This window comes from Bufo bufo, chromosome 1 (assembly GCF_905171765.1).
Source record: "Bufo bufo chromosome 1, aBufBuf1.1, whole genome shotgun sequence".
Taxonomy (NCBI): domain Eukaryota; kingdom Metazoa; phylum Chordata; class Amphibia; order Anura; family Bufonidae; genus Bufo; species Bufo bufo.
The window spans coordinates 776,896,892-777,041,070 of record NC_053389.1 but is presented as its reverse complement, the minus strand read 5'-3'; positions in this window follow the sequence as shown (position 1 = coordinate 777,041,070).

The window sequence follows — 144,179 nt, the reverse complement described above, 5'->3', positions numbered from 1 at the left end:
ATAGGAGTGGTGTGTTAAATAGTACTATTCCTATCAGTTGAATCCCTGTTACGTCCCCTATCAGAAGACGTGTATGGAATAGATTTTAGAAACCGGGAGATGGGAAAAGATGCTTGGTCGCTCCTCCTACTTCCAATTTTGGGCACTGCGCGTGCGCCGTGCAATGTACTGTGCCACCAGATAGGAGTGGTGTGTTAAGTAGTACTATTGCTATCAGTTTAATCCCTGTTACGTCCCCTATCAGGGGACGTGTATGGAATAGATTTTAGGAACCGGGAGATGGAAAAAGATGCTTTGTTAGTCCTCCTAGTTCCAATTTGGGGCACTGCGCATGTGCCGTGCAATGTACTGTGCCACCAGATAGGAGTGGTGTGTTAAGTAGCACTATTCCTATCAGTTTAATCCCTGTTACGTCCCCTATCAGGGGACGTGTATGGAATAGATTTTAGGAACTGGGAGATGGAAAAAGATGCTTGGTCGGTCCTCCTACTTCCAATTTGGGGCACTGCGCGTGCGCCGTGCAATGAACTGTGCCACCAGATAGGAGTGGTGTGTTAAGTAGAACTATTCCTATCAGTTTAATCCCTGTTACGTCCCCTATCAGGGGACGTGTATGGAATAGATTTTAGGAACCAGGAGATGGCAAAAGATGCTTGGTTGGTCCTCCTAGTTCCAATTTGGGGCACTGCGCGTGCGCCGTGCAATGTACTGTACCACCAGATAGGAGTGGTGTGTTATGTAGTACTATTCCTATCAGTTTAATCCCTGTTACGTCCACTATCAGGGGACATGTATGGAATAGATTTTAGGAACCGGGAGATGGAAAAAGATTCTTGGTTGGTCCTCCTACTTCCAATTTGGGGCACTGTGCTTGCGCCGTGCAATGTACTGTGCCACCAGATAGGAGTGGTGTGTTAAGTAGTAGTATTCCTATCAGTTTAATCACTGTAATGTCCCCTATCATTGGACGTGAATGGAATAGATTTTATTAACCGGGTGATGGAAAAAGATGCTTGATCGGTCCTCCTAGTTCCAATTTGGGGCACTGCGCGTGCGCCGTGCAATGTACTGTGCCACCAGATAGGAGTGGTGTGTTAAGTAGTACTATTGCTATCAGTTTAATCCCTGTTACGTCCCCTATCAGGGGACGTGTATGGAATAGATTTTAGGAACCGGGAGATGGAAAAGGATGCTTGATCGGTCCTCCTACCTCCAATTTGGGGCACTGCGCGTGCGCCGTGCAATGCACTGTGCCACCAGATAGGAGTGGTGTGTTAAGTAGTACTATTCCTATCAGTTTAATCCCTGTTACGTTTTAATCCCTGTTACGTCCCCTATCAAGGGACGTGTATGGAATAGATTTTAGGAACCGGGAGATGGAAAAAGATTCTTGGTCGGTCCTCCTACTTCCAATTTGGGGCACTGCGCGTGCGCCGTGCAATGTATTGTGCCACCAAATAGGAGTGGTGTGTTAAGTAGTACTATTCCTATCAGTTTAATCCCTGTTACGTCCCCTATCAGGGGACGTGTATGGAATAGATTTTAGGAACCGGGAGAATGAAAAAGATGCTTGGTTGGTCCTCCTAGTTCCAATTTGGGGCACTACGCTTGCGCCGTGCAATGTACTGTGCCACCAGATAGGAGTGGTGTGTTAAGTAGTACTATTCCTATCAGTTCAATCACTGTAACGTCCCCTATCAGGGGACGTGTATGGAATAGATTTTAGGAACCGGGTGATGGAAAAAGATGCTTGGTCGGTCCTCCTACTTCCAATTTGTGGCACGGCGCGTGCGCCATGCAATGTACTGTGCCACCAGATAGGAGTGGTGTGTTAAGTAGTACTATTCCTATCAGTTTAATCCCTGTTACGTCCACTATCAGGGGACGTGTATGGAATAGATTTTAGGAACCGGGAGATGGAAAAAGATGCTTGGTTGATCCTCCTAGTTCCAATTTGGGGCACTGCGCGTGCGCCGTGCAATGTACCGTGCCACCAGATAGGAGTGTTGTGTTAAGTAGTACTATTCCTATCAGTTCAATCCCTGTTACGTCCACTATCAGGGGACGTGTATGGAATAGATTTTAGGAACCGGGAGATGGAAAAAGATTCTTGGTTGGTCCTCCTACTTCCAATTTGGGGCACTGCGCTTGCGCCGTGCAATGTACTGTGCCATCAGATAGGAGTGGTGTGTTAAGTAGTACTATTCCTATCAGTTCAATCACTGTAACGTCCCCTATCAGGGGACGTGTATGGAATAGATTTTAGGAACCGGGTGATGGAAAAAGATGCTTGGTCGGTCCTCCTACTTCCAATTTGTGGCACGGCGCGTGCGCCGTGCAATGTACTGTGCCATCAGATAGGAGTGGTGTGTTAAGTAGTACTATTCCTAACAGTTTAATCCCTGTTACGTCCCCTATTAGGGGACGTGCATGGAATAGATTTTATCAACCAGGAGATGGAAAAAGATGCTTGGTTGGTCCTCCTAGTTCCAATTTGAGGCACTGCGCGTGTTCCTTGCAATGTACTGTGCCACCAGATAGGAGTGGTGTGTTAAGTAGTACTATTGCTATCAGTTTAATCCCTGTTACGTCCCCTATCATTGGACGTGTATGGAATAGATTTTAGGAACCGGGAGATGGAAAAAGATGCTTGGTCGGTCCTCCTACCTCCAATTTGGGGCACTGCGCGTGCGCCGTGCAATGTACTGTGCCACCAGATAGGAGTGGTGTCTTAAGTAGTACTATTCCTATCAGTTTAATCCCTGTTACGTCCCTTATTAGGGGACGTGTATGGAATAGATTTTAGGAACCGGGAGATGGAAAAAGATGCTTGGTCGGTCCTCCTACTTCCAATTTGGGGCACTGCGCGTGCGCCGTGCAATGTACTGTGCCACCAGATAGGAGTGGTGTGTTAAGTAGTACTATTCCTATCAGTTTAATCCATGTTACGTCCCCTATCAGGGGACGTGTATGGAATAGATTTTAGGAATTGGGAGATGGAAAAAGATGCTTGGTCGGTCCTCCTACTTCCAACTTGGGGCACTGCGCGTGCGCCGTGCAATGTACTGTGCCACCAGATAGGAGTGATGTGTTAAGTAGTACTATTCCTATCAGTTTAATCCCTGTTATGTTCCCTATCAGGGGACGTGTATGGAATAGATTTTAGGAACCGGGAGATGGAAAAAGATGCTTGGTTGGTCCTCCTACTTCCAATTTGGGGCACTGCGCGTGCGCCGTGCAATGTACTGTGCCACCAGATTTGAGTGGTGTGTTAAGTAGTACTATTCCTATCAGTTTAATCCCTATTACGTCCCCTTTCAGGGGACGTGTATGGAATAGATTTTAGGATCCGGGAGATGGAAAAAGATGCTTGGTCGGTCCTCCTACCTCCAATTTGGGGCACTGCGCGTGCGCCGTGCAATGTACTGTGCCACCAGATAGGAATAGTACTACTTAACACACCACTCCTATCTGGTGGCACAGTACATTGCACGGCGCACGCGCAGTGCCCCAAATTGGAAGTAGGAGGACCGACCAAGCATCTTTTTCCATCTCCCGGTTCCTAAAATCTATTTCATACACGTCCCCTAATAAGGGACGTAACAGGGATTAAACTGATAGGAATAGTACTACTTAAGACACCACTCCTATCAGTTTAATCCCTGTTACGTCCCTTATTAGGGGACGTGTATGGAATAGATTTTAGGAACCGGGAGATGGAAAAAGATGCTTGGTCGGTCCTCCTACTTCCAATTTGGGGCACTGCGCGTGCGCCGTGCAATGTACTGTGCCACCAGATAGGAGTGGTGTGTTAAGTAGTACTATTCCTATCAGTTTAATCCATGTTACGTCCCCTATCAGGGGACGTGTATGGAATAGATTTTAGGAATTGGGAGATGGAAAAAGATGCTTGGTCGGTCCTCCTACTTCCAACTTGGGGCACTGCGCGTGCGCCGTGCAATGTACTGTGCCACCAGATAGGAGTGATGTGTTAAGTAGTACTATTCCTATCAGTTTAATCCCTGTTATGTTCCCTATCAGGGGACGTGTATGGAATAGATTTTAGGAACCGGGAGATGGAAAAAGATGCTTGGTTGGTCCTCCTACTTCCAAATTGGGGCACTGCGCGTGCGCCGTGCAATGTACTGTGCCACCAGATTTGAGTGGTGTGTTAAGTAGTACTATTCCTATCAGTTTAATCCCTGTTACGTCCCCTTTCAGGGGACGTGTATGGAATAGATTTTATCAACCAGGAGATGGAAAAAGATGCTTGGTTGGTCCTCCTAGTTCCAATTTGAGGCACTGCGCGTGTTCCTTGCAATGTACTGTGCCACCAGATAGGAGTGGTGTGTTAAGTAGTACTATTGCTATCAGTTTAATTCCTGTTACGTCCCCTATCATTGGACGTGTATGGAATAGATTTTAGGACCCGGGAGATGGAAAAAGATGCTTGGTCGGTCCTCCTACCTCCAATTTGGGGCACTGCGCGTGCGCCGTGCAATGTACTGTGCCACCAGATAGGAGTGGTGTCTTAAGTAGTACTATTCCTATCAGTTTAATCCCTGTTACGTCCCTTATTAGGGGACGTGTATGGAATAGATTTTAGGAACCGGGAGATGGAAAAAGATGCTTGGTCGGTCCTCCTACTTCCAATTTGGGGCACTGCGCGTGCGCCGTGCAATGTACTGTGCCACCAGATAGGAGTGGTGTGTTAAGTAGTACTATTCCTATCAGTTTAATCCATGTTACGTCCCCTATCAGGGGACGTGTATGGAATAGATTTTAGGAATTGGGAGATGGAAAAAGATGCTTGGTCGGTCCTCCTACTTCCAACTTGGGGCACTGCGCGTGCGCCGTGCAATGTACTGTGCCACCAGATAGGAGTGATGTGTTAAGTAGTACTATTCCTATCAGTTTAATCCCTGTTATGTTCCCTATCAGGGGACGTGTATGGAATAGATTTTAGGAACCGGGAGATGGAAAAAGATGCTTGGTTGGTCCTCCTACTTCCAATTTGGGGCACTGCGCGTGCGCCGTGCAATGTACTGTGCCACCAGATTTGAGTGGTGTGTTAAGTAGTACTATTCCTATCAGTTTAATCCCTATTACGTCCCCTTTCAGGGGACGTGTATGGAATAGATTTTAGGATCCGGGAGATGGAAAAAGATGCTTGGTCGGTCCTCCTACCTCCAATTTGGGGCACTGCGCGTGCGCCGTGCAATGTACTGTGCCACCAGATAGGAATAGTACTACTTAAGACACCACTCCTATCTGGTGGCACAGTACATTGCACGGCGCACGCGCAGTGCCCCAAATTGGAAGTAGGAGGACCGACCAAGCATCTTTTTCCATCTCCCGGTTCCTAAAATCTATTTCATACACGTCCCCTAATAAGGGACGTAACAGGGATTAAACTGATAGGAATAGTACTACTTAAGACACCACTCCTATCAGTTTAATCCCTGTTACGTCCCTTATTAGGGGACGTGTATGGAATAGATTTTAGGAACCGGGAGATGGAAAAAGATGCTTGGTCGGTCCTCCTACTTCCAATTTGGGGCACTGCGCGTGCGCCGTGCAATGTACTGTGCCACCAGATAGGAGTGGTGTGTTAAGTAGTACTATTCCTATCAGTTTAATCCATGTTACGTCCCCTATCAGGGGACGTGTATGGAATAGATTTTAGGAATTGGGAGATGGAAAAAGATGCTTGGTCGGTCCTCCTACTTCCAACTTGGGGCACTGCGCGTGCGCCGTGCAATGTACTGTGCCACCAGATAGGAGTGATGTGTTAAGTAGTACTATTCCTATCAGTTTAATCCCTGTTATGTTCCCTATCAGGGGACGTGTATGGAATAGATTTTAGGAACCGGGAGATGGAAAAAGATGCTTGGTTGGTCCTCCTACTTCCAAATTGGGGCACTGCGCGTGCGCCGTGCAATGTACTGTGCCACCAGATTTGAGTGGTGTGTTAAGTAGTACTATTCCTATCAGTTTAATCCCTGTTACGTCCCCTTTCAGGGGACGTGTATGGAATAGATTTTAGGAACCGGGAGATGGAAAAAGATGCTTGGTTGATCCTCCTAGTTCCAATTTGGGGCACTGCACGTGTGCGCCGTGCAATGTACTGTGCCACCAGATAGGAGTGGTGTGTTAAGTAGTACTATTCTTATCAGTTTAATACCTGTTACGTCCCCTATCAGGGGACGTGTATGGAATAGATTTTAGACAACTGCAAAGAGTTGTCAATAGTTGATACACTCATGACAACAATTTTATACCTCTATGCGTCAATCTTGGTGTAGTGATGACTGTGCTCGTGCGCACGTTTGGGAGATTGCAGGCGATGTTTTTTTTTCAAAGCCTATGGTCGTGCTCAGGTAGTTCAGTGACAGTTAAGTGGCCCAGAAAACAATGATTCTGCAGTGTGGGCCCATTGTTGGCCTAGTAGGCTTTAATGATCACCTTAGATGATCACAAAGAAAATTAATGTTTGTTCTATGCAAAATTATCCAGCCGATCGCTTTTGCTCTGTTCACAATGAAGCAACGACCTTATCATCTGGGGTGTGCCAACATTGCCATTGTGAACACACTCATAGAGGTGGTCGCTTCATTATGATACGCAAGCCCCTTCACCACAACAAGGCAACGATCACGAAGGGGAATTGACACATGTATGTGCCTTTTTTTTGTTTTGTTTTTGCAGCCACAGTGCAGCACCAGAGGCCAGAAAAATTGATGTTTCCCAGGCAGAAAGTGCCCTAAAACATTGTGGCTTGAACCCTAGTTGGTAGCGGATAAGTCACACAAGTCATCCGGCATTCAGATATAAAATACAGCAGCGTGTGGACCATTTTTAGCCCAAGGCAGCTGATCTCATCAGGCCTTTTTTAGTCTAATGTATCGCCCACTGTCAGTCCCTTCGGGATCCATGCCTCATTCATCTTAATAAAGGTGAGGTAATCTAGACTTTTTTTACCTAGGCGACTTCTCCTGCTGCACTGAAGGTCCTTTCTGACAGGACACTTGAAGTGAGGCAGGCCAGAAGTTTTATCGCAAATTGGGATAGCTCAGGCCACAGGTGAAGCCTGCACACCCAGTAGTCAAGGGGTTCAACGCTCCTCAGAGTGTCGATATCTGCAGTTAAGGCGAGGTAGTCTGCTACCTGTCGGTCGAGTCGTTCTCAGAGGGTGGACCCTGAAGGGCTGTGGCGATGCATAGGACTTAAAAAGGTCCGCATGTCCTCCATCAACAACACGTCTGAAAAGCGTCCTGTCCTTGCCGGCGTGGTCGTGGTAGGAGGAGGATTACTTTCACCTCTTCCACTGTTAGATTCCTTTTGTGCTGTGACATCACCCTTATACGCTGTGTAAAGCATACTTTTTAATTTATTTTGGAACTGCTGCATCCTTTCCGACTTGCGGTAATTCGGTAACATTTCAGGCACTTTCTGCTTATACCGGGGGTCTAGTAGCGTGGCCACCCAGTTCAGGTCGTTCTCCTTCAGCCTTTTTATATGAGGGTTTCTCAATAGGCACGACAGCATGAAAGACCCCATTTGCACAAGGTTGGATGCCGAGCTACTCATGTCCCATTCCTCGTCCTCAGTGATCTCACTGAAGGTATGTTCTTCCCCCCAGCCACGTAGAACACCACGGGTACCAGATAGGTGACAACGAGCACTGTGCTGTGGCTGGTCTTCCTCCTCCTCCTCAAAGCCACATTCCTCCTCTGACTCCTTTTCCTCACACTCCTCTTCCAGCGTTGCCGCAGATCCAGCAAGCGATGCTGATAAGGCTGTTTCTGGTGGTGATGGTGACCACAACTCTTCCTCTTCCTCTTCACGCTCATCTACGGCCTGATCCACCACTCTGCCGCAGTGCACGCTCCAGGTAGAAAACAAATGGGATGATGTCGCTGATGGTGCCTTCGGTGTGACTGACTAGGTTTGTCACCTCCTTAAAAGGACGCATGAGCCTACAGGCATTGCGCATGAGCGTCCAGTAACGTGGCAAAAAATTCCCAGCTCTGCAGAGGCTGTCCTAGCACCCCGGTCATACAAATACTCGTTGATGGCTTTTTCTTGTTGGAGCAGGCTGTCAAACATTAGGAGTGTTGAATTCCAACGTGTCGGGCTGTCGCAAATCAAGCGCTTCACTGGCATGTTGTTTCGCCGCTGGATATCTGAAAAGTGCGCCATGGCCGTGTAGGAACGCCTGAAATGACCACACACCTTCCTGGCCTGCTTGAGGACGTCCTGTAAGCCTGGGTACTTATGCACAAAGCGTTGAACGATCAGATTACACACATGTGCCATGCACGGCACATGTGTCAACTTGCCCAAATTCAATGCCGCCAACAAATTGCTTCTGTTGTCACACACCACTTTGCCGATCTCCAATTGGTGCAGAGTCAGCCACTGATCCACCTGTGCGTTCAGTGCGGACAGGAGTGATGGTCCGGTGTGACTCTCTGCTTTCAGCCAGGTCAACCCCAAGACGGCGTGACACTGTCGTATCCGGGATGTGGAATAGCCCCTGGGGAGCTGCCGTCGATGTGGAGCAAGACGCAGCAGCAGAAGAGGACTCAGCCGAGGAGGTTATGGAAGAGGATGGAGTAGGAGGAGTAGAGGAGGTGGCAGCAGGCCTGCCTGCAAGTCGTGGCGGTGTCACCAACTCCTCTGCAGAGCCACGCATTCCATGCTTGGCAGCCGTCAGCAGGTTTACCCAATGTGCAGTGTAGGTGATATACCTGCCCTGACCGTGCTTTGCAGACCAGGTATCAGTGGTCAGATGGACCCTTGCCCCAACACTGTGTGCTACTTCCTTTTGCACAATCGAGTACAGGTTAGGGATTGCCTTTTGTGCAAAGAAATTTCGGCCGGGTACCTTCCACTGCGGAAGGCCTCAGACTCCACCAGCTTGTATGGTAAAAGCTGGCGGGCTAAGAGTTCCGTCAAGCCAGCTGTCAGACGCCGGGCAAGGGGGTAACTTTGTGACATTGGCTTCTTATGCTCAAACATGTCCTTGACAGACACCTGACTGTGGGCAGATGAGCAGGAACTGCTCAAGGCGAGAGACGGAGTGGCGGATGGTTGAGAGGGGGCAAGGAGGACAGCAGTGGTTGACGTGGCTGAAGATGCTGGACCAGGAGGAGAATGGTGGCTTTGAGTTTGTGTGCTGCTTGTACTCATGTGTTGATCCCATAGGCGTTTGTGATGTGCGATCATGTGCCTTCGCAAAGCAGTTGTACCTAGGTGGGTGTTGGACTTCCCACGACTCAGTTTCTTTTGGCACAGGTTGCAAATGGCATCGCTGTTGTCAGAGGCAGACACACAAAAAAAATGCCACACTGCTGAGCTATGCAATGACGGCATTCTGGTGGTGGCAACAGCATGCGTTGATTGGCGTGCTGTCTGGCTGACCCCGGGTGCCGATGCATGCTGTCTGACTGTGCCACTAGCTCCTTGCGACGACCTCCCCCTGCTTCCAACTCGTCTCCTCCTCCTCTCTGTCTCCCCATCTGAACTTTCCCCCTGTTCTCCTTCTCTTCGAGCGGGCACCCACGTGACATCCACGGACACATCATCATCATCAACCGCTTCACTTGTATCTGACAACTCAGCAAAGGAAGCAGCAGCGGGTACAACATCATCATCATCACACCGTACGTCCATGTGTGTAATGCTGCCTGACTGAGACATATCCCTGTTATCTACATCCTCTGGCAATAATGGTTGTGCATCACTCATTTCTTCCAACTGATGTGTAAATAACTCCTCTGACAGATCAAGTGAAGCGGCTGTGGTGCTATTGTTGGTGGTGGCGGCAGGCGGGCAAGTGGTAACTTGAGAGGGGCCCGAAGCTGAGCTAGAGGAGGATGGTGCGTCAAGGTTCCGAGCGGAAGCTGTAGAAGATTGGGTGTCCTGTGTAAGCCAGTCACTTATGTCCTCAGAACTTTTCGAGTACGTGGCTTCTGAACACTGGGCATTATTCTAGGGCCAAAGGGAATCACAGCACCACGACCATGACGGCCCCTGCGGGGTGGCCTGCCTCTGCCTGTCATTTTTTTTAGATTTGTTTAGTTGTACTATGCGTGCAAGCTACTGTGACACCAGATATGATTTGCGCTGGTGACACTATGCATTTGCAGCTGGGCCTTAAACACACAAACACGTGTGTGCAACTGACTGCTATTTATTCACAGTCAAAATTGTTGTTTTTCTTTAAATGTAATCTACTGTTACACCAGATAGGAGTTGCGCTGGTGACACTGACACTATGCACTTGCAGCTGGGCCTTAAACACACAAACACGTGTGTGCAACTGACTGCTATTTATTCACAGTCAAAATAGTTTTTTTTATTTTATGTAATCTACTGTGACACCAGATTTGAGTAGCGCTGGTGACACTATGCACTTGCAGGGCATGAAACACACGCGCGTGCCGTCAACTGACTGCTATTATATTACAGTCAAAAAAGTTTTTTATTTTTTTTAAATGCAAGCTACTGTGACACCAGATAGGAGTGGTGGCACTGGGCAAGTGGGGACAGTATTCGCTGTGAGCCTGACACACACTCTGGCAGGAAACTGCAATTAGATTACAAAGGGTGGGGGGGGAAGAAGCAGACTGAGGGCTTTTTGGGGTGCTGTCCTTACAGCAGAGATCAGATGAGTCTTTCAGGACTGGAGTGGACACTGAATACACTAGCCTAGCTATCAATTTCCCTATTAAATCAGCAGCAGCAGCACTGTCCCTCCTCTCACTAAGAATGCAGCTTCCGAATGAATCTAAAATGGATGCTGTCCAGGAGGAGGGAGGGTCTGGGAGGGAGGGTATGATGCTGATTGGCTGGAATGTGTCTTCTGACTGTGAGGCACAGGGTCAAAGTTTACACAATGATGACGAATAGGGGGCGGACCGAACATCGCATATGTTCGCCCGCTGTGGCGAACGCGAACAAGCTATGTTCGCCGGGAATTGTTCGCCGGCGAATAGTTCGGGACATCTCTAATCCTGATTTGTTTTGGCTTACATGGATGATACACTCCGAAGAAAGGCAGATACCAGCACTCATTGTGTCTTTGAAGTGGTGGCGCTGGTTCACCGTGATCATTGTCAAAGATCCTTTTCATAAAGGCGATGAAATGGTCCTTCATTTCAGGCCTGTTCCTTAGTGTTCGTTGAAGTGAGTTGAATCTGGATAAAGCCTGTTCACGATTGGTTCGGAGTTTGGCCTTTGTAGCACGAAGAGGTAATGGTGCAACCCAGCTGTTAGATTCATCCTGAAAGAATTCCTTATCCATTATTTTGATGAATTCTCTGTCTTCAACTGACAAGGCTATTTTGTTGTCCTCCTTTGTAGTACAAAACACTGTGGTACCTAGGTTGTCATCACAAAGGGCAGGAGTAGCATCAGGTACTTGGATTATGGTGAGGGCATTGTTTGAAGTGGGATGCACGTCCGTTTCCCAACAAATAAGTCTTGAAGGAGTGGATCTCAGATGGTGTACACATCCTGTTCAAGCATATATTACCCACTATTAACCAGCCTAGGTCAATTCTTTGTGCATAAGGGACGTTGCCAGGCCCATCGCACTGATCACGTACTTTATGTACTCTGAGAATGTCCATTCCTAACAGGACTAAGATTTCAGCACTCTTGTCCATTACAGGAATCTCATCAACAAAGTGCCTTAAATGAGGATGGTGATATGCAGCTTTTGGAGTCGGAATTTCTCCCCTTTCGTCTGGTATCTGTGCAGCATCCCACTACATGTGTGTGGGCACTGCTTAAAAGCACTTTTTACCCTAGAAATTATTATGCTGTATTATGTGACTTTGTACTAATTTATCTGCAAAATCCCTGTTACCAGGCAGATTAGGTATAATTTATACATCCCACTACTAGATGGGGATAAAACTTAGGTTCTATATATACCTAGGTCAGGCCCAGTTAGTCAGTGGAGATCAGTGATTAGTAGTCTGATGCTGAGAGTGAGAGAGTGCAGATTTAGCACTTGTGCTCTGATAAAAGTTTAGTCCAGAAAGGGACATCAGAAAAGACTTAAAGAGTACCTTTCACTAGAATAAAACATCTAAACTAACTATACAGACATGGAGAGCGGCGCCCAGGGATCTCCCTGCACTTACTGTTATACCTGGGCGCCGCTCCGTTCTCCCGTTATAGCCTCCGGTATCATCATAGTTAGGCCCCACCCAGGGGAACCTGCCCGGGTCTCCTTCTCCCATGCTGTAGCGCTGGCCAATCGCAGCGCTCAGCTCATAGCCTGAGAGAAAAAAAAGCATCTCAGGCTATGAGCTGAGCTCTGCGATAGGCCAGCGCTACAGCATGGGAGAATGAGACGCCGGCAGGTTCCCCTAGGTGGAGCCTAACTATGAAAATACAGGAGGCTATACCGGGAGAACGGAGCGGCGCCCAGGTATAACAGTAAGTGCAGGGAGATCCCTGGGCGCCGCTCTCCATGTCTGTATAGTTAGTTTAGATGTTTTATTCTAGTGAAAGGTCCTCTTTAAACATCCAAAGGATAAAAGCCACAAATCAGACATCCAGGACCTTTGGGATATTCAGGTGAAGGATAACATAGCTTCCGGCAACCTCACCAAATTGCACTGATACAGAAAATATCCGGCTAAGCTCAAATCAAGCCTAAGAAAGCCTAGAAACAGTGAATCTGCAGATTTACTCTAATACCAACAAGAGACTGTATTTTGTACTGCTGCAACCAAAGTCATCAACAGTAAAAGTTGTGAGTTTTACCTTACCACTGTCTACCTCATTATTACCACTATTGGTTGTACCACCATTAACGGTACTGGCATCACGACAAAACCATCAAGGGACTCAGCCGCAACAAGCACCCTAAGCACCCCTAACATCAAGGTCGCCTCAACCACCATGCTGTCCACCTCAACACTATGCTGCCAGCCCAGAGAGGCTTTCTGCTAACCGTGAGTAAACTGATGAACTGTGTGTTTTTATTTGGCCCCTCATCGGTCCACCGTGCACCTCACGTGTTGCCCTTGCACTACTGGCTGGCTGCATCTGGTCACACTCGACTAACGTTGGTAGGGGTATGCCTTCTTCCTCGTTGATATGAGAGACCATGAACCCATCAACCCTTCTGCCGAAGGTCTCTACACGAGTATATGGTGTTGCGTGACCCTCTATGCCAAAGATCTCAAATAATTTAGGCTTAACCAGGGATCTGTTGCTCTGTTCAGCTATTATGGCATACATCCTAGCAGCTTTCTCAGGATGATCCTTTGGGTATATCTTGACTAGGCATATATTGGCACAGCATTTGTGGTCCTTGCCTTCTCCACAGACTTCTGTACATGAAGAAGAGACATTATCTTTGGTTGAAGCAAGACCTTGTTGCTCCCCGCCACGATTTGAGATGAGAGTGGAGGTAGGAAGCGGTTGTGGGTTGTCTGGAAGTGGAGTAGGATGCATGGCTGTAACATGTCTGTTGCTATCGCATTCTGTGCACTTGATGACAACTTTACAGTCTTTAGCAAAATGACTATAAGAAGCACAGCACTTGTAGCATATGCCAAGTTTCCGGAGAATCTCCCTGCGCTCTTGTAAAGTCTTTGCCCTAAGCCCATTAAGAGGGTGAGGTTTCTTGTGAATAGGACACTGACAATTAGGGTCCTTATCTCTTTCATCCACAACGCCCTGATCAGTAGGTGAGGTTGTGGAGGGTGAGTTGTCTGTCCTTTTAACAGATATAGCTCTATTTAAGTCTCTACATTTAGCTACTGTATTATCATACCTTGAGGATGGTGAGGATGAAGCAGGCAGGTAGGGTTCACTGAAGCTGAAGCTGGGATCGTTTGTCATCCAGGCTTGATCACTAATGAACCTGCATAAGTATGAGAATGGAGGAAAGGATACATTATAGTCTATTTTGTATCTTGAGCCCTGTTGTGCCCATTTCTCTTGTAGGCCGTATGGCAGTTTAGACACCACTGGGTTGACACCATGAGCGGTGTCCAGGAAGCTTAGTCCAGGTAGACTTGGGTCAGTCTTTGCCAACTTTGCTTAGCTCCATGAGGAGGTCACTTAGATCTTGGAGCTTGCAGTAGTCTTTGTTCCCTATTTTTGGGAAGTTTTGTAGTCTCTTGAATAGAGCGCTTTTTATGGGCTTCAGAGCTACCATAGGCTTGCTCAAGACCTGCATCTGGGTGGTCAACATGTACTGTTCTGAATAATCACAGCTAAGACGATATCCCGTCAGAGGGAGTGATAACCACAGGTGGTGTATATGTAATAAATGTAATCACAGGAAGCAACCTGTTTTAAAACATAGCCTTTAATCTAATATTAACATAAAATAACAAACTCCCACAGACACACATAGAAAAGAGCAAAAAAGAAAGATATATCCTTGATGACATAGGAGATGATACTGCAATCGTCCAATAGCACGGGTCAATGATAGACGGGGTGGACAGTCATGGATTCTGATCTGTCCCTATAACTGGCCCTAGGCTAGATAGCCCTGCCTAAAGACGGAATAGCCGCCCTGATAAGGACGATCCCGTGTTCTGGAACCTCCTTGTGAGACCTGGATAGACCCTATAATCCCGGTGAGTCTCTACTATGGGGCCTACTCTAGGTGCACAGAAAAAAACAAACAAAACGGATATAGATTGACAGTATAGGGAGCAATGAACCACCCACACTCATGGATGCTGCGTCTTGTGGGTGGACATTTGCTCACACAGATTATGTCATGAAAGGTACACAGACAACCACAGGTGTGATTATCTATGAATATGTATCATCAAATAGGCAATATCAGTGTGTAGCCCTCACACATCAGAATTAATGTGTGATGTTCACACACTGAAAATCGCCATACACATTTGTACATGCAAGTGTATAGTTAAGATGTGTATACACTCTAGGCACCAGGAGCACTGCCTATGGTGGCATGCAATCAGGTGCCAGTGTCCCAACGCGTTTCACCCTAATTGATTTTCGGGTTCCTCAGGGGACATATATAAGTACAATGCTGTTTTTGGCATCAATAAGAGGTAACAGAGCAGTCAGCAGAGTCCTCAGTTATGATGACACAGTTAGACCAGATCATTTACTGGTCTTATTAAGTTCAGTTGTTAATCAGCTTTAAGCGGTCAGATTCAAGGACCGTATTAGAGGACCATAGGGGCATTAAGTGAGTAAGTCACTCGCCTTAGTGGGTATAGAGCATGAGTTACAAATTACCACACAGATATACAGGCTCATGCAAACATAGATGGTTCCCACATAGGTAAACAGAGTGACGACCTCATAAAGCAGCCACATATGTGTGATAACATGTGTGATAAGCATAGCAAACAAGTAACCAGATACTACTTGCGTGTCCGGATACAGCCAAAGGGGCCCCAGCCTGTCTATGGAGTTGGTAATATGTTCACTGTCACTCCAGCCATAGCCTGTGTACACACTGTTTTGGGCAGAGAAAATAATCAAAGTTAAGAGCCAGATAAGGCCATGCACACCAACCTTTAACAAGTAAGAAGAAAAACCCCCTATTCTCCGTGGAACTCACAGATAATGGTGCCTCACTGGTCCTGCATGTGAGGTCGCCATGCAGAGAAGCCTGTCCGGTTTAAATACCCCGCACTTAGTGAGTGATACGAGGGGCCGGATATTCACCCGCCCATCCCTGTTCAGGCCTAGGTTGGGCGTGAACCTATGACTCAATCACGCCTCTAATGGGCGTGTCTGTATTACTGGGTAGCTAAGGCCACCCCCATATCTGCTATGTCCTATGTGCCGTGTTGCCGCCCCGTCACACCCACACGGGGTGTGCCCTATTCCTATGGGCGGACCTGGTCCTAGTCAGATCACACAGAATACAGCCGGCATCAGAGCCGTCGCTAATGACGTCACTGGCGGCACCCGGTCACATGGCCTTGCAGGCGTCGCGTCATCAGTATAGTGTCAGGACACTGCCTGATGACGTTGCCAGTCGCCTCCGATCACGTGGCTCGGACCATCTTTAGGCAGGGCTATCTAGCCTAGGGCCAGATCAGAATCCATGACTGTCCACCCCGTCTATCATTGACCCGTGCTATTGGACGATTGCAGTATCATCTCCTATGTCATCAAGGATATATCTTTATTTTTTGTTCTTTTCTATGTGTGTCTGTGGGAGTTTGTTCTGAGTCTTTTAACAAGACCTGCAGATTCTGGTCTCAGCCACTTTATAAGCAAATCAAGTTCTTCCTTAGCAGTAAGGTTGAGATCGGCAATAGTAGCCTTGAAAGTTGATCTTCAGGCCCTGTGGACAGTCATCAAACCTTGAGAGGCTGGTGTTAATGAGCTCACGGCGTACCATGTATCTGGCAAAGTCATTTATGTCTGGTCTCTCACTCCTTGGTGTCAAAATAACTTGTGGAACCCCTTGGGTGTGAACGTTCTCTGGTGATGTAGGGTGAGGTTTACCAGGGTAAAATGATGTTGAATGAGCGTTTAACTGTGGTATTGTCTCTAAGGCGTGTGCTGGCTTTGGTTTGAGCTGCGGCTTATCACCGCAAGTCACCTTGTTGTTGACATGAGTTGATCTGGTTTGCTGCATAGATGGACTTGCCATGTAGACTTGAAGAGGATCAGGCATATAAAGCTGAGAGGTCTCTGCGTTGGGAGTCAGAACAGTGTTGTTAGTAGGAGGTACAGGAGATGACTCTGTATCTTTGCAGATGTTATGCTTTAGAATGTATTCACTGGTGAGTTCAGCTGGATCTTCCAGTTCTGCTGGGATAAAGCAGTCTGAATTAGTACTTTGTCCCATTGCTTGTTCAAGTACTTTCAGCCTTGCTAGGGAAGCTGCTTCCTCCCCTTCCATTTGCAAAATCTTTATTTGTGAATCTGCCTCTGCTTGGAGAGCTTTGCTTTGAGCTTCCATCTTGGCTTGATGAGCTGCCCTTGGAGCTTCCATCTCTGCTTGACGAGTTGTCATCTCTGCTTGATGAGCTGCTCTTTGAGCTTCCATCTCTGCTTGTTGAGCTGCCCTTTGAGCTTCCATCTCTGCTTGCTTTCTGGTAAAGGAGCTTTGCGCCTTTTTTGATTCGGCATCAGCGCAGGCCTTTATTAACTTGGCGCTTAATGTCGATCTTCTGGAACGAGAGGATCTGGAAGAAAGTGCAGTGCGCTTGGTTGTGGTTGATCTGTGAGATCTGGTCTCCTGCAGTTGTGTAATGCGGAGTTCTGCTTTAAGCTTAGCATTTTGCACTGCGAGATCCCTTTGTTGGTTCAGTGCATCAGTCCTGGTCAGTTCTGCTGAAGAATCCTCTATATTAGAGTCCTGCAAGAGTATTTTGCAGACAGCTGCTGGTAGCGTACATAAACAGCAAATAGGTATTATTTTAGCTGGTTAATCATTAGACTGTGACAAAACTGACATGCGGTGTGAGGTTCTGTCCCAGAGGTCTGACAGATTGCTGGAGAACTCACCTCTAGTGGCTTTATAGTTTTCTCTGAGTTTATGTATTGGTTTTATTGTACGTTTGGGTCTTACACTCTGTTCGGTAATATCTGAAGTATCTGCTCCCTGTACGTCTGCCAGTTCAGAGGCATGATGCATCTGCGTTGGTTCAGCCATAAAAGAGTTTTCAGAGCCTTGTCTAGACATTTTTTACCGTTTTGCTAAAAAATGGTACTGTCTCTTTAAATCCTTAAGGACAGGGCTCATTTTCACCTTAAGGACCAGGCCATTTTTGCAAATCTGACCAGTGTCACTTTATGTGGTGATAACTTTAAAACGCTTTGACTTATCCAGGCCATGCTGAGATTGTTTTTTCGTCACATATTGTACTTCATGACACTGGTAAAATGGAGTCAAAAAATTTCATTTTTTTTATAAAAAAAAAGACCAAATTTACAAAAAAAAAATGGAAAAATTTGCAAATTTCCAAGTTTCAATTTCTCTACTTCTATAATACATAGGAATACCTAAATAAAATAGTTATTACTTTACATTCCCCATATGTCTACTTCATGTTTGGATCATTTGGGAAGTAATTTTTTTTTTAGGGACGTTATAAATCTTAAAAGTTTAGAAGCAAATCTTGAAATTTTTCAGAAATAAAAAAAAAACACTTTTTAAGGACCAGTTCAGGTCAAAAGTCACTTTGTGAGGCTTACATAATAGAAACCACCCAAAAATGACCCCATTATAGAAACTACTCCCCTCAAAGTGTTCAAAACAGATTCTTACAAACGTCGTTAACCCTTTAGGTGTTCCACAAGAGTTAATGGCAAATGGAGCTAAAATTTCAGAATTTTGATTTTTTTTGCAAATTTTCCATTTTAATCCATTTTTTCCAGTAACAAAGCAAGGGTTAACAGCCAAACAAAACTCAATATTTATTTCCCTGATTCTTTAGTTTGCAGAAACACCCCATATGTGGCCGTAAACTACTGTACGGGCACACGGTAGGGCGTAGAGGGAAAGGTGCGCTGTGTGGTTTTTGGAAGGCAGATTTTGTTGGACTGGTTTATTTACACCATGTCCCATTTGAAGCCCCCCAGATGCACCCCTAGAGTAGAAACTCCATAACAGTGACCCCATCTAAGAAACTACACCCCTCAAGGTTTACAAAACTGATTTTACAAATTTTGTTAACCCTTTAGGTGTTCCACAAGAGTTATTGACAAATGGAGATGAAATTTCCGAATTTTGATTTTTTTTGCAAATTTTCCATTTTAATCAATTTTTTCCAGTAACAAACCAAGGGTTAACAGCCAAACAAAACTCAATATTTATTGCCCTAATTCTGTAGTTTGCAGAAACACCCCATATGTGGCCATAAACGGTAAGGCGTAGAGAGAAAGGTGCGCCATGTGGTTTTTGGAAGGTAGATTTTGCTGGACTGGTTTATTTACACCATGTCCCATTTGAAGCCCCCCTGATGCACCCCTAGAGTAGAAACTCCATAAAAGTGACCCCATTTTGGAAACTATGGGATAAGGGGGCAGTTTTTTGGGGACTATTTTTAGGGTACATATGATTTTTGGTTGCTCTATATTACATTTTTGTGAGGCAAGGTTACCAAAAATAGAAATTCTGAAATTTCATCTCCATTTGCCATAAACTGTTGGGGAAAACCTAAAGGGTTAATAAAGTTTGTAAAATCAGTTTTGAATACCTTGAGGGGTGTAGTTTCTTAGTTGGGGCCACTTTTATAGAGTTTCTACTCTAGGGGTGCATCAGGGGTTCTTCAAATGAGACATGGTGCCAAAAAAAAAGGCCATCAAAATCTGCCTTCCAGAAACCAGACAGAGTTACTTTCCTTCTGCGCCCTGCCGTTTGGTCATACAGCAGTTTACGACCACATATGGGGTGTTTCTGCAAACTGCAGAATCAGGGTAATAAATATTAAGTTTTGTTAACCCTTGCTTTGTTACTGGGAAAAACGGTTTGAAATGTACAATTTGCCAAGAAATAGCTGTTTTGGCACCGTTTTTATAAAAAAAAATTTGACCATGTTCATCTGAGGGGTTAGGTCATGGGGTATTTTTATATAGCAGATTCTTACGGACGCGGCAATATGTTTTTAGCCAATTATCTTAGGTAGGGGCTCATTTTTTGCGGAATGAGAAGACAGTTTTATTGGCACTATTTTGGGGGGCATATGACTTTTTGATGGCTTGCTATTACAAAAATACCTTTTTTTGCACCGTTTTTATTTTACTTTTTTGACCGTGTTCATCTGAGGGGTTAGGTCATGGGGTATTTTTATAGAGCAGATTCTTATGGACGCGGCAATACCTAACATGTCTACTTTTTTTATTTTATTTAGATTTTATACTATATTATCCTTTTATAAACAAAAAAAAAACATTTTAGTATCTCCATAGTCTAAGAGTCATTTTTTTTTTGTTTTTAGCCGATTATCTTAGGTAGGGGCTCATTTTTGGCGGGATGAGAGGACGGTTTTATTGGCACTATTTTGGGGGACATATGACTTTTTGATCGCTTGCTAGAAGAGATACTTACTGACGCGGCGATACCTAATATGTCTACTTTTTTATTTATTTTAGTTTTACAAAAAAAAAATTGTTTTAGTGTCTCAAGTCTGAGAACCATAGTTTTTTTTCAATTGTCAGTGGCTAAATGGAATTAAAATTGTGGACAGTACAAGGACATCCCTCTTGTCCTTATATCTGACTAGCAACAGGTTTCCACTAGTAAGTGCACGGGTCTCATCCTTGGGGATAGGTACCTGGAGGGGGTGAGTAGGGAGGCCGCGTTGATTTTTCCGCACGGTCCCACAAGCAGACATGGATCTGGCAGCGAGTGACTGGAACAAGGGGATACTAGTATAAAAGTTATCCACGTACAGGTGGTAACCTTTATCTAGCAGTGGGTGCATAAGGTCCCACACAAGTTTCCCGCTAACACCCAGAGTGGGGGGACATTCTGGGGGTTGAATACGGGAATCTCGCCACTCGTACACACAAAACTTGTAAGTGTACCCTGAGGTAATCTCACAAAGTTTGTACAGCTTCACGCCATACCTCGCCCGCTTAGAGGGAACATACTGGCGGAAAATGAGTCTCCCATGAAAGCAATAAAAGACTCATCAAACGCGACCTCCCTTCTAGGTACATAGGCCTTTAAAAATTTGGCCACAAAGTGATCGATGACCAGCCTGATTTTGTACAGGCGGTCATAGGCAGGATCACCTTTGGAGGGGGGCATTTCCAGATGGCCTCAAACCGGGTACGTGTCATGGCCGTACTGTAAAGTGGGGTCTGGTAGAGGATGTCCCCACTCCAGTAATGCCTGACACTGTGTTTTTTGACTAGGCCCATGTGCAGCACAAGGCCCCAAAACGTCCTCATCTCGGCTGCACTAACTGCAGTCCAGCCACCGACCCTAGCCAAAAAGGAGCCTGGGTGTTGAGCAATGAACTGTTGGGCGTACAGGTTCATTTGCTCCACCATCAGATTCACAAAGTAGTCACTGAAAAAATGACTAAAATAGTCATATTCAGTGAAGCCCACTGTGGGAATCTGGCTTCCTGCTTGGAACAAAATCAGGAATCACAGGCTCAAAATGCTCTGGGGTACACCAGACAAGTTCACCGGCAGGGGGCTCCGGTGGACCTATCTGGTAGGCCGGAAAACTAGTACGAGCCCCAGAGCTGCTCGTACTAGTGTGGGCCACAGTGTCCCTGGCATGGCAGTCCCCTTGCTCCGCCTGGCGGCTTCTCCGCCGCCTTGGGGGCTCATCATCATCGCTAGATGATGAGGAGGACGCAGATGACAAGAGGAAAGTGGGGTCATCCTCGTCCTCACTGGGACTCTTGGATTCCAAAGCAAACAGGGCGTATGCCTCCTCGGCCGAGAACGTCTGGCGGGCCATAGGGGAGTGTGTGTGTGTGCGTGTGCGTGCGTGGAAAACTTTATTCAGTGTGCGTGTGTGTGGGGGACGGGTGTTCACGTACTTACGCTAAACCTAACAGAAAAAAAAATAAAAAATAACCCCAAAAAAATGTGAAAATCCCAAAAAGCGTAAAAAAAAATAAAAAAATAATTCAAACGCGCTGATCAGCGGTACGAAGCTGATCAACGGTGGGGTGGGCGCTAACAGTGGCCGGACACTAAGAGTGCCGGCCACAGTCAGCGCATACAAAAAAAAAAAAAACTTGCGCCCCCATAAAATGTGTGTGGGGGCAGAGGGGTGGCAAGCTGCAGCACCCCTGGGGGGTCTAGGGTCACACAGCTGAGTGCTGTGGACCCCAGACACCCGATCAGGGTGATGCAACACAATATAACGTAGTTTTTCCACTATCCCTGCCTAATCGACCTCTCCCTACCTCTCCCTACCTTTCCCTACCTCTACAAAATACACCGATGTGTGCCTGATGGCACTAAAAAACTTACAATACAGCTGAGCTCCTCTCTCTCCCGCTACACGGACCTGTATGAGCGGGGAGAGGAGCTCCGGCAATTCAAAATTGCCGCTGCGCCCTCCCACCTTCCCAGCTGCCCAATCAGAAGCAATCCTGAGAGGTGGCATGACCACCATCTCTCAGGATCGCAGGACGGTGAATGGTGGTGTATTATAACACCACCGATCACCGTCCTTTTCCGGGTTATCGGGTCACCAGAGACCCGAATAACCCGGAAACGCAGCAAACCGCAGATCTGAATTGACCTGCGATTTGCTGCGATCACCGACACGGGGGGGGGGGGGGGGTCACAGGAGGACCCCTCTGGGCATTGAACCAAGGTGCCTGTTCAATGATTTGAGCAGGCACCTTATTCCGATCACCATGGTAAAAGATCATGTGACGTACCATGTGATGACCAGAGTGACGTCATCCCAGGTCCTTGAACTATAGTTAATGCTCACCACAGGTCCTATACAGTAAAAGAGACAGACGGAGATGCCGGCAACGCGAGCAAGTGGATTAAGGTGAGTTAAATGATTTTTTATTATTTTTTTTATTTTTTTTTAACCCCTCCAGCGCTGTTTTACTATGCATTCTGTATTCAGAATGCTATTATTTTCCCTTATAACCATGTTATAAGGGAAAATAATAATGATCGGGTCTCCATCCCGATCGTCTCCTAGCAACCGTGCGTGAAAATCGCACCGCATCCGCACTTGCTTGCGGATGCTTGCGATTTTCACACAACCCCATTCATTTCTATGGGGCCTGCGTTACGTGAAAAACGCACAAAGAGGAGCATGCTGCGATTTTCACGCAACGCACAAGTGATGCGTGAAAATCACCGCTCGTGTGCACAGCCCCATAGAAATGAATGGGTCGGTATTTAGTGCGGGTGCAATGCGTTCACCTCCCGCATCGCATCCGCGCGGAATACTCGCTCGTGTGAAAGGGGCCTTAAAAAACTCTTTGGTTGCTTTTGCAGTATGCTTTGGGTCATTGTTCATCTGCACTGTGAAGCACCGTCCAATGAGTTCTGAAGCATTTGGCTGAATATGAGCAGATAATATTGCCGAAACACTTCAGAATTCATCCTGCTGCTTTTGTCAGCAGTCACATCATCAATAAATACAAAATAACTGTGACGGACTAAACCGTCACTGGGGCTGCTGGAGGAGCCTGAGCAGACTATGGACCTCAGACCTTTTGGGGTTACAAGGAACTATGAACCCTGATTTATGTGTGTAATTTATATGCCACATATTTCCTATGGCCCATTAAAAAGGCATGTGTGTGGATTCAGCAACACAAAAAGGGTTAACTCTGCACTGAGACTCCCACTGATTGTGTTAGTGATGGGATTAAGATAGTTGATTATAATAGCAGCCGACTCCTGTGATACACTCAGGAGATAATCCCATCACATGTGTCTCCTCGTCCCCTATTCATTTATTATGGAGGGGGTGAAAATATCTGTTTGCATGTTAATTGTTGATTGCGTCCAAGACAATGCCATTGTGTTTGTTGAATAGGGTTAGTTTTGTGTTTAAACTGTACAGGATTGGATGCTATATCATGTCCTCAGTATGTCATGTGTATATAAGTCAATGCTGTGTGTTCAATAAAGAGTTCCTGTTTTACCCTTCATCATGTTAAGGCTGGTGTTTGGGTAACTGATCGACACTGGGGATTGCTATACGCTGAAGATTTGCTATACTCCCCTGGCTATACTATTAGCTCTTGCAAGAGCTTGTTCCTGTTACTTGTTCCTGCTCTCTGGATTTAGGAGAGGTTCACCCACAGGAGACTGGAGCCTTGTCGTAGGTCCAGGGTGGGTAGGAGACGGCAGACCTCAACCAAGCTTCGGCGGTTCGTGGGGTCTGTGGCGGTTATGGTGTCAAGTGGAGTGCTTGGAGTCCTCGGGAAGAGCTAGGAGCATCCATCAACGGAGGTACCCGGTCGGGGTGCCAGGAGATCCGTTACAATAACCAGTTCCTTTGGCAGCCATACATGTCCACGCCATGACACTACCACCACCATGTTTCACTGATGAGGTGGTATGCTTAGGATCATGAGCAGTTCCTTTACTTCTCCAGACTCTTCTCTTCCCATCACTCTGGTATAAGTTGATCTTGGTCTCATCTGTCCATAGGATGTTGTTCCAGAACTGTGAAGGCTTTTTTAGATGTCGTTTGGCAAACTCTAATCTGGCCTTCCTGTTTTTGAGGCTCACCAATGGTTAACATCTTGTGGTGTACCCTCTGTATTCACTCTGGTGAAGTCTTCTCTTGATTGTTGACTTTAACACACATACACCTACCTCCTGGAGAGTGTTCTTGATCTGGCCAACTGTTGTAAAGGGGCGTTTTCTTCACTAGGGAAAGAATTTTTCGGTCATCCACCACAGTTGTTTTCCGTGGTCTTCCGGGTCTTTTGGTGTTGCTGAGCGTTCCTTCTTTTTAAGAATGTTCCAAACAGTTGTTTTGGCCATGCCTATTGTTTTTGCTATCTCTCTGATGGGTTTGTTTTGATTTTTTCTGCCTAATGATGGCTTGCTTCACTGATAGATTAGTGACAGCTCTTTAGATCTTATCTTGAGAGTTGACAGCAACAGATTCCAAATGCAAATAACACACTTCAAAATGAACTCTGGACCTTTATCTGCTCATTGTAATTGGGATAATGAGGGAATAACACACACCTGGCCATGGAACAGCTGAGAAGCCAATTGTCCCATTACTTTTGGTGCCTTAACAAATGAGAGGCACATATGCAAACTGTTGTAATTCCTACACCGTTCACCTGATTTGGATGTAAACACCCTCAAATTAACCTCCTCAGGACCGCCGTACGCAGGATTGCGTCCTGGCGGCGGCCCTGCTCTTCTTGGTGGATGCATATACGCGTCCTCTCGCGATAGCCGAGATTTCCTGTGAACGCGCGCACACAGGCGCGCGCGCTCACAGGAACGGAAGGTAAGCGAGTGGATCTCCAGTCTGCAAGCGGCGATCGTTGGCAGGCTGTAGATGTGATTTTTTTAACCCCTACAGGTATATTAGACGCTGTTTTGATAACAGCGTCTAATATACCTGCTACCTGGTCCTCTGGTGGTCCCTTTTGTTTGGATCGACCACCAGAGGACACAGGCAGCTCAGTAAAGTAGCACCAAACACCACTACACTACACTACACCCCCCCTGTCACTTATTAACCCCTTATCAACCACTAATCACCCCTGATCACCCATTTATAGACTCCCTGATCACCCCCCTGTCATTGATCACCCCCCTGTCATTGATCACTCCCCTGTAAGGCTCCATTCAGACGTCCGTATGTTTTTTACGGATCCACGGATACATGGATCGGATCCTCAAAACACATACACACGTCTGAATGGAGCCTTACAGGGGGGTGATCACCCCATATAGACTCCCTGATCACCCCTCTGTCATTGATCACCCCCCTGTAAGGCTGCATTCAGATGTCCGTATGTTTTTTACGGATCCACGGATACATGGATCGGATCCGCAAAACACATACGGACATCTAAATGGAGCCTTATAGGGGGTGATCAATGACAGGGGGGTGATCACCCCATATAGACTCCCTGATCACCCCCCTGTCATTGATCACTCCCCTGTCATTGATCACCCCCCTGTAAGGCTGCATTCAGATGTCCGTATGTTTTTTACGGATCCACGAGTACATGGATCGGATCCGCAAAATACATACGGACGTCTGAATGGAGCCTTATAGGGGGGTGATCAATGACAGGGGGGTGATCACCCCATATAGACTCCCTGATCCCCCCCCTGTCATTGATCACCCCCCTGTCATTGATCACCCCCCTGTAAGGCTGCATTCAGATGTCCGTATGTTTTTTACGGATCCACGGATACATGGATCGGATCCGCAAAACACATACGGATATCTGAATGGAGCCTTATAGGGGGGTGATCAATGACAGAGGGGTGATCACCCCATATAGACTCCCTGATCACTCCCCTGTCATTTTTCACCCCCCTGTCATTGATCACCCCCCTGTAAGGCTGCATTCAGATGTCCGTATGTTTTTTACGGATCCACGGATACATGGATCGGATCCGCAAAACACATACGGATATCTGAATGGAGCCTTATAGGGGGGTGATCAATGACAGGGGGGTGATCACCCCATATAGACTCCCTGATCACCCCCCTGTCATTTTTCACCCCCCTGTCATTGATCACCCTCCTGTAAGGCTGCATTCAGATGTCCGTATGTTTTTTACGGATCCACGGATACATGGATCGGATCCGCAAAACACATACGGATATCTGAATGGAGCCTTATAGGGGGGTGATCAATGACCCCATATAGACTCCCTGATCACCCCCCTGTCATTTTTCACCCCCCTGTCATTGATCACCCCCCTGTCATTGATCACCCCCCTGTAAGGCTCCAGTCAGACATTTTTTTGGCCCAAGTTAGCGGAATTATTTTTTTTTTCTTACAAAGTCTCATATTCCACTAACTTGTGTCAAAAAATAAAATCTCACATGAACTCACCATACCCCTCACGGAATCCAAATGCGTAAAATTTTTTAGACATTTATATTCCAGACTTCTTCTCACGCTTTAGGGCCCCTAGAATGCCAGGGCAGTATAAATACCCCACATGTGACCCCATTTCGGAAAGAAGACACCCCAAGGTATTCCGTGAGGGGCATATTGAGTCCATGAAAGATTGAATTTTTTGTCCCAAGTTAGCGGAAAGGGAGACTTTGTGAGAAAAAAAAATAAAAAATCAATTTCCGCTAACTTGTGCCAAAAAAAAAAAAAAATTCTATGAACTCGCCATGCCACTCATTGAATACCTTGGGGTGTCTTCTTTCCAAAATGGGGTCACATGTAGGGTATTTATACTGCCCTGGCATTTTAGGGGCCCTAAAGCGTGAGAAGAAGTCTGGGATCCAAATGTCTAAAAATGCCCTCCTAAAAGGAATTTGGGCCGCTTTGCGCATCTAGGCTGCAAAAAAGTGTCACACATCTGGTATCGCCGTACTCAGGAGAAGTTGGGCAATGTGTTTTGGGGTGTCATTTTACATATACCCATGCTGGGTGAGATAAATATCTTGGTCAAATGCCAACTTTGTATAAAAAATTGGAAAAGTTGTCTTTTGCCGAGATATTTCTCTCACCCAGCATGAGTATATGTAAAAAGACACCCTAAAACACATTGCCCAACTTCTCCTGAATACGGCGATACCACATGTGTGACACTTTTTTGCAGTCTAGGTGGGCAAAGGGGCCCACATTCTAAAGAGCACCTTTAGGATTTCACAGGTCATTTACCTACTTACCACACATTTGGGCCCCTAGAATGCCAGGGCAGTATAACTACCCCACAAGTGACCCTATTTTGGAAAGAAGACACCCCAAGGTATTCCGTGAGGGGCATGGCGAGTTCCTAGAATTTTTTATTTTTTGTCACAAGTTAGCGGAAAATTATGATTTTTTTTTTTTCTTACAAAGTCTCATATTCCACTAACTTGTGACAAAAAATAAAAACTTCCATGAACTCACTATGCCCATCACGAAATACCTTGGGGTGTCTTCTTTCCAAAATGGGGTCACTTGTGGGGTAGTTACTGTATACTGCCCTGGCATTTTAGGGGCCCTAATGCGTGAGAAGTGGTTTAAAATCAAAATCTGTAAAAAATGGCCAGTGAAATCCGAAAGGTGCTCTTTGGAATGTGGGCCCCTTTGCCCACCTAGGCTGCAAAAAAGTGTCACACATCTGGTATCACCGTACTCAGGAGAATTTGGGCAATGTGTTTTGGGGTGTCTTTTTACATATACCCATGCTGGGTGAGAGAAATATCTTGGCAAAAGACAACTTTTCCCATTTTTTTATACAAAGTTGGCATTTGACCGAGATATTTTTCTAACCCAGCATGGGTATATGTAAAATGACACCCCAAAACACATTGCCCAACTTCTCCTGAGTACGGAGATACCACATATGTGACACTTTTTTGCAGCCTAGGTGGGCAAAAGGGCCCACATTCCAAAGAGCACCTTTCGAATTTCACTGGCCATTTTTTACAGATTTTGATTTCAAACTACTTACAACACATTAGGGCCCCTAGAATGCCAGGGCAGTATAACTACTCTACAAGTGACCCCATTTTGGAAAGAAGACACCCCAAGGTATTCCGTGAGGGGCATGGCGAGTTCCTAGAATTTTTTATTTTTTGTCACAAGTTAGCGGAAAATGATGATTTTTTTTTTCTTACAAAGTCTCATATTCCACTAACTTGTGACAAAAAATAAAAACTTCCATGAACTCACTATGCCCATCAGCGAATACCTTGGGGTGTCTTCTTTCCAAAATGGGGTCACTTGTGGGGTAGTTATACTGCCCTGGCATTCTAGGGGCCCAAATGTGTGGTAAGTAGTTTGAAATCAGAATCTGTAAAAAATCGCCGGTGAAATCCGAAAGGTGCTCTTTGGAATGTGGGCCCCTTTGCCCACCTAGGCTGCAAAAAAGTGTCACACATGTGGTATCTCCGTACTCAGGAGAAGTTGGGCAATGTGTTTTGGGGTGTCATTTTACATATACCCATGCTGGGTGAGAGAAATATCTTGGTCAAATGCCAACTTTGTATAAAAAAATGGGAAAAGTTGTCTTTTGCCAAGATATTTCTCTCACCCAGCATAGGTATATAAAAAAAATGACACCCCAAAACACATTGCCCAACTTCTCCTGAGTACGGAGATACCACATGTGTGACACTTTTTTGCAGCCTAGGTGGGCAAAGGGGCCCACATTCCAAAGAGCACCTTTCGGATTTCACCGGCCATTTTTTACAGATTTTGATTTCAAACTACTTACCACACATTTGGGCCCCTAGAATGCCAGGACAGTATAACTACCCCACAAGTGACCCCATTTTGGAAAGAAGACACCCCAAGGTATTCGTAGAAGTTTTTATTTTTTGTCACAAAATATGAGAATATGAGACTTTGTAAGAAAAAAAAATCATCATTTTCCGCTAACTTGTGACAAAAAATAAAAAGTTTTTTGAACTCACTATGCCCATCAGCGAATACCTTAGGTGTCTACTTTCCGAAATGGGGTCATTTGTGGGGTGTTTGTACTGTCTGGCCATTGTAGAACCTCAGGAAACATGACAGGTGCTCAGAAAGTCAGAGCTGCTTCAAAAAGCGGAAATTCACATTTTTGTACCATAGTTTGTAAATGCTATAACTTTTACCCAAACCATTTTTTTTTTTTACACAAACATTTTTTTTATCAAAGACATGTAGAACAATACATTTTGAGAAAAATTTATATATGGATGTCGTTTTTTTTGCAAAATTTTACAACTGAAAGTGAAAAATGTCATTTTTTTTGCAAAAAAATCTTTAAATTTCGATTAATAACAAAAAAAGTAAAAATGTCATCAGCAATGAAATACCACCAAATGAAAGCTCTATTAGTGAGAAGAAAAGGAGGTAAAATTCATTTGGGTGGTAAGTTGCATGACCGAGCAATAAACGGTCAAAGTAGTGTAGGTCAGAAGTGTAAAAAGTGGCCTGGTCATTAAGGGTGTTTAAGCTAAGGGGGCTGAGGTGGTTAAAGCTGAAAGTCTGCAGTTAAAGCACATCTTGTTTGTTTCATTTCAAATCCATTGTGGTGGTGTAAAGAGCCAAAAATGTTAGAAGTGTGCCGATGTCTCAATATTTATGGACCTGACTGTATATACACAGCAGGCTGTAGGAATTCTATGCATCTTTTGACTATTCTGACTCCGATTGTTGTAATAGCGATTTATCCCTAGTGAGACTTCTATTCTGGCCTTTATGAGCAGATATAATCACTGCGGACAATCCTTATCAGATAGCTTGAACTCACCAACACCGAATTTATCAGTGTAAGTTGCTTTATTCTGTAAGCCAGATAACAGAGTACAGCAGAACAGATGGATTCCGGTATTGTGCGGTCAAAAGATGATGCTTTTGTAAGCTTACATGAGAATACATGTGTAACAGTTCAATGCCTGGAGCAGTATGGAGAAACAGGAAGTGAAGTAAACAGAAGAAGGGGTGGAACAATGAAATGGACGACAGATAAAAAGAACAGAAAAACAAGCACATTACCAAAAAACGGCCACTAGATGGGAGCATATGACCAAATATAGAATATCATATGAAATAAACTATATAGATTTAACTGCGTAGCAGCACAATAATAGCTGAGGCAGGTAGCCAGAAGAAACCGGTCTCTTTTGTCAAAGTGTTGGTGTGGCACCATGGATGATCTAGTCTAATTCATCAGGCATTGGTGGGTGGAAATCCTGGCTGATCCATGCCTGATTTATCTTGACAAAGGTCAGTATCTCCACATTTTGGGTGGACAGGCGAGTTCTTCTTGGGGTAACTATGGCCCCTGCCGCACTAAACACCCGCTCTGATGCCACACTTATGGCTGGGCAGGACAGCTTTTCCAGGGCAAACTCTGCCAGTTGCGGACACAAATCCAGTTGGCTGCCCAGTAGTCCAGAAGATCTTCAATGTGGGGTGGCAGGGTGCTGTCCAAATATGCCACTATCTGCTGGTTCAGGTCCTGCTCCAGGTCTAGCTGTTGCTGCTGCTGGAGAGTTGTTTCTTTACTAGTCGGTGTCACGGATCAGCGGTTGTGAACCCACTGTGCCACTGACTGGCTATACTCTAGAGGGGCGTGTCTAAGCAACTACCTGTTTTAACTAAAGCCTCAGATGGTGAGGATAGACTTGAGCCATTAGGATAGTTGCCAGGGGCTACTCCAGAGCAATCCCGAGTGAGTGGCAGCTGCTCCGGGCGGACAAGGAAGTACCTGAGTAGGTACCACAGAACAAGCGTAGTCAGACGGGCAGAGATGTTACCAGGAGCATCAGTGCAGGGCCGAAGGATGTGGCAGAGACGTGGTCAGACAGGCAATAGGTCAGGGCAGGCGGCACAGGTCAGGCAATCCGGTTTGGCAACAGGAGAGTCAAGCAAGCAGGCAGGAATCAGACGATTAGCAGAGTCCAGGAATGAAGTATAAATCAGGAGCACACGAGAGTATCAGGAACCAGCATACACAAGGACCATGACACTGAGGCATCTGGGAAGGGGGCTGAGCCACTTAAATATATGCAGGAGAGCCAGAGTTGGTCAGCGAGGTCACCTGACCTAACCCACACAGCCCAGGGACTGATGCGTCCACCATTAGAGCAGTGTAACATGAAACCAGCCAAACTTATGCTGTGTCCAGGGCTGAATGGAAGCTGTGGAGCGGAATCCTCAAAAGCAATAACACCTACAGAGCCCAGGACCGCAGCGGTGAAATGGGAAGCACCGGCCACAGGACACCGATAAACACTGTGCCCGGGACCACGGCGATAAGCGGGGGAACAGCAGAGTACAGCAGTCACTCTTACAGGCAGGTGAAGAAAGCTGCTCATCAACAACTCTAGACTCAAGTTGCTGCTGATGGAACTGGAACTGTTCCTACCCCCCCCCCCCCCCCCACCGTGCTACAGCAGCCATGGCAGAGTCACATCAGCCCTCCATGTCACATTTCTTCCCCTCCATGTCACATCACCCCCTCCTTTTTGCATCACCCACTTGACCCTCTATTGTGTCTTATTTCTTCCCCCCATGGCACAACATCCCCCCACCATGTCACATTTCTCCCCCTCCATGGCACATCCCCCCTCCTTTTTACATCACCCCCATGACCCCCTATTGCTTCACATGACATTTCTCCCCCTCCATGGCACTGGCACAGACTACAGACAATCCCCCCCCCCCCCCATTAATGTTGTGTAAGTAAGTTACAGTTGCCCACCGCCGCGGCGCCACTTGCCATGCCAGTCACACCCCCTGCTGACCCCGTGATCGTGTTGCTGTGCTCATATGCTGCTCTGTAGTAAGGCTGGGTTCACACATGAGGTGAACGCATTGTGCAGCGTACTCAAGTTAGGTGTAATAGTGTTCCTGGGTGTTGTAGTGCAATCATGACACTAACCTGAGACGGCTGACTCTCTGCAAGGGCAGGTGATGATGAGAAATGTTCGTGACGCCAGTGCCAATTAAACGGTGGCACGCCGTTTGCTGATAGCAGGAATAATTGAGGAACCACGTGATGTTAAAGCAGAACTCAAACTTTAGTAGTCATCATATAGGGACATTAACGGAAACGCAGTTCCTTTGCAGACAGTAGATTTTCAATACAGTTGATGCAGGCAATATATGTATAGCAAGGTGACTTCAGAGTGTTAAACACAGGACTTGCAGTACAGGCAGCTTGCACTCTATTCCTGACTGATCCTGGAACATAGAAAATCTTCTCCAAGGCCCAATACCCTAGCTCTGGCGTATATCCTTGGTTTTATCTTTATCAAGTACCTCCTCTGTTGTCTTGAGTACCTCTTGCTTTTCTGAGCTTTGCCTCTGTCTCTCTCTCAGCTTCCTCAGGCTCTTTAACTGAGGTGTTCCTGCTTCTGCATAGGTGAACTCAGGAGGGGAACCTTCTCTTTGAATCTGGAACCCGGTTACAGGGACAGCAATGCCCTCTCCTGGTCTGCAGGCTTCCGGCCTGGACTTGACTCTGACATAATCTAATCTCTGGTTAGACTAGACTACTGACTTCAGACTCCAACTCTAGACGGACTAGACTGTCTTTCCTTTCCCTGACTGGGCCTTATATAAACTAGGGCTCCCTAGCTCCCTCTAGTGACTAAGAGCTGGAATGACACCCCTAGCAGGCCTGCACATGCAAATCTCACAGTAACAGGGAAATACATAGCATTACAGTTTACAAAGATGACTTATACCAACTTCCCCATAAATAAGGGGGACGACAGCACACAAGTGACCCTTCTGTAGTGACGGGCATTACAGTCCCCGTACACTACATACCCCACTGCTTTAAGCTGAGTACGACCTCGTACTCCATCAGGGCTCGCCCAACTGGAATCTCTACCTGAAACAGAAAAAGAGACAGGCAGGCATACATATATGTAATTCATCTGCATTTACATTCATATCAGGTCCAATTGGAAAAAAGTGAAGGGTGGTGACAAGGGGCGTCGTTCTCTTCTTCTCAGGATAATGAATGGAACTTGGGCGCTGACCTGGCACAGCGTAACATTATAACCAGGATAGTCCATGACAATGAATAAGTCCATAATAGAACAGCAAAATAGATAAAACAGTATAAAAGTTCTTGGAGGCTCAAAGGACAAACATGAGTCCGTACCCAGGTTATTTTCCTATTAAATCACAGAGGCTCTCGTGCGGTGGAGTCCATCTCTGGGCACATTTCCTTTAAAAAGAGTAAGAATCTCAGAGGCTCAGGTTCTTTTGAGTCTGTTTTCGGGCACGGTTCCTTAGTATCAAGTTGCACAATATAAAACAAGTGCTGTAATACCCCTGATCAACCTGAAAAGGGGGGTAAGGGTAAAAGGTGCAACAAAGGAACAGGCACAACTTGGCGTGGGATAGCAAAAGCAGGCAGGAGATCCTGGAAACAAACTTGGCTTTGTTGACCTTGTGATTTCAGTGGTTAACACCTACCACTGAGCCGTGGATGAACTGGCAGCAGCAATAAAGAACCAGAAAACATAGGACTCCTGTCCTGGAAGGGTTAACAACATCATTCTTTGGTGAAATAAATCAAAGGCCTAGCAGGCTGATTCACAGTGGCATGTCATAATTGCCCGGCTCTGCTGGCAAATATGGCCTGTAGTAGTCCTCTACAGGAGGATGTGCCCACATCACGGTGTCAGGGGGCAGCTGTAAAGTGAAGGGGCCCCTAATAGGTATTGGCCCCATAGGCCTAGGGGTAAACACTCTTGTGGACCGTACCGGTCCCGGCACAATGATTGTGGGTTGTGCTGCATTGGGTACCGCCGCCGCAAGCGGTCCGGTGGGCTCAGTACAGCAGTTCACAGCACTAGCGGGTCCTCTTTGGGGCCGCAACGGAGCGGGGGTGACAGAAGGTGGTCTACGGGTGGTGACAGGCACCCTTACCTCGTCATTCTTTGGCGGCGTCCGGATCCTGGCGGTCGCGATCTTGCGCAGCTCCCGCAGCTTCTCTTCCAGCCGGACAATCTGGTGACCGATGCTCTCCGTGTCGGAGTCGCTGTCGTCTGCTGGCGCCGGTACGGTCAACGATGGCTCGGACTCGGCCTCTGCAGGTTCTGGTGACGCATCGGGTCTCCGACCCTTCCGGATGTTCTCTAAGGTAACCCGAAGTCCTTTTAAGTTCTCCAGGTCCTGTATGGTCTTCTCCCGACGAGGCAGCTCGGGGGAAGGATAGGGGCTCACCCATTTTTCTAACACGGTTGGCTGCCAGAAGACATTAGGCCCAATGAAGGAGCTCCGCTCCTGGAAGGCGTGATGGGCCGGCTCTGGAGAGCGTTCCGGTTCCCGCTCGCAGCCAGAGTAGTCTTCTTCTGCCTCCCAGTCCTCAGGTTCTCGCTTGGGCCGGGTCACGGCAGTTGCATAAGGGCCTCTCAGGCTCTCGGCAGGGGTGAACTTCACTTCCTCTCCCTCGCGGAGGCTGTGCTGATAGGAAGGGAGGTAGTCTCTCTTGACAGATCTTCTGTTAACATACAAGTCTCTGCCAGTCAGATAATCTTGGATGAACCCGTAGCCACGGGTTTTGTCAAAGGACACCACCAACCCCTTTCTCCTTTCCAGGCGGGGCTGGGTGTCGGTGTGTCGTTCATGGATAGTCTTGGTTAATTCCTCATAATAGATTTTAGTCTTTGTATTCCGCTTTATAGCGGCCTCCCGGATCTCTGCCATTAGTGAAGACCACTTGAAAGAGGGCTGAAAGAAGTCTCTCCAGGAGCCATAGCAGGGCTCTGGTTCTTTCTCCCGTGGCGGGCAGGCGGGTTTCTCCGGTCCCGGAGAGTAGGCCGGTGGAGCCTCCTCTGGCTCTACACCAATATCAGTCATCTTTGGTATTTCAGGCGTGGACGTTGCAGCAAAGCGGTGCTCACTCTCCAACATGCTCGATCCTTCTCTGGAGAGCGATAGGGTGGCGCCAATAAGATCAGCCAGCTCCTCCCATTGCACTGGGAGGCCGCCCCCAGGTATTCCAGTATGGGGAAGGTGGAGTCCATGCTGGCCGACATGAAAATGTCCAGATAAGCAGTGTCGCCTGACCTTGAACTCCTTCCCGCTATGTCCTCAGAAAGGCGCCAATTTTTCCCGCTTTTTCGGGATGAAGATGACGCAGCAGCTATTTCAGTAGCCGCAGCGGCCATCTTTGGTAGAAACGCTGTCTATTCACTGACAGCAAGCAGGATGATAAAAAGTCCATAAAACCACACTCCGGTGTGGCGATTTCTTTCCTCTTGATAGCGCAACACTGCACAGCGCTTTTTGGAGGTTTTAGGCACACTTTGGGTATGTTTTTCAGTCCACAAAGTCCACTTTAATAAAACAGGCAATTTGTCACTTTGGTCACAGGGCAAACTGTATAAGGCACAAAGTTCACACTTCTTGCACTAGAAAGCGTGCGTATCCTGTTCGTGACGCCAAAAGAGAGGTGCAGCGTACTCAAGTTAGGTGTAATAGTGTTCCTGGGTGTTGTAGTGCAATCATGACACTAACCTGAGACGGCTGACTCTCTGCAAGGGCAGGTGATGATGAGAAATGTTCGTGACGCCAGTGCCAATTAAACGGTGGCACGCCGTTTGCTGATAGCAGGAATAATTGAGGAACCACGTGATGTTAAAGCAGAACTCAAACTTTAGTAGTCATCATATAGGGACATTAACGGAAACGCAGTTCCTTTGCAGACAGTAGATTTTCAATACAGTTGATGCAGGCAATATATGTATAGCAAGGTGACTTCAGAGTGTTAAACACAGGACTTGCAGTACAGGCAGCTTGCACTCTATTCCTGACTGATCCTGGAACATAGAAAATCTTCTCCAAGGCCCAATACCCTAGCTCTGGCGTATATCCTTGGTTTTATCTTTATCAAGTACCTCCTCTGTTGTCTTGAGTACCTCTTGCTTTTCTGAGCTTTGCCTCTGTCTCTCTCTCAGCTTCCTCAGGCTCTTTAACTGAGGTGTTCCTGCTTCTGCATAGGTGAACTCAGGAGAGGAACCTTCTCTTTGAATCTGGAACCCGGTTACAGGGACAGCAATGCCCTCTCCTGGTCTGCAGGCTTCCGGCCTGGACTTGACTCTGACATAATCTAATCTCTGGTTAGACTAGACTACTGACTTCAGACTCCAACTCTAGACGGACTAGACTGTCTTTCCTTTCCCTGACTGGGCCTTATATAAACTAGGGCTCCCTAGCTCCCTCTAGTGACTAAGAGCTGGAATGACACCCCTAGCAGGCCTGCACATGCAAATCTCACAGTAACAGGGAAATACATAGCATTACAGTTTACAAAGATGACTTATACCAACTTCCCCATAAATAAGGGGGACGACAGCACACAAGTGACCCTTCTGTAGTGACGGGCATTACAGTCCCCGTACACTACAATTGCACCCGCACTGAATCCAGACCCATTCACTTGCGGATGCGGTGCCATTTTCACGCATGGTTGCTAAGATGAAAGTCTATTCACTGTATTATTTTCCCTTATAACATGGTTATAAGGGAAAATAATAGCATTCTTTAATACAGAATGCTTAGTAGAAGGTCAATTGAGGGTTAAAAAATAAATAAAAATTAACTCACCTCCTCCTCTTGATCGCGTAGTTGCCGATCTCTTCCTTCTTCTTTAATCATGAGCTGCCAGCTAAAGGACCTGTGGTGATGTCACATCACATGGTCCAATCACATGAACCATCACTATGCCAAAATGTGACGCCCGTGTGAACCCAGCCTAAGAGCTGACGCTGGGGCCGCATGGCACACACGCACGCAGGCTGGGGCGGAGTACTCGCAAGTGATTTATAAAAAAAAAAAAGTTAATTTTTCCGCCCACCCATTTTCTGCGCCGGGTGCACCCTAAGGCAGCCTCTTGGTCTGCCTTATGGTAGCGCCGGGCCTGTAGGGATGTTGCCAAGCTCAGACAAAGACATTGCAGTCTTCTCATTGGCACACAAGAAAGAAGCAGGGAGGGATCATGTGTTCAGAGGAAAAAAAATCTAGAATATTCGAAAAAAACAACAATATATATAACTATATTCTAAATATTCGCGAATTCTCAAAGTGGCGAAATTCGCGATTAATATTCGCTATTCGAATATTCGCACCTAACACTACACAGAGGGCCCTCAGGTCAGACCTGCGAGAGGATGAACGATAGCGCAGATAGGCAGTGGCCAACTGACTACATAGTATGTCTTTATAGTAATTCAGTTTGTCTTACCTCCCAGCGGGTGTAAAAAAGGCCCCTATTTTGGACCGGTAGGGAAGGTCCAATAAGGTGGAGAGCCAGAAGTCATCCCTCTGCCGAATGGTGACAATTCGCCTGTCACTACGCAAGAAAGTGAGCATGCATCGGGCCATTTGTGCAAGTGACTTGGAGGGACTCCCTGCCTCTATCTCCACTGCATACTGCCACGGTGTGTCTGGGTCCTCTGCCTCCTCTTCCTTATCACCCTGTAGCTCCTCTGGCTGCTCCTCCTCTCCTGTGTAGCAAAACCACCCATTTCGCTACACATTGATTGTGCTCCAATGTCCTCCTTAAGTTCAGCCCCCACAAGGCTCATGGTTGCACATGGCTAGCATACAGTACATGTCTCCAACATAATTCTTGGATCTCTACATGAAAATAATGTATTTGTGGTCAATCGAGCGAGGGGCATAGTTGGAGACATTGACCTCACAAGAGATACAGAGCAGCGGAGTTTGCTTTGAAATAAAAAATTTCCCCACTGCATAATTTGGCCCATACAGCAAAAGGAGGTGTTCAGTCACCCATCAATTTTTCCCAAAAAAGCCTGTTTCATATAACAAATTTCACCACTACGTAATTCGGCCCATACCGCAAAAGGAGATGTACAATCGCCCATAAATTTGACGAAAAAAAGCCAGTTTCATATAACAAATTTCACCACTATGTAATTCGGCCCATACCGCAAAAGGAGATGTACAATTACCCATAAATTTGACAAAAGAAAAAGCCTGTTTCATATAACAAATTTTACCACTACGTAATTCGGTCCATACAGCAAAAGGAGGCCTGTTTCACAGAAAAAAATTCACCATTATTTAATTCAGTCCATACAGCAAAAGGTGTGCAATCATCCATGAAATTTTCCCAAAAAATCCCGTTTCATATAACAAATTTCACCACTACGTAATTTGGTCCATACAGCAAAAGGAGAAGTACAGGTACCCATGAAATTTCCCCAAAAAAGCCTGTTTCACAGAAAAAATTTCACCACAAAAAGGCCTTTACCATTTATAACTGCACCGCTGAACGGCAAATAGGCTCAAATTTTTTTCTACTTTTACACAACAGACTTTTCAACAGAGAAATGCAACGCTGGACGGATAATATATTTTTATTTCACCACTAATACACAGCAAACTGGGCTTCAGAATATATCACTGCACCGCAGAACGCCAATTAGGCCCTATTTTTTTCTACTTCTACACAACAGGCTTTTCAACAGAGAAGTACAACGCTGGACGGCGAATATACTTTTATTTTTCTACTAATACACGGCAAACCGGGCTTCAGAATATATCACTGCACCGCAGAACGGCAATTAGGCCCTAATTTTTTTCTACTTTTACACAACAGGCTTTTCAACAGATATATACAAAGCTGGACGGCGAATATATTTTTATTTCGCCACTTATTATACAGCAAACTGGGCTTCCGAATATATCACTGCACCGCTGAGCGGCAAAGATATTTTTTCTATTTCCACTAATACACAGAAAAAAGGGCTTCAGAACAGATAACTGCACTTCTGGGCGGCAAATATTTTTTTCTTTTTCCACCAATACACGGAAAAAAGGGCTTTAAAACAGATAACTGCACTGCAGAGCGGCAAATAGATTTTACTTTTGCCACTAATACACGACAAAAAAGGGCTGTAATTTTAGCACTTTACCATACAACAGCTAATAAGCTCTTTTTTTCCCACTAATACAAGCCAGAAAATGCTTTAGAACAAATAACTGCACTGCACGAGGGCAAAAAAATATAGAAATATTTCCTTGTAGTAAATAGAGATGGCCTTGCGGTTTGCCTGGCGGTCGTTTCAAGGCGAACTTTGCTCGTTCGAGGTTCGCTGAACGGGTGAACATATAGCGATGTCCGCCAGCGCCATATTCTTTTACATTGTGAAGAACTTTGACCCATGACACATCCATCAGGTGGTACACGACAGCCAATTGAGACATTTCAGCACATGGACACACCCCCTACCTTATAAATAAACCTGATCTGGCCGCCATTTTACATTCAGTTTTTTGCCAGTGTAGGGAGAGGTCGCTGTGTGTAGCTGTTAGGGACACCAAACACTAGCTAATAGGGCCACAATAGTCCTTTTAAGGACTGGTATAGGTGTGCTATTGATAGGTGTGACTTACTGAGGGGTGTAATATACTTCTAATATACTTTCTAACATAGAAAGTATATTATAGTGCATTTGTATTGTGCAGCAGTTGTGTGCGGTTCTGCTGCGATACTGCAGCTACGCAGAGTGCCAAACGCCATAATTTCTACTGGTGTGAAATACCAGTTGCCCTCTAATTATACAAAACTGATTGAAGCAGGAGTGTTATATACCAACTATATACTTTCTATATAGCGCAGTTGGGTAGTGCAGCATTTGTTTGCGGTTTTGCTGCATTACCTCAGCTACAGATAGTAACAAACAATATTGGAACAAATAATTTCTACTGGTGTGATATACCAGTTGCCCCCCAAAAAACTGATTGAGGCAGGGGTGTGATCTACCTATAATATAATTAATATACAGTATAGTGCATTTGTATTGTGCAGCATTTGTGTGCGGTTCTGCTGAGATACCGCAGCTATACAGAGGGACAAACGCTATTGGAAGAACTAATTGCAACTGTTGTGATTAGAGATGAGCAAATCAAAGCTGACAAAGTCGAATTCATTCCAAATTTTAGGAACAATTATATTCTGAACGAATGCGAATTTCCTCACGCTTTGTGGTTACGAATCGCATTATTTCCTAAAATGGCGGCTAAAATGGCAACTACACGTTTGAGGACATGGGTCAAGGAACTCTGGGAAGGCGGGATGACCCATAATGCCATGCATGCAGTTAATCAGCAGCCAGACAGCCCGATGATGTCACAGCCATATAAATACGGCAGCTATCGTAGATGCTGCCATTCACCATCGTACATTGTTCAGGGACAGATGTATATGCAGGCGCTAGGGAGAGTAAAAGAAAAACTGTTTAAAAAAAAAAGGAAAGACGCGATTTACTAGTGCAGGAAAAGGATAAGTCAGATGAATCATTTCACAGTCAGGGAGAGACATGTGCAGATGCTAGGGAGAGTTATAGTAAATTTCTCATTGTGAAAGCAATCGATTTACAAGTGCAGGGAAACATTACATGGGGATCCAGATAGTCTCATAATACCTCTCTGTCATTCCAGCAATTAGTTATTGGGGTGCAAGTGCTCTGTTGAAAAGCCTTTAGTGGCTTTTATCTGTGGAAAAAGATAAATATATACGCAGGTCACTTTTTGCTGTTACCTGCGCTGATATCATTTAGTGGCCTATTTCCATACAATACTAAAAATATATACGCAGGTCACTTTTGTTGTTATTTACGCTAAAATCATTTGCAGTCATTTCTTGTGAGAGAGCATAGGATGGTATTTCAGTAATACACAAAACATTTAAATGCACTGCACAGTTGTATTAATTTCTGGTGAAAGAGTATAGGGGCTTATTTCACAAAAAAAAAAATTATATTAATACATACGCACTGCTGGTGAAAGCGTATAGTGGGCTATTTCAGTCCAAGAAGAAATATATATTTTCAGTTCACTTCTGCAGTTATTTCTGTTGAAAGCGTATAGGGACGTATTTCAGTAAACAAAGAAAAATAGATACGCGCTGCACTGTTGCAGTTATTTCTGTTGGAAGCGTATAGTGGCCTATTTCAGTCCAACAAGAAAAATACATTTTCAGTTCACTTCTGCAGTTATTTCTGTTGAAAGCGTGAAGTGGCCTATTTGAGTTTAACAATAAATATATATTCTCAGGTCACTTCTGCAGTTATTTCTGGTGAAAGAGTATAGGGGTGTATTTCAGTACTACAAGAAAAATATATTCTCAGTGCACTGTTGCAGTTATATCAAAGCCTTTACTGGCGTATTGCAGTATAAAAAGAAATATACATTCGCCATTCGCTGGTGCACGTATATGTAGAAATCGGTAATAAGTGATCTGGATTGTTTAATACTTAACTTTTACTTTTTAATATAAAATAGATGGGATATATCCCTCAAAATAACACAAGCTGAATACACAATAACGTTTCCAAAGCCCCACAATCAAGAAGGGGTGCTTGATGAAAACGGCAGCAAATGTGTCCACACTTAATCAGATAGTGTCTGACACGAAAGGTAACAAGTGCTGGTATGCACTAATAACCAGTCAATTGAACGGGGCGGCAATAGTCAGTAAATGCCGGCACCACATGTGCGTGGAAAAGCTGAATACACAATACCGCTTTCCCCAAGATAAAGAGGAGCTGAGGGGGAAACGGTAACAGCAACAGTTGTGTCCTCACTTGTTCGTCAAATGTGGGACACTGTAGGTCAGGGGCGTAGCTAGAAATGCATGGGCCCCATAGCAAAAATAATTTTATGGGCCCCCCCCCAGTGCCATCCACAGATCCCTCTCCCCTAAACAGTGCCATCCACAGATCCCCCTCCCCTAAACAGTGCCATCCACAGATCCCCCTCCCCTAAACAGTGCCATCCACAGATCCCCCTCCCCTAAATAGTGCCATCCACAGATCCCCCTCCCCTAAACAGTGCCATCCACAGATCCCTCTCCCCTAAACAGTGCCATCCACAGATCCCTCTCCCCTAAACAGTGCCATCCACAGATCCCCCTCCCCTAAACAGTGCCATCCACAGATCCCTCTCCCCTAAACAGTGCCATCCACAGATCCCCTCCCCTAAACAGTGCCATCCACAGTTTCCCCTCCCCTAAATAGTGCCATCCACAGATCCCCCTCCCCTAAACAGTGCCATCCACAGATCCCCCTCCCCTAAACAGTGCCATCCACAGATCCCCCTCCCCTAAACAGTGCCATCCACAGATCTCCCTCCCCTAAATAGTGCCATCCACAGATCCCCCTCCCCTAAACAGTGTCATCCACAGATCCCCCTCCCCTAAATAGTGCCATCCACAGATCCCCCTCCCCTAAACAGTGCCATCCACAGATCCCCCTCCCCTAAACAGTGCCATACACAGATCCCCCTCACCTAAACAGTGCCATCCACAGATCCCCCTCCCCTAAACAGTGCCATCCACAGATTCCCCTCCCCTAAATAGTGCCATCCACAGATCCCCCTCCCCTAAACAGTATCATCCACAGATCCCCCTCCCTAAATAGTGCCATCCACAGATCCCCCTCCCCTAAACAGTGCCATCCACAGATCCCCCTCCCCTAAATAGTGCCATCCACAGATCCCCCTCCCCTAAACAGTGCCATCCACAGATCCCCCACCCCTAAACAGTGCCATCCACAGATCCCCCTCCCCTAAATAGTGCCATACACAGATCCCCCTCCCCTAAATAGTGCCATCCACAGATCCCCCCTCCCCTAAATAGTGCCATCCACAGATCCCCCCTCCCCTAAACAGTGCCATGCACAGATCCCCCTCCCCTAAATAGTGCCATCCACAGATCCCCCTCCCCTAAACAGTGCCATCCACAGATCCCCCTCCCCTAAATAGTGCCATACACAGATCCCCCTCCCCTAAATAGTGCCATCCACAGATCCCCTCCCCTAAATAGTGCCATACACAGATCCCCCTCCCCTAAATAGTGCCATACACAGATTCCCCCTCCCCTAAATAGTGCCATCCACAGATCCCCCTCCCCTAAACAGTGCCATCCACAGATCCCCCTCCCCTAAATAGTGCCATCCACAGATCCCCCCTCCCCTAAACAGTGCCATCCACAGATCCCCCTCCCCTAAATAGTGCCATACACAGATCCCCCTCCCCTAAATAGTGGCATCCACAGATCCCCTTCCCCTAAATAGTGCCATCCACAGATCCCCCTCCCCGACGCTCACAGGAGCACATTTATAAACTAATTAGTAACTTGAACTTTAATCATTGACAGTGCTGAATGCTGATCTCTTTACTTGCATTGGATACCTTAGCTCCGGTAACGGTACAGCAGGCAGTGCGGGCGGGCGGCGCTCACTCATTGACGTCACGCGCCTGCGCCGCCTAGTGGGAGGAGCAGGCGTGTGACGTCAGTGAGTGAGCGCCGCCCCCCGCACTGCCTGCTGTACCGTTACCGGAGCTAAGGTATCCAATGCAAGTAAAGAGATCAGCATTCAGCACTGTCAATGATTAAAGTTAAAGTTAATGATTAGTTTATAAATGTGCTCCTGTGAGTGGCGTGGCCCTGTATATTCTAACCCCCAGGCAAGCGTCCCTGTCACCATTGGAACGCCTGGGGGTTAGAATATGATTGGATCTTCAGTGGCCTGGCTGGAGCCTCCCCAGCCTCTGTGTCGGCCCGGCCCTACGTGTCCTGTCTCCTCCCCAGCCAAGCCTGAGCCGCGGACTGCCCGCGCTCCGCCCACTACACTAGTGTAGTGGGCGGGCGGTCCGCGGCTCGGGCCTGGCTGCTGTTTGTAGTGTGTGTAAAAAAAAAAAAAAAAAATCATCAGAAGGCGGCCCAGACGGGCCCCCAGTGGCGTAGGGCCCCATAGCCACTGCTATGGTTGCTATGGCGATCCCTACGCCACTGCTGTAGGTAACAAGAACAGTTGTGTACTGGTACCTAAACCGCACAATAATTCCACATGTGCGTAAAAAAGCTGAATACAAACTACCGTTTTTCCGCTACCCCAAGATAGAAAGGGGCTGTGAGAGAACGGTAACAGCTGTGTCCTCACTTATTCGTGGAGTGTGGGACACTGTAGGTAGCAAGGACAGATGTGCACTAGTACCTAAACCGCACAGAAGCTGAGGTATCAGCAATAATATATGTCGACACCCCAGACACTGATGGCAAACAACATATAAAGCAGAAAAGTATTTCACAGCATGAACAAAAATGCACAACGACACACAACAAACCAACAGAAAACATATAATGATATGGGTGTGAAAGCGAGCCGTGCGACACGGTATACACAGTCACACCCAAAACCATATGGTGCACGGCGGCACCGTTGGATAACCAGGTGTCCTACCCTACAGATGGTGGATACTCCGGACACCTCCGTTTTGATGTTGATGCTTCTGATCAGGGTGGTCCGCTTGGGTGGTTGAAGAGTCAGCACACTGTAAAAGGGATCACAGGAAAATATTCTTTACTATCCCTGGTTGACCCTCGGACCCTACAATAACCCTTTAAACTAACCACGGGGTATCCCACTAGTTGGGCCCCCGTCTGGAACCTAACCCTGGAATTGCGGTCCCTGTTTGGCCCTGAGAAGATCCCTACATGCACGTTTCTGAGGCAAAGAAAAAAACAATCCTCTCATCAGGGGAGTAAATATGAAGTGGGCCTGAAGGTATGAATTGTTTGCTGGAGATGATATTGTCGCCAGCAAATGCAGGAGTCACCAGGAGCAATGGCTCACAGGTGAAATGCAGTGCACAGATAGGTGCACAGCATACAGGGGAAAAGAAGGAAAGGGGAACAGATGAGAAAAGCCCTCTCTCTTCTCGCGGTACGCAAGTTGAGGCCGCAGGCATGGAGGTTACCTGGTGTTCATAGGAGCATATTCGGCATATTCGCACGACACGCGCTATAGTGACGTAAGCCGTCGCCCAGTATGGCGGCGGCCACTGATGACGTCTGCCCTCACATGGATGCCCTCACGCCATACAGACATGGCGCATGCGCACTAGGCGCATTGCACGATGTGATGACGTGGTGTGAACATGTGAGTGACTGCAGAGCGTCTAGGCGGCGCATGCGTGAAATGATTACCAGGATCCAAGGTCCGGGTTGTGTGGGGAGATGCTTATGCCTGCGTCATAGCTAAGATGAAACGCTGCACAGGCGCCTCTCCCTCACTAACTATGCAGTAACCTAGGATACACTGCTACTTAACTAGGCATGATCATTTTTTGTGCTGCCATGGGTAAAAAAAGAAAAAAATAGAGAAATTCCACAGTATGAACCATATGGATGTATGCGTTTTACGCCAGATGTACATTGTGGACCTATATAGGACATAGAGCGGACATGATACAAGAGGACATCGTTTTAAATTAGAGGGGCAAAGGTTTAAAAGTAATATCAGGAAGTATTCCTTTACTGAGAGAGTAGTGGATGCATGGAATAGCCTTCCTGCAGAAGTGGCAGCTGCAAATACAGTGGAGGAGTTTAAGCATGCATGGGATAGGCATAAGGCCATCCTTCATATAAGATAGGGCCAGGGGCTATTCATAGTATTCAGTATATTGGGCAGACTGGATGGGCCAAATGGTTCTTATCTGCCAACACATTCTATGTTTCTATGATGTGGATACACATTCTATCCGTATATACAGGCATATTGATGTATAAGCACCGTATAGGAGTGCATCTATGGGCAACGGGACACATGTCCAAAAGATGCACGTCCGGACAACCCCGATATGGGTATATATTAGTTAGTTAATGATATTTCTTGCGGTTTTGATATTTTAATTTCCTGACAATGGCCAACAAGATGGCCCAAGGCAGGTAGTAGGCACTACATAAGGTATAGCCCATTCCGCCGTATTACAAGGCGCAGAAAGGGGATATGTAGGTGATTTGTTTTATTATATTTTTAGGGAGCACAAAAACTTCAACTAAGATGGAGTTATAAGAAGCAGCCGAAGTGAAGATGTTCATTCAGGCCTCTAGGGGATACCGTATCAAGTTGGAAAGTCCAGCGTGCTTCCCGCTGCAATAGGAGACGGTCCCAATCCCCACCACGTACCTGTGGTGGGATTTTATCAATACCTATGGCTCTGATGCAATTAGAGTCTCCACCAGTCTCCACGCCCTGCATTCACTCACATGTTCATACCACGTCATCACATCGCGCATGCGCCATGTCTGTATGGCGTGAGGGCATCCATGTGAGGGCAGACGTCATCAGTGGCCGCCGCCATACCGGGCGACGGCTTACGTCACTATAGCGCGCGTCGTGCGAATATGCCGACGCAGTGCTTTAAAAGAAAAGCGCGCTCCTGTGAACACCAGGTAACATCCATGCCTGCGGCCTCAACTTGCGTACCGCAAGAAGAGAGAGGGCTTTTCTCATCTGTTCCCCTTTCCTTCTTTTCCCCTGTATGCTGTGCACCTATCTGTGCATCGCATCTCACCTGTGAGCCATTTCTCCTTGTGACTCCTGCATTTGCTGGTGATAACACCATCTCCAGCAAACAACTTATACCTTCTGGCCAATCTATATTTACTCCCCTGATGAGAGGATTGTTTTTTTCTTTGCCTCAGAAACGTGCATGTAGGGATCTTCTCAGGGCCAAACAGGGACCGCAATTCCAGGGTTAGGTTCCAGACGGGGGCCCAACTAGTGGGATACCCCGTGGTTAGTTTAAAGGGTTATTGTAGGGTCCGAGGGTCAACTAGGGATAGTAAAGAATATCGTCCTGTGATCCCTTTTACAGTGTGCTGACTCTTCAATCACCCAAGCGGACCACCCTGATCAGAAGCATCAACATCAAAACGGAGGTGTCCGGAGTATCCACCATCAGTAGGGTAGGACACCTGGTTATCCAACGGTGCCGCCGTGCACCATATGGTTTTGGGTGTGACTGTGTATTCCGTGTCGCTTTCACACCCATATCATTATATGTTTTCTGTTGATTTGTTGTGTGTCGTTGTGCATTTTTGTTCATGCTGTGAAATACTTTTCTGCTTTATATGTTGTTTGCCATCAGTGTCTGGGGTGTCGACATATATTATTGCTGATACCTCAGCTTCTGTGCGGTTTAGGTACTAGTGCATATCTGCCGTTGCTACCTACAGTGTCCCACATCCCACGAATTAGTGAGGACACAGCTGTTACCGTTCTCTCACAGCCCCTTTCTATCTTGGGGTAGCGGAAAAACGGTAGTTTGTATTCAGATTTTTTACGCACATGTGGAATTATTGTGCGGTTTAGGTACCAGTACACAACTGTTCTTGTTACCTACAGTGTCCCACATTTGACGAACAAGTGAGGACACAACTGTTGCCGTTACCGTTTCCCCCTCAGCTCTTTTTTATCTTGGGGAAAGCGGTATTGTGTATTCAGCTTTTCCACGCACATATGGTGCCGGCATTTACTGACTATTGCCGCCCCGTTCAATTGACTGGGTATTAGTGCATACCAGCACTTGTTACCTTTCGTGTCAGACACTATCTGATTAAGTGTGGACACATTTGCTGCCGTTTTCATCAAGCACCCCTTCATGATTGTGGGGCTTTGGAAACGTTATTGTGTATTCAGCTTGTGTTTTTTTGAGGGATATATCCCATCTATTTTATATTAAAAAGTAAAAGTTAAGTATTAAACAATCCAGATCACTTATTACCGATTTCTATGATTCATGAAAGTGATTATACATGAATATCAATTTTCTTTGATTTATTGCACTTATAAGTAGAAAAACCTTTATTGACGTATATCAGTAGAAAAATAAATATACATTCGCCATTCGCTGCTGCACTTATATCTTGAAATTTTTTTATTCACGTATAGCAATAGAAAAAGAAATATACTGTTCATTCACCATTCGCTGCTGCACTTATATCTTGAAAAACATTTATTGACGTATACTGTATCAGTAGAAAAATTATATATATTCAGCGTTCACTGTTGCAGTTATATGAGGTAAAGCCTTTAGTGGCGTATTTTTTTACAAAAATCAAGATATATTCAGCGTTCAGCGCTGCAGTTATATGTGGGAAAGTCCTTTTTGCGGTATGGACTGAATTACGTTGTGTTGAAATTTTGTATTTACGTTTCACATTTGGGTGGAAAAAAATCTTATATTCGGCGTTAAGCGCTGCACTGATATGCGCTAGGGCTGCACGATATGGGAATTTTGTGCGATTGCGATTAGAACCCTATTGCGATAACGATGTGCGATGCGATATTTTAAGGGAATTGTGCTAGAGGTCTATTTGCTTGGATTTTCCCATATGAGCCGCTGACGCGGCTGGGTATGACATAGTTATGGGGGATCTGTGGATGGCGCTGTTATGTGGGGGATCTGTGTATGGCGCTGTTATGTGGGGGATCTGTGTATGGCGCTGTTATGTGGGGGATCTGTGTATGGCGCTGTTATGTGGGGGATCTGTGTATGGCGCTGTTATGTGGGGGATCTGTGGATGGCGCTGTTATGTGGGGGATCTGTGGATGGCGCTGTTATGTGGGGGATCTGTGGATGGCGCTGTTATGTGGGGGATCTGTGGATGGCGCTGTTATGTGGGGGATCTGTGGATGGCGCTGTTATGTGGGGGATCTGTGGATGGCGCTGTTATGTGGGGGATCTGTGGATGGCGCTGTTATGTGGGGGTTCTGTGGAGGACACCGTTATGGGGGACCTGCGGAGGATACTGTTATGGGGGACCTGCGGAGGATACTGTTATGGGGGACCTGCGGAGGATACTGTTATGGGGGACCTGCGGAGGATACTGTTATGGGGGACCTGCGGAGGATACTGTTATGGGGGACCTGCGGAGGATACTGTTATGGGGGACCTGCGGAGGATACTGTTATGGGGGACCTGCGGAGGACACTGTTATGGGGGACCTGCGGAGGGCACTCTTATGGGGGACCTGCGGAGGGCACTGTTATGGGGGACCTGTGGAGGGCACTGTTATAGGGGATGTGTGCTATGACACATGGGGCCACGAGGGGGGCCAGCATAAGACACACATATAGCATCTTATGCTGGTCCCCCTCATGGCCCTATGTGTCCCTTCATGTGTCCTAAACTGCGCACATAACCAGTGCTCCAGACAAAAAAAAATGACCAGGAGCCATTGGCTCCTAAACTAAAAAATTTAGGAGCCAAATTACATTTTTTAGTCGCCAAATTAAAAATAGTAATATAGTGATAATTTAAAAAAAAGGACTTTGAGAAGATGAGACACAGGTCCCAGTAGTGAGCCAGGTCTACATATAGGAGAATACAGCACCACATACCTCTCACATCCAGGGACATCTTCTGGGGGACAAGGTGACTAAAAATGGCGAATTGCGTGGTTTAGAGTTTTTTTTTCTGTTACTGCCTTCACCAAGCGGAAATATTTTGTAATATTAATAGCTCACACTTTTTCGGACATGGCGATATGTAATATGTTTATTCTTTATTGTTTGTAAATTTTTTATGTAAAACTGGGAAGGGGGCCATTTAAACTTTTAGTATTTTGGTGTTTTTTTAAACTTTTTATTTAATAACCATTTCTTCCCTTAGGGACTAGAACCTGGATCTTTTTACACCCTTGTGCTATTCACCCTGATAGAGCTCTATCACGGTGAATAGGATCTCACACATCTCCCTGCTGCCCTGGGCTCTGTGCACACAGCAGCAGGGAGCTGAACATGGCAGCCAGGGCTTCAGTAGCGTCCTGGCTGCCATGGTAACGATCTGAGCCCCAGCAGTGTACTCTGCCACTGCCACCACTGGAGGGGATGGGACGCTGTGGCCACCATATAACAAGGGGGGGGGAGGGGACTTGTGGCAAGTGATAATGGGGGGGAGGCTTTGGGGGGGCACACTGCACCACCAATGAATGTAATCAAAGAGGACCTTTTTTATAGGTCCAAAAAATATGAACTTAGTAGCAGGATGCATAGAGCGGCGCCCAGGGATCTAAGTGCACTTACTATTATTCCTGGGCGCCGCTCCGTTCATCCGCTGTGGCCCCCGGTATTTTCAGCATTCAGAGGAAGGAGGAGACGCCAGTGTCTCTCCTTCTCCCTGACAGCAGCGCTGTCCAATCACAGCTCAGAGCCAGGGAGGTTTTTTTTCTCCCTGGCTCTGAGCTCTGCGCTGTGATTGGACAGCGCTGCTGTCAGGGAGAAGGAGAGACACTGGCGTCTCCTCCTTCCTCTGAATGCTGAAAATACCGGGGGCCACAGCGAATGAACGGAGCGGTGCCCAGGAATAATAGTAAGTGCACTTAGATCCCTGGGCGCCGCTCTATCATAAAATGGCCAGCCTCTGTACTTTCACTATGAATGCACTGCAGTGCAGAGAGCGAGCCGGCCGGCGCATGACTGACGTCACTGTCACGCTCCTCCCACGTAATTCAGGAAGCAGGAGCATGACTAAGTGACGTCAGTCACGCGCCGGCCGGCTGCCTCGCTCGCTCCCGCTCGTCGCTGCAGTGCATTCATCGTGAAAGTAAGTACAGAGGCTGGACCTGTTATCAATAGGACAGAGGACTTTTTATCAATAGGGGCCCCTTCATATATAATCGCGGCATTTTCGGGTCGGCCGAATCGCCAAACCGCATTTGCCGATTATCGCGATTCGATTACTTTTGCGATATATCGTGCAGCCCTAATATGCGCTAAAATATCTTTTGAAATATTTGGGTGGAAAAAAAACTTGTATTCTGCGTTAAGCGCTGCACTTATATGCAGTATAATCTTTTGTGAATTATTTAGGTGGAAATATTTTTTTTTACCTCCTCCATTAACTTCCTCATCTCTCACACACTTATTTTACACCCCCAGTAGCTATATATCTAAGTGGTTTCTGCATAACCTAGGAGCGAATAAAAGTAAATGACACTGCGAGCCTGTTAAAGGGAACTACAGCATGATACCACAATACATTTGATATGACATTTAGCAAGTTTAAAGTGCCCACATATAGCACATAGTGGGACACTGCATCAAGGTGAATCAGGCGTGGCTCAGCCAGGATTTCAACACACCAATGCCTGATGCATCAGATTAGATCATCCATGGTGCCACACCAACATTTTTACAAAAGAGACTGTTTTCTTCTGGCCACCTGCCTCAGATACAATTCTGATGCTGTTACCCGCCTGATGCCAAACATCTGATGCCAAGTGCTCCTTCTTTCACCCACCATATTCATCAAGTACTAGTATTGCCACCCACCTCCACACTATGTCACCGGGCCACTCTGTGGCCTACTGATGCTGCCATGTCTATACTATGTCACCTTGCCACTCTGTGGCCTACCGATGCTGCCATGTCCACACTATGTCCCCTTGCCACTCTGTGGCCTCCTGATGCTGCCATGTCCATACTATGTCACAGTGCCACTCTGTTGTATCATGCTGCTGCTGCTGCCATGTCCACACTATGTCACCGTGCCACTCGCTGGTGTCAACATACTGCTGTCAACTACATACTCTGTGATTGTGCCACTCGGTGGCCTCCTCATACTGCTGCCACCTCCACACTGTCATTGTGCAACTCTGTGGCCTCCTGATGCTGCCGCCACCTCCAGACTTTGTCATTGGGCCACTGTGTGGTCTCCTCATGCTGCTTCCACCTCACCATTCTGTCATAGGTCCACTCTGTGGACTTCTCATGCTGTTCACACCCTCCCCACTTCATGACTGGGCCACTATTTTGGCTTTCGGCCTGGCTGACATCATCATTTATTTGACCTTTCTTCTGATCTGTCAGAGGGAAGAAAAATGGGACGCACAACAGATCCTGTCTGTGTAGCAGTTGTAAGGCCTGTATGGTCCCATCAGAATTGGCTTATGATTTGGTAGACAAAAGCAGGAGTGGGTACAAAACACAGAAGGCATGCAAATATTCCATTCACGTGTCATCTCTGTTTTAGATCCACTCCTGTTTTTATTGGCATTAGCAATGCTGATCAAATGCTGACTGAGTGAAGGCGTATGCTCCACAGACAGGATCCGTTCTTTGGGGGTTATTGTTCTGACGGATCAGAGGAAGGGCAAATGAATCAGTGACGTCAACACAAACTTACTGCTGACATCCTCTCCACTCTGTCAGGGGGGCTCTACTTGTATAAGCGTGTAAAAGAACAGGTTCTGTAGACATCTATGTGGAATCAGCGGACAAGGGTGTTAAAGGAATGTGCTTCTTCTTGACACTAACCTCGACCTATAAGTTCATAAGTTAAGTATACTTTCTTATTATTTTAATCTAGTTTTGGTTTAATAAAATGAATGTTAAAATATTTAGTAAATGTAATAATAAAAATAAAATGTTGCGTAAGACAGGAGAGAATCGGCCAGTCTTCTGTTTATTCAATGACGTGGTGTTGCGATGGAGAAAGCATTCCAAAAAAAAAAATATACTCTCCATCTGAAGCTGAATCCTGTCAAGAATGATGCAAGTGCATTATTTGCTGCTCATCCAGCAAGATACTTCTGGGGGAACTGCCTGGCATGTTTAGGCCTATACTAGTGAAAGACAATGATAAAAATACAAAGCTTCAAGATTCAAGAGTTACAAATTTAATCACGATTCAAACCAACCAGGGCCCAGTCTCTTCGTCAGGGGTTCCCAGTCTTAATGGAATGGAAAGAAGGGCATCCTTATTATATTTAATAAATTTAATAATAAAACGTTTAATAAATTTTATAATAAAAATGTCATTTTTCCTAACACAGGAGAAGGACGACATCCTGTGGTGCACGGAGATGGAGATGGTCTTCGGATTCCCACACAGACGTCTCAGAAATGAACCGCGGCTCCCAAAAGCAGCTCCTGGGAAGATCCCGTGGCCTAAAATATTTTTTTTCTAGGCTCCAGCATGGTACGTTTTTGAGAGTTTAAATTTAAGACGCATAAAAATGGCCCCTGATTAAAATACATATTTTTTGTGACAATTTTTGCCATTGATCCCCCTCTGGTATGTCACGGTCCATATTGTGGGACGATTTGTGCACTTCAAGTATTTGGTGGCTGCAAATACAGTTGCAAGAAAAGGTGTGTGAACCCTTTGGAATGATATGGATTTCTGCACAAATTGGTCATAAAATGTGATCTGATCTTCATCTAAGTCACAACAATAGACAATCACAGTCTGCTTAAACTAATAACACACAAAGAATTAAATGTTACCATGTTTTTTTTGAACACACAATGTAAACACTCACAGTGCAGGTGGAAAAACTATGTGAACCCGTAGACTAATGACATCTCCAAGAGCTAATTGGAGTGAGGTGTCAGCCAACTAGAGTCCAATCAATGAAATGAGATGAGATTGGAGCTGTTGGTTACAGCTGCCCTGCCCTATAAAAAACACACACCAGTTCTGAGTTTGCTTTTCACAAGAAGCATTGCCTGATGTGAATGATGCCTCGCACAAAAGAGCTCTCAGAAGACCTACGATAAAGAATTGTTGACTTGCATAAAGCTGGAAAGGGTTATAAAAGTATCTCCAAAAGCCTTGTTGTTCATCAGTCCACGGTAAGACAAACTGTCTATAAATGGAGAGAGTTCAGCACTGCTGCTACTCTCCCTAGGAGTGGCCGTCCTGTAAAGATAACTGCAAGAGCACAGCGCAGACTGCTCAATGAGGTGAAGAAGAATCCTAGAGTGTCAGCTCAAGACTTACATAAGTCTCTGGCATATGCTAACATCCCTGTTAGCGAATCTACGATACGTAAAACACTAAACAAGAATGGATTTCATGGGAGGATACCACAGAGGAAGCCACTGCTGTCCAAAAAAAACATTGCTGCACGTTTACAGTTTGCACAAGAGCACCTGGATGTTCCACAGCAGTATTGGCAAAATATTCTGTGGACAGATGAAACCAAAGTTGAGTTGTTTGGGAGAAACAACACAACACTATGTGTGGAGAAAAAGAGGCACAGCACACCAACATCCAAACCTCATCCCAACTGTGAAGTATGGTGGTGGGGGCATCATGGTTTGGGGCTGCTTTGCTGCATCAGGGCCTGGACGGATTGCCATCATCGAAGGAAAAATGAATTCCCAAGTTTATCAAGACATTTTGCAGGAGAACTTAAGGCCATCTGTCCACCAGCTGAAGCTGAACAGAAGCTGGATGTTGCAACAAGACAACGACCCAAAGCATAGAAGTAAATTAACAACAGAATGGCTTAAACAGAAGAAAATACGCCTTCTGGAGTGGCCCAGTCAGAGTCCTGACCTCAACCCGATTGAGATGCTGTGGCATGACCTCAAGAAAGCGATTCACACCACACATCCCAAGAATATTGATGAACTGAAACAGTTCTGTAAAGAGGAATGGTCAAGAATTACTCCTGACCGTAATGCACGTCTGATCTGCAACTACAGGAAACGTTTGATTGAAGTTATTGCTGCCAAAGGAGGTTCAACCAGTTATTAAATCCAAGGGTTCACATACTTTTTCCACCTGCACTGTGAATGTTTACATGGTGTGTTTAATAAAAACATGGTAACATTTAATTATTTGTGTGTTATTAGTTTAGTCAGACTGTGATTGTCTATTGTTGTGACTTAGATGAAGATCAGATCCCATTTTATGACCAATCTGTGCAGAAATCCATATTATTCTAAAGGGTTCACATACTTTTTCTTGCAACTGTATGAGCTAAAGGTTTTTCAGGTTCGCCTGCCATTGAATGGGGCCCGCCGCGAACTTGCGTTTTGCGAACATTTGATCGCGTTCGTACCGAACTTTAGGATTTTGGGACCCCGGACCCGATCACTTCCGTAAAAGTTCGGGTTCGGTGTTCGCCGACTTCTTGGCGCTTTTTGAAAGGCTGCACAGCAGCCAATCAACAAGCGTCATACTACTTGCCCCAAAAGGCCATCACAGCTATGCCTACTATTGGCATGGCTGTGATTGGCCAACTGTAGCATGTGACCCAGCCTCTATTTAAGCTGGAGTCACGTAGCGCCGCCCGTCACTCTGCTCGGATTAGTGTAGGGATAGGCTGCAGCTGCTGTGAGGGAGAGATCAGGGAGGAATCTTATAAAGAACTGCTTCTTTACTCAGCGATCTACAGCAAATGTGTTTTGTGGGTGCAGTGCACAATTGTTTTAAGCCTGCCCTGAGCCAACTAATACTGAAAACGAACTTTTTTTCCTTCAGTTAATCAATATCAATACACAATCGGCAGCCATTTTATGCAACGATAGTGCACCAGCACAGGATATTTGCATGTCTGCAAGTCCAGAAATACTGCTTTGAGACACTGGGGTTAAAAAAAAACTTTGTTTCATATAGTGCACATCTAGGATTATCGCTGCATAAGTGACTGTGAAATTTTGGCCAGAAATACGGCTTTCTCATACTGGGGCATGCTGGGGTGAAAAAAAAACATCTGTTTCATATAGTGCACATCTAGGATTATAGGTGCATAAGGGACTGTTCATTTTAGGCCAGAAATACGGCTATTGCTTACTGGGGTTAAAAAACCCTCTGATATACTGCACATCTGGGATTAGAGGTTCCTGTGAAATTTAGGCCACAAATACGGCTTTCTCATACTGTGGCATACTGGGGTAAAAAAAAAACATCTGTTTCATATAGTGCACATCTAGGATTATAGATGCATAAGTGAGTGTCACATTTAGGCCAGAAATACGGCTTTGGCATACTAGGGCATACTGGGTGAAACAAACCCCTCTGTTTCATATAGTGCACATCTAGGATTATAGGTGCATAAGGAACTGTTCATTTTAGGCCACAAATACAGCTTTTGCTTACTGGGGTTAAAAAAAACACTCTGATATACTGCACATCTGGGATTAGAGGTGCATAAATTACTGTGAAATTTAGGCCACAAATACGGCTTTTGCTTACTGGGGTTAAAAAAACCTCTGATATACTGCACATCTGGGATTAGAGGTGCATAAATTACTGTAAAATTTAGGCCAGAAATACGGCTTTTGCTTACTGGGGTTAAAAAAAAACTCTAAATATACTGCACATCTGGGATTAGAGGTGCATAAGTTACTGTGAAATTTAGGCCACAAATACCGCTGTCATATAGAGTTTTGAAAAAAAAAAATTGAGTGCAATACCCTACATCAGAGTTTTTATTGGCGGTTAATTATTTTTAACAGACTTAACCACTTTTTACTTTGCTTGGTGAATGCTAACTATGAGGCAAACATCTAATAAGGGACGCGGTCATGGTCGTGGTGGTGGTGTTGGTGGAGCCTCTGGTGCAGGGAGAGGACGTGGCCGTTCTGCCACAGCTACACGTCCTACTGAACCTACTACCTCAGGTTCCAGTAGCCACCAGAATCTACAGCGATATTTGGTCGGGCCTAATGCCGTTCTAAGGATAGTAAGGCCTGAGCAAGAACAGGCGCTAGTCGATTAGGTGGCCGACAGTGGATCCAGCAGGTTCACATTATCTCCCACCCAGTCCTCTGCAGAAAGTACACAGGTGGCGCCTAAAACCCATGCCCATCAGTCTGTCACATCACCCCCCAAGCATGTCGGGGAACCTGTCTGAGCCTCAAGTCATGCAGCAGTCTCTTATGCTGTTTGAAGACTCTGCTGGCAGGGTTTCCCAAGGGCATCCACCTAGCCCTTCCCCAGGGGTGGAAGACATAGAATGCACTGACACACAACCACTTATGTTTCCTGATGAGGACATGGGAATACCACCTCAGCACGTCTCTGATGATGGCGAAACACAGGTGCCAACTGCTGCGTCTTTCTGCAGTGTGCAGACCGAAAAGGAGGTCAGGGAGGAAGACTGGAATGAAGACGATGCAGGGGACGATGAGGTCCTAGACCCCACATGGAATGAAGGTCGTGCCACTGACTTTCAGAGTTCGGAGGAAGAGGCAGTGTTGAGACCGAGCCAACAGCGTAGCAAAAGAGGGAGCAGGGTGCAAAAGCAGAGCAGCTGTCGCCAAAACAGTTCGCCTGCTACTGGCCACCGTCACCAGGGACCGAGCACACCAAAGGAAGCTTCAAGGAGTTCCATGGCATGGGAAAATCAAGTGTGCACTGCGCAACTCCATCTGTGGCAAGGTCCACCTAACCACAGATACGTGGACCAGTAAGCACGGCCAGGGACACTATATCTCCCTAACTGCACACTGGGTAAATGTAGTGGCGGCTGGGCCCCAGGCAGAGAGCTGTTTGGCGCACGTCCTTCCGCCGCCAAGGATCGCAGGGCATCATTCTTTGCCTTCTGTTGCCTCCTCTTCCTACTCGGCTTCCTCCTCCTCTTCTACCACCTCCTCATCCGGTCAGGGACAGACCTTCACAACCAACTTCAGCACAGCCAGGGGTAAATATCAGCAGGCCGTTCTGAAACTGATGTGTTGGGGGACAGGCCCCACACCGCGCAGGAGTTGTGGCGGGTATAGAACAACAGACCGACGAGTGGTGCTGCCAGTGAGCCTCAAGCCCGGTCTGGTGGTGTGCGATAATGGGCGAAATCTCATTGCAGCTCTAGGACTAGCCGGTTTGACGCACATCCCTTGCCTGGCGCATGTGCTGAATTTGGTGGTGCAGAAATTAATTTACAACTACCCCGACATGTCAGAGCTGGTGCATAAAGTGCGGGCCGTCTGTGCGCGCTTCTGGCGTTCTCATCCTGCCGCCGCTCGGCTGTCTGCTCTACAGCGTACCTTCGGCCTTCCCGCTCACCAACTCATATGCGAGGTGCCCCTTAGGTGGAATTCCACCTTGCACGTGCTGGAGAGACTGTGCGAGCAGCAGCAGGCCATAGTGGAGTTTCAGCTGCAGCACGCACGGGTGAGTCGCACTGCGGAAGAGCACCACTTCACCACCAATGACTGGGCCTCCATGCAACACCTGTGTGCCCTGTTGCGCTGTTTTGAGTACTCCACCAACATGGCCAGTGGCAATGACGCTGTTATCAGCGTTACAATTCCACTTCTATGTCTCCTTGAGAAAACACTTAGGGCGATGATGGAAGAGGATGTGCCCCAGGACGAGGAGGAGGAGGAAGAGGGGTCATCTCTAACACTTTCAGGCCAGTCTTTTAGAAGTGGCTCAGAAAGAGGATTTTTGCAACAGCAGAGGCCAGGTACAAACTTGGCCAGCCAGGGCCCACTACTGGAGGACGAGGAGGATGAGGAGGAGGATGGGGATGAAGCATGTTCACAGCGGGGTGGCATCCAATGCAGCTCGGGCCCATCACTGGTGCGTGGCTGGGGGGATACGGAGGACGCAGACGATACGCCTCCCACAGAAGACAGCTTGTCCTTACCTCTGGGTAGCCTGGCACACATGAGCGACTACATGCTGCAGTGCATGCGCAAGGACTGCAGAGTTGCCCACATTTTAGCATGTGCTGACTACTAGGTGGCCACCCTGCTGGATCCCCGTTACAAAGACAATGTGCCGTCCTTAATCCCCTCACTGGAGCGTGATCGGAAAATGCGCGACTACAGGTGCACGCTGGTAGACGCGCTCCTGAGAGCATTCCCGACTGACGCCGGGGGACAAGTGGAAGCACAAGGCGAAGGCAGGGGAGGAGGAAGAGGTCGCCAACGCAGCTATGTCAGTGCCAGCACCTCAGAAGGCAGGGTTAGCATGGCCGACATGTGGAAAAGCTTTGTCACCTCGCCGCAACAACCGGCCCCAACTTCTGATATGGAGCGTGTTAGCAGGGGGCAGCATTTGAACAACATGGTGAAACAGTACCTGTGCACACGACTACATGTACTGACTGATGGTTCTGCCCCATTCAACTTCTGGGTCTCCAAATTGTCGACGTGGCCAGAGCTTGCCCTGTATGCCTTGGAGGTGCTGGCTTGCCCTGCAGCCAGCGTACTCTCTGAACGTGTATTTAGCACGGCAGGAGGCGTCATTACAGACAGACGCAGCCATCTATCCACAGCCAACGTGGACAAGCCCACGTTCATTCAAATAAACCAGGCTTGGATCCCACAAGACTTGTCTGTACCTTGTGCAGAATAGACATTTATACCACCATCAAACATACATTCTTGTACTCAAGTCAAGTGCAATAATTCTTTGTTTTCTTTTCTTTTTATTTGTCCCAATATTTTGGGGGCTACCTACCCCAATAAAATAAAAAAACATTGTTGGCTACCTCCTCCTGCTCCTGAATGTGGTGCTGCCTCCACCTACAACACCACATTCACCGCCTCCTCAACCTCCGACTCCATATCCACCTCCTTCTCTGAGTTGCAGGTTAATAATTTGTAATTTTTAGTTATTTTATTTCATTTTAAGTTATTTCCCTATCCACATTTGTTTGCAGAGCAGTTGCCATGCTCTTAAGAACATTTTACTGCCTTTTACATCCCTCTAGCCTTTTCAAGGACTATTTTAGAGCCATTTTAATTTAAAAAAAGTGCCAATTTTAGTGTCCTAAATTGAAAAAATTCTTATTTTCAATTGTCGGGTGACATTTTACCATTTTTGGTGTATACAAACCCCTGCTGTGCCTGGGTGACAGGGGCCTAAATCTCTCAAAATCCTCTGTTGTATTGCTGAGTGACATGAACCCCCTTTTGCCGTGAATGAACCCCTGCTGTGCCTGGGTGACAGGGGCCTAAATTTCTCAAAATCCTCTGTTGTATCGCTGGGTGACATGAACCCCCTTTTGCCGTGAATGAACCCCTGCTCTGCATTGCTGACAGGAGCTTAAATCTCTCAAAATCCTCTGTTGTATTGCTGGGTGACATAAACCCCCTTTTGCCGTGAATGAACCCCTGCTCTGCATTGCTGACAGAGGCCTAAATCTCTCAAAATCCTCTGTTGTATTGTTGGGTGACATTGTAACATCCCAGAGTTATGTTACTAAACTCTAACTCGCTACATCCTGTTAAGTGTATCTGCATTGTCATCCTGTGTAATCTAACATTGCATCCTTCATTATGTGCATTTTCTAGGCCTGTTTCATATATTTGCTGTAATTTCCATGTACACCAGCAGGTGGCAGCAATGTGTTCAGCAGGCCTTAGTAACAGTTTAGTGTTTCTAAACTGGAATAGTGCATTCCAGTTTAGCTCCCTCTCTGTGAGCAGAAGTGGGCTGGCCCATGTCCTGCCTCATGGAGAGGAAAGGAAGTTAATGTTAGTGTACCAGCCACCCAAGCTAGGGGAAGGTTGTGCTAGTAGGAGCTCCCAGAAATAGGAATCCCAAACCAGGATCTGTCTCAGCTGAGACTAAAGATCACCAACCCCAGACTGAGCCCTCAGCCTCAGTGCTGGTAGGCAGCAAGCAGCACCTCCAGATCTCCAGGACGAACCATTCCCTGTGAGCAGAACTGTGAGTAACTATCCAGAGACCAGGAAAAGCCAAATTCCTCCTCAGCTAGTCCATCCCATAGCAAGCAGAAGATAGATAGAGCAGAAGACAGATTCCTGCCATATTCTCCAGGCACATAGTATAGAAGCAGAAGAGATATTGATCCCTGACATACATTGCCTAAAACCTGCTGGGACCTAAAAGACTAATGCTGTATCTCATATGGATTCAAGCTGCCTTCAGTAAAGACAAGTTGGATTATAATTATAAGTCTGGATTTCAATTACTGCTACTAAAACCCTCAATTGCTCCTACTAGCAACACAATCATTTATTGCAAGTGAGCCAGGATCCAGGAGTCCAGCTGTACCAAGGTAGGAGACACCGTTGACACTACACAGAGACATTATCCCCACTCTGGCATTCCTCACCTGGTACGTGAGTTGCAACACCTTAAAGGGCCCTGAGACTGTACCCTGCGCACGCTGCAATTGGCGTCACGAACAATCTATAGACTATTATCCACATATCTTGACCCACGGCACAATTGGCATCCGTGTAACCGTACCAAGGTCCTGCTCATTACAACATGATCCCCCTTTTGCCGTGAACTAACCCCTGCTGTTCCTGGGTGACAGGGGCCTAAATCTGTCAAAATCCTCTGTTGTGTTGCTGGGTGACATGAACCCCCTTTTGCCGTGAATGAACCCCTGCTCTGCATTGCTGACAGGGGCCTAAATCTCTCAAAATCCTCTGTTCTATTGCTGGGTGAGATGAACCCCATTTTGCCGTGAATGAACCCCTGCTCTGCATTGCTGACAGGGGCCTAAATCTCTCAAAATCCTCTGTTCTATTGCTGGGTGACATGAACCCCTTTTGCCGTGAATGAACCCCTGCTCTGCATTGCTGACAGGGGCCTAAATCTCTCAAAATCCTCTGTTGTATCGCTGGGTGACATGATCTCCCTTATGCCGTGAATGAACCCCTGCTGTGCCTGGGTGACAGGGGCCTAAATCTCTCAAAATACTCTGTTGTATTGCTGGGTGACATGAACCCCCTTTTGCCGTGAATGAACCCCTGCTGTGCCTGGATGACAGGGGCATAAATCTCTCAAAATCCTCTGTTGTATCGCTGGGTGACATGAACCCCCTTTTGCCGTGAATGAACCCCTGCTCTGCATTGCTGACAGGAGCTTAAATCTCTCAAAATCCTCTGTTGTATTGCTGGGTGACATGAACCCCCTTTTGCCGTGAATGAACCCCTGCTCTGCATTGCTGACAGAGGCCTAAATCTCTCAAAATCCTCTGTTGTATTGCTGGGTGACATGAACCCCTTTTGCCGTGAATGAACTCCTGCTCTGCATTGCTGACAGAGGCCTAAATCTCTCAAAATCCTCTGTTCTATTGCTGGGTGACATAAACCCCCTTTTGCCGTGAATGAACCCCTGCTCTGCATTGCTGACAGGGGACTAAATCTCTCAAAATCCTCTGTTGTATTGCTGGGTGACATGAACCCCCTTTTGCCGTGAATGAACCCCTTCTCTGCATTGCTGACAGAGGACTAAATCTCTCAAAATCCTCTGTTCTATTGCTGGGTGACATAAACCCCCTTTTGCCGTGAATGAACCCCTGCTCTGCATTGCTGACAGGGGCCTAAATCTCTCAAAATCCTCTGTTGTATTGCTGGGTGACATGATCCCCCTTTTGCAGTGAATGAACCCCTGCTGTGCCTGGGTGACAGGGGCCTAAATCTCTCAAAATCCTCTGTTCTATTTCTGGGTGACATGAACCCCCTTTTGCCGTGAATGAACCCCTTCTCTGCATTGCTGACAGGGGCCTAAATCTCTCAAAATCCTCTGTTGTATTGCTGGGTGACATGATCCCCCTTTTGCAGTGAATGAACCCCTGCTGTGCCTGGGTGACAGGGGCCTAAATCTCTCAAAATCCTCTGTTGTATTGCTGGGTGACATGAACCCTCTTTTTCCGTGAATGAACCCCTGCTCTGCATTGCTGACAGGGGCCTAAATCTCTCAAAATCCTCTGTTCTATTGCTGGGTGACATGAACCCCCTTTTGCCGTGAATGAACCCCTTCTCTGCATTGCTGACAGGGGCCTAAATTTCTCAAAATCCTCTGTTGTATTGCTGGGTGACATGATCCCCCTTTTGCAGTGAATGAACCCCTGCTGTGCCTGGGTGACAGGGGCCTAAATCTCTCAAAATCCTCTGTTGTATTACTGGGTGACATGAACCCCCTTTTGTCGTGAATAAACCCCTGCTCTGCATTGCTGACATGGGCCAAAATCTCTCAAAATTCTCTGTTCTATTGCTGGGTGACATGAACCCCCTTTTGCCGTGAATGAACCCCTGCTCTGCATTGCTGACAGGGGCCTAAATCTCTCAAAATCCTCTGTTCTATTGCTGGGTGAGATGAACCCCATTTTGCCGTGAATGAACCCCTGCTCTGCATTGCTGACAGGGGCCTAAATCTCTCAAAATCCTCTGTTCTATTGCTGGGTGACATGAACCCCCTTTTGCCGTGAATGAACCCCTGCTCTGCATTGCTGACAGGAGCTTAAATCTCTCAAAATCCTCTGTTGTATTGCTGGGTGACATGAACCCCCTTTTGCCGTGAATGAACCCCTGCTCTGCATTGCTGACAGAGGCCTAAATCTCTCAAAATCCTCTGTTGTATTGCTGGGTGACATGAACCCCTTTTGCCGTGAATGAACTCCTGCTCTGCATTGCTGACAGAGGCCTAAATCTCTCAAAATCCTCTGTTCTATTGCTGGGTGACATAAACCCCCTTTTGCCGTGAATGAACCCCTGCTCTGCATTGCTGACAGGGGACTAAATCTCTCAAAATCCTCTGTTGTATTGCTGGGTGACATGAACCCCCTTTTGCCGTGAATGAACCCCTTCTCTGCATTGCTGACAGAGGCCTAAATCTCTCAAAATCCTCTGTTCTATTGCTGGGTGACATAAACCCCCTTTTGCCGTGAATGAACCCCTGCTCTGCATTGCTGACAGGGGCCTAAATCTCTCAAAATCCTCTGTTGTATTGCTGGGTGACATGATCCCCCTTTTGCAGTGAATGAACCCCTGCTGTGCCTGGGTGACAGGGGCCTAAATCTCTCAAAATCCTCTGTTGTATTGCTGGGTGACATGAACCCCCTTTTGCCGTGAATGAACCCCTTCTCTGCATTGCTGACAGGGGCCTAAATCTCTCAAAATCCTCTGTTGTATTGCTGGGTGACATGATCCCCCTTTTGCAGTGAATGAACCCCTGCTGTGCCTGGGTGACAGGGGCCTAAATCTCTCAAAATCCTCTGTTGTATTGCTGGGTGACATGAACCCTCTTTTTCCGTGAATGAACCCCTGCTCTGCATTGCTGACAGGGGCCTAAATCTCTCAAAATCCTCTGTTCTATTGCTGGGTGACATGAACCCCCTTTTGCCGTGAATGAACCCCTTCTCTGCATTGCTGACAGGGGCCTAAATTTCTCAAAATCCTCTGTTGTATTGCTGGGTGACATGATCCCCCTTTTGCAGTGAATGAACCCCTGCTGTGCCTGGGTGACAGGGGCCTAAATCTCTCAAAATCCTCTGTTGTATTACTGGGTGACATGAACCCCCTTTTGTCGTGAATAAACCCCTGCTCTGCATTGCTGACATGGGCCAAAATCTCTAAAAATTCTCTGTTCTATTGCTGGGTGACATGAACCCCCTTTTGCCGTGAATGAACCCCTGCTCTGCATTGCTGACAGGGGCCTAAATCTCTCAAAATCCTCTGTTCTATTGCTGGGTGAGATGAACCCCATTTTGCCGTGAATGAACCCCTGCTCTGCATTGCTGACAGGGGCCTAAATCTCTCAAAATCCTCTGTTCTATTGCTGGGTGACATGAACCCCCTTTTGCCGTGAATGAACCCCTGCTCTGCATTGCTGACAGGGGCCTAAATCTCTCAAAATCCTCTGTTGTATCGCTGGGTGACATGATCTCCCTTATGCCGTGAATGAACCCCTGCTGTGCCTGGGTGACAGGGGCCTAAATCTCTCAAAATACTCTGTTGTATTGCTGGGTGACATGAACCCCCGTTTGCCGTGAATGAACCCCTGCTGTGCCTGGATGACAGGGGCATAAATCTCTCAAAATCCTCTGTTGTATCGCTGGGTGACATGAACCCCCTTTTGCCGTGAATGAACCCCTGCTCTGCATTGCTGACAGGAGCTTAAATCTCTCAAAATCCTCTGTTGTATTGCTGGGTGACATGAACCCCCTTTTGCCGTGAATGAACCCCTGCTCTGCATTGCTGACAGAGGCCTAAATCTCTCAAAATCCTCTGTTGTATTGCTGGGTGACATGAACCCCTTTTGCCGTGAATGAACTCCTGCTCTGCATTGCTGACAGAGGCCTAAATCTCTCAAAATACTCTGTTCTATTGCTGGGTGACATAAACCCCCTTTTGCCGTGAATGAACCCCTGCTCTGCATTGCTGACAGGGGACTAAATCTCTCAAAATCCTCTGTTGTATTGCTGGGTGACATGAACCCCCTTTTGCCGTGAATGAACCCCTTCTCTGCATTGCTGACAGAGGCCTAAATCTCTCAAAATCCTCTGTTCTATTGCTGGGTGACATAAACCCCCTTTTGCCGTGAATGAACCCCTGCTCTGCATTGCTGACAGGGGCCTAAATCTCTCAAAATCCTCTGTTGTATTGCTGGGTGACATGATCCCCCTTTTGCAGTGAATGAACCCCTGCTGTGCCTGGGTGACAGGGGCCTAAATCTCTCAAAATCCTCTGTTGTATTGCTGGGTGACATGAACCCCCTTTTGCCGTGAATGAACCCCTTCTCTGCATTGCTGACAGGGGCCTAAATCTCTCAAAATCCTCTGTTGTATTGCTGGGTGACATGATCCCCCTTTTGCAGTGAATGAACCCCTGCTGTGCCTGGGTGACAGGGGCCTAAATCTCTCAAAATCCTCTGTTGTATTGCTGGGTGACATGAACCCTCTTTTTCCGTGAATGAACCCCTGCTCTGCATTGCTGACAGGGGCCTAAATCTCTCAAAATCCTCTGTTCTATTGCTGGGTGACATGAACCCCCTTTTGCCGTGAATGAACCCCTTCTCTGCATTGCTGACAGGGGCCTAAATTTCTCAAAATCCTCTGTTGTATTGCTGGGTGACATGATCCCCCTTTTGCAGTGAATGAACCCCTGCTGTGCCTGGGTGACAGGGGCCTAAATCTCTCAAAATCCTCTGTTGTATTACTGGGTGACATGAACCCCCTTTTGTCGTGAATAAACCCCTGCTCTGCATTGCTGACATGGGCCAAAATCTCTCAAAATCCTCTGTTCTATTGCTGGGTGACATGAACCCCCTTTTGCCGTGAATGAACCCCTGCTCTGCATTGCTGACAGGGGCCTAAATCTCTCAAAATCCTCTGTTCTATTGCTGGGTGACATGAACCCCCTTTTGCCGTGAATGAACCCCTGCTCTGCATTGCTGACAGGGGCCTAAATCTCTCAAAATCCTCTGTTGTATCGCTGGGTGACATGATCTCCCTTATGCTGTGAATGAACCCCTGCTGTGCCTGGGTGACAGGGGCCTAAATCTCTCAAAATACTCTGTTGTATTGCTGGGTGACATGAACCCCCTTTTGCCGTGAATGAACCCCTGCTGTGCCTGGATGACAGGGGCATAAATCTCTCAAAATCCTCTGTTGTATCGCTGGGTGACATGAACCCCCTTTTGCCGTGAATGAACCCCTGCTCTGCATTGCTGACAGGAGCTTAAATCTCTCAAAATCCTCTGTTGTATTGCTGGGTGACATGAACCCCCTTTTGCCGTGAATGAACCCCTGCTCTGCATTGCTGACAGAGGCCTAAATCTCTCAAAATCCTCTGTTGTATTGCTGGGTGACATGAACCCCTTTTGCCGTGAATGAACTCCTGCTCTGCATTGCTGACAGGGGCCTAAATCTCTCAAAATCCTCTGTTGTATTGCTGGGTGACATGATCCCCCTTTTGCAGTGAATGAACCCCTGCTGTGCCTGGGTGACAGGGGCCTAAATCTCTCAAAATCCTCTGTTGTATTACTGGGTGACATGAACCCCCTTTTGTCGTGAATAAACCCCTGCTCTGCATTGCTGACATGGGCCAAAATCTCTCAAAATCCTCTGTTCTATTGCTGGGTGACATGAACCCCCTTTTGCCGTGAATGAACCCCTGCTCTGCATTGCTGACAGGGGCCTAAATCTCTCAAAATCCTCTGTTGTATCGCTAGGTGACATGATCTCCCTTATGCCGTGAATGAACCCCTGCTGTGCCTGGGTGACAGGGGCCTAAATCTCTCAAAATACTCTGTTGTATTGTTGGGTGACATGAACCCCCTTTTGCCGTGAATGAACCCCTGCTGTGCCTGGATGACAGGGGCATAAATCTCTCAAAATCCTCTGTTGTATCGCTGGGTGACATGAACCCCCTTTTGCCGTGAATGAACCCCTGCTCTGCATTGCTGACAGGAGCTTAAATCTCTCAAAATCCTCTGTTGTATTGCTGGGTGACATGAACCCCCTTTTGCCGTGAATGAACCCCTGCTCTGCATTGCTGACAGAGGCCTAAATCTCTCAAAATCCTCTGTTGTATTGCTGGGTGACATGAACCCCTTTTGCCGTGAATGAACTCCTGCTCTGCATTGCTGACAGAGGCCTAAATCTCTCAAAATCCTCTGTTCTATTGCTGGGTGACATAAACCCCCTTTTGCCGTGAATGAACCCCTGCTCTGCATTGCTGACAGAGGCCTAAATCTCTCAAAATCCTCTGTTGTATTGCTGGGTGACATGAACCCCCTTTTGCCGTGAATGAACCCCTGCTCTGCATTGCTGACAGAGGCCTAAATCTCTCAAAATCCTCTGTTCTATTGCTGGGTGACATAAACCCCCTTTTGCCGTGAATGAACCCCTGCTCTGCATTGCTGACAGGGGCCTAAATCTCTCAAAATCCTCTGTTGTATTGCTGGGTGACATGATCCCCCTTTTGCAGTGAATGAACCCCTGCTGTGCCTGGGTGACAGGGGCCTAAATCTCTCAAAATCCTCTGTTCTATTGCTGGGTGACATGAACCCCCTTTTGCCGTGAATGAACCCCTTCTCTGCATTGCTGACAGGGGCCTAAATCTCTCAAAATCCTCTGTTGTATTGCTGGGTGACATGATCCCCCTTTTGCAGTGAATGAACCCCTGCTGTGCCTGGGTGACAGGGGCCTAAATCTCTCAAAATCCTCTGTTGTATTGCTGGGTGACATGAACCCCCTTTTGCCGTGAATGAACCCCTGCTCTGCATTGCTGACAGGGGCCTAAATCTCTCAAAATCCTCTGTTCTATTGCTGGGTGACATGAACCCCCTTTTGCCGTGAATGAACCCCTTCTCTGCATTGCTGACAGGGGCCTAAATTTCTCAAAATCCTCTGTTGTATTGCTGGGTGACATGATCCCCCTTTTGCAGTGAATGAACCCCTGCTGTGCCTGGGTGACAGGGGCCTAAATCTCTCAAAATCCTCTGTTGTATTACTGGGTGACATGAACCCCCTTTTGTCGTGAATAAACCCCTGCTCTGCATTGCTGACAGGGGCCAAAATCTCTCAAAATCCTCTGTTCTATTGCTGGGTGACATGAACCCCCTTTTGCCGTGAATGAACCCCTGCTCTGCATTGCTGACAGGGAACTAAATTTAGTGTAAACATCTGTTACTGATCGGAAGATGCGCGACTACAAGCGCACGCTGATGATAGCATTTCCACCTGACAGCGGGGGCACAGTGGAAGCACAAGGAGAAGGCAGAGGAGGAGGAAGAGGTCGCCAACGCAGCTGGGGCTCCACCAGCACCTGAGAAGGCAGGGTTAGCATGGCCAAAATGTGGAAAATCTTTGTCAGCCTTGGAGGTGCTGACCTGCCCTGCAGCCAGTGTATAGTGTGAACGTGTGTTTAGCACGGCAGAGAGCATTATCACAGGCCGCAGCCAATTTGGACAAGCTTACGTTTATTAAAATGAACCAGGCATGGATCCCACAGGACTTGTCCGTACCTTGTGCAGAATAGACATTTATACCAGCCTCAACCATCCATTCTTGTACTCAAGTGATCTTATTCTTAGTTTTATTTTGTTATATGTCCCAATATTTTGGGGGATACCCCAATTTAAAAATAAAAAATAACACAAATCAGTGTTGGCTACCTATTCCTCCTTCACCGCCGCTTCCACCTACACCGCCACGTCAACCTACACCGCCACATCCACCCATCCACCGCCTCCTCAACCTCCTACTCCTAGATTTAGATTGTTATTTTAAATTTTTCTGTATTTTATGTTATTTTAAGTCATTTCCCTATCCACATTTGTTTGCAGTTAAGCACATTTTGATGCCTTTTGCAGCCCTCTAGCCCTTTCCAGGAATATTTTAGAGCCATTTTAGTGCCCAAAAGTTCGGGTCCCCATTGACTTCAATGGGGTTTGGGTTCGGGGTCAAGTTCGGGTGCCGAACCCGAACTTTTTTTTCAAGTTCGGCCGAACCTGCCAAACCCGAACATCCAGGTGTCCGCTCAACTCTACTCGTGACATCTCATACTTGATGTTGGGGTAAATTTGGGTTGATAACTTTTACCTTTATAATATAAAAAAAAAATCTAAATTTACCGAAAATTTTGAAAAAAATAAAATTTTCTAAATTTGAATTTCTACGCATTCAAGGCAGATAATGATACCTCATTAGATAGTTTTTTTTACTTAAGATTCCCTATATGTCTACTTTATGTTGGCCTCATTTAAAAAATTACATTTTATTTTTTTAGGACGTTAGAAGTCTTAGAATTTAAGAAGCAATTTTTCAAATTATCTAAACAATTTTCAAAACCGACTTTTTCAAGTACCAGTTCAGTTCTGAAGTTACTTTAAGGTCCTTACATTATAGAAACCACCCATAAATGACCCCATTTTAGAAAGTACGCCCCTCAAATTGCTCAAAACTGGTTTTACAAACTATGTTAACCCTTAATTAACAAGAATTAAAGGAAAATGGAGGTGAAATTTTCAATTTTCAGTTTTTGCGCAGATTGTTAATTTTAATCAAATTTTTCCTATAACATAGCAATGGTTAGCAGCAAAATGAACCTCAATATTTATTACCCTGATTCTGTAGTTTACATGTGGTCATAACCTTCTGTATGGACGCACAGCAGGGTTCAGTAGGCAAGGAGCAACATATTGTTTTTGGAGAGCAGATTTTTCTGGAATGGCTTTTGGGTGTCATGTCATATTTGAAGGCACACTAAGGCAGTCCTACAGTAGAACCCCCCAAAATTGACTTAATTTTGGAAACTACACCCCTCAAAGAGTTTATTGAGGGGTTTACTGACCACTTTTACCTCAGAGGTGTTTAATAATATTTAGAAACACATGGCTGTGAAAATGAAAAATTATATTTTTTACAAGAAAAAGATGCTTAGTCCCAAAATTTTCACTTTAACAAGGGATAACAGGAGAAAATGCACCCCATAATTTGTTACTCATTTTCTCCTGAATACGGCAACACTTCATTTGTGATCGTAAACTGCTGTATGAGCAGATGGCAGAATTCAAAAGGAAAGGAGCGGCATCTGCATTTTCTAATGTGGAGTTTGCTGAAATAGATTTTAAGGGCCATAGTTTTTTTAGTATTTTTGCTGATTGAGCTGTGTGAGGGCTAATTTTTGGTGGGATGGGCTGTAGTTTTTAATAATACCATTTTTGGGTACATATGACTTTTTGATCGCTTTTTATTTAAAAAATTAGGATTTTAGGTGAAGCAGGCAAAATTTGCATTTCTGTCAGTGTTTTTGATATGATGATTTTATTCTGTGGGTTGATAAGGTTATGGCCACACCAAATTTGTATTTTTTTTCATGTTATACCACTTTTTTTGATCATAAAATCACTTTTTATTAAACTTTTTTTTTGCATCACCAAAATCTAAGACCCCAAATATATATATATTTTTTTTTTCAGTCAACATAGATATATGAGGGCTTATTTTTTGCGGGATGCATATAATTTTTGGTATGCATATGAGGTGAGGCAAAAAAAACAGCAATTCAGCCATAGTTTTTTATTTTTATTTTTACAGCATTTACCATGTAGGATTAGTACCATAATCATTTTATAGATCAGGTCATTACGGATGCAGCGATACAAATTATGTGTACTTTATTTTATTTATAAAAAATTTTAATCTCTTATAAATGAGCGGATATGTGATTATTTTTAATTTACATTTTTATTTTTTTATTTTTATTCAGACTTTTTTTTAAGTCCGACTTGGATCTTGAAGATCCAGTGTAGCTGATGGCTGTATTATACTTTGCAATGCTCTTGCATTGCAAAGTATAGTACTATCAGGTTTCCTGATGGCAACACTGGACGCATTTGCAAAGCGTCTGGTTGACATGGCAATCATCGGCCTGCTGCCATCACAGTGGGGCAGCCCGATGGTTGAGAGAGGGAGTCCCCTCCCACTATTAACCCCATGGATATCGTTGCTTTGTCATCTAAGGGGTTATACCAGTGTCCGCATACCGCTGGCACTCGCTGCTGATGGCGGAGACTCAGACATGAACCCCCTTTTGCCGTGAATGAACCCCTGCTCTGCATTGCTGACAGGGGCCTAAATCTCTCAAAATCCTCTGTTCTATTGCTGGGTGACATGAACCCCCTTTTGCCGTGAATGAACCCCTGCTCTGCATTGCTGACAGGGGCCTAAATCTCTCAAAATCCTCTGTTGTATCGCTGGGTGACATGATCTCCCTTATGCTGTGAATGAACCCCTGCTGTGCCTGGGTGACAGGGGCCTAAATCTCTCAAAATACTCTGTTGTATTGCTGGGTGACATGAACCCCCTTTTGCCGTGAATGAACCCCTGCTGTGCCTGGATGACAGGGGCATAAATCTCTCAAAATCCTCTGTTGTATCGCTGGGTGACATGAACCCCCTTTTGCCGTGAATGAACCCCTGCTCTGCATTGCTGACAGGAGCTTAAATCTCTCAAAATCCTCTGTTGTATTGCTGGGTGACATGAACCCCCTTTTGCCGTGAATGAACCCCTGCTCTGCATTGCTGACAGAGGCCTAAATCTCTCAAAATCCTCTGTTGTATTGCTGGGTGACATGAACCCCTTTTGCCGTGAATGAACTCCTGCTCTGCATTGCTGACAGGGGCCTAAATCTCTCAAAATCCTCTGTTGTATTGCTGGGTGACATGATCCCCCTTTTGCAGTGAATGAACCCCTGCTGTGCCTGGGTGACAGGGGCCTAAATCTCTCAAAATCCTCTGTTGTATTACTGGGTGACATGAACCCCCTTTTGTCGTGAATAAACCCCTGCTCTGCATTGCTGACATGGGCCAAAATCTCTCAAAATCCTCTGTTCTATTGCTGGGTGACATGAACCCCCTTTTGCCGTGAATGAACCCCTGCTCTGCATTGCTGACAGGGGCCTAAATCTCTCAAAATCCTCTGTTGTATCGCTGGGTGACATGATCTCCCTTATGCCGTGAATGAACCCCTGCTGTGCCTGGGTGACAGGGGCCTAAATCTCTCAAAATACTCTGTTGTATTGTTGGGTGACATGAACCCCCTTTTGCCGTGAATGAACCCCTGCTGTGCCTGGATGACAGGGGCATAAATCTCTCAAAATCCTCTGTTGTATCGCTGGGTGACATGAACCCCCTTTTGCCGTGAATGAACCCCTGCTCTGCATTGCTGACAGGAGCTTAAATCTCTCAAAATCCTCTGTTGTATTGCTGGGTGACATGAACCCCCTTTTGCCGTGAATGAACCCCTGCTCTGCATTGCTGACAGAGGCCTAAATCTCTCAAAATCCTCTGTTGTATTGCTGGGTGACATGAACCCCTTTTGCCGTGAATGAACTCCTGCTCTGCATTGCTGACAGAGGCCTAAATCTCTCAAAATCCTCTGTTCTATTGCTGGGTGACATAAACCCCCTTTTGCCGTGAATGAACCCCTGCTCTGCATTGCTGACAGAGGCCTAAATCTCTCAAAATCCTCTGTTGTATTGCTGGGTGACATGAACCCCCTTTTGCCGTGAATGAACCCCTGCTCTGCATTGCTGACAGAGGCCTAAATCTCTCAAAATCCTCTGTTCTATTGCTGGGTGACATAAACCCCCTTTTGCCGTGAATGAACCCCTGCTCTGCATTGCTGACAGGGGCCTAAATCTCTCAAAATCCTCTGTTGTATTGCTGGGTGACATGATCCCCCTTTTGCAGTGAATGAACCCCTGCTGTGCCTGGGTGACAGGGGCCTAAATCTCTCAAAATCCTCTGTTGTATTGCTGGGTGACATGAACCCCCTTTTGCCGTGAATGAACCCCTTCTCTGCATTGCTGACAGGGGCCTAAATCTCTCAAAATCCTCTGTTGTATTGCTGGGTGACATGATCCCCCTTTTGCAGTGAATGAACCCCTGCTGTGCCTGGGTGACAGGGGCCTAAATCTCTCAAAATCCTCTGTTGTATTGCTGGGTGACATGAACCCCCTTTTTCCGTGAATGAACCCCTGCTCTGCATTGCTGACAGGGGCCTAAATCTCTCAAAATCCTCTGTTCTATTGCTGGGTGACATGAACCCCCTTTTGCCGTGAATGAACCCCTTCTCTGCATTGCTGACAGGGGCCTAAATTTCTCAAAATCCTCTGTTGTATTGCTGGGTGACATGATCCCCCTTTTGCAGTGAATGAACCCCTGCTGTGCCTGGGTGACAGGGGCCTAAATCTCTCAAAATCCTCTGTTGTATTACTGGGTGACATGAACCCCCTTTTGTCGTGAATAAACCCCTGCTCTGCATTGCTGACAGGGGCCAAAATCTCTCAAAATCCTCTGTTCTATTGCTGGGTGACATGAACCCCCTTTTGCCGTGAATGAACCCCTGCTCTGCATTGCTGACAGGGAACTAAATTTAGTGTAAACATCTGTTACTGATCGGAAGATGCGCGACTACAAGCGCACGCTGATGATAGCATTTCCACCTGACAGCGGGGGCACAGTGGAAGCACAAGGAGAAGGCAGAGGAGGAGGAAGAGGTCGCCAACGCAGCTGGGGCTCCACCAGCACCTGAGAAGGCAGGGTTAGCATGGCCAAAATGTGGAAAATCTTTGTCAGCCTTGGAGGTGCTGACCTGCCCTGCAGCCAGTGTATAGTGTGAACGTGTGTTTAGCACGGCAGAGAGCATTATCACAGGCCGCAGCCAATTTGGACAAGCTTACGTTTATTAAAATGAACCAGGCATGGATCCCACAGGACTTGTCCGTACCTTGTGCAGAATAGACATTTATACCAGCCTCAACCATCCATTCTTGTACTCAAGTGATCTTATTCTTAGTTTTATTTTGTTATATGTCCCAATATTTTGGGGGATACCCCAATTTAAAAATAAAAAATAACACAAATCAGTGTTGGCTACCTATTCCTCCTTCACCGCCGCTTCCACCTACACCGCCACGTCAACCTACACCGCCACATCCACCCATCCACCGCCTCCTCAACCTCCTACTCCTAGATTTAGATTGTTATTTTAAATTTTTCTGTATTTTATGTTATTTTAAGTCATTTCCCTATCCACATTTGTTTGCAGTTAAGCACATTTTGATGCCTTTTGCAGCCCTCTAGCCCTTTCCAGGAATATTTTAGAGCCATTTTAGTGCCCAAAAGTTCGGGTCCCCATTGACTTCAATGGGGTTTGGGTTCGGGGTCAAGTTCGGGTGCCGAACCCGAACTTTTTTTTCAAGTTCGGCCGAACCTGCCAAACCCGAACATCCAGGTGTCCGCTCAACTCTACTCGTGACATCTCATACTTGATGTTGGGGTAAATTTGGGTTGATAACTTTTACCTTTATAATATAAAAAAAAAATCTAAATTTACCGAAAATTTTGAAAAAAATAAAATTTTCTAAATTTGAATTTCTACGCATTCAAGGCAGATAATGATACCTCATTAGATAGTTTTTTTTACTTAAGATTCCCTATATGTCTACTTTATGTTGGCCTCATTTAAAAAATTACATTTTATTTTTTTAGGACGTTAGAAGTCTTAGAATTTAAGAAGCAATTTTTCAAATTATCTAAACAATTTTCAAAACCGACTTTTTCAAGTACCAGTTCAGTTCTGAAGTTACTTTAAGGTCCTTACATTATAGAAACCACCCATAAATGACCCCATTTTAGAAAGTACGCCCCTCAAATTGCTCAAAACTGGTTTTACAAACTATGTTAACCCTTAATTAACAAGAATTAAAGGAAAATGGAGGTGAAATTTTCAATTTTCAGTTTTTGCGCAGATTGTTAATTTTAATCAAATTTTTCCTATAACATAGCAATGGTTAGCAGCAAAATGAACCTCAATATTTATTACCCTGATTCTGTAGTTTACATGTGGTCATAACCTTCTGTATGGACGCACAGCAGGGTTCAGTAGGCAAGGAGCAACATATTGTTTTTGGAGAGCAGATTTTTCTGGAATGGCTTTTGGGTGTCATGTCATATTTGAAGGCACACTAAGGCAGTCCTACAGTAGAACCCCCCAAAATTGACTTAATTTTGGAAACTACACCCCTCAAAGAGTTTATTGAGGGGTTTACTGACCACTTTTACCTCAGAGGTGTTTAATAATATTTAGAAACACATGGCTGTGAAAATGAAAAATTATATTTTTTACAAGAAAAAGATGCTTAGTCCCAAAATTTTCACTTTAACAAGGGATAACAGGAGAAAATGCACCCCATAATTTGTTACTCATTTTCTCCTGAATACGGCAACACTTCATTTGTGATCGTAAACTGCTGTATGAGCAGATGGCAGAATTCAAAAGGAAAGGAGCGGCATCTGCATTTTCTAATGTGGAGTTTGCTGAAATAGATTTTAAGGGCCATAGTTTTTTTAGTATTTTTGCTGATTGAGCTGTGTGAGGGCTAATTTTTGGTGGGATGGGCTGTAGTTTTTAATAATACCATTTTTGGGTACATATGACTTTTTGATCGCTTTTTATTTAAAAAATTAGGATTTTAGGTGAAGCAGGCAAAATTTGCATTTCTGTCAGTGTTTTTGATATGATGATTTTATTCTGTGGGTTGATAAGGTTATGGCCACACCAAATTTGTATTTTTTTTCATGTTATACCACTTTTTTTGATCATAAAATCACTTTTTATTAAACTTTTTTTTTGCATCACCAAAATCTAAGACCCCAAATATATATATATTTTTTTTTCAGTCAACATAGATATATGAGGGCTTATTTTTTGCGGGATGCATATAATTTTTGGTATGCATATGAGGTGAGGCAAAAAAAACAGCAATTCAGCCATAGTTTTTTATTTTTATTTTTACAGCATTTACCATGTAGGATTAGTACCATAATCATTTTATAGATCAGGTCATTACGGATGCAGCGATACCAATTATGTGTACTTTATTTTATTTATAAAAAATTTTAATCTCTTATAAATGAGCGGATATGTGATTATTTTTAATTTACATTTTTATTTTTTTATTTTTATTCAGACTTTTTTTTAAGTCCGACTTGGATCTTGAAGATCCAGTGTAGCTGATGGCTGTATTATACTTTGCAATGCTCTTGCATTGCAAAGTATAGTACTATCAGGTTTCCTGATGGCAACACTGGACGCATTTGCAAAGCGTCTGGTTGACATGGCAATCATCGGCCTGCTGCCATCACAGTGGGGCAGCCCGATGGTTGAGAGAGGGAGTCCCCTCCCTCTATTAACCCCATGGATATCGTTGCTTTGTCATCTAAGGGGTTATACCAGTGTCCGCATACCGCTGGCACTCGCTGCTGATGGCGGAGACTCAGGAACTGAGCCGCTGCCATCACATTCAAGAGGACCACAACAGGGGGCACAGATGGGGGCAGGAAAGACAGAGGGGCACAGTGGGAGCCACGGACCGGCACGTGCAGAGCACGGTTGGCAAAGTTAAAGCCACTGCGCACACAGATCGTGCAGAGAGCACAAATGGGGGAGGCAGGAGCTATTTGGGGACACAGATTGGGGCAGGGGGCACCGATGAGGCACAAATATTGTAGCACAGATCATCTAATGCCTGATTTCAGGCTCTGATCTGCAGATTAGAGCCTGAAACCCGCACTTTTACACTGCCGCGATTCGATTGGTTAGTGTGCATAGACTAACCAATAGGAGCTATCGCCGACAAGGGACCACTCTGATCCCTTGTCGGCATTACTGAACTGTATGCTGTCCCTGACAGCGGCAGTGCAGGGGCAGAAGCTTTAATCCAAGCGCTTTGCAGTGCTTGGATTAAAGAGCTGCCATAACGTTTATATACGTGCTATCTGCATGGGGTATGTGCAGATAGCACGTATATAGCCGTATGGCAGTCAAGAAGGGTTTAAAAAATATGTACTTACAGTCAATTAGAGAGGAACGAGTTTTGTAAAGTATGATATGGGTCAGATTCGTTCAAATTGGCCATCCAATTGGATTTGAGTAAGAATAATTTCTACTCAAATCAAAAGTGCTTTAATTGCTTGTCTGTGACTCTTAAAACAATTTGGGTTACATTTCACATTTTTAGAATCAATTCACTCATCTCTACAGTCTGAATGTGCAGCAACAATATCAGTATGTTTCCACTTAACATGTTATAATCATCATTTTATTTTTTTGTTTGTTTTATTCTTCTGAGTGCCTGTATAATGTCTTTATTTCTCAAGCTGTATACTAGAGGATTTAACATCGGGACCAAAGTAACAAACATCATTGAGAGAATAACATCTTCTTGTAGAGAATTTGTCACGTACAAGGATATGGCAGAACCAAAGTACACAACCACTATTGTTATATGGGAAGAGCAGCTTGAGAACGTCTTCCATCTTCCATCTGAAGACTTAATTTTTAACACAGTGTAAATGATGCAGACGTAGGATGTGAATATCAAACCAGAGGGAACAACCCCAATAAGCACTGCATCTGCTCGAGTGAACATCCTCAATGAAGTACTGTCACTAATGGAAGCAATAGTCAGGGCCTTAAGATCACAGAAGAAATTTTTGACCTTTACAAAGTTAGAGAATGTCAAGTTATGAGCCAAATATGTTAGACCGAAAGCATTGACAGTGGACATAAACCATGCAAGAAATGCCAGTAACACACAAACATGTTTACTCATAATGACAGTGTAATGTAAAGGGAAGCAAATTGCTACATAGCGATCAATGGCCATGGCTGTCAGCAGAAAGCACTCTGTATCAGCAAACAGTATATAAAAATATAACTGAGCAAAACAATCAGTATATGACATAACATGGTCACCGGTGTGAGATATGTAGATCAGCTTAGGGAGTGTTGTGGACACATACAAGATGTCCAACGTGGACAGATTACACAGGAAGAAGTACATTGACTTGTGTAGCTGGGGCTGAAGACATATCAATGAAATGATGAGGAGGTTCCCACTAAGAATAAGAAGATAAATCAGCAAAACTGCTGTTAAAAGTATTATCCTTCCATTTTCAGATATCGGAAATGCAAAGATGTAGAACATGGGTTCTGAAGTATCATTGAATGTTGCTCCATTCATTTAATATCCTAAAACAATGAAGACTATAAAACACTGTAAAAAAAAAAAAAAAAAATAGTAGTAATGCATATATAGTATATAGGAAATGCAAGTATGGATGATCAAGATTGTGGTCTGCTGGTGGCTTGCAAATTCACTAAATGTTTGCCATTCCAACCCACCAGAGTACCTTCATAGTATGTTTACCTTGTCTCCAATGTGGTTCTTTTACGCTTTCTTCGACTTCAAAATGCAGTAAAAAAGACATTTATTCTGCACTCCTCATGGGGAATTAATAATCACTAGTGAGATTGCTTGTCTCCTACAGATTAATTGTTTGCTGGAAGTACATCCCTGATTACACAGGACAATGCGGTTCTGGCAAAGAATAATTTTATGTGTGATCACCCAATGAACGAGCACATTTATATTGGGTGATAATCAGTAATAAACGTTTAAAAAGGCCATAACTTTCTTGGAGGTCCCAATTTCTCTAACCTCAAGGTCTATATTGTAGCACCTCCAGTGACATACTGCACATGCCCTTTCTCTTTTCTTGACACGTGTCCATCCTTACCTATCCTTTTGTGTTGAGCTATACTAATAGTCCTAATATGGGTGGCAGATGAACAGGAAAAAAAAAGTAGTAATGGGTTCCAAGCAATGTAATCTTTTTTTTCCCCCAAACCTGGTCATCTAACACCACTCATACATGTTTCAAGGTAAGAGGAACGGTATGGAAGAAAAAAACAAAACATGGCAGGATAAAAGGTAAGGACAGAACTGTGCACTTTGATTGGTGAAGTAAATTATCGCCATTTACAAGTCTGTCTACATGTCTACATAGATCCTATACACTGATGACCAAAAAGGGTAACAATGTTTTGAACTTTTGAATAACAGGCTCCATATCTCACCATCCACTACAGCTTAGAACGTGAGACTACCATTATTTTACAGACAATCATCTTGCCTATCTCATACATAAATCGGACTTGCAACCTTTTAGCATATGATTAGTTATGCAGATTCTTGTCATGTAACTGCATTGTTACTTGTTTGCTCCAAAAATTCAAAATTTACATTTTTATTATTATGTTTGTAAATCCACCTTTGGCTTTTAACACTGCCTAAATACTTCTGGGCATGCTCTAGATCACATTCAAGCATGTCTCGACCTAAATCTGTTCCCAGATCTCTTCTACAGCTTCCCAATGTTGGTGCATACTGGTCGACTCAATTGGGTAGGAATACAATTTTTTCTTAAACTCTACCCACTTGTTTTCGATTGGGTTCAGGTCTGGGGACTATGGGAGCCAATCCAGCACCTCAACTTCATTCTCTTTGAGCAATTTCTTCACCAATCTTGACATATGCTTCGGTTCGTTGTCCTGCTGAAACACTCTGCTGTCTTTGCCATACCCATAGTATTCGAGTGTACAAAGTAACTCGTCTTGTAGGATACTCATATATAGCTCAGCATTGAGAACACCATCCAAGTATCCAACTCCTTTGGCTATGAAACAATCCCATATCATCAGTATTCCTCCACCAAACTTGACAGTTCATTCAATTTCTTGATCCATTAGCTCCCCTTTCCCTTGTCTTTTCCAGACCCATTTGCACCCATCAGAGCCCAGTCTATTGACTTTCGTCTCATTACTCCAAATCACCTGTTTCCAGTCTTCTACTATCCACTGTTCTTACTTTTTTGCAAACTTGATCTGACGCTTCTTATGATGATGATGATGTATAGTCTTGTGTACACGCAGTCTTACTCTTAGGTCCTCGATGCGCTTAGCTGGCTGATTCAAGAAGAAGGCATGACACTTTGCCATGGGCCGCAAAGTCCTAGAGAATAAGGCACCTATTCCAGAGACCAATTTCCTAGCACTTATCAAATGGAGAATCAAGAAAAAGGGAAGTAAGGTAGGGGGATCTCATGTCACGGCTGTATGTGAGCAACAATAGTATACACAGTAAAAGAGCTACTGACCGGACCCAAACTAGGGAGGATAAAGGGTGACCCCTGTCAGACCCTCAAAGCTCTCCCTATGCTGCTAAAGCACATGCCCGGATCCAAATGGCGGAACGAGGCATGCCCACGTGCCTAAGACTGATGACCACTGTAACCCCTACAATAGTGGAAGGGGCACGGCCACCGGTGCCCTACTCAGTATATGGAGGGAACCGTGGCCACCTCAGATCCAGTCAGAAAACAATCAGGTACACAACAATGTCTGTACATTTAGCTGAAGGTGTTGCAGCCGCAGAGAAGACGGATCCAAGGACAGCTGGCAATATCCGGAGTGCTTGCTGCAGCAGAACACAGGTCCAGTGAACTGATAGCTACAAGTGAAGATACTAAAGCAAGAGCTACAACTGAAATGAGAACTATAATCCACGCCCTATAATAGGAGGAGGGTGATATAAAGAGAGGGAAATCAAACGCATGAGGAACAGCTGGGAGGAAGGAAACCAAAAGTAAACAGAGCAGTGAGAACTCCTCCCAGCTCTAGTAGTGACATCATCACAGGGGTGGAGAAACAGAGCTGTGAGAACGTCCCAAAGCTCTGGTAGTGACAGTACCCCCCCCCCCTCTACGGGTGGACTCCGGACACCCAGGACCCACCTTCTCAGGATGAGCCCCATGAAATGCCCTGATGAGGCGAGTGGCTTTAATGTCCGACACCGGAACCCACATCCTCTCCTCAGGACCATAACCCTTCCAATGAACGAGGTACTGAAGAGAACCGCGGACAATGCGACAGTCCACAATTCTGGAAACCTCAAACTCCAGATTGCCATCAACCAAAATCGGAGGAGGAGGCAAAGAGGAGGGTACCGTGGGCTGGACATATGGTTTTAAGAGAGATCTGTGAAATACATTATGTATCTTCCAAACCCGTGGAAGATCAAGACGGAAGGCAACAGGATTGATGACTGACAAGATTTTATAAGGCCCAATAAACTTGGGACCCAATTTCCAGGAGGGAACCTTCAGTTTAATATTTCTTGTAGACAACCACACCAGATCACCCACATTCATGTCCGGACCAGGCACACATCTCTTATCAGCCACACGCCTATACCTCTCACTCATCTTTTTAAGATTACTCTGAATCTTTTGCCAAATGGTAGACAAAGACGAGGAAAATCTCTCCTCCTCAGGTAAACCAGAAAGAGCCCCTCCCGAGAATGTCCCAAACTGCGGATGGAACCCATATGCACCAAAGAATGGTGACTTATCAGAAGATTCCTGACGACGGTTGTTCAGAGCAAACTCAGCAAGAGGGAGAAATGAACACCAATCCTCCTGGTTCTCTGCCACAAAACAGCGCAAATATGTCTCCAGATTCTGATTGAGGCGCTCAGTCTGACCATTCGACTGCGGGTGAAAAGCAGAAGAGAAGGACAGCCGAACCCCCAGGCGAGAACAGAAAGCCTTCCAGAACCTGGACACAAACTGCGTGCCTCTATCGGAAACAATATCAGAGGGAATGCCGTGCAATTTAACAATATGGTCGACAAAAGCTTGCGCCAACGTTTTAGCATTGGGTAAACCAGGGAAAGGTACGAAATGAGCCATCTTGCTAAAACGGTCCACCACCACCAGGATCACCGACTTCCCCGAGGAACGAGGAAGATCCGTGATAAAGTCCATGGACAGGTGTGTCCAAGGACGGGAAGGTATGGGTAACGGGAGAAGGGAACCTGAAGGCCGTGAACGAGGGACCTTAGCGCGAGCGCACGTCTCACAAGCAGCCACAAACCCCTCCACCGACTTACGAAGAGCCGGCCACCAAAATCTCCGAGCAATGAGATCTACCGTGGCTCTACTCCCGGGGTGACCAGCAAGAACCGTATCATGATGCTCCTTAAAGAGTTTGTGACGTAGCTCAGGAGGCACGAACAACTTCCCAGAAGGACAACGGACAGGTGCCTCAGTCTGGGCAGCCTGGACCTCGGCCTCCAAATCGGAATATAGAGCAGAAACAACTACCCCCTCCGCCAAAATGGGACCCGGGTCCACGGAGTTTCCTCCTCCCGGAAAACAGCGAGAGAGAGCATCAGCCTTCACATTTTTTATCCCAGGTCGGAATGTAACAACAAAATTGAATCTGGAGAAGAACAGAGACCATCTGGCCTGTCTCGGATTCATACGCCTGGCCGACTCCAAGTATGCCAGATTCTTATGGTCGGTAAAAACGGTGATAGGGTGCCTGGCCCCCTCCAACCAATGGCGCCATTCCTCGAAAGCCAACTTGATGGCCAACAACTCCCTATCTCCCACATCATAGTTTCTCTCTGCCGGGGAGAGTTTTTTTAGAGAAAAAGGCACAGGGTCGCCATTTGGCAGGAGAAGGGCTCTGGGACAAAACCGCACCCACACCCACCTCGGAAGCATCCACCTCAACAATAAAAGGTAAGGAAACATCGGGATGCACCAAGACGGGAGCAGACGCAAAACTCTCTTTAATCTTAGAAAAGGCTGCAAGCGCCTCCTCCGACCAAGAGGAAAAATCCGCCCCCTTTTTTGTCATGTCAGTAAGGGGTTTGACAACAGAGGAATAATTCAAAATGAACTTTCTGTAATAGTTCGCAAAACCCAGAAAGCGCATCAATGCCTTCTGATTCTCAGGAAGCTCCCACTCAAGTACAGCACGGACCTTCTCCGGATCCATGCGAAAACCAGAAGCAGAGAGGAGAAAACCCAGAAATTGAATCTCCGATACCATAAAAAGACATTTCTCCAGCTTGGCGTACAATTTATTTTCCCGCAGAATCTGCAGAACCTGAAAAAGATGATCCTGATGGGTCTGAACATCAGGGGAAAAAAATCAAAATATCATCAATATACACCAATGCAAATTTCCCCATTAAATGGTAGAAAATACTATTAACAAAATGCTGAAAGACGGCCGGAGCATTCATCAGGCCGAAAGGCATAACGAGATTCTCGAAATGCCCGTTAGGGGTATTAAAGGCCGTTTTCCATTCATCCCCCTCTCTGACCCTGACCAGGTTGTACGCGCCTCTCAAATCCAATTTGGAAAACACCTTGGCCCCAACAATTTGGTTGAAGAGGTCCGGGATCAGAGGAAGGGGATAGGGATCGCGAATCGTGATACGGTTCAGCTCCCTAAAATCTAGGCAAGGTCTCATAGAGCCATCTTTTTTTTTTTAACAAAAAAAAAACCCGCGGCCACAGGTGACTGTGAGGGACGAATATGCCCCTTCTCGAGACTCTCGGAGATATAAGTTCGCATTGCGATTCTTTCCGGTTGTGAGAGATTGTAGAGGCGTGCTTTTGGCAGCTTGGCGCCGGGAATGAGGTTAATGGGACAGTCAAACTCCCGGTGAGGAGGTAGCTCCTGAACACCGCTCTCGGAAGACACGTCCGAGAAATCAGAGAGAAATGATGGCACAGTTTTAGTAGACACCTCTGCAAAAGTCGCTGTGAGACAATTCTCTCTACAAAAGTCACTCCACTCATTTATTTGCCTTCCTTGCCAATCAATAGTGGGGTTATGTCTAGTGAGCCAGGGTAACCCCAAAACTAGAGGAGAAGGCAATCCGTTAAGGACAAAACAAGATATATCCTCCACATGAGTGTCACCTACAGCTAGCCGGATATTGTGAACAATGCCCTTCAGAGATCTCTGTGAGAGTGGAGCAGAGTCAATAGCAAAAACAGGTATATCCTTTTCTAATGTGCAAACCTGAAAACCATGCATGGCTACAAATTGAGTGTCAATAAGATTGACGGCCGCTCCACTATCGACAAAAATCTCACTATCGACAAAAATCTCAAGAAATGACTTTGCTCTCTAGCGCCACCCTGGCAGACAGGAGAAAACGGGAACTGCAGGTCAGAGGAAAAGCATCAATTCCTACATCAACTTTGCCCAAAGTAGCAGATGAAGCAGAATTTGATGATTTACCTTTTGAGGTTTTTCTCTTATTATCGCTCTTAGTACAGTTCAAGAATCTCCTAGACGGACAAACATTTGCCAAATGACCTATGCCCCCACAACAAAAACACACCATACTCTGAGGACTAAATCCTCTTTTATCAGGGGCAAGTCGACCTAGCTGCATTGGCTCCTCCTCAGAGGGGAGCGAGACAGGATGAGGCCCGTGCACACTGGATGAGTCCGCACCACTGCCCCTAGACTGACAATGGCTGGACAGAGAGGTCTCGTTTCTTTCTCTTAGACGCCTGTCAAGGCGTACCGCCAATGACATGGCAGACTCTAAGGACGTTGGTCTCTCATGGAAAGCAAACGCATCTTTCAATCTCTCTGAGAGACCATGACAGAACTGACTCCGGAGTGCAGCATCATTCCAACCCGAATCAGCTGCCCATCTCCGAAATTCAGAACAATAAAGCTCCGCAGACAGTTAGTTCTGGCATAAAACACGTAAGTTAGATTCGGCCAGAGCAACACGATCCGGGTCATCATAAATCTGCCCCAGGGCCACAAAAAATCTTTCCACGGATCGAAGGGAGGGATCCCCTGATGGCAGCGAAAAAGCCCAAGTCTGAGCATTACCCCTGAGCAGGGAGATGACAATCCTCACCCTCTGCTCCTCCTTACCAGAGGAGTGGGGACACAAGCAAAAATGGAGTTTGCATGCCTCTCTGAAGCGAACAAAATTCTCACTGCCCCCGGAGAACGTTTCCGGAAGTGAGACCTTTGGCTCGCAACAGACTCCATGAGCCGGAGCAGAGCCCAATGCTTGAAGCTGAGTCATAGATTGACGGAGATCCGCTACTTCCAAAGAAAGACCCTGCATGCGGTCAACCAGGCCAGAAAGCGGATCCATGTCAAAAAAGGACGGTTTTGGTGGATTATAATGTCACGGCTGTATGTGAGCAACAATAGTATACACAGTAAAAGAGCTACTGACCGGACCCAAACTAGGGAGGATAAAGGGTGACCCCTGTCAGGCTCTCAAAGCTCTCCCTATGCTGCTAAAGCACATGCCCGGATCCAAATGGCGGAACGAGGCATGCCCACGTGCCTAAGACTGATGACCACTGTAACCCCTACAATAGTGGAAGGGGCACGGCCACCGGTGCCCTACTCAGTATATGGAGGGAACCGTGGCCACCTCAGATCCAGTCAGAAAACAATCAGGTACACAACAATGTCTGTACACTTAGCTGAAGGTGTTGCAGCCGCAGAGAAGACGGATCCAAGGACAGCTGGCAATATCCGGAGTGCTTGCTGCAGCAGAACACAGGTCCAGTGAACTGATAGCTACAAGTGAAGATACTAAAGCAAGAGCTACAACTGAAATGAGAACTATAATCCACGCCCTATAATAGGAGGAGGGGTGATATAAAGAGAGGGAAATCAAACGCATGAGGAACAGCTGGGAGGAAGGAAACCAAAAGTAAACAGAGCAGTGAGAACTCCTCCCAGCTCTAGTAGTGACATCATCACAGGGGTGGAGAAACAGAGCTGTGAGAACGTCCCAAAGCTCTGGTAGTGACATCTCAAGGTTCAAAGGGTTCGGACGAGATATAGAGAATGTGAAGAGAACTAAATTAATAAGCGTGAGGAAAAAGTATATTTAAAATAGAAGGGACATTACCAACCGTGAATTTATAGACTAAAATTTAGGAAAACCCCCAAAATTATATGAACCACAAATAAGTGTTATATAGGAAGATCAAACGCCTGTTTGAAAAGTAAGGTTTTGATGATATTGAAGTCAAGGGCTCTTCACCTTTTTTCAGGCCACCATTCCAGACTTGTGTAATGCACATCACACAGTGTTTGTATGGACATCTGTGATCTCACTATTATGAAGCATACGAGCCATCTCCTCTGCCGTGTTTTTCACTCCAGAACTGATAGACCTTGTGATGAGCCGACTTGTTGACTCTGATATTTTGCCTGGATGTCCACCTCTTGGCTTTGGAATGGATGTATGGACTTCATTTTGTATTCTTCCAACTGTCATGGCACTCACATGATGCAGTTTGGCAATGTTCTTGGTCAAGATACTGCTATCGATTAGCCGGATAATGCTGCTTCTCTTTTCTTGGGAAATCTTCTTTATGGCTGCTCCTGGATTTGAACCAGTGACCTTTCGCTTGGGAATCAACCTAATAACACACTGAACTATTAGGGAATGTGAGAACAGGTTGTAATTTGTACCATACAAGAAGAAAAAGATTGTTCCACCACCAGGAGCAAAACAGTAACAATGCAGTTACATGACCAGAATCTGCATAACAAATCATATCTAAATAGTTGCAAGTCGAATTTATGTATGAGATACACAAGATGATTTTATATAAAATGAGGGTAGTTTCACGTTCGAAGCTGTAGTGGATGGTGAGATATGGAGCCTGAAAGTCAAAAGTTCAAAACATTGTTACCCTTTTGCTTATCAGTGTAGTTTAGAACAAATAGATAAGGTAGAGATCTATGATAAATCTGCTATGATTGGTTCCTTTCTGTTGCAGGTTTGACCAATTCCATTGTTCACCTGAAACGTGACACTGGAGGGATGTGATTGTGGAATTGTACAGTGGTGAAATATAGATAGATAGATAGATAGATAGATAGATAGACAAGAAAGGAAGGTTGGGCAGCACAGCTGTATAACAGGTACAGGCGGAGTGCCAGCGGCTGTGGAGGCGATCCCCCTCCAAACAATAGGCTGAAGAAATTCCACGGCACATCCCAGGCGTAAAATAGTAGAAAAACTTTATTCACCAGACCCGCAACGTTTCGATCCGCTTCCTGGGATCTTTCTCAAGCAGTGACTGCTTGAGAAAGATCCCAGGAAGCGGATCGAAACGTTGTGGGTCTGGTGAATAAAGTGTTTCTCCTATTTTACGCCTTGGATGTGCCGTGGAATTTCTTCAGCCTAGATAGATAGATAGATAGATAGATAGATAGATAGATAGATAGATAGATAGATAGATATGCATCATGAATGTCCTACAGCAGCACAGTCACAAATGCCCGCTAGGTACAACTATACAGTTAGACTGAGACAAGTTGATAAGTAGTAATAATCAATCAATTAAACAATTATTATAACCCCTATAAAGCTGAGCAGGAGGAAAGAGCCAGTGTATTTTATTTTTCTCTAGGTCATGATGAAGATAAGATCTTGCTGCATTTTACCTTTTATAGACAGTTTTTCAGCGCTCTCAACGTTTTTCTGTGCTCCTAGTCTGTATACGACCTCCCTTCACTGAGAGATAAGAGTGTATTAGACACCCTGAACATGCAGACAATTGTCGGGAGGGAAGTGTCCCCTCCCGTCAATCGCCTGCTCACTTGCTGAGGAGACCACTGCTATTACATGCAGCGATCTCCTCAGCTACATGGAGAGGTGAGATCGGTATGCCATCGCTCGTCCCTGTGCTCTACAGTGGTTTGCTGGCCTCTGATGGTAATTTGACAGCACGATCTGCCACCAGCAAATCCTGAACTTTCAGCGTGCTGAAAGATCTGGATTGCCCAATGAATGAGTGTTTGCTCGTTCATCGTGCAATCAGCGGTAGTATTACACTGCAAGATGATCGCTATCGATGTTACTACGAACGCTCATTAGCGCTCATCGGGCAGAAATTTTGTATGTCTAATATACCCTTTAGGTGCGGAGCTGCAAGTCATAATTCGGTGTATGCATGGAGTCAATCACTAGTGTCCAGGCTGCATACTGTGCTGGGTGTCAGTCTCTCTGTCTGAAGGCAATTCAAGATGGTAGCCCAGCCACTGTGCCTCTTGATTGCAAGGAGAATGTTTACCTCTGGTCCAGTCTCCTGTTCTGGTTGGCTGCTCCTCCCCTGGGGTTGTGCATGCAGCCCCTCTCTTGTGCATGTACGGCCTGGCTGAGGGGGGCTGGATGGGCAGTGCATCAGCGGAGAGTGTTTAGCCATCAGTGAGTGCCCTCTATTTATTGAGGTAAGACAAATCAGGTCAGGGCATTTATCGATATGCTGGTGGTGTTTTTAACAGTAATATGGCTTCCATTTCACTGTGATGATGCATTTCACTGAGCAAATAGCTCCTGGCCAGCCTCCCTCAATGGGGATGATGGGGAAACCTACTCAGGAAGATGCAGTGACCCAGAACCTACTACTCTGGCTGATCCAGGTACCTCTTGCCATCAAGGTGGTAGGTAGTCATTGTCTGTACTCTGCTGTATGTTTCCTGGCACATTGTGGCAGATGCCTCTGTTCTGGCAATGTTATGGTCATCTCCAGAGTTCTCATACTATGTTTTCTTCTTAGATGTCTGGCTATAATGGAGACTACAGGAAGAAGTCTAGTAAATTCAGATACTGCAAGGAATGCCTAGCTACCCAGTTCTCGATGTATGATTGAAACAAGAGATTAGATGGAAAATCTCAAAGTATAGGATACTGTCCCAAAAGCTGTTCAGCAGTGTCAAGACATTGGCTGTGTTCCCCTCAAAGAAGTCTTCACACTCAAAGGGATCCATGGATAGGAAATACATTCTTTACATTAAAAAAAAAAAGTGTTAAACCTTACCTTCTGCTGCCTGTTAACAGCCCTGAGAAGAGTATTGCAAATTTGGCCTCAAATTTCCATAGAATATTTAAATGATGTCTTCTGTCCCACCCACTTGAACACTGCTTTGCAAGTCCTATTTGTGACTCTGCTGCCGTAGGACTTATAGGAAATTCAAAATTAATTTATCTTAAATTTTAATTTCTTGTAGTCTGTAGGCAGCACAGCTTTCCCTCCTTTTAATAAAATTAATATTGCTTTATGAAAACACACTTGATACTTCCTACTGTTCAGCTTTATAAGGTCCATGGTAATTGGTTAACTGATTGATCATTTCTGCTTAATAACCTGTCTCTGTCTAGGTGTACCTAGTTGTACCTAGGCCACTTTATTGCCTTTTTTACTGAATCTAAGAGAAATAACAGTGAAATGATACAACATGGCATTATAAAAAGATAATCCAGAATTGTTGTATTATAGGGGATATAAATGGGTATTAAATAGAACTGCCAGGAGAGCACTGTAAGAAGTTATGTAAGTCAAGGTACTGTAAAATCACATAACAGACCACAAGCATGAAAACCATGCTCATAAATAGTGTTGAGCAAAGAATGTTTCAGATCACAGATCCAAAGTCACTTTGTTCAAAAAAATTTTGAATTCAAACAAAATAACTTCAGATCTATGATCCAAAGTATGCTTCGCTTAATGCTACTCATAACACAAATACAGCACCATGACAGTAAAGGCATCATCCAAACATTATCTTCTGATAGATCTGCACACAACCATGCAACTGTTACAAGATAGTGGCTCCCTGATCAACTACAAGGAGTCACAGCTGGTCCCAACTCAGGAACTGAAATACCTGATTTGATCAATTCTCTTCTTTTCATTATGGAGAACCCATGGTAAATTGAGTATGCGTGCGCAGTATTGTAGACCAGGCAATGCCACTACTATGCCAAGAAACTGAGTACAGTATTATAGTTCAGGTCAGGGATGGGCAAACTGCGACTCTTTAGGTGTTGTAAAACTACAAATCCCATCATGCCCTGCTGTAGGCAGACTGGGCATACTGGGATTCGTAGTTTTACAACAGCTGGAGAGCCGCAGTTTGCCCATCCCTGGTCCAGGTGATGCACCTGGTACGCCGAGTATGTGTGTACAGTATTGTAGGCCAGGCAATGCCCCTCTGGGTTTCTGGGAAAGATATTCAGATTAGTTTTCCTAAATCTATCTGATGACGGCAGATGTTAGACATGATTGTGGTGATATAAAAATTATTGGTAGGCGCAGGCAACCCCTACCTTTATATTCCAGGATTGGGTCGTAATCTCGTCCAATCTGTAGCCATAAAATTATTAAGATGGAACCACTTCACAGTTATCAGAGACCCCTATCATAAAATGTGAAGATAGCATGAGGTTCATATACAAGCTTTACACAGACCAGAACCATTAGAGGGGTCAGGAAAAGGCTAGCATTCTTTACAGCCGAGGTCACAAATGAAACCCCTGTTTTGCGATATACATCAAAGACATACTTGACCTAATCTATATTTGGGCCATTTGCTTCCTCCTGAGAACTCAGGCCATGTATATGCTTCCATGGTATCAAAATCAAATCGATCCCAGCTCAGTAACAGGGAGCAATTAGATAACTCCAGTTATCCTGCCATTACCTCCGCCATGTTTGGTACACACGTGTGCGGCTCATTAGGATGGAGTGGATGGAGGTAATAGGATATTGCTAGGGTGCTTGCCTGAAAAGATATTTCAATACAAAGATTTTGAGGCAGACCTGATGGGCAGCAGAGGTTGTAAATACTGTCATAAAAGGTAATTCCCATGCTCACTAGCCTCCTCTTACATAACAGATGGGGGGGGGGGGGGAATCTACAGACCCTTTTTAACACATGTATGGAGAAAAGCAAATGGTCATTTCTTTGGGGATCACTAGCTTGATGGACTGACTTATATTTCTGCTTCCCCAAGCAACCGGACTTAAACGTCATGTAATGTATTAAGTTCAGTTTTTATCCCTTTTTTTTTCCAAACTGTTGTCTTGCACTGTATGTACAGTACAGACCAAAAGTTTGGACACACCTTCTCATTCAAAGAGTTTTCTTTATTTTCATGACTATGAAAATTGTAGATTCACACTGAAGGCTTCAAAATTATGAATTAACACATGTGGAATTATATACATACATATATAACTGTGAAACAACTGAAAATATGTCATATTCTAGGTTCTTCAAAGTAGCCACCTTTTGCTTTGATTATTGCTTTGCACACTCTTGGCGAGCTTCAAGAGGTAGTCCCCTGAAATGGTTTCACTTCACAGGTGTGCCCTGTCAGGTTTAATAAGTGGGATTTCTTGCCTTATAAATGGGGTTGGGACCATCAGTTGCATTGAGGAGAAGTCAGGTGGATACACAGCTGATAGTCCTACTGAATAGACTGTTAGAATTTGTATTATGGCAAGAAAAAAGCAGCTAAGTAAAGAAAATTGAGTGGCCATCATTACTTTAAGAAATGAAGGTCAGTCAGTCAGCTGAAAAATTGGGAAAACTTTGAAAGTAAGGGCTATTTGACCATGAAGGAGAGTGATGGGGTGCTGCGCCAGATGACCTGGTCTCCACAGTCACCGGACCTGAACCCAATCGAGATGGTTTGGGGTGAGCTGGACCGCAGAGTGAAGGCAAAAGGGCCAACAAGTGCTAAGCATCTCTGGGAACTCCTTCAAGACTGTTGGAAGACCATTTCAGGGGACTACCACTTGAAGCTCATCAAGAGAATGCCAAGAGTGTGCAAAGCAGTAATCAAAGCAAAAGGTGGCTACTTTGAAGAACCTAGAATATGACATATTTTCAGTTGTTTCACACTTGTTTGTTATGTATATAATTCCACATGTGTTAATTCATAGTTTTGATGCCTTCATAGTCATGAAAATAAAGAAAACTCTTTGAATGAGAAGGTGTGTCCAAACTTTTGGTCTGTACTGTATATGTCTGTATATTTTATGTTATATTATCTATGATAACCCCATTATTTGTATGCACTGTCCTTTTTTTATATTAAAACTTCACTTTAATAAAAGTCTTTTTGTGTTCTAATGATTCTATGACCTTAGAAGAAGTGTTACCTAGAATGCTAGCAGTTGTAGAGTGCACTTAGGTGTTATTTAATGCAAGGTGTCTCGTCAGCCTGATATGATGAGTGGTGGCAGCCAAAATTGATTCGTTTCGGATGAAGGAGTGCTGACAAACGGAGGTCCAGCGTGACCCTGCAGACTCTCATCCTGAATCTAAGTCCATGATCTTGACAATGATGATTTGCGTACATTTTAGCCTACAATAGTCATAACGTATATCAACTGGTCTCCATAATAGAAATAGTACCCACCCAGAGGTTCCCCTAAGGCCTTGCAACTTGAAGTGTTCTTCTCATCTGCTTTTCCCTGATCAAGGGCTTTTGTTGCAGTTGTGAGACTGGCTTAGGCCTCTTTCACACTTGCGTTGTCCGGATCCGGCGTGTACTCCACTTGCCGGAATTACACGCCGGATCCGGAAAAACGCAAGTGTACTGAAAGCATTTGAAGACGGAACCGTCTTCCAAATGCGTTCAGTGTTACTATGGCACCCAGGACGCTATTAAAGTCCTGGTTGCCATAGTAGGAGCGGGGAGCGGGGGAGCAGAATACTTACAGTCCGTGCGGCTCCCGGGGCGCTCCAGAGTGACGTCAGAGCGCCCCATGCGCATGGATGACGTGATCCATGTGATCACATGATCCATGCGCTTGGGGCGCCCTGACGTCACTCTGGAGCGCCCGGGGAGCCGCACGGACGGTAAGTATACTGCTCCCCCGCTCCCCACTACACTTTACCATGGCTGCCAGGACTTTAGCGTCCCGGCAGCCATGGTAACCACTCTGAAAAAGCTAAATGTCGGGTCCGGCAATGCGCCGAAACGACGTTTAGCTTAAGGCCGGATCCGGATCAATGCCTTTCAATGGGCATTAATTCCGGATCCGGCCTTGCGGCAAGTGTTCCGGATTTTTGGCCGGAGCAAAAAGCGCAGCATGCTGCGGTATTTTCTCCGGCCAAAAAACGTTCCGTTCCGGAACTGAAGACATCCTGATGCATCCTGAACGGATTTCTCTCCATTCAGAATGCATTAGGATAATCCTGATCAGGATTCTTCCGGCATAGAGCCCCGACGACGGAACTCTATGCCGGAAGACAAGAACGCAAGTGTGAAAGAGCCCTTAGCTACATAAGCCTGTTTAACCACTTAAGGACCACAGGTTTATACCCCCCTAGCGACCAGGCCCTTTTTTACAAATCGGCACTTCACAAATTTAACGGTTTATTGCTCAGTCATGCAACTTGGCACCCAAATTAATTTTACCTCCTTTTCTTATCACAAATACAGCTTTCTTTTGGTGGTATTTGATTGCAGCTGACATTTTTCGTTTTTCTGATATTAATCAAAATAGACCTCAATTTTCTCAAAAAAAAGTGTATTTTTTACTTTTTCTGGTAAAATTGTTCAAATATAATTACATTTCTATACAAGTTTGTGTCAGAATTTATTGTGCTACATGTCTTTGATAAAAAAAATATCTAATAAGTGTATATTTATTGGTTTGCACAAAAGTTATAGCGTTTACAAACTATGGTACAAAAATGTGAATTGCCACATTTTGAAGCAGCTCTGACTTTCTGAGCACCTGTCATGTTTCTTGAGGTGCTAGAATGCCAGGATAGTATAAATACCCCCCAAATGACCCAATTTTAGAAAGAATACACCCCAAAGTATTCGCAGAGGGGCATGGTGAGTTCATGTATGATTTAATTTTTTTTCACAAGTTAGCGGAAAATGACACTTTATGAGGAAAAATAAAATAAAGTTTCCATTTCTGCTAACTTCTGGCAAAAAAAATAAAAAATCTCCTACTGACTCACTTTGTCCCTCAGCGAATACCTTGGGGTGTCTACTTTCCGAAATTGGGTCATTTGTGGGGTGTGTTTACTGTTCTGGCATTTTGGGCGGGGCTAAATTGTGAGCAACCCTGTAAAGCCTAAAGGTACTCGTTGGACTTTCGGCCCCTTTACGCACCTAGGCTGCAAAAAAGTGTCACACATGTGGTATTGCCGTACTCAGAAGAAGTAGGGCAATGTGTTTTGGGGTGTATTTTTACATATACCCATGCTGGGTGAGAGAAATATCTCTGTAAATTGACAACTTTGTATAAAAAAAATGGAAAAAGTTGTCATTTACAGAGATATTTCTCACACACAGTATGGGTATATGTAAAAATACACCCCAAAACACATTGCCCTACTTCTTCTGAGTATGGCGATACCACATGTGTGACACTTTTTTGCAGCCTAGGTGCACAAAGGGGCCCAAATTCCAATGAGTACTTTTAGGATTCACAGGGCATTTTTACGCATTTGGATTCCAAACTACTTCTCACGCTTTAGGGCCCCTAAAATGCCAGGGCAGTATAAAAACAAGGGACCCCATTTTGGAAAGAAGACACCCTAAGGTATTCAGTGAGGGGCATGGCGAGTTCATAGAAGTTTTTTTTTTTTTGGGACAAGTTAGCGGAATATGATTTTTATTTTATTAATTTATTTCCTTACAAAGTCTCATATTCCACTAACTTGTGACAAAAATTAAAATTTTACATGAACTTGCCATGCCCCTCACGGAATACCTTGGGGTGTCTTCTTTCCAAAATGGGGTCACTTGTTGGGTATTTATACTGCCCTGGCATTTTAGGGGCCCTAAAGTGTGAGAAGAAGTTTGAAATTCAAATGCGTAAAAAATGCCTTCCTAAAAGGTACTCATTGGAATTTGGGCCCCTAGGCTGTAAAAAAGTGTCACACATGTGGTATCGCCGTACTCGGAAGAAGTAGGGCAATGTGTTTTTTGGTGTATTTTTTACATATACCCATACTGTGTGTGAGAAATATCTCTGTAAATGACAACTTTTTCCAATTTTTGTTAATACAAAGTTGTCAATTTACAGAGATATTTCTCTCACCCAGCATGGGTATATGTAAAAATACACCCCAAAACACATTACCCTACTTCTACTGAGTACGGTGATACCACATGTGTGACACTTTTTTGCAGCCAAGATGCGCAAAGGGGCCCAAATTCCATTGAGTACCTTTAGGATTTCACAGGGCATTTTTACGCATTTGGATTCTGTGAGGGGTATGGTGAGTTCATGTAAGATTTTATTTTTTGTCACAAGTTAGTGGAATATGAGACTTTGTAAGAAAAAACAAAAAAACAAAAACAAAACAATTTCCGCTAACTTGTGGCAAAAAAATAAATCTTCTATGAACTCGCCATGCCCCTTAAAGGTGATCTTTATAGCGCCGCAGCGAGTTTACGGTGTTTTTGCGGAACCGAATTGCGGATCCATTCATTTCTATGGGGACAGACTTTGTCCCGCTCGGATCCGGAATTGCGGATCTGCACTTCCGAGTCCGCACTTCCGTTCCGCAAAAATATAGAACATGTCCTATTCTTGTCCGCAATTGCAGACAAGAAAAGGCACTTTCTATATAGTTCTGGCAATGTGCGGATCCGCAAAATGCGGAAAGCACATTGCCGGTGTCCGTGTTTTGCGGATCTGCGGATCTGTGGATCCGCAAAACACATACGGACGTCTGAATGGAGCCTTACAGGGGGGTGATCAATGACAGGGGGGTGATCAGGGAGTCTATATGGGGTGATCAGGGGTTAATAAGGGGTTAATGAGTGACAGGGGCGGGAGGTGTAGTGTAGTGTGGTGATTGGTGATACTTACAGAGCTGCCTGTGTCCTCTGGTGGTCGATCCAAGCAAAAGGGACCACCAGAGGACCAGGTAGCAGGTATATCAGACGCTGTTAACAAAACAGCATCTGATATACCTTTCTGATGCGATTATTTTAACATCTACAGCCTGCCAGCGAATGATCATCGCTGGCAGGCTGTAGTATAACTTCCGAGCAGCGCGCCGCTGTGAACGCGCGCGCATGCGTGCGCGCTTTCAGGCGAAATCTCGGTTCTCGCGAGAGACCCGCCACACTGACGCCGATCGGCGTTAGTGTGACGTGAGATGGTTAAAATGCAGAAAAGCATTTTTGTCACTCCACTGTGTGAAAATAATGCAGTACTCATTGCTGCTGTGTACTCCATACTGTTTATCTCTCTCTCCAGAAGAAAGTTCATAAATACATTGGCAGAATAAGGCTACATGCACACAACAGTATGTGTTTTGCGGTCCGCAAATTGCGTATCCGCCCCAAAAACGGATGACGTTCCATATGGCATCTGTTTTTTTTTGCGGATCCATTGTAATAATGCCTATCCTTGTCTGCAAACTAGAAAAAAATAGGATATGCACAATTTTTTTTGCGGAGCAACGAAACGGACATACTGATGCGGACAGCACAGTGTCCATGCTGTCCTTGTTTTTTGCGAACCCATTGAAATTAATGGGTCCGCATCCTATCTGCAAAAAAAACGGATCGGACACGGAAACAAAATACGGTCGTGTGCATGAGGCCTTAATATGAGTACATACAGATGTAGCTGAGCTAAAAACTTACTCTGACAACACATGTCACTGTGCTATCTCGGTTATATCGTGACAAAAGCCATTGAAATGTGAGCTGACATTTTCTTACCATTTTTTACTTAAAATTCCCATCTTGTGAATCAGGTGTAATTAAATTCCAAATAGCATAAATGATAACTTACTAAATGTATAAAATTTTCTGTCTTTAATAGAGATGTCCCGAACTATTCGCCTGCTGGGTTCCTAATGGTTGGCGTTGCTATGGCTGGTGTCACCCGGTGCGGTAGAAAATGGTGTCACCCCTGCCCCCCCGAAGCCATAATAAAGAGATAAAGAGAAAAGTTCCCGGCGAACATCGCTTGTTCGCTTTCGCCGCGGCGGGCGAACATATGCGATGTTCGGACCGCCCCCTATACGTCATCATTGAGCAAACTTTGACCCTGTACCTCACAGTCAGCAGACACATTCCAGCCAATCAGCAGCATACCCTCCCTCCCAGACCCTCCCACCTCCTATCAAAAAGCAAGGACAGCATCCATCTTAGATTCATTCGGAAGCTGCAGTGTTAGTGAGAGCAGGGAGAGTGCAGCTGCTGCTGCTGATTTAATAGGGAAATCATTAGCTAGGCCAGTGTTCTGTGTCCACTCCAGTCCTCAAAGACTCATCTGATCTGCTGTAAGGACAGCTGCTGTGGGCCTGCCAGTGTGTGTCAGGCCCACAGAGTGTACTGTGCCCACTGCCAGTGCCCACCACTCATATCTGGTGGCACAGTAGCTTGCAGATAAAAAAGTAATACAATTTTTTCTCTGTAATATAATTGCAGTTGCCTGCCAGTGTGTGTCAGGCCCACAGAGTGTACTGTGCCCACTGCCCACCACTCATATCGGGTGGCACAGTACCTTGCACGCATAGTACCACTAATCTAAAAAGAAAAATGACGGGCAGAGGCAGGCCACCCCACAGGGGCAGTTGTGGTCGTGGTGCTGTGATTTCCTTTGGCCCTAGGATAATGCCCAGTGTTCAGAGGCCACGTACCCTGAACTCGAAAAGTTCTGAGGACATAGTTGACTGGCTAACACAGGACACCCAATCTTCTACAGATTCCGCTCTGAACCTTGACGCACCATCCTCCTCTAGCTCAGCTTCGGGCACCTCTCAAGTTACCACCCGCCCGCCTGCCGCCACCACCAACACTAGCACCACAGCCGCTTCACTTGATCTGTCAGAGGAGGTATTTACACATCAGTTGGAAGAAATGATTGATGCGCAACCATTATTGCCAGAGGATGTAGATAACAGGGATATGTCAGGCAGCATTACACACATGGACGTACGATGTGATGATGATGATGTTGTACCCGCTGCTGCTTCCTTTGCTGAGTTGTCAGACACAAGTGAAGCGGTTGATGATGACGATGTGTCCGTGGATGTCACGTGGGTGCCCGCTCGAAGAAAAGAAGAACAGGGGGAAAGTTCAGATGGGGAGACAGAGAGGAGGAGGAGCCGAGTTGGAAGCAGGGGGAGGTCGTCGTTGAAAGGAGCTAGTGGCACAGTCAGACAGCATGTATTGGCACCCAGGGTCAGCCAGATAGCACGCTAATCAACGCATGCTGTTGCCACCACCAGAATGCCGTCATTGCAAAGCTCAGCAGTGTGGCATTTTTTTTGTGTGTCTGCCTCTGATAACACCGATGCCATTTGCAACCTGTGCCAAAAGAAACTGAGTCGTGGGAAGTCCAACACCCACCTAGGTACAACTGCTTTGCGAAGGCACATGATCTCACATCACAAACGCCTATGGGATAAACACATGATGAGTACAAGCAGCACACAAACTCAAAGCCACCATCCTCCTCCTGGTCCAGCATCTTCAGCCTTGTCAACCACTGCTGTCCTCCTTGCCTTCTCTCAACCACCCGACACTCCACCTCTCATCTTCAGCAGTTCCTGCTCATCTGCCCACAGTCAGGTGTCTGTCAAGGAAATGTTTGAGCGTAAGAAGCCAATGTCACAGAGTCACCCCCTTGCCCGGCGTCTGACAGCTGGCTTGTCGGAACTCTTAGCCCACCAGCTTTTACCATACAAGCTGGTGGAGTCTGAGGCCTTCAAAAAATTTGTAGCTATTGGGACACCGCAGTGGAAGGTACCCGGCCGAATTTTTTTTTCACAAAAGGCAATCCCCAATCTGTACTCTATTGTGGAAAAGGAAGTCATGGCATGTCTGGCACACAGTGTTGGGGCAAGGGTCCATCTGACCACTGATACCTGGTCTGCAAAGCACGATCAGGGCAGGTATATCACGTACACTGCGCATTGGGTAAACCTGCTGACGGCTGCCAAGCATGGAATGCGTGGCTCTGCAGAGGAGTTGGTGACACCGCCACGCCTTGCAGGCAGGCCTACTGCCACCTCCTCTACTCCTCCTACTCCATCCTCTTCGCTAACCTCCTCGGCTGAGTCCTCTTCTGCTGCTGCGTCTTGCTCCACATCAACTGCACACCCCCAGCACCCCACGGGCTATTCCACATCCCGGATACGACAGTGTCACGCCGTCTTGGGGTTGACTTGCCTGAAAGCAGAGAGTCACACCGGACCATCACTCCTGTCCGCCCTGAACGCACAGGTGGATCAGTGTCTGACCCCACGGCAAAGTGGTGTGTGACAACGGAAGCAATTTGTTGGCAGCATTGAATTTGGGCAAGTTGACACATGTGCCGTGCATGGCACATGTGTTGAATCTGATCGTACAACGCTTTGTGCATAAGTACCCAGGCTTACAGGACGTCCTCAAGCAGGCCAGGAAGGTGTGTGGCCATTTCAGGCGTTCCTACATGGCCATGGCGCACTTTTCCAATATTCAGCGGCGAATCAACATGCCAGTGAGGCGCTTGATTTGCGACAGCCCGACACGTTGGAATTCAATACTCCTAATGTTCAACCGCCTGCTCCAACAAGAAAAAGCCATCAATGAGTATTTGTATGACCGGGGTGCTAGGACAGCCTCTGCGGAGCTTGGTATTTTTTTGCCACGTTACTGGACGCTCATTTGCAATGCCTGTAGGCTCATGTGTCCTTTTGAGGAGGTGACAAACCTAGTCAGTCGCACCAAAGGCACCATCAGCGACATCATCCCATTTGTTTTTTTCCTGTAGCGTGCCCTGCGAAGAGTGCTGGATCAGGCCGTAGATGAGCGTGAAGAGGAAAAGAAAGAGTTGTGGTCACCATCACCACCAGAAACAGCCTTATCAGCATTGCTTTCTGGACCTGCGGCAACGCTGGAAGAGGAGTCTGAGGAAGAGGAGTCAAAGGAGGAATGTGGCTTTGAGGAGGAGGAAGACCAACCACAGCAGGCATCCCAGAGTGCTCGTTGTCACCTATCTGGTACCCGTGGTGTTGTAAGTGGCTGGGGGGAAGAACAGACCTTCAATGAGATCAGTGAGGATGAGGAACGGGACATGAGTAGCTCGGCATCCAACCTTGTGCAAATGGGGTCTTTCATGCTGTCATGCCTGTTGAGGGACCCTCGTATAAAAAGGCTGAAGGAGAATGACCTGTACTGGGTGGCCACGCTACTAGACCCCCGGTAAAGGCAGAAAGTGGCTGAAATGTTATCGAATTACCGGAAAAGGATGCAGCAGTTCCAAAACAAGTTAAAAAGTATGCTTTACACAGCGTATAAGGGTGATGTCACAGCACAACGGGAATCTAACAGTGGAGGAGGTGAAAGTAATCCTCCTCCTACCATGACCACTCCGGCAAGGACAGGACGCTTTACAGACGTGTTTTTGATGGAGGACATGCAGAGCTTTGTAACTCCTACGCATCGCCACAGCCCTTCGGGGTCCACCCTCAGAGAACGACTCGACAGACAGGTAGCAGACTACCTCGCCTTAACTGCCTGTCAGAAAGGACCTTCAGCGCAGCGGGAGGTATTGTCACTGAGAAGAGAAGTCGCCTAGGTCAAAAGTGTCTAGATTACCTCACCTTTATTAAGATGAATGAGGCATGGATCCCGAAGGGACTGACAGTGGGGGATGCATTTGACTAAAAAAGGCCTGATGAGATGCCTTGGGCTAAAAATGGTCCTCACGCTGCTGTATTTAATCTCTGCATGCCGGATGACTTGCGTGACTTCTCCGCCACCAACTAGGGTTCAAGCCGCAATGTTTTAGTGCACTTTCTGCCTGGAACAATACCTAATTTTTCAGGCATGTGTACATGCCTCATTTTTCTGGCCTCTGGTGCTGCACTGTGGCTGCAAAAAAAAAAAAAAAGGGGCTTGCGTATCACAATGAAGCGATCACCTCTATGAGTGTGTTCACAATGGCAATGTTGGCACACCCCAGATGATAAGGTCGTTGCTTCATTGTGAACAGACCAAAAGCGATCGGCTGGATAATTTTGCATAGAAAAAACATTAATTTTCTTTGTGATCATCTAAGGTGATCATTAAAGCCTACTAGGCCAACAATGGGCCCACACTGCAGAATCATTGTTTTCTGGGTCACTTAACTGTCACTGAACTACCTCAGCACGACCATAGGCTTTGAAAAACCGCCATCGCCTGCAATCTCCCAAACGTGCGCACGAGCACAGTAATAACTACACCAAGATTGACGCATAGAGGAATAAAATTTATGTCATGAGTGTGTCAACTATTGACAACTCTTTGCGGTTGTCTAAAATCTATTCGATACACGTTCCCTGATAGGGGACGTAACAGGGATTAAACTGATAAAAATAGTACTACTTAACATACCACTCATATAGGGTGGCACAGTACATTGCACGGCGCACGCGCCGTGCCCCAAATTGGAAGTAAGAGAACCGACCAAGCATCTTTTTCCATCTCCCGGTTCCTAAAATCGATTCCATACACCGGCCCCTGATAGGGGACGTAATAGGGATTAAACTGATAGGAATAGTACTACTTAATATACCACTCACATCGGGTAGCACAGTACATTGCACGGCGCATGCGCCGTGCCCCAAATTGGAAGTAAGAGGACCGACCAAGCATCTTTTTCCATCTCCCGGTTCCTAAAATCTATTCCATACACCGGCCCCTGATAGGGGACGTAACAGGGATTAAACTGATAGGAATAGTACTACTTAACATACCACTCATATAGGGTAGCACAGTACATTGCACGTCGCACGCGCAGTGCCCCAAATTGGAAGTAAGAGGACCGACCAAGCATCTTTTTCCATCTCCCGGTTCCTAAAATCGATTCCATACACCGGCCCCTGATAGGGGACGTAATAGGGATTAAACTGATAGGAATAGTACTACTTAATATACCACTCATATCGGGTAGCACAGTACATTGCACGGCGCACGCGCAGTGCCCCAAATTGGAAGTAAGAGGACCGACCAAGCATCTTTTTCCATCTCCCGGTTCCTAAAATCTATTCCATACACCGGCCCCTGATAGGGGACGTAACAGGGATTAAACTGATAGGAATAGTACTACTTAACATACCACTCATATAGGGTAGCACAGTACATTGCACGTCGCACGCGCAGTGCCCCAAATTGGAAGTAAGAGGACCGACCAAGCATCTTTTTCCATCTCCCGGTTCCTAAAATCTATTCCATACACCGACCCCTGATAGGGGACAAAACAGAGATTAAACTGGTAAGAACAGATTTTTTTAATAAAAAAATAAAAGAGGACAGCCTCTGCGGAGCTGAGTATTTTTTGGCCGCGTTACTGAACGCTCATGCACAATGGCTGTATGCTCATCCCTCATTTTGCGAAGGTGACAAACCAGGTCAGTCAAACCCAAGACAACATCATCGACCTCATCCCATATGCGTTTTTTCTGGAGCGTGCCCTGCGAAGAGTGCTGGATCAGGCCGTAGATGAGCATGAAGAGGAAGAGTTGTGGTCACCATCACCACCAGAAGCAGCCTTGTCGTCGTCAATTGCTGGACCTGCAGCAACGCAGAGAGAGGAGTCTGAAGAAGAGGAGTCAGAGATTCCAGAGATTATACTTTTTATTCATCACTTCACAGATCGTATCAACGTCTAGATTATCTATTCATCTCAAAGGAACACCTCCACTTATGCTCTAGAGCTGAAATGGGATCCATAATCTTATCTGATCTCGCTCCCATATTTTTACATATGAATTCTCCCCTTAACCATAAACCCTCCAATCATTGGCGATTTAATGAACAACTCACCAATCTACCAGCCACTAAACCTAAACTAAAAGGCCTTCTTGAAGAATATTTTACCACCAACTGTACCCCCAAGGTATCGCCACAAACAATTTGGGATGCCCATAAAGCATTTATAAGAGGCCACTGTATTAGTTTAGGGGCTCATCTCAAAAAAGAGAGACAAAAACAGTTAGACTCCCTCTATGAAAAAATTAGTCAACTGGAAAGCGTCCACAAAAAATCCCAATTAGAATCACACTTAATGGAACTCTCTTCATGTAGGGCTTCCATCAAGAATCTGTTAAATATGGCCTCTGCCAAACTTTACTTACATTCCCAATACAAAATATTTGCCCACGGAAATAAAGCTTCCCGATATATGTCCAGACTTAAACGCAGGAAACTAAATAATTATATACATAAACTAAAGACTCCAGAAGGTGTATTAACCTTTGAACCAAGTAAAATCGCTTCCCTATTTAGAGATTATTATGAATCCCACTACAATCTTAACTCGCCGCATTCCCTCTCAGGTGATACGGTAGTCCCGTCACATCTTACTTCATATTTTAGCGGCTTGGCACTCCCCTCTCTCTCGGAACAGGATAAAGCTCACTTAGCTTCCCCATTCTCTTCTGAGGAACTCTTGAAAGCCATCAAAAACTCCCCCAAGGGGAAATGCCCAGGCCCTGATGGGCTCCCTATACCCTATTATATGTCTTTTCATGAAGTACTAATCCCGCACCTTATACCAGTGTATGGCGCCTTGCAAGGTATACCATTATCGACTGATATGACCAAAGCTCACATCACCCTAATTCCCAAGGAAGGTAAAGACCATTCTCTATGTCCCAACTACAGACCCATCTCTCTTCTTAATATAGATTTAAAACTCGTAGCTAAGATGCTCGCAAACAGGTTATCAAAATTTCTCCCCTCACTAATCCACAGAGACCAAGTGGGTTTTGTGAAACAAAGAGAAGGGAAGGATAACACGGCCCGTATTCTTAACATCATCCACTATGTCAAGAGAAAAGGCTTAACTCTGGTCCTTCTCAGCATTGATGCTGAGAAGGCCTTCGACAGAGTCAACTGGTCCTTTATGTACTCAGCGTTGCAATCTCGCAATTTCCCCCTCCCCTTTATTTCAGCAATAAAAGCAATGTATCAACATGCCTCAGCTTCAGTTAGGGTCAACGATACCCTGTCAAATTCCTTTAGGATTAGTAATGGCACCCGGCAAGGCTGCCCTCTATTTCCCCTCCTGTTTGTCCTCGCCTTAGAACCTCTTCTACAGACTATTCGGTTAGATGGTGACATACTGGGAATAAATCTAGGTGACCAACAACACAAAATAGCCGCCTTTGCGGATGATTTACTTTTAATAATAAGCAATCCTGAAATGGCTCTCCCTAAGATTTATGGCCATCTAGAAACATATGGATCACTTTCTAATTTCAAGGTGAATCACAATAAATCACTAATAATCTCCACAGGACTTAAAAAGTATTTGAAGAATCATCTAGAAGCGTGTTCGCCTTTTAATTGGTCTTCCCCTTTCCTAACCTATTTAGGTATCAAAATGAGTACAGATCCCAATCAACTCTTTAACTTGAACTATATCCCCCTCCAAAATAAATTGGCGGAAGATTTATCTTCTCTTGATATCCCTACACTCTCGTGGTTTGGGAGGAAAAACATATTAACGTCACTCATCATCCCTAAACTTACTTACCTCCAACAGACCTTACCAATACCCGTCCCTTCCACGTACTACTCTAAACTTAAAGGGTTTCTGTCACCCCATTAAACCGTTTTTTTTTTTTTTCTTTAATAATAATCCCTATAGTGCGATCTCATGATACATAATCAAATTAATAATTTTGGTTCAGTAGATTTTGCTAAAAAACGATTTTTAAAATATGCTAATTACCTTGCTACCAGCAAGTAGGGCGGCTACTTGCTGGTAGCAGCCGCATCCTCCGATGGTAATGACGCCCCCTCGGCATGCTGATTGACAGGGCCAGGGAAGGTAATCCTTCTCTGCTGGCGCTGTTAGAATTTGAAATCTCGCGCCTGCGCCGTACCTGGCTTCAATCGGCGCAGGCGCACTGAGAGGCGGCCGCTCTGCTCGACCGCTCCATCCTCAATGCGCCTGCGTCGATGACGTCATCGCATACACCCGGAAGAGAAGACAGAAACCCTTTAAGTCCATGTTCCGATCCTTTATATGGAATAATAAAAAGGCCAGAATGTCTTACAAATCTTTGTCTTACCCGAGAGAGAGGGGAGGAATAGCCTTACCAGACCCTGAACTCTATGGCAGAGCTATTTTACTCACTAGAGTAGTAGACTGGTTGACGGCCCTCAAGCAGAAATCTTGGGTCCCAATGGAAGAGACCTTGCTGGGTCTTCCGTTCAGAGCGGCTTTACTGGGACGTATGTCTCCACTGCCCCCTCATCCTAACTTTACCCCTAACTTTATGAAAGCCACTCTAAATGCGTGGAACACCTTGCAAAAATCACCCTTGAATTCCCCACTCCCATCTCCTGTCCTTAAAATAGATGATATATTTCACTTAGCCCCCCAGGCCTTACAGAGCAGCCTTCCCACTGAGATTGTTCAGTCAAATTTGAAACTGACAGATCTTTATAAAGAGGATCAACTACTTTCCATAAAAAAAATATGTGATCTCTTAAAAATTCCATGCTCAAGCTTTAACGGGCTCCACTTCCTACGAGCATACATGTCTCAAAACGTCCAATTACATACGTTACTACGCCCTATTACTTGGTTTGAACATGTTATCTCTCGAGATTCTACCCCACATAAACTGATCTCACAACGGTACAACAGGTTGAGAACTCCTCCTACTGCCCTAACGCCAGCTTTCATAAGACTTTGGGAAAAAGACCTAAATAAAAGTCTCTCACCAGAGGATACCTTCACCATTTATAACTCTTCACATAAAACCTCAAGGTGTGTTAAGATTCAGGAGAACAACTATAAAATCATCTCAAGATGGTATAAAACCCCCAACAAGACATGCTTATACTCAGTTACAGCATCAGACACATGTTGGAGATGCTCAAAAGAAAGGGGCGCCTTTATCCACATATGGTGGTCATGCCCAATTTTACTAAGTTGGTGGGAAAAGGTTTTTCAAATCTGTAACAGAATTTGCAATTCCAATATTACTCCGTCTCTGGAAGTTGCCCTCCTGAATCTTTACCCTCGTGACCCCTCTCCCCCTAATTTACTTATTTTCAAACATCTGGTAAACGCTGCAAAATTGAGGATCCCTATATTATGGTTATCCCCCGAGGTTCCCTCTTTGGATCAATGGTATCAAAAGATTGATCAAATTTACCGACTAGAGGAGTTATCCTCATGGGAGCTGAGATCCCATCATAAGTTCCTAAAAAACTGGAGTCAATGGATTTCCTTTAGAGGCTTTTAGACTGGAGTTAACATAACACAACTAATATTCTCCCTAGAGGTACAGCATCTAGGGTTCATCCCATGTATTTACCCCTCTATTTCCTTCCCAACCCTTCCTCTTATACTAACTATTATTGAGCTGTTCAGATGTTACTGCTGCTCCTACTTTGGGCCGTCTCGGATGGATCATAACACTAAGACTTAAGGTAATTCTTAGACATTCTATGATGATAATTGTCACCTTGATATCAAATGTGCTTTCCCTAAAGTATATTTTCCATTGGATGTTTTTCTACTGATTAATCTTTTGTCACATCATACTTATTGTATAATTGATATTTGACAGACCTGTAATCTGTTTTCTCATATGTAAGAGTAGTGGAGTATGTTACCCCTCTTCTGCTCTATTTTTGTATTGTATTGATTTATTCAATAAAATCTTTAAAACTCAAAAAAAAAAAAGAAAAAAAAAGAAGAGGAGTCAGAGGAGGAAGGTGGCTTTGAGGAGGCGGAAGACCAACCACAGTAGGCGTCCCAGGGGGCTTGTTGTCACCTTTCGGGGACCCTTGGTGTTGTACGTGGCTGGGTGGAGGAAGAGACCATCAATGACATCAGTGAGGACAAGGAACTGGACATGGCTAGCTTGGTATCAAACCTTGTGCAAATGGGGAGTTTGCGGTTGTGCAAATGGACTGTTTGCGGTTGTTTGCGGTGCGTTAAACGGGGAGTTTGGTCTGTCAGAGTTTGGTCTGTCACTGTGAAGCGGGCGTAACCCTTACACTACCTGATCGATACAACATCATACCTGATGTTTTAAAGCAAGTTATTCCAAACAATTTAGGAATGTTAGGTGATTTATGCCCTTTATGGATTAAAACCCGACTCTGCGTCAACTACGTAATTTTCCATGGGAGTTTTGCCATGGATCCCCCTCCGGCATGCCACAGTCCAGGTGTTAGTCCCCTTGAAACAACTTTTCCATCACTATTGATGAAGTCTATGGCGGTTCGCCCGTTTCGCCCGTTCGCGAACATTTGCTTAAATTCGCGTTCGCCGTTCGCGAACGGAAAATTTTATGTTTGCGACATCTCTACTCTTAATGCCACACGTGTGACCATAAATATAATAGCATCGTAAACTGTGCCCTTAAATACAGTCATGTAACATATTATGTACTTTGAAAATAAAGTGCCAGACACTTTATGCACCCTTTATATAGTGTCACACAATCTGTGCCCTTTGTATATAGCGCCACTAATGGTAGTTCCACATGCTTTGTGCTCTTTGTAGACAGTGCCACATTCTCCGTGCCCCCAGTTTATAGTGTCACATGCTTGATGCCCCTTTAAATAGTGTCACACACTCTGTGAAACCAATATATAGTGCCTCATTCTCGGTACCCCCTGATTATATATATCACCTCTTATATGTGCCCCCTTCATGTATAGTGCCCCTTATATGTGCCCCTTTATGTATAGTGCCTCTTATATGTTCCCCTTTATGTATAGTGCCTCTTATATGGGCCCCTTTATGTATAGTGCCTCTTATATGTGCCCCTTTATGTATAGTGCCTCTTATATGTGCCACTTTATGTATAGTGCCTCTTATATGTGCCCCTCTATGTATAGTGCCTCTTATATGTGCCCCTTTATGTACAGTGCCTCTTATATGTGCCCCTTTATGTATAGTACCTCTTACATAGTTACATAGTTAATACGGTTGAAAAAATATATAAGTCCATCAAGTTCAACCAAGGGATAGGTGGGGAAGCGAATCCCAGCAGGAAGTGAGAAGTGAGAATTCAACACATTTTCATAAGTAATAATGTCATTTACTTTTAATAATTCACCTAAACCCTTTTTAAAACTGTCCACTGTTCCTGCTGTGACCACGTCCTGAGGAAGTCTATTCCACAGATTCACAGTTCTTACAGTAAATAAGCTTTGACGTTTCTGGAGACTGAACTTTTTCTTCTCCAGTCGGAGGCAGTGCCCCCTTATCTCTTGAGGGTTTTTACATGGAACAGTTTTTTACCATATTTACCAAATGTCCCATTTATATATTTTTATAGGTTAATCATATCCCCCCTTAAACGTCTCTTCTCAATACTAAATAAATGTCATTCTTTTAAGCTTACTTCATAACTAAGACTCCTTATCAGTTTAGTCGCTCTCCTCTGTACTTTTTCCAGCTGCAGTGCATCCTTTTTTATGTACTGGTGCCCAGAACTGAACTGCATATTCCAGATGAGGCCGCACCAGCGCTTTGTAAAGTGGTAGTATTACATCCCTGCCCCGCGAGTCCATGCCTTGATTAATGCATGACAATATCCTGGTGGCCTTAGAAGCAGCTGATTGACATTGTGCTGTTATTTAATCTACGATCCACAAGGACACCCAAATCCTTCTCTATAAGTGACTCTAGGACATATGAAGCATGGAGATTATTACTACCAAGATGCATAACTTTACATTTATCCACATTGAACCTCATTTGACAAGTTGATGTCCAATCAGCTTGTAGTTTATGGACATCTTCCATAGACTGTACAGTACTACACAGCTTAGTGTCACCTGCAAAACTAGAAATGGTGCTATTAATCCCATCCTTAATATCAATAATAAATTAAATAACAGATGACCCAGCACTGAACCTTGGGGTCACTACTTATAACCCGGACCCTTCTGAATAGGAATTATTGACCACAACTCTCTGGACACGGTCCTTCAGCCGGTTTTCAATCCAATTACAAACTATACTTTCCAAGCCTATAGACCTTACTTTACCTATTAAACATCTATCAGGGACATTATCAAAAGCCTTTGCAAAATCCAGAAACACTACATCCACAGCCGCCCCTCTCTCCATGCTACTACTCACCTCCTCAAAAAAACAAATCTGTGCGGTCAATCCGCATCAATTGGTGCGATTTTGCAATTTTGCATGCAGATTTGCATGCGGGGGTGTCGATGGGGGCCAATTTCTCTCCCTCCATAGCTAATATATTTATGGCATGGTGGGAGGGAAACCTTCTCCTCATCGACACCCACCCCTTTGCAGGTGACATAAGGTGGTATGGCCGTTACATCGACGACTTGATCTTTGTCTGGTCCGGAGATGTGGCGGCCATAGCGCCTTTCAACTGCTAATTGAATTCATGTGTGAACAGCATCCAGTTCACTGTTCAGCATGATGCCTCGAATGTCGCGTTCTTGGACCTTCTCCTCATGGGGGACTCCTCCACAGCCTCCATATATACAAGCACATACAGGAAACCCTCAGCAGGCAATACTCTATTGCATGCTATGTCGTGCCATCCTACTCATACAATCAAGAATATTCCCAAAGGGGAACTCACTAGAGCTAGGAGAAACTGCAGTCTGACAACTACTTACGAAATTGAAGCGCAGGACATTATAAATAGACTGACATGCAGAGCATATCCCCAACAAATGATGCTAAAATACAATAAAGAAGTCTTGGATATGAACAGAGACCATTTGCCCTTAGTGGATCCAAAGAAATCCAAAGCAAAGAACAGGAAAAGGAATTGTGATACAAAACACATCAATAAGAATGTCTTTGTTACACAATTCAGCAGTGAATACACACAACTCTGCAACATCATTAAAAAGCACTTTCCAGTATTAGCATGTGATAAAAACTGGTTGGCAGTTACACAAAATGGGGTTAAATGTGCGGCACGCAAAGCTCCCACCATAGCCAACACAGTAAGTCCCAGTCTCTTTAAAAAAAAAAAAAGGTCCTTGAAACCAGTAAATACTTGGCTATCAACCAAAGGAAACTATAAATGTGGACATTCCATCTGTACCTGTTGTAAATATATGAAAATTTCGAGATCGTTTGAATCCAGTGTCAATGGTCAAAGTTTTGTGATGAAATCATTCTTAAACTGTAATACAACCTATGCCATATACTTGATCACCTGCACTAAGTGTATGTTACAGTATGTAGAATGTACCATTAATTAGTGATGAGCGGCAGGGGTCATATTCGAATTCGCAATATTTCGCGAATATTTTGTAGAATATTAGTCGAAAATTTGCAAATTCGAAAATTCACGATTTTTTTTTTTTACTCAAAAAATCGGAAAGGTAATGATTGTGTAATATGCGAATTTTCGGAATTCAAATTCGAATTTTTTATTGAGAATTTTTCAACTTACAACTATTAGACAAAGAAGATTATAGCACTATATTAGCTAAATTGCTCTATATTCGATTTTTTTTTCGAATATTCTCTATAGTGCTAGAACTTCGTTTTTTCGAATATTCGTAATATTCTAAAACAAGAATATATTTTAAAAAAACAAATATAGAGCAAAATTCGCAAACACTACTACTCCTAAAGTCAAGTATATTGCAGCCTTCTTATTGGCCCACTAGAAGCAGTGAGGGATCATGTGTACTGATAAAAAAAAAAAAAAATCGAATATTCGAAATTACGAATATATATAACTATATTCAAAATATTCGCGAATTTTCGAAGTACCTATATTCGCGATAAAAATTCTAAATTCGAATATTCGTGATCAACACTACCATTAATGCCATAAAAACCCGGATAAGAAAACACATCTCAGATGTACCATACCATGAAAGCCGCAATATTTCTGTGGCTGGTCTTCACTTTGCGCTAGTCCATGGTGGTGATACCTCTGACATGTCTGTGCAAGGTATTGAAAGGGTTAACAAACCAGTAAGAGGAGGCGACCGCAGAAGGGAACTGCTAAATAGAGAATCCTACTGGATTTTCCACTTAGAAAGCCGCCAACCTCAAGGGTTAAATAAAAGATTAGACTTGATCCTACAATACTAATTCTTTTCTTTTCCCATGTCTTCTAAATTACTCAGGATGAATTATATTTACCCTTTTTAGTTGAGTTTTATTACCAAGCGCCTTTCTGGGAGGGAGGAGCCACTTGATGCCATGATTGCTTCAGCTGCGGCTCACTTCCCCCTATAAAGGTGAAGATCTTAGTGTATTTTGAGCAGTCATGAGTAAGGGCTAAACTGTTTTTTGCCCGAAACGAGTAGACGTATGCAACCTGTACCTGGATGTTTTTAGTACATACCATTATTTAATAAAGTGCCTTTTGGATCACCACGAAGCAAGGCTGGACCAACTTATTTCTGCATTTACTGCTGTATATACATTTGTATATAATGCATCTATGATATCTCATACCTCCCATATCAGTACACTGCTGTGTATACTATATATCTGTGCCCAGTAGACATATTATACCCCATACCTGACATATAGCATATACAGCAGTTTACTGATACGTACGTCAGGTATGAGGTGTAATGGATACAGTCGGTACAGATATATAGTATATACAGCAGTGTACTGATGTAAGGTACGAGGTGTCAATTACACCTTGTACACACTAAATCTATTATACCTTGTCTCCGATTAGTCCCTCACAGGGATCAATCTGTTACCACCTACTGTACAATCTCTTAAAATTACAGTGCCACTACTTGTGTGTAATATTTGCTGTTGGCCGAGTGTTTTCCCAATTAGTAAAAGTCTAACTAGCCTCTGAAGAGCAAAGCTGTCAGTAAATGAAGACGCATGGTGCTTTACTGGCACCATTGTTGTGTTGTTCTACTAAAAGATGGAAGCCACAGTGGTCAGGCACCACACATTGGATATTTATGGCATGTCCTAAAATTTTATCATCAACGTCTGTCATGACACAAAGCAAATTTCCTGGTTCCATTCTAACTTATTTGTTGGCAGTTTTGATTCACATATGAATAATTTTGACCCGTATCAAAAGTGCCATAGCCCTGAAAAGTTGTGTAGGACATTCTGAAGTTTCCTAGGACTGTCTTCCACCTCTTTTAAGCCCGTTAACGCCAAGACAGCATTAGTAATAACAAAGTGACAGTGATATACAGTACAGACCAAAAGTTTGGACACACCTTCTCATTCAAAGAGTTTTCTTTATTTTCATGACTATGAAGGCATCAAAACTATGAATTAGCACATGTGGAATTATATACATAACAAACAAGTGTGAAACAACTGAAAATATGTCATATTCTAGGTTCTTCAAAGTAGCCACATTTTGCTTTGATTACTGCTTTGCACATTCTTGGCATTCTCTTGATGAGCTTCAAGAGGTAGTCCCCTGAAATGGTCTTCCAACAGTCTTGAAGGAGTTCCCAGAGATGCTTAGCACTTGTTGGCCCTTTTGCCTTCACTCTGCGGTCCAGCTCACCCCAAACCATCTCGATTGGGTTCAGGTCCGGTGACTGTGGAGGCCAGGTCATCTGGCGCAGCACCCCATCACTCTCCTTCATGGTCAAATAGCCCTTACTTTCAAAGTTTTCCCAATTTTTCAGCTGACTGACTGACCTTCATTTCTTAAAGTAATGATGGCCACTCGTTTTTCTTTACTTAGCTGCTTTTTTCTTGCCATAATACAAATTCTAACAGTCTATTCATTAGGACTATCAGCTGTGTATCCACCTGACTTCTCCTCAACGCAACTGATGGTCCCAACCCCATTTATAAGGCAAGAAATCCCACTTATTAAACCTGACAGGGCACACCTGTGAAGTGAAAACCATTTCAGGGGACTACCTCTTGAAGCTCATCAAGAGAATGCCAAGAGTGTGCAAAGCAGTAATCAAAGCAAAAGGTGGCTACTTTGAAGAACCTAGAATATGACATATTTTCAGTTGTTTCACACTTGTTTGTTATGTATATAATTCCACATGTGTTAATTCATAGTTTTGATGCCTTCATAGTCATGAAAATAAAGAAAACTCTTTGAATGAGAAGGTGTGTCCAACCTTTTGGTCTGTACTGTATATGGGTAAATGGATGGCAGCCGGCGGTAACAAATAGCCCCTTTAGAAACACGCTGTATTGTCAGATTTTAATTGTAAATTAAAACAAGGTCCACAAATCATCCCTTTTTGGTGGCAGATGCCTTCTTACCTGTCTTCTAACCTGGAAAATGGTGGACGAAATTTTGAGAGATTCACTCAAATTGAATCACAACAGATCTGGATTTGTCTGGAATCCAACTTTTTGAGAAATTTGATTAATTCAGAATAGATTTGCTCATTTCTAGACACTCCCCTTTTTAAGAATATTTAGACTTACGAAACAACTTCTCTAAAAATGAAACACAACTACCATTGTAGCCCCTCAGATCACTCATTCTGTATGTTCTGGCACTTTCTTTTCTAAAGCTGTCATTGCCTTCCTGTCCTGGTGGCCACAATGTCTATACATGTAATAGATTCCATATCTATGGTCAATAGTAGAGGTATTTTAAATTTTTCCTATAATGGTTGCTCCTGGATGGTACATTTTCATCATTCAATTTGTTTAATTTCATTTGAATAGAATAAAAGAATAAAATTTAATGTACTGCCATATACAGTAGAAAAATAAAATACAATAGAACTGCTAGAAGTACAATAGAAATTATAGTAGCACATTGAGGGGAGAGGGATTTTTGTGTGAATTGCTTGAAATACATAGCTTCAAAAGTCAGTCTAAATATTACCGTACTTTGTATACTGTTGTGTGCATAAGTTACATGAGCTGATTTTTTTGGGGGCGTACCTTAGCTCTTAACCGCTTCACGTCCGCCCATAGGATATAAACGTCCTATGGGTGGACGTCTATTTCTGAACGGACGTTTTAAAACGTCTTTTCAGAAATAGCAGCTGCACGCTAATCGTGCAGCTGCTGATCGGGTTGCCCGCTGTCAGTGACAGCAGGGCAACCCTAAGACAAGGCAGGGACAGTGCCCAGGTGTCCCTGCCTTCTAGATCGCTGCAGACACAGTGCTCACCGAGCGCTGTGTCTGCAGAGAAGGAAGCGCTGTGCGCTTCCTGTTCCGGCCCGGCGGTCATGTGACCGCCGTGACCGGAGTGTGCAGGAGCTGTGTGAGGTCTCTCAGAGACCTCGATCAGCCCTGCTCTGAGGCTGTACAGCGCAGGATTGCTGCTGTACAGCCTCTATAGGGGTGCATTTGTCCTGTAACTGGGGCTACTATGTCAGCCCCAGTTACAGGAGAAATCAACTGTGAAAAAAAAAAAAAAAAGTGAAGTAAATGTCCCCCAGAGGTCTTGTATGACCTTATGGGGGACGAAAAGTGTAAAATAAAAAAAATAAAAATAACAGGTTGAAGATAAAAAAATCAAAAAAAGTTTCACATGTAAAAAAAAAAAAAGTCCCCAAGTAAGGAATGAAAAAAAAAAATTAAAAATAGAAAAAATAAAAAAAGTATACATATTAGGTATTGCCGCGTCCGTAAAAACCAGCTCTATAAAAATATCACATGACCTAACCCCTCGGATGAACACCGTAAAAAAAAAAAAAAAAAAAATGTCAAAACAAGCAATTTTTGTCACCTTGCATCACAAAAAGTGCAACACCAAGTGATCAAAAACGCGTATGTCCCACAAAATAGTACCAATAAAACCGTCACCTCATCCCGCAAAAAATGAGCCCCTACATAAGAAAATCTCTCAAAAAATAAAAAAACTATAGCTCTTAGAACATGGAGACACTAAAACATCATTTTTTTGGTTTCAAAAATGCTATTATTGTGTTAAAGTGAAACAAATAAAAAAAAGTATACATATTAGGTATTGCCGCGTCCGTAAAAACCAGCTCTATAAAAATATCGCATGACCTAACCCCTCGGGTGAACACCGTAAAAAAAAAAAAAAACTGTGTCAAAACAAGCAATTTTTGTCACCTTGCATCACAAAAGGTGCAACACCAAGTGATCAAAAACGCGTATGTGCCACAAAATGGTACCAATAAAACCGTCACCTCATCCTGCAAAAAATGAGCCCCTACATAAGAAAATCTCTTAATAAATAAAAAAACTATAGCTCTCAGAACATGGACACATTAAAACATAATTTTTTTGTTTCAAAAATGCTATTATTGTGTAAAACTTTAATAAATGAGAAAAAGTATACATATTAGGTATCACCACGTCCGTAACAATCTGCTCTATAAAAATGTCACTTGACTGAACCCCTCAGGTGAACGCTGTAAAAATAAATAAATAGAAACTGTGCTAAAACAACCAATTTTTTGGTCACCTTGCCCCATAAAGTGTTATAATGAATGATCAAAAAATCATATGTACCCAAAAATAGTACTAATAAAACTGGCACCTTATCCCCTAGTTTCCAAAATGGGGTCACTTCTTGGGAGTTTCTACTGTAAGGGTGCATCAGGGGGCTTCAAATGGGACATGGCATCTAAAAACCATGTGGAGTTACTTTTCTTCTGCGCCCTGCCGTGTGCCCATACAGCAGTTTATGACCACATGTGGGGTGTTTCTGTAAACCGCAGAATCTGGGTAATAAATATTGAGTTTTGTTTGGCTGTTAACCATCGATGTGTTAAAGAAAAAAATTGATTAAAATGGAAAATCTGCCAAAAAAGTGAAATTTAAAAATTTGATCTCCATTTTCCTTTAATTCTTGTGGAACGCCTAAAGGGTTAACAAAGTTTGTAAAATCGGTTTTGAATACTTTGAGGGGTGTAGTTTCTACAATGGGGTCATTTATGGGGGTATCCACTATGTAAGCCCCACAAAGTGACTTCAGACCTGAACTGGTCCTTATAAAGTGGGTTTTGGCAATTTTCTTATAAATTTGAAGAATTGCTTTTAAACTTCTAAGCCTTCTAAAGTCCTAAAAAAATAAAATGACATTTCCAAAATGATGCCAACATAAAGTAGACATATAGGGAATGTTAAATAATAAATATTTTATGAGGTATCACTTTCTGTTTTAAAAGCAGAGAAATTGAAATTTAGAAAATTGCAAATTTTTCAAATTTTTGGGAAATTTGGGATTTTTTCATAAATAAAGGTGAAATATTTTGACTCAAATTTATGATTATCATGAAGTACAATGTGTCACGAGAAAACAATCTCTGAATGACTTGGATAAATAAAGGCGTTCCAAAGTTATTACCACCTAAAGTGAGATATGTCAGTTTTGCAAAATTTGGCCTGGTCAGGAAGGGGGAAAATGGCCCAGATGGGAAGTGGTTAAAAACAGTTTGCATAATGGCTGTGCTTCTTTGAACAATCATCTGTGAAGAAACTGATGTTTTTGGGGTTGCTTAAAGTCTCTTTCAGGCATATAATTCCATTTCCCTTGCACAGCTAGATGCATTTCACAAGCAGCGGGTGTCTTCATTCTGTGGAATCTGTCAGTACTGTATGCAGTGACTTTACTTCCAACTATGTTTGTTTGAAATTAAATTGCTTGACTAAGTATTTTTTAGAATGATTTAAAATACGCATAAAACAACCCTTCTATGTTCATGGTGAAAGATTCTGCATTATCTACTGCCGTGTTAAATGACAAATTATGTGGTTCCATATGAATCTGTGAATATTGAAATAAAGACCATGCGTCTTCCATACCTGGTGCCTTGTGTAAAGATAGTGAGATGCATGTTCTATTACCAGTGAGGATTGCTTTTATCATATTCTGGATCATCTGGGAGTTTATAGTAAATGCCCTGATGTAGCTTCAGTTTATCACTTGGGAACTGGTCACATATTACTACTGATCCAATACACAGAGGGAGAATATCTTGTAGAATAATAAACACGAAGTCTGAAAATAGTCTGTGGATTGTATAACACTGATTAAAATGTATGTTATATATAACATATAGTTATTATAGGCTATATGGCCTAGTACATCATCCTTTACATCTGTTGACCCTTACTGACCATTACTGACCACTAGAGATGTCCCGAAAAGCCTTTTTTAGGGCTAGTACATACGTCTGCTTTTTTTTTCTTTCTCTGTAATATAATTGCAGTTGCCTGCCAGTGTGTGTCAGGCCCACAGAGTGTACTGTGCCCACTGCCAGTGCCCACCACTCATGTCCGGTGGCACAGTACCTTGCAGTTAAAACAGTAAAACAATTTTTTCTCTGTAATATAATTGCAGTTGCCTACCAGTGTGTGTCAGGCCCACAGAGTGTACTGTGCCCACTGCCCACCACTCATATCGGGTGGCACAGTACCTTGCACGCATAGTACCACTAATCTAAAAAAAAATGACAGGCAGAGGCAGGCCACCCCGCAGGGGCCGTCGTGGTCGTGGTGCTGGGATTTCCTTTGGCTCTAGAATATTGCCCAGTGTTCAAAGGCCACGTACCCTGAACTCGAAAAGTTCTGAGGACATAGTTGACTGGCTAACACAGGACACCCAATCTTCTACAGCTTCCGCTCGGAACCTTGACACACCATCCTCCTCCAGCTCAGCTTTGGGCACCTCTCAAGTTACCACTCGCCCAATGCGCAACTATTATTGCCAGAGGATGTAGATAACAGGGATATGTCTCAGTCAGGCAGGATTACACACATGAACGTACGGTGTGATGATGATGATGTTGTACCCGCTGCTGCTTCCTTTGCTGAGTTGTCAGATACAAGTGAAGCGGTTGATGATGACGATGTGTCCGTGGATGTCACGTGGGTGCCCGCTCAAAGAGAATAAGAACAGGGGGAAAGTTCAGATGGTGAGACAGAGAGGAGGAGGAGACGAGTTGGAAGCAGGGGGAGGTCGTCGCAAGGAGCTAGTGGCAAAGTCAGACAGCATGTATCGGCACCCGGGGCCCGCCAGACAGCACGCCAATCAACGCATGCTGTTGCCACCTCCAGAATGCCGTCATTACAAAGCTCAGCAGTTTGGCATTTTTTGTGTGTGTCTGCCTCTGATAACAGCGATGCCATTTGCAACCTGTGCCAAAAGAAACATGGGAAGTCGTGGGAAGTCCAACACCCACCTAGGTACAACTGCTTTGAGAAGGCACATGATCTCACATCACAAACGCCTATGGGGTCAACATATGATGAGTACAAGCAGCACACAAACTCAAAGCCACCATCCTCCTCCTGGTCCAGCATCTTCAGCCACGTCAACCACTGCTGTCCTCCTTGCCCCCTCTCAACCACCCGCCACTCCGCCTCTCACCTTCAGAAGTTCCTGCTCATCTGCCCACAGTCAGGTGTCTGTCAAGGAAATGTTTGAGCGTAAGAAGCCAATGTCACAGAGTCACCCCCTTGCCCGGCGTCTGACAGCTGGCTTGTCGGAACTCTTAGCCCGCCAGCTTTTACCATACAAGCTGGTGGAGTCTGAGGCCTTCAAAAAATTTGTAGCTATTGGGACACCGCAGTGGAAGGTACCCGGCCGAATTTTTTTTTCACAAAAGGCAATCCCCAACCTGTACTCTATTGTGGAAAAGGAAGTCATGGCATGTCTGGCACACAGTGTTGGGGCAAGGGTCCATCTGACCACTGATATCTGGTCTGCAAAGCACGGTCAGGGCAGGTATATCACGTACACCGCGCATTGGGTAAACCTGCTGTAATGACCGGCGTCACGCAAAGGGAGGGAAATGGGAAGGCCCTGTCCAAGGGAGAGGGAAAGATGGTGACCCCTGACTCACCTTGCAGCTGGCACCTGACTGCCCTGACATCCCTAGACGGGTTCCTCACCCGTACGCCGATCACGTGCCTAAACCCTGGCTTTCCCTATGATGAGCCCTGTGTAGTGAACGGGGCGGTGGGATCACTAGTCCGCACCACTGACACTAAGAGGAAAACACCAAGGAGAGGACAGACAATACAGACAAACATATAATCCCAGGTGGGCGACAACAGCAGACCACCAAGGCCCAACAGGGATCCGGAGGGTAACTTTCTGGAACAACAACCAGGGAACACAGCTACACAGCTCCAGTGGGTCAGTATAGAAGTCCGGGCAGGAAGCTCTATATCTGGCAACCAGAGAAGTGAGAGATGGGAATATAAGGAGGTTGGGATTGCTGGACAAGAAACAGCTGAAGAGGAGAAGCTACGGATCCCTGAGTGAACCAAAAAGGATTGCAAGGCAAACCCAGAAAGCTACCATTAATAAACAGTACTGTCTTTAGACATAGAGCGCGCAGCCACCCGCTGCGACTTCCTGACCCCGGGTATAACGGAGTCAGGCGTGGCTCTTGACACCCTCGTGACAGTACCCCCCTCTCTACGAGGGGCCTCCGGACACTCAGGACTAGGTCTCTCAGGATGAGAGGCATGAAAAGCCCGAACTAACCTGTCAGCGTTTACCTCAGACGCTGGAACCCACATTCTTTTCTCGGGACCGTAACCCCTCCAATGCACCAGATATTGAAGAGAGCGGCGGACCCGACGAGAATCAACAATTTTGGATATTTGAAACTCTAGATTACCATCCACAACAACAGGAGGAGGTGGCAGCGGTGACGGTTCTAGAGGTGGAACATACTTCTTGAGTAACGACTTATGGAAGACGTTATGGATTTTAAAAGTCTGAGGTACAGTAGCTCCAGGCGAAAAGCCACGGGGTTAATGATGGCTACTATTTTGTAAGGGCCAATAAACCTAGGACCCAGTTTCCAAGAGGGAACCTTTAATTTAATATTCCTAGTAGACAACCACACATAGTCATTCACTCCTAGGTCCGGACCTGGCGACCGTCTCTTATCAGCCATGCATTTATATTTACCTCCCATATTTTTCAAATTAGCTTGCACTTTCTGCCATACAGAAGAGAAAGATGATGAAAACTGTTCCTCTTCGGGAACCCCAGAAGACCCCCCTCTTTGAAAGTACAGAATTGGGGATGAAAACCATATGCACCAAGAAATGGTGACTTGCCAGTAGATTCCTGACGGCGATTATTTATGGCAAACTCGGCTAACGGTAAATATGATGACCACACCTCTTGGTTCTCAGACACAAAACATCTTAGATATGTCTCAAGGTTTTGGTTGGTATGCTCAGTCTGTACATTCGACTGAGGATGGAAAGCTGAGGAAAAGGACAAGTGTACCCCCAAACGGGAACAAAAAGCTTTCCAAAATTTTGAAATAAACTGGGTTCCCCGATCCGAAACAACATCGGAAGGGACCCCGTGAAGCTTCACGATTTCACTGATGAATGCCTGAGCAAGAGTCTTAGCATTAGGTAGTGCGTTTAACGCAATGAAGTGTACCATTTTGCTAAACCTGTCCACTACTATCAAGATAGCTGTTTCCATGGCCTATTGGGAATGATAAGTGGCAATAAAGACCCTGCAGGACGTGTATGAGAGACTTTCGCGCGCACAAGTAGAACAGGAAGACACAAAATCCATTACATCCTGACGCAACCTTGGCCACCAAAAACGACGAGACAATAGCTCCAAGGTTGCTTTACTACCCGGGTGCCCAGCAAGTGCCGAATTATGATGTTCCTTTAATAATTCGAGACGCAGGTTTAACGGTACAAACAATTTCTCTGAGGGGCAAGAGACCGGGGCATCCCCCTGGGCCTCTAACACCTTCCCCTCCAGAACAGAGTGTACCGCAGAGACAACCACTCCTCTTTGTAGAATGGGTACCGGATCACTCACATTACCCCCTCCAGGGAAACAACGAGATAGTGCATCTGCCTTGGTATTTTTTGCCCCAGGACGATAGGTAATCACAAAGTTAAACCTGGTAAAAAATAGCGACCACCTAGCTTGTCTAGGGGTGAGACGCTTAGCTGGTTCAAGGTACAGAAGGTTTTTGTGGTCCGTAATCACAGTGACGGGGTGGATTGCCCCCTCTAAAAAGTGACACCATTCTTCAAACGCTAGTTTAATAGCCAATAGTTCCCTATTGCCAATATCATAGTTCTTCTCTGCTGCAGATAGTTTTTTTAGAAAAGAACGCACAAGGACGCCATTTGCCAGGAGACGGACCCTGAGACAGCACAGCCCCCACGCCCACCTCTGACGCATCTACTTCAACAATAAAAGGCTGGGAGACATCAGGTTGGATTAGTACAGGTGCCGAGGTAAACCTCTCTTTTAGAGAGGAAAAAGCAATTTTAGCGGCGTCAGACCATTTAGAAAAATCAGTCCCCTTCCTAGTCATGTCTGTAAGGGGTTTTACAATCACCGAATAATTTTTAATGACCTTTCTATAGAAATATGCGAAGCCCAAGAACCGTTGCAGTGCTTTGAGGTTCTCAGGAAGATCCCAATGTAAAATTGCCTGGACCTTCCTAGGATCCATACGGAAACCTGAAGCAGATAATAAATAACCTAGGAACTGTATTTCCTGAACGGCGAAGACACACTTTTCAATTTTATCATATAATTTATTCGTCCGTAGGACCTGCAGTACCTGTCTGACATGCGCCTCATGTGTTTTCAGATCAGACGAATAAATTAAAATATCATCTAGGTATATCACCACAAACCTGTCGATAAGATGACTAAAAATGTCATTAACGAAATGTTGGAAGACAGCAGGAGCATTGGTCAGACCGAAAGGCATGACTAGATTTTCATAATGCCCCTCAGGGGTGTTAAAAGCTGTCTTCCACTCATCCCCTTCCTTGATACGAATCAGATTGTAGGCCCCCCTAAGATCAAGTTTGGAGAACCACCTAGCACCCGCAATCTGATTAAACAGGTCAGGAATGAGAGGAAGAGGGTATGGGTCTCGGATGGTTATCCGGTTTAGTTCGCGAAAATCTAGGCAAGGACGCAGGCCCCCATCTTTCTTTTTTAACGAAGAAAAACCCTGCAGCCACGGGTGAAGAAGATGGTCTGATGTGTCCCTTAGCCAAGCTCTCGGAGATATAATCTTTCATGGCTTGTCTCTCCGGACCCGAAAGATTATATAACCTGGTCTTGGGTAATTTTGCATGGGAATCAGGTGAGGTGGTAACTTCTGACAACCCTTTTCAGAAAAAACGTCCTCAAAGTCCGAAACAAATGTAGGTAGGGTAGCTATGGAGGCGACTAAGCAATTGCTATTTAAGCAATTTTCTCTGCACTGCTCACTCCACTCCAATATCTCCCTGGCCTGCCAATCCACCACTGGATTGTGCGCTACCAACCAGGGAAGACCTACCACCGGAGTGGGGAGCCCCTCCAGAACATAACATGAAAGCAACTCGTTATGGTGGTCCCCTACCCGAAGGTGTAAGTTATGGACAATGTGAGTGAGGTTTCTCTGAGACAGAGGAGCAGAATCAATAGTGAATATGGGAATAGGTCTCTGTAGCGGACAGAGAGACAAACCCATAGTGTGGGCAAAATGGGCATCAAATTTACTCCTGCTCCACTGTCTAGGAAAAAAGAAATAGTCTCCGTCTTAAAGCCAAAAACAACAACCGCTGGCAACACAAATTGCGATGTTCGTATGGAGGAAACGTATACCCCCCGGCTGACATCCTCCACACAGCCTGGGGTTAATAGTTTTCCGACGGTCTTTTGTTTTTGAGAAAGGAAGGACAGACATTAATAAAATGACCCCTCTCCCCACAGAAAAAACAAACCCCACGCCTACGGCGAGCCTCAGGAGGACGGACCTGACGAGTAGTTCCTCCTAGCTGCATAGGCTCGTCTAAGTCCGTACAGACTAACTGCTGCTTGGGAGGGGTTACCAGTTGGTCTGGATTTTTCAATCTGTCCCTAAGACGTCTATCTATCCTGATAGAAAGGGACATAACCGCATCAAGGGAAAGGGGAGTCTCATACAGCGCAAGCGCATCCTTAATCCTTTCGGATAACCCAGAGCAGAACTGACTCCTGAGAGCCAGGTCGTTCCACTGGGTATCCGTAGCCCACCTAGTGAACTCTGAGCAATACTCCTCTACTGGCCGATCTCCCTGTAGGAGTCTCCGTAACTGTGATTCAGCCAGTGCGATTCGGTCAGGGTCATCATATATGAGACCCAAGGGCCCAAAAAATTCATCCACTGACCGGAGAGCCTGGGAATCAGTGGGTAAAGAGAACGCCCAGGATTGCGGGTCCCCCTGCAGTAGGGAAATAACAACCCCCACCCGCTGTTCTTCATTACCAGAGGAGTAAGGGCGCAGTTTAAAATATAATTTACAGGCCTCACGGAACGTCACAAATTTGTCCCTTCCCCCAGAAAATCTGTCAGGAAGAGCAACCTTGGGTTCTGCAACAACCTGGTTACCTGTAGCAACCGCTGGGCTTGCGGTCTGTAGCAATTGCTGCTGTTGCTGGAGGACCGACGCCCTCAATCCTGCCACCTCCAAAGACAGGCCTTGAAGTTGCTTTGACAAAGCAGCAATTGGATCCATACTGGATTCTAAGTAGGTAGAAAGAAAAATAATATTTTTTTTTTTTTTACCTACACAAAATAAGGGCCAGATATAATGTAATGACCGGTGTCACGCAAAGGGAGGGAAATGGGAAGGCCCTGTCCAAGGGAGAGGGAAAGATGGTGACCCCTGACTCACCTTGCAGCTGGCACCTGACTGCCCTGACGTCCCTAGACGGGTTCCTCACCCGTACGCCGATCACGTGCCTAAACCCTGGCTTTCCCTATGATGAGCCCTATGTAGTGAACGGGGCGGTGGGATCACTAGTCCGCACCACTGACACTAAGAGGAAAACACCAAGGAGAGGACAGACAATACAGACAAACATATAATCCCAGGTGGGCGACAACAGCAGACCACCAAGGCCCAACAGGGATCCAGAGGGTAACTTTCTAGAACAACAACCAGGGAACACAGCTAAACAGCTCCAGTGGGTCGGTATAGAAGTCCAGGCAGGAATCTCTATATCTGGCAACCAGAGAAGTGAGAGATGGGAATATAAGGAGGTTGGGATTGCTGGACAAGAAACAGCTGAGGAGGAGAAGCTACGGATCCCTGAGTAAACCAAAAAGGATTGCAAGGCAAACCCAGAAAGCTACCATTAATAAACAGTACTGTCTTTAGACATAGAGCGCGCAGCCACCCGCTGCGACTTCCTGACCCCGGGTATAACGGAGTCAGGTGTGGCTCTTGACACCCTCGTGACACCTGCTGACGGCTGCCAAGCATGGAATGCGTGGCTCTGCAGAGAAGTTGGTGACACCGCCACGACTTGCAGGCAGGCCTGCTGCCACCTCCTCTACTCCTCCTACTCCATCCTCTTCCATAACCTCCTCGGCTGAGTCCTCTTCTGCTGCTGCGTCTTGCTCCACATCAACTGCACCCCCCCAGCTCCCCAGGGGTTATTCCACATCCCGGATACGACCGTGTCATGCCGTCTTGGGGTTGACTTGCCTGAAAGCAGAGAGTCACACCGGACCTGCACTCCTGTCCGCCCTGAACGCACAGGTGGATTAGTGGATTACCCCGCACCAACTGGAGATCGGCAAAGTGGTGTGTGATAACGGAAGCAATTTGTTGGCGGCATTAAATTTGGGCAAGTTGACACATGTGCCGTGCATGGCACATGTGTTGAATCTGATCGTACAACGCTTTGTGCATAAGTACCCAGGCTTACAGGGCATCCTCAAGCAGGCCAGGAAGGTGTGTGGCCTTTTCAGGCGTTCCTACACGGCCATGGCGCACTTTTTCGATATTCAGCGGCAAAACAACATGCCAGTGAGGCGCTTGATTTGCGACAGCCCAACACGTTGGAATTCAACACTCCTAATGTTCGACCGCCTGCTCCAACAAGAAAAAGCTGGGTATTTTTTTGCCACATTACTGGACGCTCATGCGCAATGCCTGTAGGCTCATGCGTCCTTTTAGGAGTTGACAAACCTAGTCAGTCGCACTGAAGGCACCATCAGCGAAATCATCCCATTTGTTTTCTTCCTGGAGCATGCCCTGAGAAGAGTGCTGGATCAGGCCGTAGATGAGCGTGAAGAGGAAGAGGAAGAGTTGTGGTCAACATCACCACCAGAAACAGCCTTATCAGCATCGCTTGCTGGACCTGCGGCAATGCTGGAAGAGGAGTCTGAGGAAGAGGAGTGAGAGGAGGAATGTGGCGAGGAGGAGGAAGACCAACCACAGCAGGCATCCCCGGGTGCTCGTTGTCACCTATCTGGTACCCGTTGTGTTGTACGTGGCTGGGGGGAAGAACAGACCTTCAATGAGATCAATGAGGATGAGGAACGGGACATGAGTAGCTCGGCATCCAACCTTGTGCAAATGGGGTCTTTCATGCTGTCATGCCTGTTGAGGGACCCTCGTATAAAAAGGCTGAAGGAGAACTACCTGTACTGGGTGGCCACGCTACTAGACCCCCGGTATAAGCAGAAAATGCCTGAAATGTTACCGAATTACCGGAAGTCGGAAAGGATGCAGCAGTTCCAAAACAAATTAAAAAGTATGCTTTACACAGTGTATAAGGGTGATGTCACAGCACAACGGAAATCTAACAAGGGAAGAGGTGAAAGTAATCCTCCTCCTACCACGACCACGCCGGCAAGGACAGGACGCTTTACAGACGTGTTGTTGATGGACGACATGCAGAGCTTTTTAAGTCCTACGCATCGCCACAGCCCTTCGGGGTCCATCCTCAGAGAACTTTTATTACATTTGACCCACTAACGCGTGTTGAGACATGAAAGACTGATTATTTACCATTGGTCACTAGGACCAGTGATTGTTTCTTGGTTGACACGCGTTATTTGTTTTCTAAAAATTAACATTTATTTCTTGTCATTAAAATACCTTAACTATAACTACCATAAAACTATCAGCCGTATCTGCACTACCGCTGTTTAATTATCTAAATTGAGCTGATTCACTTCAGCTGCCTGGCTCACTTTTATATTCAATCAGAGTCCACCGTGCTGTGTTTTGTGCGCTCTGTTTGTGTCACAGTGCGCTACCCACTGGTTGTGATTACCTTCCTTGCGCTCACTACATGCTCACAACTGTTTAACGCTATTGCTTTTGCAGTACTGGCTGTCTAAAACATAAAGATCACACTCTGCCCCCCGACATGTTTCGCCAAACACTTGGCGTCTTCAGGGGTAATTCCTTCTCGACTCCAATCAGGCAATCAGAATAACTCCCTGGATCAACGACCCCTCTCTAGTAGCTATAGCCTGTAATATTATTACACTCCAGAAATACAGCCAGGCCCCTCTTGAATTCCTTTATTGTACTCACCATGACCACCTCCTCAGGCAGCGAGTTCCATAGTCTCACTGCTCTTACCGTAAAGAATCCTCTTCTTTGTTTGTGTACAAACCTTCTTTCCTCCAGACGCAGAGGATGTCTCCTTGTCACAGTCACAGTCCTGGGGATAAATAGATGATGGGATAGATCTCTGTACTGACCCCTGATATATTTATACATAGTAATTAGATCTCCCCTCAGTCGTCTTTTTTCTAAAGTGAATAACCCAAATTTTGATAATCTTTCAGGGTACTGTAGTTGCCCCATTCCAGTTATTACTTTAGTTGCCCTCCTCTGAATATTGGCACCACATTTGCTATGCGGCAATCCTGTGGGACATTCCCTGTCAGTATAGAGTCCGCAAATATCAGAAATAAGGGTCTGGCTATGACATTACTTAATTCTCTTAGGATACGGGGTGTATGCCATCCAGTCCTGGCGATTTGTCTATTTTAATCTTTTTAAGTCGCTGTTGTACTTCTTCCTGGGTCAGATAGGACACTTTTAATTGGGAATTTATTTTTACATTCAGCATTTCATCTGACAGTTTATTTTCCTCAGTGAATACATTGGAGAACAGCTTTGCTTTCTCCTCATCGCTCTCTCCGACTCCCCCCTCATTACTCTTTAAAGGGCCGACACCTTCAGATTTATACTTTTTAACATTTATATAATTGAAGAACATTTTAGGGTTAGTTTTATTCTCTTTGGCAATTAATCTCTCGGTCTCTAGTTTGGCCGCTTTTATTTGTTTTTTACATGTTATATTTTTTTCCTTATAGTTTTTCAGTGCTTCCGTGCTACCCTCCTGTTTTAGTGTTTTATATGCTTTCTTTTTGTCATATATTGCTTTCTTTACAGTTCTGTTTATCCACATTGGTTTCTTTTTGTTCCTTAACTTTTTATTCCCATACGGTATGTACCTCTCACAATGAGATTTTAGGATGCTTTTAAAGATATCCCATTTTGTGGCTGTATTTTTATTTTTGAGGACTTTATCCCAGTTAGTTAGGCCTAGGGCCTCTCTTAGTTGACTAAATTTAGCTTTCTTGAAGTTTGGTATTTTTGTTCCTCCCTGTAGAAACGCTCTTTTGATATGATAATTGGAAGGTTATTACTTTATGGTCACTATTTCCCAGGTGTCCCCCAACCTGCACGTCTGTTGTTCTGTCAGGCCTATTGGTTAATACTAAGTCAAGTATGGCCGTCCCTCTAGTCGGGTCCTGAACCAGTTGGGAGAGGTAATTGTCTTTGGTTATTGCCAAGAACCTGTTTCCTTTATGAGATTATACAGGTTTCAGTTTCCCAGTCTATATCTGGGTAGTTGAAGTCCCCCATAATAACCACCTCATTATGATTTGCCGCCTCGTCTATCTCGTTTAGTAGTAGATTTTCTATGGACTCTGGTATATTAGGTGGTTTAAAGTAAACTCCTATTAGTAATTTATTATTGTTTTTAGCTCCATGTATCTCTACCCACAGTGACTCCACATGTTCATGTCCCTCACTTATATCTTCACGGAGTGTGGGCTTTAGACAGGACTTTACATAAAGGCAGACCCCTCCCAATGTCTCAGTTATTCCAACTATGTCATAGTCCTCCTCACACATTACTAATTCCAGTTCCCCAGTTTTATTTGTCAGGCTTCTGGCATTAGTATACATACATTTGAGAGGTTTATGTATATTTTTTACCCTACACTTTTCCTTCTGAACTGTTCTAGTCCCTACTTCCATCCCTCCCCCAGTCCCACTACCTTGCCCCGGTCTCTATCTGCACTATTTTCCCCTCCTATAATGTAATTTCCCTCCCCCCAGTCCCTAGTTTAAACACTCCTCCAACCTTCTAGCCATCATCTTCCCCAACACAGCTGCCCCTTCCCCATTGAGGTGCAGCCCGTCCCTACGATAGAGCCTGTAGCCGATAGAGAAGTCGGCCCAGTTCTCCAGGAACCCAAACCCCTTCTTCCTACACCAGTTCTTGAGCCAGTGAGGCGCTTGATTTGCGACAGCCCGACACGTTGGAATTCAACACTCCTAATGTTCGACCGCCTGCTCCAACAAGAAAAAGCTGGGTATTTTTTTGCCACATTACTGGACGCTCATGCGCAATGCCTGTAGGCTCATGCGTCCTTTTAGGAGTTGACAAACCTAGTCAGTCGCACAGAAGGCACCATCAGCGAAATCATCCCATTTGTTTTCTTCCTGGAGCATGCCCTGAGAAGAGTGCTGGATCAGACCGTAGATGAGCGTGAAGAGGAAGAGGAAGAGTTGTGGTCAACATCACCACCAGAAACAGCCTTATCAGCATCGCTTGCTGGACCTGCGGCAATGCTGGAAGAGGAGTCTGAGGAAGAGAAGTTGGTGACACCGCCACGACTTGCAGGCAGGCCTGCTGCCACCTCCTCTACTCCTCCTACTCCATCCTCTTCCATAACCTCCTCGGCTGAGTCCTCTTCTGCTGCTGCGTCTTGCTCCACATCAACTGCACCCCCCCAGCTCCCCAGGGGTTATTCCACATCCCGGATACGACCGTGTCATGCCGTCTTGGGGTTGACTTGCCTGAAAGCAGAGAGTCACACCGGACCTGCACTCCTGTCCGCCCTGAACGCACAGGTGGATCAGTGGATTACCCCGCACCAACTGGAGATCGGCAAAGTGGTGTGTGATAACGGAAGCAATTTGTTGGCGGCATTAAATTTGGGCAAGTTGACACATGTGCCGTGCATGGCACATGTGTTGAATCTGATTGTACAACGCTTTGTGCATAAGTACCCAGGCTTACAGGGCGTCCTCAAGCAGGCCAGGAAGGTGTGTGGCCTTTTCAGGCGTTCCTACACGGCCATGGCGCACTTTTTCGATATTCAGCGGCAAAACAACATGCCAGTGAGGCGCTTGATTTGCGACAGCCCGACACGTTGGAATTCAACACTCCTAATGTTCGACCGCCTGCTCCAACAAGAAAAAGCTGGGTATTTTTTTGCCACATTACTGGACGCTCATGCGCAATGCCTGTAGGCTCATGCGTCCTTTTAGGAGTTGACAAACCTAGTCAGTCGCACTGAAGGCACCATCAGCGAAATCATCCCATTTGTTTTCTTCCTGGAGCATGCCCTGAGAAGAGTGCTGGATCAGGCCGTAGATGAGCGTGAAGAGGAAGAGGAAGAGTTGTGGTCAACATCACCACCAGAAACAGCCTTATCAGCATCGCTTGCTGGACCTGCGGCAATGCTGGAAGAGGAGTCTGAGGAAGAGGAGTGAGAGGAGGAATGTGGCGAGGAGGAGGAAGACCAACCACAGCAGGCATCCCCGGGTGCTTGTTGTCACCTATCTGGTACCCGTTGTGTTGTACGTGGCTGGGGGGAAGAACAGACCTTCAATGAGATCAATGAGGATGAGGAACGGGACATGAGTAGCTCGGCATCCAACCTTGTGCAAATGGGGTCTTTCATGCTGTCATGCCTGTTGAGGGACCCTCGTATAAAAAGACTGAAGGAGAACGACCTGTACTGGGTGGCCACGCTACTAGACCCCCGGTATAAGCAGAAAATGCCTGAAATGTTACCGAATTACCGGAAGTCGGAAAGGATGCAGCAGTTCCAAAACAAATTAAAAAGTATGCTTTACACAGTGTATAAGGGTGATGTCACAGCACAACGGAAATCTAACAAGGGAAGAGGTGAAAGTAATCCTCCTCCTACCACGACCACGCCGGCAAGGACAGGACGCTTTACAGACGCGTTGTTGATGGACGACATGCAGAGCTTTTTAAGTCCTACGCATCGCCACAGCCCTTCGGGGTCCACCCTCAGAGAACTTTTATTACATTTGACCCACTAACGCGTGTTGAGACATGAAAGACTGATTATTTACCATTGGTCACTAGGACCAGTGATTGTTTCTTGGTTGACACGCGTTATTTGTTTTCTAAAAATTAACATTTATTTCTTGTCATTAAAATACCTTAACTATAACTACCATAAAACTATCAGCCGTATCTGCACTACCGCTGTTTAATTATCTAAATTGAGCTGATTCACTTCAGCTGCCTGGCTCACTTTTATATTCAATCAGAGTCCACCGTGCTGTGTTTTGTGCGCTCTGTTTGTGTCACAGTGCGCTACCCACTGGTTGTGATTACCTTCCTTGCGCTCACTACATGCTCACAACTGTTTAACGCTATTGCTTTTGCAGTACTGGCTGTCTAAAACATAAAGATCACACTCTGCCCCCCGACATGTTTCGCCAAACACTTGGCGTCTTCAGGGGTAATTCCTTCCCGACTCCAATCAGGCAATCAGAATAACTCCCTGGATCATCGACCCCTCTCTAGTAGCTATAGCCTGTAATATTATTACACTCCAGAAATACAGCCAGGCCCCTGTTGAATTCCTTTATTGTACTCACCATCACCACCTCCTCAGGCAGCGAGTTCCAAAGTCTCACTGCTCTTACCGTAAAGAATCCTCTTCTTTGTTTGTGTACAAACCTTCTTTCCTCCAGACGCAGAGGATGTCTCCTTGTCACAGTCACAGTCCTGGGGATAAATAGATGATGGGATAGATCTCTGTACTGACCCCTGATATATTTATACATAGTAATTAGATCTCCCCTCAGTCGTCTTTTTTCTAAAGTGAATAACCCAAATTTTGATAATCTTTCAGGGTACTGTAGTTGCCCCATTCCAGTTATTACTTTAGTTGCCCTCCTCTGAATATTGGCACCACATTTGCTATGCGGCAATCCTGTGGGACATTCCCTGTCAGTATAGAGTCCGCAAATATCAGAAATAAGGGTCTGGCTATGACATTACTTAATTCTCTTAGGATACGGGGTGTATGCCATCCAGTCCTGGCGATTTGTCTATTTTAATCTTTTTAAGTCGCTGTTGTACTTCTTCCTGGGTCAGATAGGACACTTTTAATTGGGAATTTATTTTTACATTCAGCATTTCATCTGACAGTTTATTTTCCTCAGTGAATACATTGGAGAACAGCTTTGCTTTCTCCTCATCGCTCTCTCCGACTCCCCCCTCATTACTCTTTAAAGGGCCGACACCTTCAGATTTATACTTTTTAACATTTATATAATTGAAGAACATTTTAGGGTTAGTTTTATTCTCTTTGGCAATTAATCTCTCGGTCTCTAGTTTGGCCGCTTTTATTTGTTTTTTACATGTTATATTTTTTTCCTTATAGTTTTTCAGTGCTTCCGTGCTACCCTCCTGTTTTAGTGTTTTATATGCTTTCTTTTTGTCATATATTGCTTTCTTTACAGTTCTGTTTATCCACATTGGTTTCTTTTTGTTCCTTAACTTTTTATTCCCATACAGTATGTACCTCTCACAATGAGATTTTAGGATGCTTTTAAAGATATCCCATTTTGTGGCTGTATTTTTATTTTTGAGGACTTTATCCCAGTTAGTTAGGCCTAGGGCCTCTCTTAGTTGACTAAATTTAGCTTTCTTGAAGTTTGGTATTTTTGTTCCTCCCTGTAGAAACGCTCTTTTGATATGATAATTGGAAGGTTATTACTTTATGGTCACTATTTCCCAGGTGTCCCCCAACCTGCACGTCTGTTGTTCTGTCAGGCCTATTGGTTAATACTAAGTCAAGTATGGCCGTCCCTCTAGTCGGGTCCTGAACCAGTTGGGAGAGGTAATTGTCTTTGGTTATTGCCAAGAACCTGTTTCCTTTATGAGATTATACAGGTTTCAGTTTCCCAGTCTATATCTGGGTAGTTGAAGTCCCCCATAATAACCACCTCATTATGATTTGCCGCCTCGTCTATCTCGTTTAGTAGTAGATTTTCTATGGACTCTGGTATATTAGGTGGTTTAAAGTAAACTCCTATTAGTAATTTATTATTGTTTTTAGCTCCATGTATCTCTACCCACAGTGACTCCACATGTTCATGTCCCTCACTTATATCTTCACGGAGTGTGGGCTTTAGACAGGACTTTACATAAAGGCAGACCCCTCCCAATGTCTCAGTTATTCCAACTATGTCATAGTCCTCCTCACACATTACTAATTCCAGTTCCCCAGTTTTATTTGTCAGGCTTCTGGCATTAGTATACATACATTTGAGAGGTTTATGTATATTTTTTACCCTACACTTTTCCTTCTGAACTGTTCTAGTCCCTACTTCCATCCCTCCCCCAGTCCCACTACCTTGCCCCGGTCTCTATCTGCACTATTTTCCCCTCCTATAATGTAATTTCCCTCCCCCCAGTCCCTAGTTTAAACACTCCTCCAACCTTCTAGCCATCATCTTCCCCAACACAGCTGCCCCTTCCCCATTGAGGTGCAGCCCGTCCCTACGATAGAGCCTGTAGCCGATAGAGAAGTCGGCCCAGTTCTCCAGGAACCCAAACCCCTTCTTCCTACACCAGTTCTTGAGCCACTTATTAATCTCCCTAATCTCCCGCTGCCTTTCTTGTGTGGCCTGTGGTACAGGTAGTATTTTGGAAAATACTACCTTTAAGGTCCTTGCCCTAAGCTTTTGACCTAAATCCCTGAAATCACTTTTAAGGACTCTCCACCTACCCCTAACTTTGTCATTGGTTCCGATATGGACCATGACCGCTGGATCTTCTCCAGCCCCTCCCAGTAATCTGTCAACCCGATCCGCGATGTGTCGAACTCTAGCGCCAGGAAGACAGCACACTGTTCGGCGATCACGGTCTTTGTGACAGATTTTCCTATCTGTTCCCGTAATAATGGAGTCTCCCACTACCAGCACCTGTCTGGCCTGCCCTGCTCTCATGGTCCCCTACTTACTGGAGCTGACATTCCCCTGACTGGCAGAGGAAGTATCCGGATGCAGCAGTGCCGTCCCTGGACTGACATCCCCCTCATATGCATACATCCCCCTCAACTGCATACATCATTCAAGATGTGCACTGGACTGCGTTGTCAATTGTGCAACACATACTAAATGGGGATTACACCACAAAAGTGAAAAATACAATATAATGTAGTACTAAGAAACTGGCTAATTGAAGTCCCCCACTGAAGTCCCTGAATCTAAAGTCAATTAATCTTAAGTCACACACTTACGCAACCACACTTAATCAACCACGAGTCGCGGTCAAACTCGCGTTATATACACTCACCTAAAGAATTATTAGGAACACCATACTAATACGGTGTTGGACCCCCTTTTGCCTTCAGAACTGCCTTAATTCTACGTGGCATTGGTTCAACAAGGTGTTGATAGCATTCTTTAGAAATGTTGGCCCATATTGATAGGATAGCATCTTGCAGTTGATGGAGATTTGAGGGATGCACATCCAGGGCACGAAGCTCCCGTTCCACCACATCCCAAAGATGCTCTATTGGGTTGAGATCTGGTGACTGTGGGGGCCATTTTAGTACAGTGAACTCATTGTCATGTTCAAGAAACCAATTTGAAATGATTCGAGCTTTGTGACATGGTGCATTATCCTGCTGGAAGTAGCCATCAGAGGATGGATACATGTTCTCATTCTGTTTACGCCAAATTCGGACTCTACCATTTGAATGTCTCAACAGAAATCGAGACTCATCAGACCAGGCAACATTTTTCCAGTCTTCAACAGTCCAATTTTCGTGAGCTCGTGCAAATTGTAGCCTCTTTTTCCTATTTGTAGTGGAGATGAGTGGTACCCGGTGGGGTCTTCTGCTGTTGTAGCCCATCCGCCTCAAGGTTGTGCGTGTTGTGGCTTCACAAATGCTTTGCTGCATACCTTGGTTGTAACGAGTGGTTATTTCAGTCAACGTTGCTCTTCTATTAGCTTGAATCAGTCGGCCCATTCTCCTCTGACCTCTAGCATCCACAAGGCATTTTTGCCCACAGGACTGCCGCATACTGGATGTATTTCCCTTTTCACACCATTCTTTGTAAACCCTAGAAATGGTTGTGCGTGAAAATCCCAGTAACTGAGCAGATTGTGAAATACTCAGACCGGCCCGTCTGGCACCAACAACCATGCCACGTTGCTTAAATCACCTTTCTTTCCTATTCTGACATTCAGTTTGGAGTTCAGGAGATTGTCTTGACCAGGACCACCCCCCTAAATGCATTGAAGAAACTGCCATGTGATTGGTTGACTAGATAATTGCATTAATGAGAAATAGAACAGGTGTTCCTAATAATTCTTTAGGTGAGTGTATCTGCTTATATAAATATAAATGCAGCTCACTACACCAGCCTGGTTTGTTTTCCCTTTGGATTCAAAAAGTCTTTCACCTCACCCCCTTGCAAATCAGCCAAGCAGTTTGAGCCCCAAGTCATGCAGCAGTCTCTGTTAGCAGGGTTTCCTAGGGCCATCCACCTAGCCGTGCCCCAGAAGTGGAAGAGATTAAGTGCACCGATGCCCAACCACTTTTCTTTCAAGATGAGTACATGGGAGGACCATCGCAGCATGTCTTGGATTATGACGAAACACAGGTGCCAACTGCTGGGGCTTTCGAAAGTGTACAGAACGACAAGGAAGGCAGGGGTGAAGACTGGATGGAAGATGATGTGGAGTACGATGAGGTGCTCGGCCCCACATGGAATCAAGGTCATGCGAGTGACCTATGTAGTTCCGAGGAAGAGGCGGTGGTCGCACAGAGCCACCAGCACAGCAGAAGAGGGAGCAGGGTGCAAAAGCGGAGCGGCCGTCCTCTAGACAGTACGCCTCCTACTGCCCACCGCAGCAAGGGACCGAGCACACCAAAGCCAGCTCCAAGGAGTTCCCTGGCGTGGCAGTTCTTCAGACAATGTGCTGACGACAAGACACGAGTGGTTTGCACGCTGTGCAATCAGAGCCTGAAGCGAGGCATAAACGTTCTCAACCTGAGCACAACCTGCATGACCAGGCATTTAAGTGCAAAACACTAGCTGCAGTGGAGTAGACACCTCAAAAACCAAGAAAGGTCTCTGGCTCCTCCTGCTTCCTCTTCTGCTGCAGTCGCAGCCTCTTGATCCACCTCTGGAGTGACAGTGCCACCTGCCACCCCGCAAACAGAGGATCTGCCAGCAACACCAACACCTGGGTCACCAAGCATCTCCACAATGTCCCACGGAAACGTTCAGCTCTCCATCTCCCAAACGTTGGAGAGGAAGAGGAAGTACCCCCCTACCCACCCGCGATCCCTAGCCCTGAATGCCAGCATTTCTAAATTACTTGCCTTTGAAATGCTGTCATTCCGTCTGGCGGAGATGGATAGTTTTAAAGGCCTTATGGCGGTGGCTGTCCCACAGTACGTCGTGCCCAGCCGCCACTACTTTTCAAGGCGAGCCATCCCTTCCCTGCACAACCAAGTAGGAGACAAAATCAGGTGTGCACTGAACAATGCCATCTGTGGCAAGGTGCACCTGACTACAGATACGTGGACCAGTAAGCACGGTCAGGGCCATTATATCTTCATAACAGCACACTGGGTAAATGCAGTGGCGGCTGGGCCTGAGGCGGATAGCAGTTTGTCCTTCCACCACCGAGGAATGCAGGGTGCTTCAGTTTGCCTCCTGTTGCTTCTTCCTCCTCTACCAGCTCCTCATCCGGTCAGCGTAACACCTTCAACACCAACTTCAGCACAGCCAGGAATAAACGACAGCAGGCAGTTTTAAAACTTATCTGTTTGGGGGACAAACCCCACACCGCGCAGGAGCTGTGGACGGGCCTTGAACAACAGACCGATGAGTAATTTGTGCCAGTCAGCCTCAAGCCCGGCCTGGTGGTGTGCGATAATGGGCGAAATCTCGTAGCAGCTCTGGGACTAGCCAGTTTGACGCACATCCCTTGCCTGGAGCATGTGCTGAATTTGGTGGTGCAGAGATTCCTTAAAACTTACTCCGATATGTCAGAGCTGCTGCATAAAGTGCGGGCCGTCTGTGCGCGCTTTTGGCGTTCTAACCCTGCTGCTCGCCTGTCAGCGCTGCAGCATAACTTCGGCCTTCCCGCTCACAGCCTCATATGTGACGTGCCCACAAGGCGGAACTCCACCTTGCACATGCTGGCCAGACTGTGCGAACAGCAGCAGGCGATAGTGGAGTTTCAGCTGCAGCACGCAAGGGTGAGTCGCTCGGCGGAACAGCACCACTTCACCAACAATGACTGGGCCTCCATGCGAGACCTGTGTTCCTTGTTGCACTGTTTCGAGTACTCCACCAACATGGCCAGTGCCGATAACGCCGTTCTCAGCGTTGCTATCCCACTTCTATGCCTCCTTGGAAAAACGCCCCTGGCGATGATGGAAGAGGATGTAGCACAGGAGGAGGAAGAGGGATCATTTCGTAGGGTTTCTGGCCAGTCATTCCCAAGTGGCTCCGAGGGTGGGTTCCTGCACCCACAAACCCAAGGTATACAATTGTCCAGCCAGGGCACAGTTCTGGAGGATGAGGGGGTGGAGAATGAGGAAGAGGAGATGGAGGAGGAGGAACCATGTTCACAGCAGGATGGCACCCACATCAGCTCATGGCCATCACTGGTGCGTGGATGGGGGGATACAGAGGACACAGACGATGCACCTCCCACAGAGGACAGCTTTTCGTTGCCTCTGGGCAGCCTGGCACACATGAGCGATTACATGCTGCAGTGTCTCCGCAACGACCGACAAGTTGCCCACATTCTAACTTGTGCTGATTACTGGGTGGCCACGCTGCTGGATCCCCGTTACAAGGACAACGTACCGTTCTTAATTCCGTCACTGGAGCGTGATCATAAGATGCGCGAGTACAAGCGCACGCTGGTAGACGCGCTGCTGGTGTCATTCCCACCTGACAGCGGGGGCACAGTGGAAGCACAAGGCGAAGGCAGAGGATGAGTAAGAGGTCGCCAACGCAGCTGGGGCACGGCCAGCACCTCAGAAGGCAGGGTTAGCATGGCCGAAATGTGGAAAAGCTTTGTCAGCACGCCACAACAACCAGCACCACCAGCTGATAAGGAATGTCTTAGCAGGAGGCAGCATTTCGCCAACATGGTGGAGCAGTATGTGTGCACACGCCTACCCGTACTGAATGACGGGTCTGCCCCCTTCAACTTCTGGGTCTCCAAATTGGGCACATGGCCTGAGCTTGCCCTTTACGCCTTGGAGGTGCTGGCCTGCCCTGCAGCCAGTGTATTATCTGAACGTGTGTTTAGCACGGCAGGGGGCGTTATCACAGACAAGCGCAGCCGCCTGTCCACAGCCAATGTGGACAAGCTCACGTACATTAAAATGAACCAGGCATGGATCCCACAGGACTTGTCCTTACCTTGTGCAGAATAGACATTAACCAGCTATTTTTATACTACACGCAATTGCTCATTCTTGTATTTTGGATATTTCAGACTCTTTTGGAGTGTACCCTAATTAAAAAAAATAAAAATGAAAACCAAAAACCAGTGTTGGCTACCTCGCCCTCCTCCACCGCTGCCTCCACCTACTCCGCTACGTCTACCGCCTCCTCAAACTCCTACTCCATATGGACCTCCACCTTATAAATCAAGTTTTATGTCATTTCACATTTATTGTTACATTTTCGGGTGAAATTCAGCAAGTTTTGGGTGTGATATACCACTGCTATACCTAGTAGACAGATAAAAAAAAATCACTAATTTGTGTGTTACATTTTCTGGTGAAAATCACCAATTATGGGCTGTGATATACTACTGCTATACCTAGTAGACAGGTAAAAAAATTCACTAATTTGTCTGTTACATTTTCGGGTGAAATTCACCAATTTTTGGGTGTGAGATACCACTGCTATACATAGTAGACAGGTAAAAAAAATCACTAGTTCATCTGTTAAATTTTAGGGTGAAATTCACCAAATTTTGGCCGTGATATACCACTGCTATACATAGTAGACAAGGTAAAAAAATCACTAATTTGTCTGTTACATTTTTGGGTGAAATTAACCAATTTTTGGCTGTACTATACCCCTCTTCTACCTAGTTGACAGCTTATTAAATTTCACAAATTTTTCTTTTACATTTTCGGGTGACATTAAACAATTTTTTTCTGGCATAGACCCCAGCTCTACCTATTAGACAGGTTAATAAATTTCACAAATTTTTCTGTTACATTCTTGGGTTGACATTTTTCAATTTTTGACGTGAATAAACCCCTGCTCTGCATAGGTGACAGGGACAGAAATTTTTAAAAATAATCTGTTCCATTGGTGAGTGACATTAACCCATTTCTGGCGATGAAAAACCCCTACTCTGCATAGGTGACAGGGACTTAAATTTCTAAAATTCGTCTTTAATTGGCCCTTTCATTCGATCCTTCTGCTTTAATAATTTTTCCCACATTTCCGCTTCATCGTATTGCAGCCATTGACCTCCCTTGGATGAGGTCTCCCTTTCTCACGCTCCCTCTCCGGCGTGGGACCCTGATTCAGCGATAACCGTGATCAACATGGTAGGCTCAGAAAAGAACATCAAAAGTTGATAGAGAAGATATCCAAATGGTTGGTGGACGTCACGGGGGCACCTCTGCATAGGTGACAGGAACAAAAATGTCCAAAAATCGTTTCTTACATAGTCAGGTAACATTTTACAAATTTTGCCGGATAGAAACACCTGCTCTGCATAGGTGAAAATGAATAAAATTTCAGAAATTCTTCTTTAATTGATGCGCGCCACCTCCTTTCTTTCAATGCTTAAAGTTTAACAAGTTGTCCCACATTTGCGCTTCAATAATTTGTCCCACATTTCCACTCTATCATATTTAATTTGAAACAATTAACCTCCCTTGGATGTGATCTCTCTTTCTCACGCTCCCTCTACGGCGTGAAACCCTGATTCACCGATAACCGTGATCAACATGGTAGGCTCAGAAAAGAACATCGAAAGTTGATAGAGAAGATATCCAAATGGATGGTGGACGTCACAGGGACGTGCGATCAGGCAGAAGTTATGTAGAGTCAACAAAGCGGCAGCAGGGCCTCTCCTGGCTAACGTTTCCAAATCCAAAATACCACAGCGACATTCCCTATAATTTTTTATTAATCATTCCAATAACAGGGCATCTTAAGAGTCCTGTATTGTTATTTATCGTCACTACCTCCCCAAGTCGGGAGTGGGTAATTGCCGTGCGCCCCCTCCTTTCCTTCAATTCTTTTTTTTTTTTTTTTATAATTTTATTGAAAATAAAAATCATTACATATGATAAAATATGTTGAATCGCATATTGGTATCGACTGAAGACATATGTGTAACATAAGATAACGGGTGGTTTGACAGGCATTGTTTTACATCAATTCCATAGGATGGGTAGTACAATAGACAATACAAATCTTATCCACATCTGGTATATCTGTAAGGGTTATGTTAGAGTCCAATTATAATAAGCAGACTTAGTCAGGTAGGACAGATGGAGGCTTGGAGAGTGAAGTGTTTCTGTTTCTGTTTCTGTATATGAACCATTGTTTCCCATACAGTTGTATTCTACGGTTTTCCCAGGCTGCAATTTCCTCAAACCTACATAACTGATCAATCTTCCCTATCCATTGAGAGGAGGAAGGTACCTCTTCAGAAAGCCAAAATTTAGGTGTTAATAGTCGTGCTGCACTCAACATAGTATGGAATACTTTAGTTGGTGGTAATTTAGGTGTAGATGGAGGTAAACCTAAAAGCGCTAATTGAGGAGAAAGTGGAATATTCGTTCTACATATCATGTTAGCTTTGGCAAAGATTTCCTTCCACCAATCTTGAAGTGGTGGGCATTTCCACCATATATGGAAGAATGATCCATTATCTTTTTTACACCTCCAGGACGTATCTATATTATTTGGGTTATATCGGCAAGTGATATCTGGAGTCCTATACCACCTTGTTAATATTTTGTACCCGTTTTCTTGGGTGCGAACTCACCTAGAGGTTTTTTGAGGTAGCAGTAAAAGTTTCTAGACCTGCGCCTGAGAGAAGCTAATATCCAGGTCTCGTTCCCATAGCCCTATAAATGCTGGTTTAGTCATTGACACTGGAGTATTTAATTTCCTATACATTTGGGAGATTAGTTTAATGTGCTTAGATTGGTCAGTTATTATACTTTCAAACCAGGTCAATGGACGTAATAAGTCATTCATAGAGATATTCTTTAATATAAAAGAGCGTATGAAAGACAGTAAGTAAGGGAAGTGTTTGCATTCCGGGAAGACACTTAAAATATTTTCACTTTTCAACACTACGCCATTATCTTCAAAAAGTGAGCAGAGAGGCAGTGTAGAGTTTCAAACTGAGTGGGGTAGACATTCTCTCAAGTTAGATGGAGCATAGGCTATTATGTCTTTTATTTGTATCAATGGTGAGGGTAATGGTATGGCATGCTGTGATTGTTGAAACCAGTTCCAGGTCCCAATTGTCGATTTAACAATTGAGTTAAGGGGTCTTCCTTGGGTTGGAAAAATTTTTGCTCCCACCAGGAGATCTGAAGGAAACGAACCAGGGTCACTCTGTTCCATGGAGACCCAGGGCTTCTGGTTTGGATGTGTCATCCAATCCACTAATGTAGAAAGCATTACGGCTCTCCCGTATAATTCTGGGTCAGGTAATCCTATTCCCCCATTAGCCTTTGGTCTACAAAGAACAGAACTAGCTAGTCAAGCCTTCAGGCTATAAATGAGCTAATTTGTTGTTTAAGTTTAGTGTAGTATATTTTTGGGACTGGGATCGGTAGTACTTGTTGCAGGTATGTCAATCTTGGTAAGACCAATGAGGTTACGATATTCTTCCTACCAAACCATGATAACATTGGATTCTTCAACCCAACTAGTTGATCAGAGATAGACTGAAGGAGAGGAGTGAAGTTTAGTCGAAAAAGAGTGGATGGGTCAGAGCCAATCTTGACTCCTAGATATGTAATATATGGAGTGTCCCAATTAAAGGGGGAATTTGCCTTTAATGAATTCCTAGTTGAGGTTGGGAGGTCTATACTGATAATATGGGATTTGCTCATATTAATTTTGAAGTTTGAGTAAGAACTGAACTGTTCCAATATCTTATATATCAAAGGTAGGGCTTTGGCTGGGTTGGTATTCATTATTAACAGATTGTCTGCGAAAGCAGCTACCTTATGCTCATGTTGATCTATCTTTATACCCACTATCTCTTTCTCCAGTCTAATAGCCTGAAGCAGTGTTTCCATTACGAGAACAAATAATAGAGATGAAAGTGGGCATCCCTGTCTGGTACCATTCCTGATATTAAAGGAGGGGGACAAAGTGTCATTAATGATGATAGAAGCTGAGGCATGGGTATACAAGGAAAAGATGGCGTTAATATATTGGTCAGGGAACCTAATTGTTTTAAGGACTTCTCTCATATAATCCCAGCTAACCCTGTCGAAGGCTTTTTCTGCGTCCGTGCTAAGGAGGACTAGAGGCCATCTAAGCTTTTTTGTAAGGTAAATAGCATTTAACACCTTGGCGGTATTATCTCTGCCCTCCCTACCACGGAGAAAGCCGACTTGGTCTTCTTTGATTAGGGATAGCAGGAAGGAGGACAAGCGGGTGGCAAGCATCTTAGCTAATAACTTCAAATCAGTGTGATATGTGCCCTGGTCATATCTGTGGATAATGGGACACCAGACAGGGAGCTATTAACCTCTTAAGGACATAGGGCGTACAGGTACGCCCTTGTGCCCTGGTAGTTAAGGACACAGGGCGTACATGTACGCCCTGTGTATTTTCGATCACCGCCGCGCGGCGGGCGGTGATCGGAACCCCGTGCCTGCTCAAATCATTGAGCAGGCACTTGGGGCAAATGCGCCGGGGGGTCCGGTGACCCCCCCATGTATGCGATCGCAGAAAACCGCAGGTCAATTCAGACCTGCGGTTTTCTGCGTTTCCGGGTTGTTCGGGTCTCTGAAGACCCGATAACCCGGAACAGGATGGTGATGGTGGTGTGATTTCACCCCACCAATCACCATCCAGCGATCCTGAGTGGTGATGGTGACATCACCACTCAGGATCGCTTCCTGATTGGTCTGTGGGCGGTCCGGCGGCAAATTCAAAAGAGGCAGGCGCTCCTCTCTTCCTCCTTTTGTGTTCCGGAGCCGGAGGAGAGAGGAGCTGCCTGCACGTGTGTCTGCCAGCACCCCCAGGACCCGATCTGTGCCCCCAGGACCCGATCTGTGCCCCAGCACCCCCCATCAGGTACATAGGGACAGCATAGGGAAAGTTTGGTTTAGGCAGGGGAAAAAAAGGGAAAGTTAGTTTTTGAACTTTTCTAACTTTTATTGCATCACCCTAAGTTAGGGTGTCTGGGGTCCACAGCACAGCTGTGTGACCCTGGACCCCCCAGGGGTGCTGCCCCTTGCCCCCCCCCCTGCCCCCCCCCCAACCTTTTTTGGGGTGCATTTTATTTTATTTTTTTGTGTACGCTGATTGTGGCCGGCACTTAGTGTCCGGCCACTGATAGCGCATCGCACACCCCACCGCTGATCAACTTCGGACGGTTGATCAGCGGTTTTGATTTTTTTTCCCCACATTTTTTGCATTTTTTTTAGTTAGTTTATTTATTTTTTTTTCTGTTAGTTTTAGGGTGAGTTCGTGAACACCCGTGCCCCAACACACACGCACACAAAATAAAGAGTTACACACACGCACATTTACACGCAGACACACACTCCCCTATGGCCCGTCGGACGTTCTCGGCCGAGGAGGCATACGCCCAGCTTGCCTCCGACTCCGAGAGTCCCAGTGAGGATGAGGATGACCCCACATTCCTGTTGTCATCCGCATCCTCCTCATCATCTAGCGATGATGATGAGCCCCCAAGGTGGCGGAGACGCCGCCAGGCGGAGCAAGGGGACCGCCATGTTAGGGACCCTGTGGCCCACACTAGTACGAGCAGCTCTGGGGCTCGTACTGGTTTCCCGGCCCACCAGTTAAATCCACCGGAGCCCCCTGCCGGTGAACTTGTCTGGTGTAGCCCAGAGCGATACGAGCCCGTGATTCCTGATTTTGTAGGCCAATCAGGAATCCAGATTTCCACAGTGGGCTACACTGAATATGACTTTTTTTGTCATTTTTTCAGTGACCCACTGGTAAATCTGATGGTGGAGCAGACGAATCTGTACGCCCAACAGTTCGTCGCTCAACACCCGGGCTCCTTTTTGGCCAGGCCCGGTGGCTGGACGCCGGTCAGTGCAGCCGAAATGAGGACATTTTGGGGCCTCGTGCTGCATATGGGCCTGGTCAAAAAACCCAGTGTCAGGCTGTACTGGAGTGGGGACGTCCTATACCAGGCCCCACTTTACAGTACAGCCATGACACGCTCCCGGTTTGAGGCCATCCGGAAATGTCTGCATTATTCCGATAATGCAGCATGTCCCCCCCGAGGTGATCCTGCCCATGACCGTCTGTATAAGATACGGCCGGTCATCGATCACTTTGGGGCCAAATTCATGGAGGCCTATGTACCTGGAAGGGAGGTCGCGGTTGATGAGTCTCTCATTGCGTTCAAGGGGAGACTCATTTTCCGCCAGTATGTGCCCTCCAAGCGGGCGAGGTATGGCGTAAAGCTATACAAAATTTGTGAGAGTACCTCAGGGTACACTTACAAATTTCGTGTGTACGAGGGGCGAGATTCCCGGATTCAACCCCCAGAATGTCCCCCCACTCTGGGTGTTACCGGGAAACTTGTGTGGGACCTTATGTACCCACTGCTGGATAAGGGTTACCACCTTTACGTGGATAACTTTTATACCAGTATCCCCTTGTTCCAGTCCCTTGCCGCCAGATCCACGTCCGCTTGTGGGACCGTGCGGAAAAATCAACGCGGCCTCCCTGCCCACCCCCTCCAGGTACCTATCCCCAGGGGTGAGACCCGTGCCCTTACCACTGGAAACCTGTTGCTGGTCAGGTATAAGGACAAGAGGGATGTCCTTATGCTGTCCACAATTCATGGTAACGGCATCACCCCTGTCCCTGTGCGAGGTACCGCGGCAACGGTCCTCAAGCCCGATTGTATCGTCGCCTACAATCGGTATATGGGAGGAGTTGATCTCTCTGATCAAGTCCTCAAGCCATATAATGCCATGCGCAAAACCCGGGCATGGTACAAAAAAGTTGCGGTCTACTTGGTACAGGTTGCCATGTACAACTCTTTTGTACTATCCCGAAGCGCTGGCAGCACAGGGACATTCCTCCAGTTCTATGAGGCAGTCCTCAAGGCCCTGATCTTTTCAGACCGGGAAAGAGCAGGCCGGAGTACCTCGGGAACTGTAGGTGCCCGGATCGTCCCTGGCCAACACTTTCCAGGTGTGGTCCCCCATACTGGAAAGAAGGGACGAACCCAAAAAAAGTGCAGAGTGTGTCGCAGGAGGGGGATACGGAAGGACACGACTACTCAGTGTGACACGTGCCCCGATCATCCGCGCCTCTGCATTGACGGTTGCTTCAGGGAGTATCACACTTCCATGGAGTACTAAATTTATATCCCAATTTAGCACTGACATCGGATAAAAAAAAATGGTTCTCAGACCTGAGACACCCAAAAAAACTAAAATAATTTATTAAAAGTAGACATATTAGGTATCGCCGCGTCGGTATTAATCTCCTCTATAAAACTACCCCATGACCAACCCCCCCAGATTAACACGGTCAAG